Raw genomic sequence first — 144,179 nt, forward strand, 5'->3', positions numbered from 1 at the left:
AGAATTGGAAAGGGGGAAATTGCCCATTTTCCTTGCTTTAAAAAAGGAAACCAAACTATCTTTTTTTTTTTTTTTAAGAGGGTTTTGTTGAGCTGGTCCTTCTAACTCAAAAATTAATTATCTGGTTTTCTGAAACAGATGTGGTCTGCAAGATCTTTCTTCCAGTCTGGTTATCTTCCAGATGGGTTAGGACCTTGATTTCCCATAAATCCTAGTCTTTGGTGGTTGTAGCGCTAGGAACTCGGGGAACCGAAGCCGAAAACATCTGGAAGAATCAGACGAAGAATGAAAGACCATTGTGTGAAAGTATTTTCAGGTAGCCAAACTCCAGTCAATCCAAAGAGATACTGAGGTTAGGGAAGGGATTTGCAGATAGGAGTCCTGAAGCCATTCAACATTTTCATATTTCTTCACTTAGGACTGTTTTCCAAATCTCTCAAGAAAATACTTTCATCCAAGTGTTGGAAGGCTAGATGAAGGCAGTTTCTACTTGCAATTTTTTTCCTTGTCTCTTAGTCTTGTAGTCCACATTACTTAGGATTGCATTTTTGCAATTTAGCAATTCGTTTTGGGGGGTTTCTGGCAAATATTTCACTATTGGCAAATACTAAGGTGTTTTTGAAATGTTTCACGAATACAAATAAGGAAGGATCCCAGATGCTCTTGGGAGTTTCTTGTCCATTAACTTTTTCCCCAAGTTCTTGCACAGACATTTTTTCCCCTTCTGGATGGTGTACAAAAGCATTATAAGACAGCTACAGTAATTGCCTCTCTCTTGTGCATTGAATGATCACTGTCTACAGTGCAATCTGGAATCATTGGTTTATTTTTCTAGAGACACTCTTTTTGAAATAAATATATTCCTCATTGTGATTTCAAGCTTTTTCAATGTCTTGTAATTATTGACGGTAACGGTATTTTATTATGGTTTTGTACACACTGAATTTTTCTTTTCTTTTCTTTTCTTTTTTTTACTTTGGAAATTAAAATCTTAGGCACTATTGTAAAGTACAACCTCGTAGAGTCTTTATATTATTTCATTGCATGTTAGTGCTGTCTTTTGGTATGAAGTATCATTAAATGTTTAAATATAAATAAATATAAATATATATTTATAAATTAGAACGCAATTAATCTAATGTATATTTTATTGCTGATTGTACATGGAAATAATTTGCTTATTTTAAAAGTTATCTCTTGTAATAGTAGCACTACAGTTAATAAAATATAATTTCTACGATCCCACTTGCTCGTACTTGAGGGGAAATTCCATATACTGCAAAATAGTTTTTTTTTTTAAAGAATATTTAAACAATAATTAAAAAACAACAATACAAACTAAACTCAGAAAGGAAAAGAAAAAAATATAGAAAGTCTTGACCCTGCCTAGTTCTCTTAAGGATAAAAGCAAGAAGAGAGAGAGTGATTCAGATTTCCAAGATTCTGTTACTGTATCTCTAAGGAAAAGTAATAGTAGCTTTCATAACTTTTGTTTCCCAGTCTGATCTCTTGATATCACTCCTGCAAGTCCGACTATGCACTCTTGTAAGACTCTCAATGCAGCTGTGGTGAGTGGAGGGCTATATAAGAGGGGAAGGGAAGGGAAGGGAAGGGAAGGGAGGGAGGAAGGAAGGAAGGAAGGAAGGAAGGAAGGAAAGGAAGGAAGGAAGGAAGGAAGGAAGGAAGGAAGGAAGGAAGGAAGGAAGGAAGGAAAAAGACAGAAAAGGAGAAAGGAAAAAGGAAGGAAGGAAAAAGACAGAAAAGGAGAAAAAAGAAGGAAGGGAGACAAAAGGGGAAAGAAAGAAAGAGAGAAAGGGAGGGAAGGAAGGAAAAAGACAAAAAGGAGAAAAAAGGAAGGAAGGGAGATAAAAGGGGAAAGAAGGAAAGGGAAGGAAGGAAGGAAGGAAAAAGACAGAAAAGGAGAAAGAAAAAGGAGAAAGGAAGGAAAAAGACGGAAAAGGAGAAAAAAGGAAGGAAGGAAGGGAGACAAAAGGGAAAAGAAAGAGAAAGGGAGGGAGGGAGGGAAGCAAGGAAGGAAAAATACAGAAAAGGAGAAAGAAAAAGGAGAAAGGAAGGAAGGAAAAAGACGGAAAAGGAGAAAAAAGGAAGGAAGGGAGACAAAAGGGAAAAGAAAGAGAAAGGGAGGGAGGGAAGGAAGCAAGGAAGGAAAAAGACAGAAAAGGAGAAAGAAATAAAGAAAAAAGTAAAGAAAAAGAAGGGGGAAAGGAAAAGGAAAAGAAAAAGAAAAAAAGAGAAAGAAAAGGCTGTTATACATAGATGGGCAGTTCCAACTGCCCATCTATGTACCAACTGGTATAATATTTAACAATTTGTTTTATTAGATTTCCATCCCAGCTTACTTCCAGGAACTCAGGGTGACTAACATCCCAACATCCCATGATTTCATTTATTCACAAATCCCGCGAGACTTCTTGTGTGAATATAACTTTCCCAGCATTATCCAATGGGTTTCTCTGGCGGTGGGTGTTCTTGTTCCTGGTCTAATAATGGATCCCTCAAGAGTGGATCACAATTCCCTGGGGAAGAGGGGAGGTGTCTTTTTCTTTGCTGAAGCTGAACCACCTTATTTCCAGGCAAGATAGGATGACTGTCAAAACTCACACCTGCTGGCCAGGAATTGGGCAAGTCCCACAATTCTATTGTCAAGTATTTGCAAGCCATTGGCACATGTGTCCTATAGACACCAGAGGAGGCAGAGAGTGTCTCCACCCCTGTGTGGAAAGGAGGGGCTTACCCTGAGTATAAAACCCCCTCCAACCTTTTCCACCTTGCTCTCTCCATCTCTCTCTCTTCATGTTTGTTCCTCATGAGACTTGATCTCTGTTGTATATAGTTAATATGATTTATCATATGAATAAATACGTTTAAGACATTTATTTATGCATCTGCCTCTGAACTCTTCTATGCTCCTGGGTGTTTCTACCATCCCAACTCCACATCTATTGACATGTTAGGGGCTTACATCATTTGCAAAGTTTGAGGAGTGCAATACCATCCCACCTCTTCTGATTGCGTACTTAATAATGCAGGCTCTGCTTCTGCCCTCCTAAGGCTGAATTGAAGACCTTTTCCAACCTCTCAGCATGAGGAATAGAATAGAATAGAATAGAGTAGAGTAGAGTAGAGTAGAGTAGAGTAGAGTAGAGTAGAGTAGAGTAGAGTAGAGTAGAGTAGAGTAGAATAGAATAGAATAGAATAGAATAGAATAGAATAGAATAGAATAGAATAGGAGTTGGAAGGGACCTTGGAGGTCTTCTAGTCCAACCCCCTGCTTAGGCAGGAAACCTTACACCACTTCAGACAAAAGGTTATCCAACTTCTTAAAAACTTCCAGTGTTGGAGCATTCACAGCTTCTGGAGGCAAGTTGTTCCACTGATTAATTGTCCTGACTCTCAGGAAATTTCTCCTTATTTCTAGGATGGATCTCTCCTTGGTTAGTTTCCACCCATTGCTTCTTGTTCTGCCCTCAGGTGCTTTGGAGAATAGCTTGACTCCCTCTTCTTTGTGGCAACCCCTGAGATATTGGAACAAAGCTATCATGTTTCCCCTAATCCTTCTTTTCATTAAACTAGACATACCCAAGTCCTGCAACTGTTCTTCATATGTTTTAGCCCCCTAATCATCTTTGTTGCTCTTCTCTGCACTCTTTCTAGAGTCTCCACATCTTTTTTACATTGTGGCAACCAAAACTGGATGCAGGATTCCAAGTGTGGCCTTACCAAGGCATTATAAAGTGGTATGAACACTTCACGTAATCTTGATTCTATCCCTCTGTCTAGGACTGTGTTGGCTTTTTTTGGCAGCTGCTGCACACTGCTGGCTCATATTTAAATGGTTGTCCACTAGGACTCCGAGATCCCTCTCACAGTCGCAATTTGGGTGGGTCAGCGCTCTACTATGATCTCATAATAACAGTTGCTTATTTAGAGAATAATTTAGACACGATGATAGATTTGGGAGATGCATTTGAATTGTTTGAAAACACTGCATGAGACTGATGGCCTTCAAATATCCAGCATCTGGTTTGCAAAGATGTATAGCCTCCAGATATGTTGGTTTGCCTTAGGTCTCCTGACTAGTAGTAGTTGTGGTCTGCCAACAGCCTGTGGAGGTGGCAGTGGAGTTGGACAGTGAGGAGGCTGGGGAGGAACATGGGCCAGTCCTGGAGTCTGGGGAAGGCCCGGACGAGGGCTGTGAATCAGCGGCAGAAATGGGGCCAGGCCCATCTGGGAGTGATGCACAGACTCCAGAGCTTCCAGAGTCAGACAGCAGAGAAACAGAGGAACAGGGGGAGCCTGTTCCTAGTATGTGCATGTGCAGAGCTGCCAGAAGGCACGAACAGTTAAAACAAAAGGGACGACTCGGGAGTAAGGCCTGGAGATGATTGACCCCTCCCATAAGGCTTAAAAGAGGAGCAAAGGCACTGGGCACTTTGCAGGAAAGCAACATTGTTAATTCTGTTCCCAGTCAGCATCTCTGTTTGATTCTGGACTCTGTGTGGCTTTGCTAAGTAGGTCTTCGGCAGCGTGTCAAGGGAAATAAAGGTTGGTGATTATCCCGAAGGATTTCTCCTGAAGGACTTTTTGCAACTAATTGGGACTCAGCTGTGAATGAATGTAATTCACAGCTGTTGCAATAAAAGAGGTTTTTGGGACTACTCGTGTGTTTTAATGACTCAGAAGCCTAGGTCACAACAGTAGTAGAACCATCCTCCTCCTTGGTTTGTCTAATCCAACCCAAGGGCATCCAGATATATTGGGATGGCTTCTTCTTCTTCTTCTTGTGCCATATCCGTCATCGGACGTTGGCGATCATGTTGGCAATTCTATTTTTATCAACAGCCTCACGAAAAAGGGCTGCTGAGTTTTGTCCAAACCAGTCCCTTAGATTTTGAAGCCATGATCATCTTCTTCTTCTGCCTGGACCTTGTTTGCCTTCAAACTTTCCTTGGAGAATTAAGTGAGGTATGCTGTATTTTTCTGGGTGTCCCATCACATGTCCAAAATATTCTAACTTTCACTTTTTTATGGTTTTGATGATTTCCCTTGGCACTCTCAGGCTTGGGAAAAGGTGTGGGGCATTAAAACAGCTCAACATGATCCCTTGTATGTCTTAAGAATCAGAACTTGACATTTCAGTTGTTAAGCAGTTGCCAAGTTGATGCCCACTCAAGGAGATTTCCAAAGCTCCAGGGTACATTTTCCTGGGGCAGCCATCTGCAGCAGCCAGCATCTGTTAACTGTCAAGAGCAGCAGTGTGGTAAATGACTTAATGCTAGAAGAAGTAACTGCAGTGGTGAATTTGATTTGCTCGCCACTTGTAATGACGCCTGCATTTACTGTAGTTACTGTAGCAACATTCTCCACAATTCTCACTTCTCTTGCTTTGATGGCAAACAAGGCATTGCAAATAAGAACATGATTGATTCACGTTGACTGAAAGGTTTTTTTATTGATTTACATTGACACAACATAGTTATGCTTCCCTTGCCAGGAATTAAATTCATTTATTTTTTTTGTACAGTGTCCTGATTTGGAGATCTGCAAAGCCTCCGATTTGGGGTCTGTAAATTTTCTTGAAATTATATTGACAAATTGCTCTACTTGCAGAGTAAGTGGTAACACTATCCCAGTTTTGAAAAGTTGCTTACAACCTTCATTAGTGCTTCTTTTATATGTATGTGTATAGATATATGTATGAGGACGCGGTGGCTCAGTGGCTAAGATGCTGAGCTTGTCGATCGAAAGGTCGGCAGTTCAGCAGTTCGAATCCCTAGTGCCGCGTAACAGGGTGAGCTCCCGTGACTTGTCCCAGCTTCTGCCAACCTAGCAGTTCAAAAGCACGTAAAAAATGCAAGTAGAAAAATAGGGACCACCTTTGGTGGGAAGGGAACAGCGTTCCATGCGCCTTTGGCATTGAGTCATGCCGGCCACATGACCATGGAGACGTCTTTGGACAGCGCTGGCTCTTCGGCTTAGAAACGGAGATGAGCACCGCCCCCTAGAGTCAGGAACAACTAGCACATATGTGCAAGGGGAACCTTTACCTTATATGTGTGTGTGTGTGTGTATATGTATGTATGTATGGGAGCCAGAGAAAACTGGACCGTTAACACGCATTCAGGCTGCAGCTAGTATAATGAAGCATGACCCACAGCTTCTAAACTGATAATAAAGGCCCGAAGATGACAAGGTAAGAGCTTGTCAAAATGTTGCCTAACCTTAAAGTGTTGGTTAGGATTTCAGCCAGAGTTTTTGAAAGACTTTAAAAAGGTTTTTGTTTGGGAATTTAGAGGATTCTGAGCTGGGATCTTAGCCAGGATTTTAAACATTTTAACTAACAAACTTATAATGACGCGGGAAAACACCCGAGATTTTAACTTGTGTGTGTGTGTGTGTGTGTGTGTGTGTGTGTGTGTGTGTGTGTATATGTGTATGTGTATATGTATATGTATGTATATTTGTTTTCATAGATTTTCACGGGTACAGGTATGCGTATTCGGGTCTTTTCCCGTGTAAGATTGAGAGTAGCGAAGATACTCTCAATCTTACACGGGAAAAGACCTGAATACGCCAAGACATACATACATACATATATACACGCACACACACATATGTGCACACACATATTAATTATATGTTATATCTTATATGTTATATATCACCAAATGCTTTCCGTGTCTGATCATATATTCTTGTGAAATGAATCCACCCCGGTTGGGGAAGCACATGCCAAATTCTTGCTGGGATTCTTAAATTTTAGAGGGGCGATTTTTTTTTTATTAACCCTATGAGTAATCCTGGAGCAACCCTGCTCTGTATAAGATCTCCAGCTGTGCAGATTCTCCCAGCATGGGGGGGGGGGAATGGCCCTCGGGGGATGGAGAAATCAATGTTGCCCGAAAGATTCCTTCGCCAAACCAAGAAACAACCCCGAAGGCCAAGAGCACGTGGATGCTAAGAAAAAACAGAAGAAACGGAGTTGGGAGGGGCTTTAGAGGTCCTCTAGCCCAACCCCCTGCTCAAGCAGGAAAGTCGGAAATTATGCCGGGGAAGGTGGGAGGCAAACCAATGGGTGGGATGGAGAAAAAGATGGGACGGGGAGGGCGCTTGGTGGTAGTGATGGTGAGGGCGGGAAACCTTGGTAGTACAGTGGTCTAAAGCACCCTGTTATTAAGACCAGCTGCCTGCAATTTCTGCAGGTTCGAATCTCGCCAGGCTCAAGGTTGACTCAGCCTTCCATCCTTTCTAAGGTAGGTAAAATGAGGACCCAGTTGTGGGGGCAATAAGCTGACTTTGTATAAAAAGAACACTGCTTGGGGGGGGGGGGGGCGAAAGCAGGTATATACAAAAGGATGAAGGCTATTGCTTAGCGCATTGTAAGCCGCCCTGAGTCTCCAGAGAAGGGCGGCATATAAATCAAAAAAAAAAAAAAAAAAACCTTCCTGGCGCGCGCGCTCAGGCTCCTCTCCCCGATCCAGCTGAGTTGCGCCGCCCGCGCTCCCCTTCCGCAGAACTTCCACAGCTGCCTCCGCCCGTCCTCGCCTTGCGCCGCCCTAGAAGCCGGAGGCGGCCACTCAGACTCGCCTTGCCGAGCCGGAAGACCCCACCCCCGGCCGGGCAATCGAGGAAGTGGCGGGGCTGCTCAAGCAGGGAAGCCGAACGCGCCTCCTTCTCCTTCTCCTTCTCCTCGTTGGGCTCCGTTTCCCCAGCGCGCAAGCAGGGACGGGCATCCCACCGGGGGATGTCCCGCGCCGTCGGTCCTTCTGCGCCCTCCCCGGTTTCTTCCTCTTCCTCAAGTCCCAAGACGTGGAGGGCGCGCCGAGGTTCCCCCGCGAGCCTTGCCCAGATGGAGGGCGCGGGGAGCGAGGCCCCGGTAAGTGCGCGCAGGCTGGAAGCCTCGTGGCGCGCGTGTCGGTAACCAAGCCCGAACGATTGCGCTCGGTGGAGGCGTCTCTAGGGACCGAGCGCAGCCCAGGAAGACCAAGAGGAAGAGTGTGGGGGGGGGGTGGAAATAAGCGGGGGGCACAGGCTTGCCACTGGCGTCCGGGGCATCTGGGCGAGGCTGGCTTGCCCGTTGCCAAAAAGTTGCAGCCTGTGGGTGCTGTCCAACATTCGCTGCTTCGGCCAAGGCAGGCTTGGCTTTGCCCCGATCCAGACCACCACCCTGCAGCCAAGAGCCGCTTTTCTGGATCTGCTGCTGCTAATCGCTTGCTCTTTAGAGGGATCTTCAAGATTCTGGGGGCCCTGAAGGCAGGTGAAGTCAGCTCTGCCCTCTCTGCCTTAGTACAGGTCTCCTGCTCCTTGATGACTTCCAAGGTCCCTTCCAACTCTGTTACTGTTACTTTTTTTTTTTTAAATATTTTTAAACAAAACATAAAACAAGTTTAAATTGGTTTTAAAAATGGGATTTTAAATTTGGGGTTTTATAATGGAGCCTCTTATTTAATCATTTTAATTATTTTTAAATTTTGTCCGTCTTTGTGCTTTTGATCAGGCTGTACACCGCCCTGAGTCCTTCGGGAGGAGGGCGGTATAGAAATAAAATAATAAAATAAAATAAAATAAAATAATAAAATAAAATAAAATAAAATAAAATAAAATAAAATAAAATAAAATAAAATAAAATAAAATAATAAAATAATAAAATAAAATAAAATAAAATAAAATAAAATAAATAATAAAATAAAATAAAATAAAATAAAATAAAATAATAAAATAAATAAAATAAAATAAAATAAAATAAAATAATAAAATAAATAAATAAAATAAATAATAAACAAACAAACAAACCATCATCCATAACAATTACAGAAAGTGTGTCGATCGGTTACAATTCTTTTGTGCTTAATCCCATGTCCAGAATTTACAAGTTATTGAATTTCTCTCATTTGTCAATTTATTATCTCTCTCTGGGTTATTGTTCTCATTTAACATTTATTTAACAATGGCATTTATCCCATAAAAAAAAAAACGTTTTTACTTTTACTTTTAAGGGGGTTGGGGGACGTCACTTTCTCTTCCTCTCCAGCTCGCTTCCACGTACACCCCGCCCACCTCTCTCTCCCTTTCGGCAGCTGCAAATGGGCAGGTAACGTCAGGTTCAGAGCAGATTAACAGAGTTAGAAGGGACCTTGGAGGTCATGTAGTCCGTCCTCCCCCCGCCCGCCCAAGCTGGAGACCCTACCGATACCGTTTCTGATTTAGGTTCGAACCCTTTGGGGAACCCCTTCGCCTAAAATCTCTCTCCAACGTGCTGACTTGACAGGAGCTCTTTTGAGATTGGAAAGTTCCACTGGGACGAAATCGGACCTGTTGGGAAAGCGGCCAGTTTGTGGGAAAGCGGACGCGCTTCTGGTTTTTTGTTTTTTTTTTTAATCTGCGAGGTCGGGCATATGCTGCCTGTTGCCATGCTGCCCCGCTGTGATCCACGCTTGTAAACAGGCAAGTGCTTCCTTTCGATTTTCCAGTCCAAGAAAACCTTTTAGATTTGCAGAATTTGCATTTTTTTAAAAAAAGATTTTTTTTAAATTTTTAAACAAACGTACATAAAACCATCTTCAATTGCAAACAGTGTGTGGGTTGGTTACAAGTCTTTTGTGCATCATTCACCAAATTCATAGCTTACAATTTACAGTTTACCTAGATTCTCATATCATCGACCTAATATATATATATATATATATATAAAATCCCCATTCCCTCCCCACTCCAGGGAAAGGATACTGCAAAATCCCCATTCCCTCCCCACTCCAGGGGAAGGATACTGCAAAATCTCAGCTTCCACCCCACTCCAGGGGAAGGATATTGCAAAATCCCCATTCCCTCCTCACTCTAGGGGAAGGATACTGCAAAATCTCAGTTTTCACCCCACTCCAGGGGAAGGATACTGCAAAATCCGCATTCCCTTCCCACTCCAGGGAAAGGATACTGCAAAATCTCCATCCCCCCCCCACTCCCCCTCCAGCCAGAGGTGGTATTTGCTGGTTCTGCGAACTACTCAAAATTTCTGTTACCGGTTTGCCAGAACCTGTCAGAACCTGCTAGATTTCACCCCTGCTTGGAGGTCGTCTAGTCCAACCCCTTGCTTGAGCAGGAGGCCATATATCAGTGGCCCCCAACCTTTTGGGCACCAGGGACTGGTTCTGTGGAGAGAGGTTTTTCTGTGGACCAGAGGAGGTGTGGATTTGTCTAACTGCCTGCCATCCCATGGATGGGGCTTTGCTTGCGTTGCATGGCCCGGTTTCTGACATGCCATGGCCCAGTGCTGGTCCATGGCCTGGGGGTTGGGGGCTCCTACCCTATTCCATTTCAGACAAATGTCTCTCCAGTGTCTTCTTAAAAGCCTCCAGTGATGTAGCACCCACAATTTCTGAAGGCAAGCTGTTCCATTCATTAATCGTTCTCACTGTCAGGAAGTTTCTCCTTGGTTCCAGGTTGCTTCTCTCCTTGATTAGTTTCCATCCATTGTTTCTTCTCTTGCCTTCTGGTGCTTTGGAAAATGGGTTGACTCCCTCCTCTTTGTGGTAGCTTCTCAAATATTGGAACACTGCTGGGGGGGAGGAGACAAAGAAATGTCAGGAACAGTGGAAGCTTAAGTCTGGTTAACCCCCCTGGTTAATGAATTGTGTCTGCTTTTTGCTTCTTTTTTTTTTTATTTGATTTATATGCCGCCCTTCTCCGGAGACTCAGGGCGGCTTACAATGTGCTCAGCGATAGCCTTCATCCTTTTGTATATTTATACAAAGTCAGCTTATTGCCCCCACAATCTGGGTCCTCATTTTACCTACCTTTGAAAGGATGGAAGGCTGAGTCAACCTTGAGCCTTGGCGAGATTCGAACCAGCAGTAATTGCAGGCAGCTGGTCTTAATAACCAGCTTAATAACAGGGTGCCTTAGACCACTGTACTACCAAGGCTCTGCTTAATGATGGCACCCATATTTGGGTTGCAAAAATCCAGATGATCACTAAAAAGCAGCAGCTTCTTGACTTCCTTCCTTCCCTCTTGTTGTTAATCTGATTTTTGCAGCCCAAATATAGTTCTACCTTAGTACATTGTGTCATCCCAACAGTGTAGTTTCGTTGAATCACAGTTGGAATATCATTGTTTACGAGATGTCCAAATCACACTTAAGTAGCTCTATTGAGTAAACTATGGGCTTGAGTGGGTTTTAGCAAGTCATGATTTTTTTTTAAATCTCATAGATTCCTGCAGGCCTACTCCATGTATGATTTAAGACCAACAATAACTTCCAAATGTTATTTGCAAAAACCATGTTTGTTTGCTGCTTCTCAACACTGGAAAAAATGCCTGTTCTCCAGAAATCTTGTTTCATTGCTTTAAATTCCAGAGTTTCAGGATTTCCCAGCAGATTTGTAACTGTAAAATATATTGCAAATTCCTTCTTGACATGCTATGTTTCTTTGTATAAGGAGCTGCTTCAGGGAGAGGTAGATGTTGTGGTCCACCAGCAGCCCGCGGAGCTAGCAGCGGAGGAGGCTGGGGAGGACAATGGGCCAGTCCTGGAGTCAGGGGAAGGCCTGGACGAGGGCTCTGCGTTGGAGGCAGAGAGGGGGCCAGGGCCATCTGGGAGTGATGCGCAGACTCCGGAGCCTCCAGAGGCAGATATCAGAGAGGCAGAGGAATAGGAGGAGCCTGTTCCTAGTGCATGCGTGCACAGAGCTGCCAGAAAGCAAGAGCAGCTAAAGCAAAAAGGACGACTCGGGAGTAAGGCCAGGAGATGATTGGCCCCTCCCATAAGGCTTAAAAGAGCAGGAAAGGCTCTTGGGCTCTTTGTAGGAAAGCTACGTTGCTAAATCTGTTTTCCAGTCGGCGTCTCTGTTTCTGAACTTTGTGGGGCTTTGCCAAGAAAGGCGTTTGGCAGGGTGCCAAAGAAGATAAAGGTTTGTGATAAGCCGAAGGACTTTTTCTGAAGGATTTGTTTTGGAATTAATTTGGACTAAACTGGGAATGAAGTAATTCCCAGATGTTATAATAAAATAGGTTTGTTTAAGACTAATTATGTCTGCTAATGCCTAATTGAGCCTAGGTTGCAACAGTAGCTGTATATAAATGCACATCTAATTCTAAAATAGTACAGTCCAGGAAGTTGTATTTTTGCATGTTCAAAAATAATTTGAAATATTGAAGTTTTCTCTGATTGTGTTTACATATTTCCACGATGTATTTCCTTTGTAAGACAAATAATTGTTTTTCCTCCTCTTGGCAAGATTTTGGTTTAAAATAATGTCTGTGTTTTTAAAGTATAGTTATTAGCTATCCAACTGTTGTGCATTGCAGAATAGTCTCAGAACAAATGAAGCAGAATAACAGAGTTGGCAGAGACCTTGGAGGTCTTTTAGTCCAACCCACTCCTCGCGCAGGAGACCCTATACCCATGATGGTGAACCTATGGCACGCGTGCCACAGGTGGCATGCGGAGCCATATCAGTGGGCACGCCAGCTGATTTTCGGGCCCACCAGAAGTCAGGAATTGGGCAGTTTCCGGCCTCTGGAGGGCTCCAGGAGGGTGGGGAACGCTGTTTTCGCCCTCCCCAGACTCCTAGCAAGCCTCTGGAACCTGGGGAGGGTGAAAAATACACCTACCATGCCATCGCGTGCCAAAAGTGGGGGAATGCATGGGGGATTGCATGAGCATGCACAGGGGGGGGGCAGGGTGCATTGAATTATCGGTGTGGCACACGTGTGCGGGACCCCCCCCCACTCCGCCCCGCTTTTGGCACGCGACGGCAAAAAGGTTAGCCATCACTGCCCTATACCTATCAACTCATAAAGCATTCCTGGTCTGCTCTCGAGTTGCCATAAGCAGACGGGGTGGGGGGGGTGGGGGGTGGGAACTGACGGAGCAACACAGCAGCCACAACCAGAAGCACATTCCACACATACCTTTCTCAAGGCTGTATCTCAGGTTACCCGGAGAGGCGTGATCTTTATAGCCCACAAAAGTGCTCTGTTGGAGAATGTGATTTATGACACACCCTGGGAGGAGGGGGGGGAAACAGTTTCATAGTTGGGCCGTAAATTACGTGGGGCAGAGTTGACTTCACTTGGGTAGTGCTGACATGTTGCTCCTGGATTTCTTTTGAAACTTGGCTCAAGGCTCATGGTTTGATTAGGGCATGCCTCGGAATCCTGACAGCACTATTCCAGAAAAATGGCTCTTCTTAAAAATCTCCAGTGATGGAGCACCCACAACCTCTGAAGGGAAGGTGTTCCACTGATTAATTGTTTCTGTCAGGAAAATTTCTCCTTTCGTTCTACATTGCTTCTCTCTTTGATTAGTTTCCATCCATTGTTTCCTTGTCGGTTCCTGCAAATTGCAATGCCTGCAAATTTGAATTGCAGGAAAATATTACTTCTGACTTTCTTCAAGGCAGGTTATTTTGAAGATCCAAGAACTCTCCCAAGAAATCCTGGCTGAATTCTATAAAATAGTTTGCTAGAAAAAGAAAAAAAAAAAAACCCTTACTCTGATATAAACATAGCCAGTGTTTTCACTCTGGGCATGAAAGGGTGTTTTGTGCACAGTGATATACTTTGTCTTCCTGTAAAATGGTAAACTCATTTCTGACCCAATCCCTTTAAGGCAAAATTTAGGCTATGACTGGAAAGAAGAAGCAGACCAATCAGAAAGAAGAGGGAAGATCCCAGCATTGGCATATTTGGAGGAACTGAGTTTTTAGAAGTATGTTTTTTTTTAAAAAAAAAAAATGCAAAGAGCAAAAGCAAAACAATTTAACTCAAAAACAATCCAGAGAGGGTTGAGCTTGTACAGAGTATTGGCTGACAAAACCAAGACCTGATGGAAAGCAAGCTAGAACTTTAGAAAGGAACAGTTCGGTAGTAAAAGAAAGAAATAGTACAGATGTTTGGTCCTCTAACTTGGATCTAGACTAGTCAAGCTGGAAACAAATTCTATCTTTAGCTGCTGTCAAAGAATAAAAGTATTTTTTTTTCCTTCCAGAAAAGTTGAAACAAAGATCTCTTTCATAATACAAAATACTTTTGTATTACTTTTACTTTTACTTTTACTATATTTACTCCTGTCCCCTTGTAACCCTGCCTTGACTTCTGATCACGTGGAGTGGCACCCCTTATCATGGCTCAGTGGTTAAAGATGCTGAGCTTGTCACCTGGAGAGCTGACAGCCTGGGTTCGAGACCCAAGAACCACACGATGGCATGAGCTCCCATTCTTTGCCCCAGCTCCTGCCCACCTAGCAGTTCTAAAGCAGGCAAATGCGAGGAGATAAATAGGTACCACTCCGGTGGGAAGGTAACAATGTTCTGTGAACCTTTGATATATAGTCATGCTGGCCACATGAACACGGATGCATCTTTGGACAACCCTGGTTCCCCTTGGCCAAGAAATGGAGATGAACACCATGCAGGGGTGGAATTCAAACTGTTCAGACCAATTCGGGTGAACCGGATGTTAATTTTAATCTGGTTCGCTGAACCGTTAGTTGCAAGGATGGGCTGGCCCTGTCCACCCTGCCCCTCCCCTCCGAGGAGTCTCCAGGTGGCCCGGTTTGGATGCCAGGTAAGTGCAGGGCCCGCGTGGAGGCTCTGGGAGGGCGAACAACGGGCCTACTGGAAGTTCGGAAACGGCCCCATTTTCGGCCTCAGGAGGGCCTCCGGAGCAGGGGGAGGCCATTTTCGCCCTCCCTGAAGCTCAAGGAAAGCCTCCAGAGCCTGGGGAGGGCAAAAACGCCCCCAGTTCAGGGCCATGCCTCTATGGCCACACCCACCCAGCAACTGGGCAGAGAACCGGTTGCTAAAATTTTTCAATCCCACCCCTGACATCATGCCCTAGAATTGGGGAACTGACAAGGAACTGACGGGAAAACCTTTACCTTCATCTTATCAAAGCTACAGTTGGACTTTGAGAAGGATTGAATATTTGCCTGGAAATTCTCTCTGCCAGTTCCAGGCCGTGCCACCTGGAAGTGATTGAACCATCTATGAGTCACAGATATTAAAGTTATAGTTCAACTTGTGACTGAATGTATAAAGGAGATAAACAACAGGTAGATATTTTATCAAGGGCTGTACGTTTGTGGACTGACTGCTTTTTCAAACTTGATACTCTTTGGTTGCTGAGATAATAATTCAGCCTGTTGTAAACTTTGACAAACAGAATTTGGGGTTGGTAAAAATTCTCCTATTCTGGGAAATGTACAGAAAGAAACTGGGATGTAACTTTACCTGTAAGTTGCATTCACCAAGTTTATTATTTTGCACGGCGTAACAGGGTACAGCATTAGTACATAAAAATTCAGAAAAATAGTGCATCAAATGTGCATCAAAATATAAAATACCACAACAGTGAATTATTTCAAAAACATAAGAGTATGAGTTGATAATTAAAATTACGAATAGAATTAAATTACTGTATGTACTAGTCACTAGAATGATTAAACCTATGGACGGATCTCTAGATTATTTAGCCATTGGACAGCACTACCATGGAGATGATGTTTTTCATGCAGGGGACATTTTGAGGAGGCCAAATTTGCCAGATTGATTCATGCTGATCAAACTAAACCAAGTTTGTTTTTGACAGCGAATTATTCAATAAACCAGAAGGGTTGACTTTGCCAAACTCAGAACCAAAAATCTGGCTTACCATAAGATGTGAATCCAGGCATCACATGGTATTCTCTCTGTTATCTGTGGCCTTTATTTGCAAAAAGGTGATGATGAAACAGACTTACTCTATACTTCTGTTGTATGGATTATGAGTAACAACTCAATTGTATATAAATGGTGTGACCCAGGCCCACGTAGTTAATATTAAATGCAAAACAGTTCCAAAAAACAGATTTTATTAAAACAGCTGAGAATTAACTCATTCTCAGTGTATTCCAAATTAAACGAAAGCAAAGTCCTCAAAACACCAGTCTTTAGTTTATCTCTGACCTTGGGATAATTAGGCAAACTGCCAAAGGCTTTTCTTGGCAACAATTCAGGAACAGAAGATGCTGACAAGAAAGAAATACAGCCAAACATGAAGCAAATCTCTCAACGGTTGTTTTCTGGCAAAGAGGCCAAGAGCTGTTGCTGGTCTTTTAAGCCTTATGGGAGGGGCCAATCATCTCCTGGCCTTACTCCCAAGTCGTCCTCTTTGCTGTAGCTGCTCCTGCCTTCTGGCAGCTCTGCGCATGCGCGCACTAGGAACAGGCTCCTCCTGTTCCTCTGCCTCTCTGCTGTCCGACTCTGGAGGCTCCGGAGACCATGCATCATTCCCAGATGGCCCTGGCCCCATCTCTGCCTCCGACACAGAGCCCTCATCCAGGCCTTCCCCAGTCTCCAGGACTGGCCCATGTTCTTCCTCAGCCTCATCGCTGTCCGACTCTGCTGCCAGCTCCACAGGCTGCTGGCGGACCACAACAATAAACAGAGGAATCTCACATTTATTTTTCATTGTTGTAATACAGGTAGTCCTTGACTTATGACCACAATTGAGCCCAAAACTTCTGTTGTTAAGCGAGACATTTGTTAAGTGGGCTTTGCCCCATTTTATGACCTTTTTGCTACAGTTGTTAAGTGAATCACGGCAGTTGATAAGTCAGTTACACGGTTGTTAAGTGAATCTGGCTTCCCCGTTGACTTTGTCAACGGGTTACAAAAAGTGATCACACGACCATGGGAACACGGCAACAGTCGTAAGTATGAACCAGTTGCCAAGCATCTGAATTTTGATCACATGATCAGCGGGATCAGACGTGGGTTTCAGCAGGTTCTGACCAGTTCTGGAGAACTGGTAGCGGAAATTTTGTTTAGTTCGGAGAACCGGTAGTAGAAATTCTGACTGGCCCCACCCCCATCTATTCTCTGCCTCCCGAGTCCCAGCTGATTGGGAGGAAATGGGGATTTTGCAGTAACCCTCCCCTGGATTGGGGACGGAATGGAGATTTTAAAGTATTCTTCCCCTGGTGTGGGGTGGGAATGGACATTTTACAGTATCCTTCCCCTGGAGTGGGGTAGGAATGGAGATTTTATAGCATCCTTCCCCTGCCATGCCCACCATGCCACACCCACCAAGGCACACCCATAGAACTGGTAGTAAAATTTTTTGAAACCGACCACTGATGGGGATGCTACAAAGGTTGTAAGTGAAAAATGGTCCAAAGTCACTTTTTTCAGTACTATTGTAACTTTGGACAGTCAGTAAATGAACTGTTGTACGTCAAGGACTACCCGGTAACCTGAACTCATAAACACATGACTATTAATGCGCTAAACATCTTTAGTCAACCCCGTCTTGTAGTAAAGAACAGTAGATTTTGTCTATGGAGACTTTCAGTCTTCCAGGTCATGGCTGTCCCAAAAGTGCTTTTTCAAAAGGCAACTGGACTTCGTTTTTCCTTGAAGACGTTTTCGCTTCTCATCCAAGAAGCTTCTTCAGTTCTTCCGCTTCTGAACTGAAGAAGCTTCTTGCATGAGAGGCGAAACATCTTCAAGGAAAAACAAAGTCCATTTGCCTTTTGAAAAAGCACCTTTGGGACGGCAGCAGATTTTGTAGCTGTAATATTGCAGTTGCATTTTCTCAAATCCTCTTTTGCTTAATAAAACAAAAATGAAAAGTTGTTTTGTGGCTTATTGATTGCTCTCATTAATCATGGCATCCAAGGTTGATTGCAGTCCTGGGCTGGATTAACAGAGGGATAGAATCAAGATCACGTGAAGTGTTAATACCACTTTATAAGGCCTTGGTAAGGCCACACTTGGAATCCTGCATCCAGTTTTGGTTGCCATGATGTAAAAAAAGATGTGGAGACTCTAGAAAGAGTGCAGAGAAGAGAAACAAAGATAATTAGGGGGCTGGAGATTAAGACATATGAAGAACGGTTGCTTGAACTGGGTATGTCTAGTTTGATGAAGAGAAAGACTAGGGGAGACATGATAGCAGTCTTCCAATATCTCAGGGGCTGCCACAAAGAAGAGGGAGTCAAGCTATTCTCCAAAGCACCTGAGGGTAGGACAAGAAGCATTGGGTGGGAACTAATCAAGGAGAGAAGCAACCTAGAACTAAGGAGAAAATTCCTGACAGTTAGAACAAATTAATGGAACAACTTGCCTCCAGAAGTTGTGAATGCTCCAACATTGGAAGTTTTTAAGAAGAGATTGGACAATCATTTGTCTGAAATGATATAAGGCTTCTTGCCTGAGCAGGAGGTTGAGCTAGAAGACCTCCAAGGCCCCTTCCAACTCTGTTATTCTGTTATTCTTTTTCTACGGATTGTCTCAGTTATGTTTTAATCATGTATTGTCCTGGGTGAAGAATCTTGAATTCAAGGACAGGCTACAGGGAATGTGCTGCAAGGAATTGCTGAGTAGGTAGGTAGATATATCTAGAATTTCTGCCCTAGCAATTGAGAATTAGGGTAGTTTTTCTATCTCAGGAATTCTCAATTCAGTGATGATGATGTATTATATTTCTATCTGGTCTTTTCTGTGATATTTTAAGACTTTTATGGGGCTGACTTTTAACTTTATCATGTGGTAGGTTAATTTTATCATTTGGAAGTTCTGGAGGCCACCAAGCGAAGCCGTCTGGTTCCCAAAATCCAGGTCTGATGGCCATGGTCCACACATGACATGGGTGGGAGGACCCTTATGCAAAGTGGATATGACTTTCTGTTTTTTCCCTCCTTTGAATTGAAGGGGGAGAATTTAAAGGGGTTTCTTTGTATTCTGAACTACTGTATAGTAACTTCACTTAAGGCTTATACGAACACTCTGTGACTGTTTATGGATCTCCAAATGGCAGGAAACTGCCGTCAGTGTTGAGCTGTTGTGGTTAAAGGTTCTTTGGGAGCCTCTGAAAAATAATTTGAGAGCCACAGATCACCCCGTTTTACCCAAAACCAAGAAAAGGAAAAAAAAAAGATCTGGGTTACCAGACACATCATCTTGTAGTGGTCCTACAGAGAATAATTTTGAGTCCTTTTTAAGGTTGGTATTTGATGCGTCTTCCCTGCAGAGGTTCTTGGTCTGGCAAGGCTGTTTGAAAAACCAAGAGCTGCATAATCTTTGAGCCTCTAAGCAATTATTCTTTTTTGTTTGATGAAGTGTGCTGGCATTTGCATAATGAAAGGGGAACTTCAGAAGCGGAGCTCTTGAAGGGGGTGGCAAAGATTTGACGTTTTATTGGTTATCTGCAAAATGAGCCTCTCAGGCCACCCGTTCAGTGCTGTAGATTCTCCGTACTTTGCTAAAAAGGACCAATGCTTTTAAGCTTGAAGAGCAGATTTAGATAAGACCCAGTCTTTTCTTGACTTGAGCTTAAACAGAAATGGTCCATGTGATTGATGTTCTGAACTATTCTTTCCTATTAAAACTGTAGTGTTTGATTAACTTTATCAGCGGCATATAAGGAAAACCAGTTGAAGATGTTTTATAGATGGCATTTACCACCGACAAGAATCGCAAAGATGTTCCCAAATAATGATCCAACATGTTGGAAGTGTAAGAAAACCCATGGAACATATTACCATCTATGGTGGACATGCTGGTGGCGAAAAAATTCTGGACAAATATTAAAAAATGGTTAGAAAAAAATAATAGGACAAATAATAGAAAGAAAACCAGAAACATTTTTATTAGGAATATTTACAAGAACATATACCAAAGAAATAAAATATCTGATTTTACACATCATAACAGCGGCCCAAATAATATACGTACAAAAATGGAAACAGGAAGAAACACCAACGGATTAAGAAGTGATTAAAAAAAAGTTTTAGAATGTGCTGAGATGGACAAATTAACAAAAGAAATTAAAGAAAAAGAAGAGACAGATTACTATACAATTTGGAATAAATGGTAGGAATGGCTTGAGAGCAGAAATAAAAAATAACATAAATAGGGGAGAATATAAAATGTAAAATAAGTATGCAACAAATATATATATATGTATATTTATATATATATATAAAATGTATATACATTAGTTAATTGTTTTAAGGAGGGGAAAAAAGTTAAGCATTAATGGGTTTTTCAGGCATCTGAAACAAATATATAGAAAAGTATAAAATTAAGGCTATTAGGATTAGAAAATATATTGTAATCAATCAAAAAAAGGACAATGAAGGAAATGAAACAATATGAGAGACATGGGGGGGGGGGGAATTACAGTGGAAAGCAGACCACGAAGAAATGTTTGTTAAAAAGAGGATATATTTATATGTTGTATGTTATGTGTGTGTCATAATGTGTATTAATAAAACAATAAAACTTTAAAAAAAACTAGTGTTTGAAATTTCCTATGCAATAGATCAGAATATCTAGCTTAATTTATCTTGTTGTTTCCTTTCTCCAGCATAATTCTTAGCTCTTGATTTTTTTTATATAGATTCCATGCGATTTCTAGGAATAGGGGGCTAAAACACTTCAGGGAAAATGTAATATATTTAAACCCTATGTTCCTGAATTACAAATTTACATATACTAGAAGTCTTAAAATTATTTCAGCTAGAGAGTACAAAACCCATACAGTAATTCAGGAAAACCCATTCATTACAGTGTATTAATATTTATACAACACACTAAACTTTCCATTAAGAGTTTCAGAAAACTGGGGCTAAAACACTTTTTTGTTAGTTGCATAGTCATGTCCGACTCATGGACAACATTCCTCCAGGCCTTCCTGTTCTCTCCCCATCCTCTGGAGTCCATTTAAGCTCACGCCTACTGCTTCAGTGACTCCATCCAGCCACCTCATTCTCTGTCGTCCCCTTCTTCTTCTTTTGCCCTCAATCGTTCCCAGCATTAGGCTCTTCTCCTTCCTTCCTCCGTCCTTCCTTCTCATTAGGAGGCCAAAGTATTTGAGTTTCATCTTCGTATTTGAGTTTCATCTTCAGGATCTGGCCTTCTAAAGAGCAGTCAGGGTTGATCTCCTCTAGGACTGAGCGGTTGGATCGCCTTGCAGTCCAAGGGACTTGCTGGAATCTTCTCCAGCACCATAGTTCAAAGGCCTCCATTCTTTGGTGCTCAGCCTTCCTTATGGTTCAAATTTCACAGCCCTACATTGCAACTGGGAAAACCATAGCCTTGACTATCCACACTTTTGTTGGCAGGGTGATGTCTCTGCTTTTTAGTATGCTGTGTAGATTTGCCATAGCTTTCCTCCCCTAGAGCAAGCATCTTTTAATTTCTTAGCCGTAAGTCCCCATCTGCAGTGATCTTGGAGCCCAGGAAAATAAAATCTTTAAATAAAACACTTTAGAGAAAGTCCAATATATTTATTCCTGAAATAAACTAGATTTGAATTTTTTTTAAAAAAAAAAACACCTTAATCCTCACTATTACTGTTTTCTGATGATTTGTTTAATAAAGGAAAATTAATTTGGATTACTCTGTTTTACTCTTCTTTTTTTTAAACATAGCCATTCCCTTCTGAGCTGTGATGTATAGCCTGGGTGCTTTGAAAATGGATATGCTAGCCTGGCTTTGCAGACGATGTTTCAGATATTAGATGTGTTGGAGTGTTGATGGTTTAAAACTTTCTGCCAAGCGCCGAGAATGTATTGGTGTGTCGGGAGACAGGAATCTGCAGAAAATGGCGAGAATCCCAGACAGGAGCAAGAAGGTAAGCATCAAATCAGCATGCCTGTTTTTTTTTTTTTTAACTTCTCCATTAGTCAATGGAGGGTTTGGTCAAGTGGCATGAATCCTTACATGGACCAGTGTGAAGAAGGATGGGGTAGATGGACATGGAGTTCTCTACTTGTGTTCTTCTCCATCACATCATCCTTCTTTTTCCAATTCAAGGAAGATACTTACTGACTATTGGCAAAACACACTCAACCAAGTGAGTGTAAGAGCTAGCAGCTGCATTCGCAACTGATGCAAAACTTGACTGCTATTTATTGTGCTTGGATTTTGGGGGTGATTATTCTATTGTGCCAAATCCAACTTTTTTGATGGTTCATGGTTGATGGACTGCAGAAACTCAGCTCAGAAACTTCATACACATTTATTTATTTATTAGTTTGTCAAACATGTACAAGATAGCAGGTATAAGTGTGAACATAGACATGAACGAAGAAACTGAATACAAATAAATGGGGACAGTAGGACAGGGAGGGTAGCCACGCTGGTGTACTTATGCATGCCCCCTTTACGGACCTCTTAGAAATGGGGTGAGGTCCATGGTAGACAGTTTAAGGTTGAAGCGGTGGGGATTTGAGGATGTAACAATGGAGTTGGGTAGAGCATTCCAGGCGTTGACCACTCTGTTGCTGAAGTTGTATTTTCTGCAATGGAGTTTGAAGCAGTTTACCTTGAGTTTGTATCGATTGTTTGCCCGTGTAATTATTGTGGTTGAAGCTGAAGAAGTTGTTGACAGGTAAGGCGTTGTAGCAGACAAATTTTGTGTACTATACTTAGATCAGACCACAGGCGGAACTGTTCCAGATTGTCTAAGTCCAAAATTTCAAGCCTGGTGCCATAAGATATTCTATTGTGAGTAGAGGAGTGGAGGACTCTTCTCGTGAAATACCTCTGGACCCACTCAATCGTATTAATGTCCAATATACAGTGTGGATTCCAGGCAGACGAGCTGTATTCGAGAATTGGTCTGGGAAAGGTTCTGTATGCCCTAGTTAGCAATACAATGTTACCGGAGAAGCTTCAAAAAATTAGGTTAACAACTCTTAATGCCCTTTTGGCAATGCTGTTACAATGAGTTGTGGGAATATACATGTTGTGCAGTGGTGAAATCCAATTTTTTTTACTACCAGTTCTGTGGGCGTGGCTTTGTGGGCGTGGCAGGGGAAGGATACTGCAAAATCCCCATTCCCACCCCACTCCGGAGGAAGGATACTGCAAAATCCCCATTCCCTCCCCACTCCCGGGGGAAAATCTCCATTCCCACCCCACTCTGGGGCCAGCCAGAGATGGTATTTGCTGGTTCTCCGAACTACTCAAAATTTCCGCTACCAGTTCTCCAGAACCTGTCAGAACCTGCTGGATTTCACCCCTGATGTTGTGGGAATATATACAGGAGCAGGAAAAAGTATTCCGTCCCATATTGGAAAAAGGTTCGTGGTTTTCCCCACACACATTCAGGTGGCTTAGTGGCTAAGACACTGAGCTTGTTGATCAGAAAGGTCGACAATCCCTAATACAGGTCTCCTGCATGAGCAGGGGGTTGGACTAGTTGACCTCCAAGGTCCCTTCCAACTCTGTTACTGTTACAAGGTAGTCACTAAGGAAAATGAAACCGTTTCCTCAAGTAGCAGATTTGGATATCAGATTAGCAGACTTTCTTCATTTGCTTAATTTGCTCCGCTACAGATGCAGAGAAGTGTGTCTCTGGGGTTTTCTGTGCCACACGCCTAAGTAACTTGTGATTACTTAGGCATACTTAGATCCCCTTAGGCTCCAAAATGTCTTGAGTCATGTTCTTGCAGGTATCTGTTGATGGAGATCTGGGGTGACATCTTACCTAGTGAACAGTCTGGAAAGGCTGCAGAGCTTTCCAAAGTGAAGCTAGATCTGTCAAGTTGTGGTTGGAGCGTGTGTGTTTTTTTTTGTTTATTTTAAAAAGTAATATTTATTAAAGTTCCAAAGATTAAAATACACAGTACAAAAAGAAATATAATACACACACAAAAAAGCAAGAAATATAAACAACCAAAAACCATCATATCAAAATTTCAATACTAATAACAACTTTTCTGCATCGGTATCTCTAGTCCAGGGGTCTGCAACCTTAAACACTCAAAGAGCCATTTGGACCCGTTTCCCACAGAAAAGAAAACACCGGGAGCCACAAAACCCTTCCCGTGCCTGACTATTTCTTGATCGGCCACAAAACTAGCCTATGTAGTTGAATTAAATGTTCTGGTTTTCTTCTGAAACTTTTCTTTACTTGGATTTATTCATGGTTGGTGGACTGTCCGAAGACGTCTCTGTGGTCATGTGGCTGGCATGACTCAACGCCAAAGGCGCACGGAACGCTGTTACCTTCCCACCAAAAGTGGTCCCTATTTTTCTGCTTGCATTTTTTACGTGCTTTCGAACTGCTAGGTTGGCAGAAGCTGGGACAAGTAACGGGAGTTCACCCCGTTACGCCGCGCTAGGGATTCGAACCGCTGAACTGCCAACCTTTCGATTGACAAGCTCAGCGTCTTAGTCACTGAGCCACTACTTTTATAGATAAACCTAAAGTCTGCTTTACTTTGGAGCTCCTTGAGATACCCCTGTATGACAGTTGTCCTTTTAGCAATGAATGGAAGTAAATAAGTAATGACAGTACTTTTTACAACTCCTATAGTTGTAAAACTCTTGGTTTCCTGATCTGGTCTGTCTTGATAGGCTAAGACAGTAGCTTTGTTTGGTTAGGAATCACCCCATGGAAAGTACCATTGGTAAAAAATATAAGGAAGTTGTTTTGTTCCTTTCATTTCAAATATATACACATATATACATATTTATACATTGCTAGGACTTTCCTCTCTTTCCTTTGATTTGCCACATTCATGCTGATTAGTTTGGTTAGGGTTTTTTAATTGCTTTTTTTTTTTTTTTTGAAAGATTCAAAGCAGAATGAAAGTTGGCAGACAGGATATAAAATATGTGGTCTGTATAGATAGCATGTAATAAACTTTTAGTGCTTTGAACTGAAGCCTTGTTCCTGGTTACAGGTAAGTCCTTAACTTAACGACCACAAAATTGAGCGCCAAATTTCTGTTACTAAACGAGACAGTTTTTAAATGAGTTTGGCATTTTACGATCTTTTTTTTTTTTTTTGCCATAGCTTTGTTCCTTATGCCATCCGTCTTGTAAATTCACAAGATTCTTTTTTCCCCCAACCATGTATATGATTACATTTGAACTAGACTGTGATGTTTCTCTGGGTCATGTATGTGTGGATATGTGGGTATATGCAATTGTTATTTTTTTGAGAGCTAAATGCAACGAAATTCATTTTAATGTATGCTGATTAGTGTGCATTTAAAATGACAAAGATTCTATTCTATTCTATTCTATTCTATTCTATTCTATTCTATTCTATTCTATTCTATTCTATTCCATTCCATTCCATTCCATTCCATTCCATTCCATTCCATTCCACTCCACTCCACTCCACTCCACTCCACTCCACTCCATTCTTATTCTATTCTACCCATACCCATACCCATACCCTACCCTACCCTTATTCTATCCTGTTCTGTTCTGTTCTGTTCCATTCAATTCCATTCCGTTTTTAAATGAATCTGTAGTTGATAAGCTAACGTTAAGTGAATTTGGCTTCCCCATTGACTTTGCTGGTGAGAAGATCGCAAAAGTGACCACATGACCCCAGGACACTGTAGCCGTCATAAATATGAGCTACTTGCCAAGTGTCTTTAATTTTAATCAGATGGGGACGGTGCAACGGTGGTAAGTGTGAAAAAAGCTCATCAGTCACTTTTTGCAGTGCCATTCTAACTTCAAACGGTCACTCAATGAACTAATGAAAGTCAAGGACTCTCTATACTCGCGCCTGACAGTTCTTGCCTATTGTTTGTCTTGTTGTCATTCGTGTTAAATGGTCTCTCTTTTACCCTTGATGTACAGAAATGCCGGACATGGGTGGCCAGCAGTCCACGATGGAGTCTTTTTCCCCTGGCCAGACCTTTGCGAACGAGACCATTCAGAGTCTCTACCGAAGTGGAGACTTTGAGGCTGCTCTACAGCTGGTCCAAGCAGCCAGCAGGAGGAATCTCTCTCAAGAGGAGAAGGTGAGGACCCAGCTGACACATCTTCACCTGGCCCCTGAAAGTTTGAAGATGAGGTCAAACGAACCTGCCAATTCACACTTTTTCCAGGGATGGGCTTCAAAAATTTTAGCAAGGGGTTTATTTATTTATTTATTTATTTATTAGTTCAATTTATATGCCGCCCTCCTCTGAAGACTCAGGGCGGCTTACAATGCACTTACAGCAATAGTCTTCATTCTTTTGTTCTCTGCCCAGTTGCTGGGTGGGTGTGGCCATGGTGGCTGTGGCCTAGTTGGCCTCCTGCACCACGGTGGGGGGGGCATTTTTACCCTCCCCAGGCTCCGGAGTCTTTCCTCGAGCCTCTGGGAGACCCTCCGGAGGGTGGAAACTTCCCGAACTTCTTGTAGGCCCATTTTTCACCCTCCCCAAGCCTCCACATGCACCCTGCACTTACCTGCGTCCAAAACACATTGCGTGGAGACCCCTGGGAGGGGAGGGGAGGAGTGGGAAGGGCCAGCCAGGAATGGGATTTGGGGGTTCTACAACTGCACAGAATCTTAACTAGAGGTTCTCCTGAACCCCTGTGAGCCCCCAGAAACCCAACCCTGACTTTTTCCATATGCCGTACAATTTTGTAGAATCTTGAAGTTTGACTCTGTACACTTGAGGGGAAGGAGACACAGAATCAGGGATGGGATACCGAGTAGGAATATCTGCTCATAGAACAGTTAGAATTGATTTCCTTTAGGCTTCAGAGACAGTGGTGATGCAGTGGTTAGAAGACAGTGTTGACAAAAAGATATTAACCGCAACTAGAATTGTATTTGCACAACAATGGAAAAATGATGAGATTCCGTCTGCGGGGAATGTAATTAAGAAAATATGAGAATGTGCAGAAATAGATAGATTAACACTATTAAGGATAAAGAAGAAACTGAATATTTTTTTGATATGGGATATATTCTATCCATGGCTAGCTAGACAATAGCAACAGAAGTTAGAAAGGAGGAACTATAAAAAGAGGAAATGTTAATGTGGAGAGTTTTATTATGATCACAAACCAGCATTACTCCTAGGAGAATAGGGGATTAAAAATGGGCTTTAGACCAGGAGTGGGCTCTACTTACCTTTACTACCGGTTTGCAACGGGATCACTCATGCGTGCACCTTTATTTTATTTATTTATTTATTTTATTGAATTTGTATACCGCCCTACTCCCGAAGGACTCAGGGCAGTGAACAGCCATAGAATAAAACATATAAATACAAAATTTAAAATAGAATAAAACATATTAAATAATTTGTCTGAACAAATTTAAAACCCCAATAATTTAAAACCAAATTTAAAATTTCCATTTAAAAAGGGGAAAAACTTAGGTCAGGCCAGCTTGATGAAATAAGAAAGTCTTGAGCGCGCGACGGAAGGTACCTTGCTTCTGTGCATGCACAGATCACTTCTGATGATGTCAGAGTCAGTGGGCGGAGCCTCCTGCTGGTTTTACTACCGTTTCTATAGAACCGGTCTAAACCAGGGTCCCCCAATATAGCCAACATCAACCCTCAAAGGATCAATGGGACTATCCAAAGGTTGGTGCTGTTATTACTGTTAGGTGTATTATTGCTGTAGCACCATTAGCACTAAGTGACAGTATTTATTAAATTATTTGCATATAATAAATGTTAGCGGTTGATGAGAAAATTGAAGCTTTATGGAGGAGCTGAAGATTTTGAGGATTTCTGATCTTAAAATTAAACATTTTTTTTAATGCTTCCCTTTCTCAAATCAGGGACACCTGTTGAGCCTTTCAACCATCTATGGGGACCTGCACGCTGTGAGATACTTGCTAAAAGAGACAAGCATGACCATAAACCTCGAACCCAGTGATGATAACCCAGCGGTGTTAGCTGCGTATTTTGGACATAAGGACATAGCACAAGAATTGCTAGATTCTTTTCTTGGTAGGTTGAATTTCTAGCCAGTGGTGGGTTGTTCCCGGTTCGCACCGGTTCGCAAGAACCGGTAGTAAAAATTTGTAGTAGTTCAGAGAACCGGTAATAACATTGGCTGGCCACGCCCCCGAACCGGTCCCTGGCCCGGTCGCCGCTTGCTTACCCCGCCCACCTCATCAGAGGCTTTTTTTAAAAACTTTTAAAAGCATTTTTTCTACAACCTCTTCGGCCAAAAAAATGCTTTTAAAAGTTAAAAAAAAAGCCTCTGATGATCGCGCAGCTCAGCTGGGATTGTCAGAGGCTTTTAAAAGCATTTTTTTCTACAACCTCTATGGCCGAAGAGGTTGTGGGAAAAAAAATGCCTTTAAAAGCCTCTGGCGATCCCAGCTGAATTGCCTGATTGTCAGAGGCTTTTAAAAGCATTTTTTTCTGCAACCTCTTAAGGTTGTAGAAAAAATGCTTTTAAAAGTTAAAAAAAAAAAGTTGGTCACGCCCACCCAGTCACATTACCCCCCACCAAGCCACACCCACAAAATAAGCCACGGCCACAGAACTGGTAGTAAAACATTTTAGAACCCACCCCTGTTTCTAGTCCTTCTCCTCCTGTACACTTTTACCAACGTCAGGTAGTCCTCCACTTACAACAGTTCGTTTAGTGACCGTTCCAAGTTACAACGGCACTGAAAAAAGTCACTTCTGACCAGTTTTCGCACTTACGACCGTAGTAGCATCCCCATGTTCATGTGATCAAAATTCAGACCCTTGGCAATTCAGACTCATATTTATGACGGTTGCAGGGTTCCTAGTCAGGTGATCCCCCTTCTGTGACCTTCTGACCAGCCAAGTCCATGGGAAGCCAGAGTTCACTTAAGAAACAGTTTGACGAATTAACAACTGCAGCGATTCACTCAACAACCGTGGCAAGGAAAGTTGTAAAATGGGGGGAAAAACTCACTTAACAAATTTTTCACTTAGCAACCTCAGTTTGGGGCTCAAATGTGGTCTTAAGATGAGGACTACCTGCTTATGGAAGAAGCTGCCAAGATGCGTTCAGCAAACCGTGCTTTTGGTTTTACAAGTTACAACAGCGCATTTCCACAAGAGTGGTGCGGTGGCCTAGAGGTGGAGCTCTCGCCTCACAATCAGGAGGCTGTGAGTTTGATCCTAAGTAGAGGCACATATTTATTTATTATTTATTTATTTGTTTCAATTTCTATACCGCCCTTCTCCAAATAGGACTCAGGGCGGTGAACAGCCAAAGTAAAAACAGAACATACAAAATTTAAAAAACAGTTTAAAATAATTAAATATTTTGGCCGTAAATTAAAACAATCCAATTTAAAATCAATTTAAAATTTAACTCAAGCCAGCCCAGCTAGTTGAAATAAATAGGTTTTCATTTCTCTCTCTGGGCACACTGAGAATATATCTGCTGCAGAGGTGGGTTTCAGCAGGTTCTGACCAGTTCTGGAGAACCGGTAGCGGAACTTTTGAGTAGTTCGGAAAACTGGTAGTAAAAATTCTGACTGCCCACCCCCCCCTCCTCCCACATCTATTCTCTGCCTCCCAAGTCCCAGCTGATCAGGAGGAAATGGGGATTTTGCAGTAACCTTCCCCTGGAAAGAACCAGTATTAAAAAATTTTGAAACCCACCTCTGATCTGCTGAACTAAACTCCGCATTGGCAACAGGGAGGACATCCGGCCAGTAAACACTCAGCTCCATTCAGTTGCCCTGACTCCACCCCACAAAGGATTATGGGGTCATTAAAAGTAGACGATGAACAGCGCATTCGCACAACATGCTAAGTCAAAACCAGTCCAGAAAACTTCACATTGATATTTAAGTGCATTGTCTGATACCTACCTCCTCTTGATGATGTTCTCTCTTGGTGGCAAGGAAGGTCGTAAGATTTTCATGCCAGCCTTCACATGTTGTCTTTGCCAAGGGTGGGGTCGGGTTTATAACATTGGTCCATGAATGCTCGTTTCAATAGGTGCAACGAATATCTCACAACTGCTGAATTGGATGTTGGTGGTGGCTTGCCAACAAGGCCATCTAGAGGTGGTTAAGCTCTTAGTGCTGGCATACAGAGCGGATCCTGACAGCTACGCCGTGAGAAAGAATGAGTTCCCTGTCCTTCTTCGATTGCCACTTTATGCCGCCATGCAAGAAGGTGGGTGATGGTTTGTTCTTTCTGGGACAATTTTTCCTTTTCTGGAGGAAATGGATTCTCCAAATGACTTTGGAGAATTTCAGAACTGAGATTTTAAAAAAAAGGTCTTGGAAAACTGGTATGTTAATTGCTTAACATAGCTTCGACCCTTATCTGTGTTTGCTAGGCCATGACGATATCGCTGCCTTTTTGCTGGAGAATGGTTCATTCTTTTGTTCCTACACACTAATGGATTGTCCCAAGGCGAGCAAACGGCTCCTTTGCAAACATTTCATTGAACCCGTTCCTTCGTCCAGGAATGTCCAGGCAAAACCAGTAAGTCGTGCTGGGGGGAGGGGAGGGCAAAAAAATTGTTTAACTATTGTAATTGTTATCTATTAGTTGTTCTGTCCCCGTCCCACACGCACACACACCAACAGACGTTCAAGAGTTAAAGACCAAACCAGCCGGCAAAATCCTTTTCCTTATGATAACGGCACTTGGCAACAACCTAGTGGCTGCCTGCCAAGAGTTTATTACTTACGAAGAGGAGAGATAACTTCTCCCCACTTCTGATACATCAAAAGAAACAGCTCAATAATTACAATCAAGTCCAGAGATAATCCAGCAAAGTCTATAGCAAAAGTCTGGCAATGCAGAATGGCGTGGAAGCTTTCAGCTTTGTTCGTCACAAGGTTTGACTGGCCACCACGCTCCCTTTTATATGCTGTGGGGTGTGGTCCAGTGACTCAGCCTAATCTCGGGCAAGCCTTTTCTTCTGTTGCGCGCGCTTATCTCTGCGACGCTGGCGTGGATCCAGCCAAGACTCATTACCCTCATCACTGTCCATCTGTGGCTGTGTGGACGTGCTTGGCCCCGGCCCTATCTCTTGCTCTTTGGCGGACACCGAAGGCATTGCCAGAGAGGAGGGTCCTGGAGAGGGAGGCCTTGCCAACTCCTATCCTTCACTCTTAGAGTCCTCTCCTGCCGATGACACAGGCTCAGGCAACGGAGCCACAACATTAGTAGCCATGGTGGTGTGGTGGTTAGGATGCAGTATTGCAGGCTAACTCTACCAACTGCCAGCAGTTCGATTCTGACCGGCTCAAAGTTGACTCAGCCTTCCATCCTTCTGAGGTCAGTCAAATGAAGACCCAGATTGTTGGGGGTACTCTTTAAACCGCTTAGAGAGGGCTGTAAAGCACTGTGAAGCAGTATATAAGTCTAAGTGCTAAACTAATTTTTTAAAAATAAATTGTTTGTAAAGTTCAAAAACAGAAATACACAGATGAAAAATGAACCGTTGAATCTTGACTGCATTTTATTACTTTTTTATTTGTTATTTTTCTCCTGGTCTTTTCTGTCTTTTGATTTCATATTTATTGAGATAAATAAGTATACAATATATAATGACATGATATTTTATTTGCTATGAGGTTATTTTTATACAAACGTTTTATTTTTGCTTACTGTAGCATGGATCATTAATTCCTGATTATTACTCTAAGAATCTATTGATGGTGGCAGGCTAAAGTCAAATCAAATCAAATCAAATCAAATCAAATCAAATCAATACACTCATTCACACATTGGCAGGAATTGTGCTTCGTTGTACATCGCAACTTGGAAACTGTAATACCTGATTTCACCCAACATACTGAATTTTAAAAATTTACATTATGGTTTAATACTGTGAATAAACGGAGATGGAGAATAAGCCGTGTGTTACTAGTTTAACATTTGCAAACCCAGAGAGATTTTTTAAAAAAATATTCAGTGTATTGCAATATAGTGGGGGGGGGGGTGAAAAAAGACAGCTTATATTTTTCTTTCAGTTCTGAAATATATCCTTATCCACTCTAATTAGTGGTGGAATTCACACAGCACCCTGGGTGAGGCTAAAAAGAATTAATAGTTCAGCCCAGGGGTGAAATCCAACAGGTTCTGACAGGATCTGGAGAACCAGTAGCGGAAATTTTGAGTAGTTTGGAGAACCGGCAAATACCACCTCTGGCTGACCCCAGGAGTGGGGAGGGAATGGAGATTTTGCAGTATCCTTCCTCTGCCACGCCCACCAAGCCACACCCACCAAACCACGCTCACAGAACCGGTAGTAAAAAAATTTGGATTTCACCACTGGTTCTGCTTACTATTCATAGCCTGAATATGTGAGTCCTTACATTCAGCCATATAGTAGTTTTCCTGTTTCATTTTTTTTTCTGAAAGTCACTCTTACCTGCTTTGAATCAGAGTTGCTGATGATCAACATCTAATGAACCTGCTCTCTTTATCTTCAGGGTCTTTCTGCTTTTTAACCAGAATTGTTGTTGATCTCCATTAACTGTTCCTCATCTCTTTCTCTTCAGGGTCTTTCTGTGAACTGGTCAAAGCTCAGACTGCCTTGGGTGGATTTTGACTGGCTGATGGATCTTTCCCACCAAATAACGGAGCTGGACCTCTCCGCTAATCACCTGACCTCCCTGCCATCCATCATCCCTTGGGGTCTGATGAACCTTCAGAAACTGAACCTCTCCGACAACCGATTAAAACAGCTGCTTGACGTACAGTCCTCGGATGGGATCATCTGCACGAAGTAGGTGGACTGGATTCTTAGAGAAATTTACGTGGGAGGGATGGTGAATAGGGTGTCCTTTGAATCAGGCAAAGGTTGTAAGGCGACAGTGGTGACATCGCCAATGGACTGACCAAGATTGGATCCTGCAATATTACCCTGGGACATGTATATTTGCCTTCATCCCAGCCAGCAGACAGGCTTATTGTGTCTTCTGGTATTGAAGGCCATTTGTTTTGAGAAGGCTCACATTTGATAAGAACTAAATTCCATCTACCGGTTAAAAAAAAGAAAGAACATACAAAAAGAGATTTTCCTTTCTTGCTTTAAATCGTCTGTCTGTCTGACTATCTATCTATCTATCTATCTATCTATCTATCTATCTATCTATCTATCTATCATCTCTATATATATCTATCTATTTTTATCTCTCTTTTTCTATCTCTCTTTCTATCTCTATCTATCTATCATCTCTATCTATCTATCTATCTATCTATCTATCTATCTATCTATCTCTTTTTATTTATCTTTCTCTTTCTATTTCTATCTATCTATATCTATCTATCTCTATTTATCTATCTATCTATCTATCTATCTATTTCTAACTATCTCTATCTCTCTTTCTATCTCTTTCTATCTATATCTATCTATCCTATCTATCATCTCTCTCACTCTATTTATTTCTGTCTCTCTTTTTCTATCTCTATCTATCTATCTATCTATCTATCTATCTATCTATCTCTTTTTATCTATCTTTCTCTTTCTATCTATTTCTATCTATCTATATCTATCTATCTCTATCTATCATCTATCTATCTATCTATCTATCTATTTCTATCTCTCTCTCTCTTTCTATCTATCTATATCTATCTATCTATCCTATCTATCTATCATCTCTCTCACTCTATCTATTTCTATCTATCTCTCTCTTTCTTTCTCTTTCTATCTCTATCTATCTATCTATCTATCTATCTATCTATCTATCATCTCTATATATATCTATCTATTTTATCTCTCTCTTTTTCTATCTCTCTTTCTATCTCTATCTATCATCTCTATCTATCTATCTATCTATCTATCTATCTCTTTTTATTTATCTTTCTCTTTCTATCTCTTTCTATCTATCTGTATCTATCTATCTATCTCTATCTATCATATATCTATCTATCTATCTATCTATCTATTTCTAACTCTATCTCTATCTCTCTTTCTATCTCTTTCTATCTATATCTATCTATCCTATCTATCATCTCTCTCACTCTATTTATTTCTATCTCTCTCTTTTTCTATCTCTATCTCTATCTCTATCTATCTATCTATCTATCTATCTATCTATCTATCTATCTATCTCTTTTTATCTATCTTTCTCTTTCTATCTCTTTCTATCTATCTATATCTATCTATCTCTATCTATCTATCTATCTATCTATCTATCTATTTATCTATCTATCTATCTATCTATCTATTTCTATCTCTCTCTCTTTCTATCTATTTCTATCTATATCTATCTATCTATCCTATCTATCTATCATCTCTCTCACTCTATCTATTTCTATCTATCTATCTCTTTCTTTCTCTTTCTATCTCTATCTATCTATCTATCTATCTATCTATCTATCTATCTATCTATCTATCTATTTCCCTCTCTCTCCCTATCTCTCCCCCCCCTTCTCTCTATCTTCCACTTACTTTTTTTTTTAATACACAGGTTACTCGAGATTGACATATCTAACAACAGATTCCTAGGTCTTCCTTCTGGTTTATTGCACCTTTCTAGACTCCAAAGACTCGTTGCTGCCAAAAATTATTTGGAAAGACTATTTGATGAGGAGAATGGTGAGTGATATCTTCAAAATTCAACCGTTTATTTTGGATGGAATTGAAAGAAAACATGTTCTTTTCCTTCTGGACTTCCCTATCCTTTAACTTATGGTGACCTTCTTTATGTTCAGATGCTACATCTTCTCAAATCACTGGAAGTTATTAACTCTTCCTTCTTTTCATATCCTGAAACACGTTCAGTGTGCCTTCTGGCCATCCATCAACACACATATACACAAACTCCACTCTTCATTTCTTTTGGAAAGCCCTAAGCCATAAATGGGACGCGGTGGCTCGGTAGCTATGATGCTGAGCTTGTCGATCGAAAGGTCGGTAGTTCAGCGGTTCGAATCCCTAGTGCCGCATAACGGGGTGAGCTCACGTTACTTAGGGGTTATCTCAGGGGCTGCCACAAAGAAGAGGGAGTCAAACTATTCTCCAAAGCACCTGAGGGTAGAACAAGAAGCAATGGGTGGGAACTAATCAAGGAGAGAAGCAACTTAGAACTAAGGTGAAATTTCCTGACAGTTAGAACAATTTATAAGTGGAACAACTTGCCTGCAGAAGTTGTGAAATCTCCAACACTGGAAGTTTTTAAGAAGATGTTGGATAAACATTTGTCTGAAGTGGTGTAGGGTTTCCTGGTTGGGCAGGGGGTTGGACTAGAAGACGTCCAAGGTCCCTTCCAACTCTGTTATTCTATTCTATTCTATTCTATTCTATTCTATTCTATTCTATTCTATTCTATTCTATTCTATTCTATTCTGTTTTGCTCTGCTCTGCTCTGCTCTGCTCTATTCTATTCTATTCTATTCTATTCTATTCTATTCTATTCTATTCCATTCCATTCCATTCCATTCTATTCTTGTCCCAGCTTCTGCCAACCTAGCAGTTTGAAAGCACATAAAAAATGCAAGTAGAAAAATAGGAACCACCTTTGGTGGGAAGGTAACAGCGTTCCGTGCACCTTTGGCATTGAGTCAAGCTGGCCACATGACCACGGAGATGTCTTCGGACAGTGCTGGCTCTTCAACTTTGAAACGGAGATGCGCACCGCCCCCTAGATTCGGGAACGACTAGTACATATGTGCCAGGGGAACCTTTACCTTTAAGCCATAAATATTCAACTTAATATTCTTAACTTACAAATCATCTTTACACATCACAATGATTGGATACATCTAATGTACAAAGTCCACGTAGACTGCATGATGGCTCAGTGTAGTGTATGAATTTGGCCATTGTCATTCTGTGAAAATTAAATTGCCCCAGAAGAGTCTTGATAGTGCAGTGGTCTAAGCACCCTGTTATTAAGAACACCTGCCTGCAATTACTGCTGGTTCGAATCTCTCCAAGGCTCAAGGTTGACTCAGCCTTCCATCCTTTCTAAGGTAGGTGAAATGAGGATCCAGTTTGTGGGGGCAATAAGCTGACTTTGTATAAAAATATACAAAAGTATGAAGGCTATTGCTTAACGCATTGTAAGCCGCCCTGAGTCTCTGGAGAAGGGCGGCATATAAATCAAAAAAAAAAAAAAAAAGAGAACTAATTCAGAGAAAAGGTTCAAAAGTAAACCTAACTAGCAAAGATTCTCATATTTCTTGGTGAGATATTTTCTTTTGGATTTTTTATCCCCCCAGCAACCAACTGGATTGGATTAAGAAAACTGCAGGAATTAGATGTCTCAGACAACAGATTATCAGAGCTGCCTGTTTCCTTTCTGCACTGCTTGAAATCATTGCAAAGCCTCAACGCATCTAGCAATAACTTAAAAGTGTTTCCACTACCGTGGGCCTGTCCTTTGGTGAGTCTGGATAATCATCATGCTAGTTTTATTTTATTTATTTATTTATTAATTTTATTTCTATACCGCCCTTTTCCCGAAGGACTCAGGGCGGTGTACAGCCTGATTAAAAGCACAAAGACAGACAAAATTTAAAAATAATTAAAATTATTAAATAATAGGCCCAAGAAATAAAACCCCAAATTTAAAATCCCATTTAAAACCAATTAAAATCTTTACATTGATAGTCCAGCCTGGCGGAACAACAAGGTTTTGAGGGCACAGTGAAATACACGGAGATCAGAGATTTTATGAATTTCTGGGGGCAGTTCATTCCAAAGGGCAGGGGCTCCCACAGAGAAGGCCCTCTCCCTGGGTGTTGCCAGCTGACATAATTTGGCCGATGGCACCCTGAGGAGACCCTCTCTGTGGGAGCGGACTGGCCGGTGGGAGGCTACTGGTGGCAGAAGACGGTCTCGAAGGTATCCAGATCCAAGTTAAGTGATCTCGGTGTATTTTAGAATGCGTCATTTTTTAGAATGTGTGAGAATCACATTGGAAGACATCTCTGAGTAAGTTCAGGTGGTCCTCGACGTACGACCACAACTGAGCTCAAAATTTCCGTGGCTAAGCGAGGCAGTGGTTAAGTGAATTTTGTTCCATTTTATGACCTTTCCTTCAACAGTTGTTAAGTGAATCAATGCAATCCAGGGGTGAAATGCTCCCGGTTCGGACCGGATCACCCGATCCGGTAGCGATGGCGGCGGGTGGTTCAGAGAACCGGTAGCAAAAATTCCTGCCCCTCCCCCCATGCCCAGCTGAGCCGCACGATCATCAGAGGCTTTTTTTTTTTTAACTTTTAAAAACATTTTTTCTACAACCTCTTCTGCTGAAAAAATGCTTTTAAAAGTAAAAAAAAAAAAAAGCCTCTGATGATTGCGCAGCTCAGCTGGGATCGTCAGAGGCTTTTAAAAGCATTTTTTCTACAACCTCTTCTGACGTAGAGGTTGCAGAAAAAAATGCTTTTAAAGGCCTCTGACGATCCCAGCTGAGTTGCCTGATCGTCAGAGGCTTTTAAAAGCATTTTTTTCTGCAACCTCTTGTTGTAGAAAAAAATGCTTTTAAAAGTAAAACAAAAAAAAAAGTTGCCCACACCCACTCAGTCATATGACCCCACCACCACCAAGCCACGCCCACAGAACCGGTAGTAACAAATTTTACATTTCACCACTGCTGCAATCATTAAGTTAGTGACATGGTTGTTAAGTGAATCTGGCTTCCGCATTGACTTTGCTTGTCAGAAGACTGCGCCAAACATCTGAATTTTGATCATGTGACCATGGGGACGCTATAACGGTCGTATGAAACATGGTCATAATTTGTTTTTGTTTTTTTCAGTGCTGTTGTAACTTTGAATGGTCACTAAATGAATTGTTGTAAATCGAGGACTACCTGTATAAGTGAAAAAAAATTCTCCATGAAATTTCGCCAGAAATGGTTTCTTTCTTTCAAACCTGTTCTCACTTTCTTAACAACTAGAAATGTTGTATTTAAGTTTGTGTGTGTACAATGAAGAAACTTGACATTCTTTGATGTAGCTCAAACATGCATCTCCATCATAGAATAGAATAGAATAGAATAGAATAGAATAGAATAGAGTAGAGTAGAGTAGAGTAGAGTAGAGTAGAGTAGAGTAGAATAGAATAGAATAGAATAGAATAGAATAGAATAGAATAGAATAGAATAGAATAGAATAGAATAGAATAGAATAGAATAGAATAGATTTTTTTATTAGCCAAGTGTGATTGGACACACAAGGAATTTGTCTTGGTGCATAGGTTCTCAGTGTACATAAAAGAAAAGATACGTTCATCAAGAATCATAAGGTACAACACTTAATGATAGTCATAGGGTACAAATAAGCAATCAGTAAACAATATCAATATAAATCGTAATGAATCAACCAACAAAATTACAGTCATACAGTCATAAGTGGGAGGAGATGGCTGGTGGGAACGATGAGAAGATTAATAGTAGTGCAGACTTAGTAAATAAGTAAATCATTAGAACTCATATATATTTTCACAAGCTTATTAGATTCATACTTGTGTAAAAGCTGAGACTTTTGATGATGGACAAATACAAACTTTTCCCTTATATTTTCAGAAATCTTGCAAAGTAGCTAGAAATATGCTGGACTCTCTACCTGATACTTTGGCAGTGTTTTGGAAAAACCATCTCAAGGAAGTAGATTTTTCCGACAATTCCCTGAAAGATCTTCCACAGGGCCTCTTCCAACTTGAAGTAAGTAGATTGTTCCTGCCTTTTGGTAGGAACACTTCATTTAATCTGTAAAATAAATTGGGACGGTTTGCTTTATATTATTTGCAATCTCAGGTCAGTAGGAGTGTCAGGCCCTGCTTCTCCTCCTCTCCCAAGAAAGTATAGACTCTTAAAACGTGGTATTTCCAAAGGAACCTTTTATTGAAAAGAAGTGATAGCAGGACAGGCAAAGCAGACTACTTCTGTGGGCGTGGTTTGGTGGTGGTGGGGTAAATGTGACTGGGTGGGCGTGGCCATTTTTTTTTTTACTTTTAAAACCATTTTTTTCGGCAAAGAGGTTGTAACAAAATGCTTTCAAAAGGCTCTGACGATCCCGGCTGAGTTGCCTGATCGGCAGAGGCTTTTTAAAACAGAGGCTCTGCCGATCAGGCAACTCAGCTTGGATCGTCAAAGGCATTTAAAAGAATATAAGGGCTTTTTTTCTTTTAAAAGCCGTTGACGATCCCAGCTGAGCCGCACGATCATCAGAGGCTTTTTTTTTTTACTTTTAAAAGCATTTTTTGCCCGAAGAGGTTGTAGAAAAAAATGCTTTTAAAAGTAAAAAAAAAGCCTCTGACGATTGTGCGGCTCAGCTGGGCATTGGGGGGGGGCAGGGATTTTTGCTACCGGTTCTCTGAACCACACGCCTCCATGCCGGTGTTGTGGCCCCGCCCTCTGAGCCTATCGCATCGGAGGAAGAAAGCTCCGAACATGAGGGAGAGGAGTCAGCCAGGCCTCCGTCTCCAGGCCCCTCCCCTCTGGCACTGTCTCAGGTGCTGGCCGAGGGAGAGGAGATTAGCCAGGAGCCAGGTGTCTCGGATGAGAGCGAAGAAGGAGAGCCATCATTCCTGGATGCACGCCAACGAAGGCGTGATAAACGGTTGCAGCAGTTAAGGAGGCGTGCTAGGGATTAGAACTGAGTCACTGGACCACACCCCAGAGACTATATAAGAGAGGGTGGTGGCTGGTAAAACTCCGTGACGAACAAAAACGAACTTTGGCTAGTCACTTGAACAATGTCTGAAGCTGCTGAAAGGGATATTGTTTTGCTGGACTATTTGCAATGCGTATGTAATTTTATGTTATCTGTTGCAGTAAAAGCTCTTGGCAGACGGTGATTATATTGCTGCCAAGTTTGAGATAACGACCTGTGTGCGTGCCAAGTACTTTCTTAACCCTTGGCTGGCTGTGTTTGTGTGTGTGTGTGGATGGGGACAGATCAGCTGAGAGCATTTCACCCCTGCATCAAACCTCAAAAATACACTTTCTCCAAAAGGTGTCCACAATTTTGGCCACTACTATACATTGAGATTCAAGCAAACTAGATTGCGAGTGTCTAATCCAGAGTCTACAAATATCGAAAAGGAGGACATGTAGGAGGACAGTTTTCAAGAGAGGACAGAATTTACAAAAGAAGGACTGTCCTCCCTAAAGGAGGACAAATGCTCACCTTTCTATCATACATACTGTAGTTGTGACTTCAGGTTATGAAAATTGGCTTTCCTTTCATGGAAAGTGAAATACCCACATCTGAACACTAGGTGGTGCTCCTCTGTTACTTATTTGTTCTCTGGGCCATTCCTCAGTAAGGTTATATTAATTCGGTGTGAAGGCAGCTGTAATTTTTTTTTAAATACACACATTTGTACCATTGCATAATTGTTTGATAGCAAGTCAGACCTCTGGTCTGGATCGTCTATGCATCTTTTCTCAGCATGACTTCCTTGCAGATGCGTCGCCTGCAACATCAGCCAACTGGTTTGAAAACTCTGGAAATGTTCATCCAGTGCTTCTAGAGAAGAAGGTGACAGCTGTCCAGGATTTCCTGCACAGGAGGAATTTCTAGCCTTAACTGGAAATGGAAAATATTGAACTTAGAATGTAGGCAGCGTGTTATTACGCTACTGTTCCACCTTGCATGGAGAAGCCTTGATTCCATTCATCTCCTCTTACTCTTTGCTGGAGCTTAGTCTGGTGTTACTTTCACTTTAGATCAGAGGTCTCCAACCTTGGCAACTTTACGACTTGTGGACTTCAACTCCCAGAATTCCTCAGCCAGCATGCGCAAACATGTGGCAAGAAAAGTCGTAAAGTGGAGGAAGACTCATTTAACTCTCACTTAGCAACATAAATTTTGGGCTCTGTTAGGGTATGTGTAAAAAGTATTTGTTGCTTGTGCAACGAGCAGAGCAGAAACACACAGGGAAGGAGATAAACGTGCAGCTCGTGTGAGAAAAATACTTTATATACAAGATAAGAAGCAGTCTCGGTGTAGGTAAAACAGTCCAAGGTCATAAAGAGTAATATCAGTCCAGTAAGTATCTTCCCTTACCAAAGCAAACAGACTTTAGTAACTCCCGGTATACAGTACCATATAATAATCCAGTCTAACACCAATCAGCAGAAAGACGCAGGAAGCAACAGGAACAGGAACAATCAGAAACAAAGAACGCTTCTCTGCGCTGCTTATTTATTCACTGTAGCCTAATTACCGGGTTCAGCAAACCCTGATTACGTGGCTCAGTTGTTTCTTAAAGAAACAGATATATTGCCTGACCAACAAGTTAGGAGTAAGCTACAAGCTGAACCTAACAGGCTCAATTGTGGTAATAAGAATTAGGACTACCTGTATGTGTCAAATCCTGCCTCATGCCACATCTGCCATCTTGCAGATTTTGAACAGCTCCCCTTTCCTGGGACGTTTACGCAAAGCCCATCATTATCAATTTTCCCTTTCAGGTTCTGGTCTCCCTGAAAGTTTCTGGAAATCAGATAGTCATGTTACCTTCTCCAGAGAAGTGGTCCTGCCGGTTGTTGAAATCTCTGGATCTCTCCAAGAATCAACTTGGAAAGTGAGTTTGGGGGGTTTCTCTTAAGCCACATTTACAGAAGAAATCTTCCTGTTTGATTGGTCTCTCTTTACATTTGCTTGCAGAATTGACGACGGGACCAAAACTAAATGGATTCCATTATTCACTACAAGGAACAGAACTTGCGTTGGCAGCGAGATAGGTAAGTGGGAAAGGTCAGGGGTGAAATCTAATTACCTTCCTTACTGGTTCGGAAGCGCATGTGCCGCGCAGACCTTCTGCGCATGTGCAGATGGTAAAAAAACACATGACTTCCTGGTTAAAACCAGGAAGTAATGACACCTGGGCGGGTGGGCAGAGCTTTGCTCCGCCATTGCTACCAGATCGCCAAACCACCGGCCAAGATCGCTACCAGACCGGGTGATCTGGTCTGATCAGGGAGCATTTCAACCCCTGGTATGGGTGTATTAGAGAGGCAGACAGATATGCAGGATGAAATGAAGAATGGAGTGGTAGGATATCCAAGTATATTTAAGATCCTTGATGGCTGCTTCTTTAATTGCACTTTCTAGCTGAGGCCGAGTATTTGCCTTTAAAGAGATCTGTGGAATCCTTGGTGCTCTCTGAGCTTGGCTGTTTTCTTGCAGACGTTATTACCCAGCTAGGTAACATCATCAGTACTAGAAAGGAATGAGGAGTGCAGAATGAAGGGGGAGGAGGAGGAGGAGCTGTGGGTCCTTGGTGCTCTCTGAGCTTGGTTGTTTTCTTGCAAACATTTCATTACCCAACTAGGTAACATCATCAGTGCTAGAAGGGAGTGGGATTTTTTTCTCTGTTTATGCTTATCCTGTCAGTGTTGGTGGGAACGTTCTTAGTGGTTCCTTGATTAGGCTGCTGTTTACTGTTTGTTTCTCTGAGCTGGCAGTTCCTCCATTTGGGTATTTTTTATGATTGGTCTGGTATTAAGCCTAGTGTTAATCTCTGTTTATCTGAGTTTTAATTGCTGGTGAGGAAGAGTTTTGGTTTTTTTAATTCCTTTTTTGCTTTTCGTCTCTCTTGAATGTTGTTGTTTTTTTTAAATTTATTTATTTATTTATTTTATTTTTATTTTTTAATTTGATTTATATGCCGCCGTTCTCCGGAGACTCAGGGCGGTTTACAATGCGTTAAGCAATAGCCTTCATCCTTTTCTATATTTTATACAAAGTCAGCTTATTGCCCCCACAATCTGGGTCCTCATTTTACCTACCTAAGAAAGGATGGAAGGCTGAGTCGACCTTGAGCCTGGGGAGATTCGAACTCGCAGTAATTGCAGGCAGCTTACATGTTACATGTTAAATGCTGCCTTTAGGAGGCATTAGCCTCCTACGCCACTCAAGCTCCTCCTATGTAGATGGTATATAAAATGATCTGTAAAACCAGTGGTGAAATTAAAAAAATTCCCCTACCGGTTCTTGTTGGGTCATGTGACTGGGTGGGCGTGGCCAACTTGACATCACTCACATCGAGGGGCTCCTCACTGGCCCCTCCCCACCCAGTCACTCCTTGTCGCGAATGGCAGAAAAATGGGGAGGGGAATATTCCTTCCCTACCATCCTTCCCTCAGTCTGTGCTGAGATTGAGGAATGGATGACAGGCAGGAAAATCCCTTTCCCCATTTTCTTGCCTTTCATGAAAATGGCTCCATTCCAGCTGCTCCCCCCGTCTCCCTCCCTCCTGGGGACTACCTTAAAGGGACAGACTGCAGCAGCTCCATTCTGAATGGAGGGAGAAAAGTTAGCATTCTCTCTGCTGCATTTAACATTGAATTCTGTGGAATATCGAGCAGCCGGAAGAGGTGAGCGGCAACCAGCCAGGCGTCGGTGGGGCCAAGGAGGGGTGATTACTACCAGTTCGGCGAACTGATGCCAATAATCCCTAGCAATTTGCCCGAACCGGTCGGATTTCACCCCTGCTGTAAAACCAATAACACTTAGGCTTATATACCACTTCATAGTTCTTTAAGGCCCTCTCTAAGCAGTTTACAGAGTTAGCATCTTACCCCCAAAAATCTGGGTCCTCATTTTACCACCTCGGAAGGATGCAGCCTTGAGCCGGTGAGAATCAAACTGCTGGCAGTTGGAAGAATACTAACTTGCAATACTGCATTCTAGAAGGAACGCAGTGGCTCAGTGGCTATGACGCTGAGTTTGTCGATCGAAAGGTCGGCAGTTCAGTGGTTCGAATCCCTAGTGCCACGTAACTATGGGTGAGCTCCTGTTACTTGTCCCAGCTTCTGCCAACCTAGCAGTTCGAAAGCATGTGAAAAATGCAAGTAGAAAAATAGGGACCACCATTTGTGGGAAGGTAACAGTGTTCCGTGTGCCTTTGGCATTGAGTCATGCTGGCCACATGACCACGGAGACATCTTCTTCAGATAGCGCTGGCTCTTTAGCTTTGAAATGGAGATGAGCACCGCCCCCTAGAGTCGGGAACAATTAACACATATGTGCGAGGGGAACCTTTTCCTTTTATCTTTACTGCATTCTAACCACTGCACCACCATGACTCAAAACCAATTGATACTGTATGTGAACAAGTCTTTCTGACCCACTTCGACCCCCCCCATATTAATTTGTAGTCTTCTGAGCCCCTTCATCCATTTCCCCAAATTAGTAGCCCCTGCCAATATTCATGGTGTTTTTCTTCTGCTTCCTTCTGGTTTATTTTCTTAAAATGCTATTTTCCTCCAAAGGGTCAGAGGATTGGAAAGGGTTTTCTTATTTTTATAATGTGTATTGAAATCCCCTTTTGATCTCCATCCCTTTTTCATCATGAATTTTGTCCCCTGTCACCTTGTGGTCACGGGCAACTCTCTGCTGTAGGAAAAACGGGCCAAATGAATATTTAAATATTAATAAATAACAGATTGTGCTCCTGTCCCTTTCTTGAGACCTGTGATCGACAGCAGGCAAACAGGATCTGGAGCAGGGAGCTTTATCAGAGGTGGCATTCAGGTTCTGACCAGTTCTGGAGAACCGGTACGGAAATTTTTAGTTTGGAGAACTAGTAAATACCATCTCTGACTGGTCCCGCCCCCATCTATTCTCTGCCTCCCGAGTCCCAGTTGATCGGGACGAAATGGGGATTTTGCAGTAACCTTCCCCTGGAGTGAGGAGGGAATGGAGATTTTACAGTATCCTTCCCCTGGACTGGGGGAGGAATGGGGATTTTGCAGTAACCTTCCCTGGAGTGAGGAGCGAATGGAGATTTTACAGTATTCTTCCCCTGGAGTGGGGGAGGAATGGAGATTTTGCAGTAACCTTCCCTGGAGTGAGGAGTGAATGGAGATTTTACAGTATTCTTCCCCTGGAGTGGGGGAGGAATGGGGATTTTGCAGTAACTTTTCCCTGGAGTGAGGAGGGAATGGAGATTTTACAATCTCCTTCCCCTGCCATGCCCACCAAGCCATGCCCACCAAGCCACGCCCACACAAAATTTGAATCCAACCACTGGGCTTTATCCTATCAAATCTGATGGCTAGTTTGCAGACTGCGTGTATCCTGGATCTTCTCTTCCCTAACTTGTATTTGCCTTACTTTTTCCTTTCTCCAGAATATATCCTACAGTTTCCTGAATTCCTGGCCGAGACATTGGAAGTCCTCTATCTGAATGACAACCAACTAGACTCCGTCCCACAGTCTGTTTGTCTCCTCAGAGGGCTGACAGAACTCTACTTAGGAAAGTGAGTTGAGTTCTTCCCAACAGTTGTAGAGAATATTTAATTCATTAATTCGGGAGAATATTTAATTCATTGGCTTGCTGAAACTCCAAAGGTTTCCTCTGATGAACTTGGCAGTTTCAGTGAAAAGATTGGGCGCTCCCAATCTTCTCCAAATATTTTTGAAGGTGTTTCCATAATTCCAAGAGAGTGTTGCCAAGATGTAGATGATATAGGAATTTTAGCTCAACACAGCTGGGAGACCGAAGACCCCAAGAATGGGGAAATACAGGATGAGATTCCCTATCTTCATCTCTGAATTTTATCTTTGGTTGGGGTAAGAGATGGTTGAAGAAAAATATTCTATGCTCATTGTTTTCCTGGAAAGGAGGGGAAGATTAAAAAGAAATAAATGAACTCCTACGTTGGGTAAAAGTTTGTGATTTTTTTAAAGTTTCTCACGATTATCATTTTGCCGAGAACTTGTGCAATTATTTTTAACGGCACTGCTGAGAAACACATAAAGTGGAATTTAACAGAAGGCATTGTAACAGAATAACAAGAGTCGGAAGGGACCTTAGAGGTCTTCTAGTCCAACCCCCTGCTCAAGCAGGAGACCCTTACAGAATTACAGAATAACAGAGTTGTAAGGGATGTGGTGGCTCAGTGGCTAAGACGCTGAGCTTGTCGATCAAAAGGTTGGCAGTTCAGCAGTTCGAATCCCTAGTGCCGCGTAACGGGGTGAGCTCCCATTACTTGTCCCAGCTTCTGCCAATTTAGCAGTTCGAAAGCACGTAAAAAATGCAAGTAGAAAAATAGGGACCATCTTTGGTGGGAAGGAGTTCCATGTGCCTTTTTTTTTTTTAATTTGATTTATATGCCGCCCTTCTCCAGAGACTCAGGGCAGCTTACAATGCGTTAAGCAATAGCCTTCATCCTTTTGTATATTTATACAAAGTCAGCTTATTGCCCCCACAATCTGGGTCCTCAATTTACCTACCTTACAAAGGATGGAAGGCTGAGTCAACCTTGAGCCTGGCGAGATTCGAACCTGCAGTAGTTGCAGGCAGCTGGTCTTAATAACAGGGTGCTTTAGACCACTGTACTACCAAGGCCTTTGGCATTGAGTCATGCCGGTCACATGACTATGGAGACGTCTTTGGACAGCACTGGCTCTTCGGCTTTGTAACAGAGATGAGCACTGCCCCTTAGAGTCGGGAACGACTAGCACATATGTGCGAGGGGAACCTTTACCTTTTAAGGGACCTTATAGGCCATCTAGTCCAACCTCCCACTCAAGCAGGAGACCCTACACCATTTCTGCCAAATGGCAGTCCAATCTTTTGCGTGCTTCATCTTAGCTAACCAAAAAAGTGGAGAAACTTTATTTGTTCAAGAGACTTAGTTAAGAGCAACAAAGAGGATTAGGAGACTGGAAGCTAAAGCACATGAGGAGCAGTTGCAAGAATTGAATATCTCTAGTCTAGTGAAGATAAGGACTAGGGGAGACATGATAGCAGTGTTGCGATATCTAAGGGGCTGCAACAAAGAAGAGGGGGAGTCAAGCTATTCTCCAAAGCACCCTGAAGGCAGGACAAGAAGCAATGGATGGAAGCATATCAAAAACAGAACCAACTTAGAACTAAGGAGAAATTTCCTGGCAGTTAGAACAATTATGTCAGGTTTCCAAACTCATTCAAAAAGAAATAGGCAAAGTCCATTTTCCAAAACAAATTTCTTTCATTTAGGTAGGCATCAAATTGGCAAATTAGTTTGTTGTAATTCCGGATCTCACACAAACCGGAATTACACCACATAATATTGTAAGTTAGAAACATCCCTCAAAAGTCACATTCTCCAATAAACACTCCATCCACATTTTCCGGTGTCTTCAAACTCCACCTTCCATTCTCACCAGGAGCAGCCTCTGTTCCCACGAGAAAGAATGTCACCTAGCCAAAACAAATCCTCACTATCTATTCTCTCCTTCCACCCCACCTTAAGAATGTGGCGAGCCCAGAAACCCCTCTTACATAGTAAAGAGAAGGAATAAATGAGTATAATAGAGAGCTAAATAAAATGGCTAGACATATGTCAAATTCAGGCTCAACAAAATAATCAGTGGAACGACTTGCCTTCAGAGGTTGTAGGTGCTCCATCACCTGAGGTTTTTAAGAAGAGATTGGAGAACCATTGGTATGAAGTGGTATAGGGCCGTGATGGCGAACCTATGGCACGCGTGTCACAGGTGGCACGCATAGGCATATTAATGGGCACGGTCTTCTGGATCCATCAGAAGTAGGGAAATGGGCTGTTTTCGGCCTCCGGAGAACCTCCAGGGGGATGGGGAAGGCTGTTTTCGCCCTCCCCAGATTCCTAGAGAGGCCCTGGAGCCAGGTGAGAAAGAAAAACGGGCCTCCTGGGCCATCGCATGCCAGGAGCACGGGGAGTGGGGGGATCGTACGTGCGGGGTCGGGGCGCATAGAATTATGGGTGTGGCCACACACACATGCGACCTCCCTGCTCCCCCCTCCTGGCATGTGATGGCGAAAAGGTTAGCCATCACTGGTATAGGGTTTCCTGCTTGAGCAGAGGGTTGCTTCCAACTCCGTTATTCTCTTCATTTTTCTTTCCCATTGAAATTTGATGATGGTTTTGCCTAAGCTAACAGTTTCAGGTTATACCTCCAAATATTCATTTGAAGGCTAGACTTGTTGCCAACTTGCACTTCGGTGTCGCCCTGGGCAAGGATGTGGATCAGTTGACAAGGGTGTTGTCCTTTTCTTTTGGTTACCACCTTTAAAGCGCTCCATGGCTTAGGACCTGGTTATTTACGGGACCGCCTACTACCACAAATAGCCTCCCACCGGCCGGTACGCTCTCATAGAGAGGGTCTCCTCCGGGTGCCATCAGCCAAGCAGTGTCGACTGGCGGCCCCCAGGGGGAGGGCCTTCTCTGTGGGGGCACCCACTATCTGGAACGAGCTCCCCCTGGAGATACGGAGGATCCCGGATCTGCGCACCTTCCGCCGTGCTCTTAAGACCCTCTTATTCCAGCAAGCCGGCCTGGCCTAATTTTTTCCCCTTTCTTTTAAATTTTAAATTGAAATTTTAGTTTGTTTTAAATTTATTGGGATTTTAATTGTCGTGGGGCAATATTATTTAATTTGGTTTTAAATTGTTTTTAACTTTTGTATTTCTGTATTTTATCTTGTGCCTGTTCACCGCCCTGAGTCCTTCGGGAGTAAGGCGGTATACAAATTTAATAAAACTAAACTAAACTAAACTTTCTTCATAGTAACCCAGGCATCCAGGAGCTTCCTACTGAACTTGGACAACTGGTTAATCTTTGGCAGCTGGATATTGAGGATCTAAACATTGGCAATCTTCCAACGGAGATCAGAAAAGAGGGTGAGGGTACTTCCCTTTCTGTAACTGATTCATCTCAGCTGTTCGAACGGGGAGAAAATCCAAACCAAGCCCTGATTTTATTTATTATTGAACGGTGGGCAATATGGAATGGCCTCTGTCCAGGCCGTGGTGGTTACGGAATAAAATTGCAGACCTCAGGTTTTTCCATGCGATTCAAATTCAGCTCGACCAGTTCCTTTGCAGGCCACCTTCTCTTTCAAACAGCAGCTCACAAGACAGCCATTTCATGGATTCTACTTTTCCACTCCTATGTTTCTGAGTAAGCGCTGTAGAAATGACAGCCCACATTTATTATTTTGCAGAAAGTCATAGTTTTTGACATCCCGCAACCAAGCGATGTCAGTTTTGTCACTTCCTGGCCTAAGGTTATATTTTTCAGAACGGTTGTTTCTGTTGCAACTTAATTTATTGGCAGTTCTGCAACACTCAAGACAAACCATAACTGGAAATTAAGGATCCTTGGCTCACATAAAAATCTGGGCTTCTGGTGCTTACTCGTTTTGAATAGGCCTATTATTGCTTGACGATGTCCATCGGTTGGTTTATTTTTTTGCAATATAGATCTTCCGTATTCAGCCCTAAGTTTAAATCGGGAGAACCCAAGATTTTTTTTTTTTAAAAAAAAAAAAACTCCTACTGATTCATTTTGGAGTTTTTTTTTTTCTTTAGTCATCATAGCTTCCCACACTTGCAAGGAATGGATGGGAGGGGACAGAGGGAGAGGGAGGGAGAGAGAGGGAGAAGGAGAGGGAGAGAAAGAGAGAGGGAGGGAGAGAGAGGGAGAAGGAGAGGGAGAGAAAGGGAGAGGGAGGGAATGGAAGAGGGAGGGAGAAGGAATGGATGGGAGGGGAGAGAGGGAGAGAGAGGGAGAGAGGGAGAGGGAGGAAGGAGAGGGAGGGAATGGGAGAGGGAGGGAGAAGGAATGGATGGGAGAGGGAGAGAGGGAGAGAGAGGGAGAGGGAGGAAGGAGAGGGAGAGAAAGGGAGAGGGAGGGAGAAGTAATGGATGGGAGGGGAGAGAGGGAGAGGGAGGGAGAAGGAGAGGGAGAGGGAGGGAGAAGGAAGAGAGAGGGAGGGAGGGAGAGGGAGGAGGGAGAGAAAGGGAGAGGGAGGGAATGAGAAGGAGGGAGAAGGAATGGATGGGAGGGGAGAGAGGGAGAGGGAGAGGGAGGGAGAAGGAAGGGAGAGGGAGGGAGGGAGGGAGAGGGAGAAGGAGGGAGAGAAAGGGAGAGGGAGGGAATGAGAAGGAGGGAGAAGGAATGGATGGGAGGGGAGAGAGGGAGAGGGAGAGAAAGGGAGAGGGAGGTAATGGGAGAGGGAGGGAGAAGGAAGGGAGAGGGAGGGAGGGAGAAGAAGGGGGAGGAAGAGAGAATGAGAGAACAATTTGGAAAAAATGGGAAATATTAAAGTGCTTCCAATAAAGGAGAATATTTGTAGCTCAGTTTTTTTTTCTTTAGTCATCATAGCTTCCCACACTTGCAAGGAATGGATGGGAGGGGACAGAGGGAGAGGGAGGGAGAGAGAGGGAGAAGGAGAGGGAGAGAAAGAGAGAGGGAGGGAGGGAGAGGGAGAAGGAGGGAGAGAAAGGGAGAGGGAGGGAATGAGAAGGAGGGAGAAGGAATGGATGGGAGGGGAGAGAGGGAGAGGGAGAAGGAGAGGGAGAGGGAGGGAGAAGGAAGGGAGAGGGAGGGAGGGAGGGAGAGGGAGAAGGAGGGAGAGAAAGGGAGAGGGAGGGAATGAGAAGGAGGGAGAAGGAATGGATGGGAGGGGAGAGAGGGAGAGGGAGAGAAAGGGAGAGGGAGGTAATGGGAGAGGGAGGGAGAAGGAAGGGAGAGGGAGGGAGGGAGAAGAAGGGGGAGGAAGAGAGAATGAGAGAACAATTTGGAAAAAATGGGAAATATTAAAGTGCTTCCAATAAAGGAGAATATTTGTAGCTCAGGTTTAAATGAGGAGTTCTTGGTGAGAGAGATGAAGATGATAAAGAGCCGAGGTGGCGCAATGGTTAGTGTGTAGCACTGCAGGCTACTTTAGCTGACTGCTACCTGCAGTTTAGTAGTTCAAATCTCACCGGCTCAAGGTTGACTCAGCCGTCCATCCTTCCGAGGTCGGTAAAAATGAGGACCCAGATTACTGGAGGCAAGAGGCTGGCTCTGTAAACCGCTTAGAGAGGGCTGTAAAAACACTATGAAGCGGTATATAAGTCTAAGTGCTATTGCTAGATCCCCAGATAGCTCTAATTCAGCGCCCAGGTTGTTTGCTTAGAGAGGGCTTGGAAAATTAATCCAAGATGACTGGAGGTTGCTCACCCTGCACAAAGTAATTAACTGTCATCTACCATTCCTGCCAACCCAGCAGTTCGAAAGCAGGCAAATGCAAGTAGATAAGTAGGTACCACTTTGGTGGGAAGGTAACAATGTTCCATGCTGGTCACATGACCACAGAAGTGTCTTCAGACAACATTGGCTAACTTGGCTAAGAAATGGAGATGAGCACTGCCCCCTAGAGTTGGACACGACTGGAAAGGGGAAGCCTTTGCCTTTACCATCTACCAATGATTTCTCCATCCCTTCCACCTGCAGGACCCAAGACCATTTTAGCCTATTTACGCGCTCAGCTACGCAAAGCAGAGAGATGTAATGTGATGAAAATGGTGGTGGTAGGTCCTCCCCGACAGGGAAAATCCACCTTGGTTGAGATCTTGCAGACAGGGAAATCTTCTCTTTCAATGCCTGACAATGCCACTATCCGGACCACAAGATGGGAGCTCCAGAGACCTGCTGGATTCAAATCCAAGGTAAATAGAAAAGAGAAACATCTGTTGTGTTGCCCGCCAGCAGCCAGCAGAGCTGGCAGCAGATTCAGACAGCGAGGAGGTGTCATCATCGAATTCCAGAATTCATTATCTAATTTGTACCCCGCTCAGAATCTGCATGAAAAGGTCAAATCGGTAGAAGACGTTGGAGGTGAATGACTACTGAATTGATTCCTGCGTATTTCAAAATAGGGCTGTTGGCATCTACCCTTTGCTTTCCCTGTGGAGCCTTTCAAATCTGGAGCTTTCAGTGGGATTCGAATTAGAACTTTTATTCTGGATCATTGAATGCTTTGCAAATTTAGCAGCCGGTTAACTGGTTGGATGCAGGGATGGGCTTAAAAAATTTTAGCAAGGGGTTTGGGTGGGTGTGGCCTAGTTGGCCTCCTGCACCATGGCAGGGAGGTGTTTTTGCCCTCCCCGGGCTCCAGGGGCTTTCTTCGAGCCTCCGGGAGGGCGAAAACAGCCTTCCCAGGCTCTGGATGCCCTCTGGAGTCTGGAAATGGATCCATTTTTTTGCCCTCCCCGAGCCTCCATGCACGCCCTACACTTACCTGCATCCAAAACAGGCCACATGGGGACTCCTGGGACGGACGGGATGATCGGGATAGGGCTAGTCAGGAGTGGGATTTGGGGGTTCTCCGAACTGCACAGAATCTTAGCTAGAGGTTCTCCCGAATCCCTGTGAACCCCCAGCAGCCCACCCCTGATTGGATGGATGTAGAACAGGACCACGACGGCTCTTCTTTGTCGGAGCTGGCTTCCACTCTAAATCTTAACCCTGAGAATGTGCGGCTGCCTTAAAAGCAAGCAATCAAGTTACATTTCCTGTGTGGGAAGGGATCGTTCCCCTGTAACAAGTGCTCTTTCTTCAGTTTGAACATTAATGCCCATTGACGCCTAGGTGCCCTACATTATGGAGGTGTTGGAGGGCGCAAGCTCATTATGCATTCACTATTCTCTCTCTCTCTCTCGTTTAAATTAACTGCTATTGAGGGGTTATTCGGTCCTTTCAATGTAGCTCTTTGTCCACTTAGGTTGACGCCGTTGAGTTGAACGTCTGGGATATCGGAGGCCCCGCCAGCATGTCAACAGTCAACCAGTGCTTCTTCACAGATAAGGCATTGTACATTGTCATCTGGAACTTGGCACTGGGAGAAGAAGCTGTGGCGAATCTTCAGTTCTGGTTACTCAGTATTGAGGTAGGAGCAACGCCGTAGACTGGCTTGCAGAATGCCTGTGCTCCAGGGGACGTATAGAGAAGCTTAGACAAGTTTGGCAAACGGCATTGTTCATTTGTAACAGCTTCACGTTAAAATCCTTCAAGGTTGACATCTTTACATCAACTAGAACCCAACCGTCACCCTTCACCCCTATATGGCTCCGTATTTTGTCTGTTCCTAATGTTGACTCCAGGGGTAGTATTCACTTGCTACCGGTTCGCAAAAGTGCATGCGCATGCGCAGAGTGCCAAAAATGGGACGTGATGACGTCCGGGCTGGTAGGCAGAGCCTCCAACAGCCGCCGCTACTGGTTTGCACGAACCGGATAGAACTGGTTAAATACCACCATTGGTTGACTCCAGAAACACGTTCATGAACATCTAGCTGAAGCTTCCTTCTCTATTACCCTCCAGATATATTACATTTCAGTTCCCATAATTCTTCAGAGTCAAGGTATAAGCTGTTTTGTTGTTGAGGAATCAAATAATTTTCTTTCACGATACAGTCAGAAAAACAGATAGGATGTGCAGGAGAAGTTTTTTTTTTTTAAAAAAATCCTCTTAATGCAATACCGGTATCTACCTCATCATGAAGCATAATGTCATGTCCTGTACATGATGTCTGAATGTAGGCCTTGTGGATTATTTGAAAAACTGGAGTTACTATGCCCGGGATGGCGAACCTATGGCACGCGTGTAAGAGGTGGCACGCAGCACCCTCTCTGGTGGCACACGAGCCATCACCCCAGTTCAGTTCTGCCGCGCATGCGCGCACACCTCCTGCCAGCCAGCTGGTCTTCGAGTCTCTGCCGTGCATTCATGGGGGGCGGGGGGCATGCGGGGGGCGCACACGCATTGAATTTTGGGGGTTCGCGCGCTTGTGCTTTGGGCACTCGGTCCGGAAAAGGTTAGCCATCACTGTACTATGCCATTGGGTGATAAGCAAATGGTGGCAGTTATAGACACATGTATTTCCTAGTTTATCTCTGGTTTGCTTGTCTGCCCTACCTAAGACTTCCAGTGGGATGCCAGGCAAGACCAACTTTAAACAGAAGCATAGAACAGCATCACAGTTGGAAGGGATCTTGGAAGGCTTCTAGTCCAACCTCCTGCTCAAGCAGGAGACCCTATAACAGTGATGGCTAACCTTTTTGCCGCCACATGCCAAAAGGGTGGGGAGCACGTGGGGATCATATGCACGTGTGCCCACACCTATAATGCAATATCCCCCCACATGCCATGCCCCTGTGCATGCACGTGTGGCCCCCCATGCTCCCCCACCCCCACACATGTGTACGCAACCTCCCACGCTCCCCCCCTGCGCATGCGCACATAACTCCCCCCCTGCAAACCATTTTGGGCCTGGCAAGCCTCCCTGAAGCCTCCTGGGACCAAAAACGTGCCGCAGGGGGGCGTGCCGCACCCCTCCCCCGTGGCCCATTTTGGCACTGGGGGTGTGCCACTCCCCCTGCACTCTCCCCAAACCCCACGCATGTGTGCAAGACCCCTCACACATGCGCACACATCGCCCACATGTGCCCATGTGCCAAAGACCCCAAAATCAGCTGGCTGGCAGGAGGCACATGTGCATGCATGGTGGAGTATAGCTGGGCGACACTTGCGTTCCTGCCGAGAGGAACCCACGTGCCACCTGTGGCAGGCGTGCCATAGGTTTGCCATCACAGCCCTATAACATTTGAGACAAATGGTTGTCTAGTCTCTTCTTAAAAGCCACCAGTGATGAAGCAAAGACAGGGGATTTCTCCTTAATTCTAGGTTGATTGTCTCTTTGATTAGTTTCTGTTCATTGTTTCTTGTCCTGCCTTCAGGTGCTTTGGAGAATAGCTTGACTCCCTCTTCTTTGTGGCAGTCCCTCAAATATTGGAACACTGCTATCATGTCACCCCTAGCTCTTCTTTTCACTAGACTAGGTCAAGGTAAAGGTTCCCCTCGCACATATGTGCTAGTCATTCCCGACTCTAGGGGGCGGTGCTCATCTCCGTTTCAAAGCTGAAGAGCCAGAGCTGTCCGATGATGTCTCCGTGGTCATGTGGCCGGCATGACTCAATGCCAAAGGCGCACGGAACGCTGTTACCTTCCCACCAAAGGTGGTCCCTATTTTTCTACTTGCATTTTTTACGTGCTTTCGAAACTGCTAGGTTGGCAGAAGCTGGGACAAGGAATGGGAGATCACCACATTAGGCGGCACTAGGGATTCGAACTGCTGAAACTGCAGAACCTTTCGATCGACAAGTTCAGCATCTTAGCCACTGAGCCACCATGTCCCATTCACTAGACTAGACATACCCAATTCCTACCCCCGTTCTTCATATGAAGCAGTCATTGGCCAAATAGGAAATGTTTACCTGCAAGACCAAATCTAATTCGTTCTGACTCTCCCAACCAACTGTGGCTTCAATGAACCATAGCTTAATGCCACTCTCTTTTTCCAGGCCAAGGCTCCAAATTCAGTTGTGCTGGTGGTAGGGACGCATCTGGACCTCATTGAAACCAAATTCCGTGTCGAGAGGATTGCCACCCTAAGAGCCTACGTCCTGGCCCTCTGTCGATCTCCCTCAGGTTCAAGAGCCACAGGTTTTCCCGACATCACATTTAAGCATTTGCAGTAAGTTGGATATGGGTGCAACAATGACATCAATGAAGGAAGCCAATTTTGCTAATAATAAGGGACAGGACTAGGTACTTAGCCAAATATTTTCCTTTCTGTTTTCAGCAATAACGCCACTGGTTAAGGGGCAAATGTAACAAGGAATGCTGAGTTAATCTCGGCTTACCTCAAAAAGCTAAGCACGGCCAGTCTTGATTCATCCATGGGTGAAATACCAGTAGGAAATCTAGGGGTAGATTATGAAATTAGAAGTGTAACTAAGAGCTGTGGTGGCGCAGTGGTTAGAACGTAGTATTGCAGGTTAACTCTGTCCACTGCCAGCAGTTCAATCCTGATCAACTCAAGATTGACTCAGTCTCTCATCCTTACGAGGTGGGTAAAATGAGGATCCAGATTGTTGGGGGGTGGGGCGATAGGCTGACTCTGTAAACCTCTCAGAGAGTGCTGCAAAAGACTATGAAGCAGTATATAAGTCTAAGTGCTATTGCTATTGCTATTGCTATCCCCAATAACAATAGGGGTTACATGCGATTTTTCTCTTGCCATTTCTTTTTGCAGTGAACTCTCGTGCAGAACATTGGAAGGTCTGGATGGGTTGCGGCAGCTGATCTTCCACATCAGCTCAAATATGAAGGATGTCGGGAATTCCATCAGTTCACAGAGGCTTGTTGGGAGATTGGTGTGTTATTTTCTATGGGGGCAGGGGCGGTTTCGGGGATTTCTCCGTTTTGTCGTGTTTAAGAGACACGTAAGGCCTGCTGAGAAGTAATAATAAACGTGGCACTGTTTAGTACACGTTAAGACTCCTTAAGCTGCAGTTGTGTGCCCAGAACATGCAGATGTTGGACAGTGGAACAAATTAGTCTGCACAATGTATATTTACTTTATGACTGGGTGTGACTTCTGAGTATGGCTGTAATTCCAACTCATTCGATCTCATCTTATATGGGAATAAATCTGAAAGAATTACAGTGTCAGGGAATAGCTTTTCTAGCCTTATCTCCTTAACCTTCTATGTCAAGTAGGGAGAAGGTTTGGCTTTCCGGAGCTTGGTGAACCACATCTTCTAGGGCAGTGATGGCTAATCTTTTTGCCATCGTGTGCCGGGGGAGGATGGGCGGGTCGCACATGCGTGCGTAACCACACCCATAATTTTATGTGCCCCGCCCCTGTGCATGCGCGCGCAATCCCCACTCCCCCCGCTCCTCGCACGCGATGGCCCGGCAGGCCTGTTTTTCTTTCTCACCTGACTCCAGGGCCTCTCTAGGAGTCTGGGGAGGGTGAAAACGGCCCTCCCCACCCCTGGAGGTCCTCCAGAGGCTGAATATGTCCCGTTTGACAACTTCCGGTCCCACCAGAAGTTGTCAAACGGGGTGCTTTTGGCCTCCAGACGATCTCCGGGGAGGTGGGGAATTCAGTTTTTGTCCTCCCCAGACTCCTACAGAGGCCCTGGAGGCTGGGGACAGCAAAAAACGGGCCTTCCGGTCCCACTGGAAGTTGTTAAACGGGCCATTTTCATGGAGCTGCTTGGAAAGAACCAGTTTGCCTAGACTAGTCAATGACCGTCACCCACATCTTTGAACAGTTTTTTTTTTAAATTTGATTTATATGCCGCCCTTCTCCGGAGACTCAGGGCGGCTTACAATGCGTTAAGCAATAGCCTTCATACTTTTGTATATTTATACAAAGTCAGCTTATTGCCCCCACAAACTGGGTCCTCAATTTATCTACCTTAGAAAGGATGGAAGGCTGAGTCAACCTTGAGCCTGGCGAGATTCGAACCTGCAGTAATTGCAGACAGCTGGAGTTAAATTACAATGCATTAGTTTACTGAGCTATCCAGGCTCCTCTTAACAGTTAACTAGCCTACTTTATTAGCCTACCCTTAATAAAGTATTCTTTACTTTTTGCATCCAGAACTAAGGCCTTTTTATTGGTTGATCCTGAATTCCAGTTAATGTATGGAAAGAAAAAAAAAAAGACAGCCTTTTCATAACTGCAGACTCAATTTCTTTCCTAGTCTCAGCGACCAGAATGTGCTACATAAAACTGAACAGATACTTTGCTTTGATGAAGAGATTGATTTGCACTATCGTGTAACAGGTCCCGAGGAGCTATTTGAGCCTTCAAGTATCCATCACCATTGAGCAACAGAGGAGAAGCCAAAACGATAGCGTGCAATATCTCACCGACAAGGAAATACAAGGAATCATTGAGAAAACTCCAGCCAATGACATCAAGGATTATGAAGACATGCAGTCCGGTAGATATACATGGAATGATTTTATCAGAGGCTAGGGGTACAGTATGGTTGGCAGCGTACAAGTAGATTCTGCTCACAGACTAAGCCTGCGTTTGCAAAGTTGTGGTGGCAAGCTTTTTCTGGTGTTCATGAAACCCAAAAATGTCAGCTGCGGTTGCATCATAGCTGCATTTTTCCCCGAGTGAAAGCAGCAAGGTTAGCCATTGTGTCATAAGAAATTCCTAGGGTGATTTACATGGGGGTGTTTCAAGTATTTCAAGAAGGAATGGATATTATAAAAGACAGAGGGAATAACAATGAAGATGTCCATTTATATATGCTTTTCCACCTGTCAGAAATTCAAGAGGGCTCACCATTTAAGACAAAATATGAACAACCTCCTTGACAGAGTCATTAATCACTGCAGTTGTTAAGTAAATCACATGGTTTAGGCAAGAAATCACATTTAGGCAAGAAAAACAAAATGCACAGATACAGTATATGTGGTGCCTTGCTCAATAGTAGTAACTGTGAGAGGAATCTTGGAGTCCTAGTGGACAACCACTTAAATATGAGCCAGCCGTATGCAGCAGCTGCCAAAAAAGCCAACACAGTCTTACGCTGCATAAACAGAGGGATAGAATTAAGATCACATGAAGTGTTAAGAAAAAACCTCTGATGATCGGGCGGCTCAGCTGGGCAAGTGGGGGGGGAGGGATTTTTGCTACCGGTTCTCCAAACCACCTGCCGTCATCGCTACTGGATCGGGCAATCCGGTCCGAACCAGGAGCATTTCACCCCTGCCCGATTCCACCCCAATGCAAGGGATTACGGGGTCATTAAAAGGCAAAAAACAAAACAAAAACAGTTGGGGGATGCTCCAACTGTCATAAATGGGAGAGGCCAGGAATAAGTCACTTTTGTCGTTGCCATGGTAATTTTAAACAATCGTTAAATGAATGGTTGTTAAGTCTAGGACCGCCTATGAATAAATTGCAAGTCGAAATGGACTATTAGCAATTCTCCGAGGAATGCATTTCAAAGTTTAGGAGTACATTTGGAAACAATGTGCTTGGCTTTGGGCCAGATTGCAGTGTGGAGCTTTGTAGGTGTCTTTTGTATTTTTTTCCCCCACTAATGTGAATATTCTCCTGCTCTGTCTGCCACAGCATTGAAAGCTTAAGCGAATGCATTTATTTAAAGCAAAAAGAAAAGAAAATTGAAATGATATGGGATTATGATTTACTAAATAAGACTCATTTAAATTGGCTTTTATATAAATGGTATTGTTAAATAGACAGAATTTAGGGAAATAATTGTGAATTGTATTATGTTGTGTTATTTGAATTAAGAACTTTGTTTAAATGTTAAATTGGTATATTTTCAAGATTAGAGATAAGATTTAAAATTGATGAAGTAATAAATAAAGACTTAATGAATATTATATGAAGTAATAATAAAATGTAAGGAAGTTCTAGAAATGGAAATAAGATTTAGAAATATAAACATGTTTGAACTGTATTCTTACTAGTGAGTATTTGGGGTAAGAATTGTGAAAAGTATTATGAGGTATTAATTGAATCAAGATTTAAGGTGGATTAATAGAAGGGTAATTGCTTTGATTAAGTGAATATGAGTTAGCTTTCTATAAGATGGTAATAGTTGAGATATGTGATAAGTGTTATGGCAAAAATAGAATATATAACATTCTGTTAAAGATGAACAAAAAGTTGAACAAATTTATGACCGGATCAATGCTCTGTTCTGAAAAGATGTTTTGTATGTTTATTTGTGTGCTTTAAAAAAAAAAAAAATTTTTTTTTGCAAAAAAAAAAAAAGAAATCGTAAGAGAATGAACGGAGCAGAAAGGTCCCTGGTACAGAGGAATTTAAAGATAGACTGCGGTTTCTGAATGGAAATCCAGAAAGAAGTGATAGGGGTAATTAAAAGCATTTGCACCATTAGCCTGACTGTGATATCTTCCTTTCCTCCCATAGCCATCAATTTCCTGATAGAAACTGGGACGCTGATGCATTTCCCAGACACAAGCCACGGGCTGAGGAACCTCTACTTCCTTGACCCGGTGTGGTTGTCTGAATGCCTGCAGAGGATCTTCAACATCAAAAGCTCAAAGTCAATCGCCAAGAACGGCGTGATCAAATCCGAGGACCTCCGGATGCTGATGGTCGGGACGGGGTTCACCAAGGAAACCGAAGAGCAGTATTTCCAATTCCTTGCCAAGTTTGAAATTGCATTACCGATAGCAAACAACAGGTACACTGGTAATTGTCGTCAGAATGGAGTGACTGGGATTAAGGGAACCCAAAAGGTCATGAAACAAAGTCAATTCAGATTCTCTTCTTTTCCTCCTCCTATGATTTGGCTATTTGCAGAGACACACCAGGCTTAGAAAGTACAAAAAGCCCTGTGCAATTATCCAGTGGCCAAAATTAAGTGGAAACCTTTTGGGAAAAGTGTATTTTTGATGGCTAATAACACCACTTTTTTTTTTGGAGTTTCAAGATAATCCTATTCCACTGCTGGAATGGCCTGGGAATAGCCCAGACCTTCACCCAGTTGAAAATCTATGGAGCCGACTAAAGAAACTGGTTAGTCAGAAGCGACCCAGCAATAAAACCCAGTTAATAGAAGCAATCCTTCAATCTTGGTTTCACATTAGAACAGTTGCAGAACTAAAAGGCTTGGTTCACTCCATGAGAAGACGTTGTAAGGCAACAATTCATGCTAAAGGTTACCCAACTAAGAATTAACTGGCATGCTGATAATTTTTGTATATCTCGTTTTTTTCTACGTGTTTCCCTTTTCTTCTTTATACTGTAACTGCTATTCTAATAGCAAATCTTTCATCAAAGTTATTGCATTCCATTCTTAATTCAATTATCTTTCCATTGATATATAATTTTATCGTACTACTCCCAAAAAAGTGTTGTTATTAGCTAGTTGTAGAAAATACACTTTTCTCAAAAGGTTTCCACAATTTTGGCCACTACTGTACAGGTAGTCCTTGACTTACGACCAAAACTGAGCCCCAAATTTCTGCGGCTAAAGGAGACAAATGTTAAGGGAATTTGCCCTGTTTTATGACCTTTCTTGCCACAGCTGTTAAGTCAATCACTGCAGTTGTTCAGTGAGCAACACGGTTGCGAAGTGAACCTGAATTCCCTGTTGATGCTTGTCAGAAGGTCTCAAAAGGGGGACCGTGTGACCTCAGGACGCTGTGACTGTCATAACTATGAGTCAGTTGCCAAGTGTCTGAATTTGGATCACGTGATCACAGGGAAGCGGTTAGCCGTTGTAAGTGTGGGGGAAAAAAATGGTCCTAAGTCACTTTTTCCAGTGGTGGTGTAACTTTGAACAATCGCTAAATTAACCATTGTACGTCGAGGACTATCTCTGTGTGTATGGAGACAAAGTTAGGTGGAAACTTTCTCCAAACTCTTTCCAGAGAAGGAGAGATGCTCCAACAATTTCCCAAAACAAGGATTCAGCCTTAGGGGTGATACCGTGTTTCCACGAAAATAAGACCCTGTCTTATATTTTTTTGAACCCTGAAATAAACGCTTGGCCTTATTTTCAAGGAGGTCTTATTATTTTGGGGTGCGTGGAGCAAGACGGGGCTCCCCTTGCCATCTTACCTGATTTCCAGCTCTGTCTCCCTAACCCTAACCAGAGGAAATGGCAGAGATCGGATGCACATGCATTTAAATATTTTTGGGGAGGGCTTATTTTCAGGGAGGGCTTATTTTCAGGAGGGCTTATTTTAGCGCATGCGCTCAAAAGCCCGATTGGGCTTATTATTCAGGGAGCAGGGGTGAAATCCAGAATGTTCTGACAGGTTCTGGAGAACCGGTAGCGGAAATTTTGAGCAGTTCGGAGAACCGGCAAATACCACCTCTGACTGGCCCCCGAGTGGGGTGGGAATAGAGATTTTGCAATATCCTTTTCCCTGGAGTGGGATGGGAATGGAGATTTTGCAGTATCCTTCCCCTGCCACGCCTACCAAGCCACACCATGCCTACCAAGCCATGCCCACAGAACCGGTAGTAAAAAAATTTGGATTTCACCACTGCTGGGGTGGTCTTATTTTTGGGAAAACAGGATAGTAGCCCTGCAGCTGGGGGAGGGGGGGAAATCCCTCCATGGGAGAGTTATTTTTCCTTTGGAATTAATGGAAGGGTAGAGAGATTGAAAGGATATTTGTATATGAAACACAGAACATCCCATGTTCTCCTTGGCCATCTTATCTGTACACAAATGCCATCCATTAAAATTCTCCCCTTCCGCCCCCCCCCCAAAAAAACTCTTTCATCTAATGGAATGAAAACTAAAAGAAGAATGCAAGGGATTTTTTTCTTCAAGACATTTGCACAGCCGAAATGTATTTCAGCTATGCTTTGTTGACCATCCCAGAGGCAGTCTGATAAATCATGTATTCATGGCTTATTCAGCCAGTTTCTGGATTGATTTTTCTTACATTTCACCTTCTTAGACCCAGAGGGGGCTAAAAGCACTGAGCCAACCTTGTGTTCTGAGCTCAAACATGACAAGCCTTTCTGGAGACCACTGTTGTGGTCCGCCAGCAGGAGTCTGGGGAGGAACATGGGCCAGTCCTGGAGTCTGGGGAAGGCCCCGACGAGGGCTCTGCATCAGAGGCAGAGATGGGGCCAGGGCCATCTGGGAGTGATGGGCGGACTCCGGAGCCCCCAGAGTTGGACAGCAGAGAGGCAGAGGAACAGGAGGAGCCTGTTCCTAGTGCACACATGCACAGAGCTGCCAGAAGGCAAGAGCAGCTAAAGCAAAAGGGATGACTCGGGAGTAAGGCCAGGAGATGATTGGCCACTCCCATAAGGCTTAAAAGAGAAACAAAGGCACTTGGGCCTTTTGCAGGAAAGCAACGTTGCTAACTCTATTTCCAGTCGGCATCTCTTGTTTGTTTCTGAACTTCATGGGGCTTTGCCAAGTAAGACCTTTGGCAACGTGTCAAAGGAGATAAAGGTTGGTGATTATCCCGAAGGACTTCTTCCGAAGGACTTATTTCACAACTAATTGGGACTCAGCTGGGAATGAACGTAATTCTCAACTGTTACAATAAAATAGTGTTTTTTTAGGGACTAATTGTGTATTGTAGTGACTCAACAACAACCACTGATAGAATGTGTCACTATCGCAAAGGCCTATTTCCCTTCCCTTCCACCCAATTTATTACATCTGGCTGTAGGGTGTGCCTTAAAGAAATCAAAATAAACTTTGCACATGAAGTTGACACGTTAGCAGGTCTTTCTGCCAAGAAGATAGGGTGTCAAGTCTTCGCATTCCCCCAGAAAGAATTTAGAGAGATTTGTGTTGGACTTGTCTTAAGGAAATAGATTCTTCGAAGCTGCCATCATGAGTTTCTCTGAATTATGAGTCAGAAGCTGCTCTAAATACCAGAAGCTGTTTAGTTTGGGGCTTTAAGAAAAAAAAAAAAAGCACATTTTTCTTCTTCACATTTGTTCTCTCCTCCTCTTCCTCCTCCTCCTCCTCTTTTCTTGCCAAACCAATCATAGCAAGGAAGCACATCCGTTGTGTCTCCCTTTCCCACCCTTTTCAGAGCCTTTTTGTTCAAAGGCTGCTCTTTATTGACACTGTTACTATGATTAGCTCTTTAGGATGGAGGGATCATCGGCAATTAGTGTCTGGATGGTCAGCCAAGTGCTTTGTGACCCTGTAGAAAAATGATTGTCTCTTTTCTCAGCCAAGAAACATATTTTGGAATCTTCTAACAGAGTTAAATGCACTCTGTGCTAAAGAGCTCAAGTTTAAGGGTTATCCTGAGACTGTAGCTGACTTGTTCCTTTGTCTCAGTTCTCATACAGAGCCGAAAACGCATTATTCAGGACCACTGACCACACTTCATACCATGAGAGTGGCTGTTAGTTATTCAATATAATGTGTAATGTAATTTTTCATCGGTATACCTTTTTCTGGAAGTGGTTCCTGGTCAGGGATGGGCTTCAAAAATTTTAGCAAGGGGTTCTCTGCCCGGTTGCTGGGTAGGCATGGCCATCGTGGGCGTGGCCTAGTCAGCCTCCTGCACCATGGTGGGGAGGGCATGTTTTTGCCCTCCCCGGGCCCCAGAGGCTTTCCTTGAGCTTCCGGGAGGGTGAAAATGGCTTCCCCAGGCTCTGGAGGCCCATTTTCAGCCTTCCTGAACTTCCGGTAGGCCCGTTTTTCATTCTCCCCGAGGCGCTGCGCGCACCCTGCCATTACCTGCATCCAAAACAGGCCGTGTGGGGACTCCTGGGAGGGGAGGGATGGGGTGGGAGGGGCCAGCCAGGAGTGGGATTTGGGGGTTCTCCAAACTGCACAGAATCTTAGCTAGAGGGTGTCCCAAACCCCTGAGAACCCCCAACAGCCCACCTTTGTTCCTGGTCTTAAAAGAAGTCAAGATCCTTCATTGCTTCATTGCTTTCATTCCTAAAATCAGGCTCTTCTTCTAGCATTCAATTATAATGTTTTTTTAAAAAACATTATAACAATTACATTATGACAATTACAATTTTAAAAACATATCGTGTTCTATATCTTTGCACTTAGACTTTCATAGGGAAACCAAGCCAGGATATTTAATAGAAGCCCTTTTTATGTGTAAGACGCTGCAGTGACAAATCATCACAGCTATGGCTGGGACATGATAACACAACGGTTATAAAATATTGATTGTTCTTCAGATTGGAGCATAAAAAATAGACTTTACAACGCTGAGGTAAATAGGAGGTCCTGGAAACAGAACGTGTTTGGCGTGACTAATTCTTTGGTTGCTATAGAGCAGTGGTTCTCAACTTTTTCTTCACCATACTACAACGGTAATAAGTGTGAAAAAATGGTCCCTTTTTCCATTGCTGTTTGTATCTATTCAAAGCTACAAACTGTTGCAAGTCGACGGCTGCCTGTAGTGAGCCCAATATCAATTTCAATCCCTTCTAGTCAATTTCTAAAAGCTCAGAGAAAACTACCCAGCTTGGTCTTCTCTGGCTTTGTAAACAGCAGGTACTTTCCTTGTGTGAAGTCACATTATTCGAAACACAATAAACACAGCAACCTACAAAATCCACAGTTGCCTTAATAAAAAACAGTGTTATTATTAACACAGTTGTCTTAATAAAAAAAAATGGTTGGGAAGAATCTAGATTTTTGGGTGGGCGGGGGATAGGAAAGAGGATGTTAGAATCAGTGGTGGAATTCAATTTTTTTTACTACCAGTTCTGTGGGTGTGGCTTGGTGGGCGTGGCAGGGGAAGGATACTGCAAAATCTTCATTCCCACTCCACTCGGGGGCCAGCCGGAGGTGATATTTGCCGGTTCTCCAAACTACTCAAAATTTCCGCTACCGGTTCGTCAGAACCTGTTAGAACCTGCTGGATAGCACCCCTGGTTAGAACCTAAGTGTCTGAAAGTGAAGTATGCAACACAGCAATGGGATGTATTGGTTGATGTTTCATCCAGCAGAGGGTAATGAAGTTCTGCTTTCCAAAACTGCACCTTGTATAATCGGAATGTTTAATTGGGTTTCAGTTATCTCCTACCCCACCTGCTTCCTGCCAAGCCAGCCTTTGATGTTCACGGCTTACGGCACCAGACAACAAACGCCATCCAAAGAGTATTCAAGATGAGCTTTGTCCCTGTTGGATTTTGGCAACGGTTCATAGCCCGGATGCTGATCAGCCTTGCAGAGATGGATCTTCAGGTATGTGGATGAAAAGAACTTCAGCGGGTGATGAAACCACAACACGTCTTGGCAAATAAATGCGCTTTTTCTCGGTTTACAATGGAATGAATTGTTTTATCTAACTTGGTTAAAGATTTTAAGAAGATAAAAGGGGATAGAAACGAATACAAAGGGAGAAAATGAGAAGGAACAAAAGAGCTCAAAGACAGAGCTAAGAGGAATGAAAGAGAAAATCTAAATCGAAAAAAAGGGGGGGGAGATACAGGAGAAAGTAGCTTCCAATCTTCTTTACAGCAGTTATAAGCACAATTATAAAATATATAATTATAAATTTATCTCTCACTCCGTGGTTGCAACTCAGCTCTCTTTGTCTATAATCTGTTCTGGTCGAGGATGGAATGTAAAGCATCAGTTGTGAAGATCTTACGATTTTATGATCTTATTATCATAATCTTATGAGTAGTTTATGATTGTTGTGGACCGAAGAAAGTATTGTGGCCCACCAGCCGCCAGTGGAGCTGGTGGCAGACTCAGAGGATGAGGAGGTTGGGGAGGAACTTGGGCCAGTGCTGGAGTCTGGGGAAGGCTCTGATGGATGCTCTGCATCAGACACAGAAATAGAACCAGGGCAGTCCGACATTTCCCAGCCATCGGAGAGGCAACTGCCTTTGGAGGCTGAGATGAGTGAGGAGGAAGAACAGCTGGGGCCTGTTCCAGATGCACATATGCACAGAGCAGTTAGGAGAGGAGAACAACAGAAGACAAGGAGTCGACTTGGGAAGCAAAGCACACGTGGACACTGAATGGCCCCTCCCTGGGAATGACCCCTCCCTGGGAATAAATAGAAGGGAAGGGGAGTGGTTGTCACAGGAGACAACAGTTCATATTTCTGAAGATTTTGCTCATTGTGTTTCGTGACACAAAGACTGCTTGCCAGAACTTACCGTATTTTTCGGAGTATAAGACGCACCTTTTCCCTCCAAAAAAGAGGGTGAAAATCTGGGTGCGTCTTATACTCCGGATGTATAATAGCCCCACCCAGCTTCTCAAACGGAGGTTTCAGAGGCTGAAAAAAGCATCAGAAACGAAGCTTCAGAAAAGAAGCCCCCAAACAGAGCTTCAGAGGCTTTTTTTTCTGAAGCTCTGTTTTGGAGGCTTTCAGAGGCGGGAAAAAAAAGTTTTTTCTGAAGCAGAGTTTCAGAAGTTTCAAAGGCAGAAAAAAAAGCAAAAAAAAGCAAGGCACAGAGCTCATAACCAAGGAACCTGTTGCTAAAATTCATCTCTGGGAACAGCTGATTGGGGGTATTCTGGGAGGCTGATCCACCCGCCAATCAGCTTTTTTCTTATTTTCCTCCCCCCAAAATAAGTTGCATCTTATACTCTGGTGCGTCTTATACGCTGAAAAATACGGTAATTTGCAAAATTTCCTCTGGGAGCTCACAGCCTTGCAATTATCGCAAGGAACTGATAAGATCTGTTACTGCAGTGAACTCCTTGAAGGTCTATTGCCTGGACTTTTTGGTGGGTGAATGCAATTTATTTATTTATTTATTTAATTTTTATACCGCCCTTCTCCCGAAGGACTCAGGGCGGTGAACAGTTAAAATAACATACATATAAAATGTGAATATAAGATGATTAAGGCAATTTGGTTCATCGGTTAAGAATCTTCAGCATAAAGATTTAGAACAATTAGAAGAGATTTATGCCAGCCCGGCTTGGTGAAATAGAAAGGTCTTAAGTGCACGACGGAAAGTACGAAGATCTGGGATCATTCGTATCCCTGGGGGGTAATCTGTTCCAAAGGGTAGGTGCCCCCACAGAAAAGGCTCTTTCTCTGGGAACCACCAGTCGACATTGCTTTAGTGACGACACCCTGAGGAGGCCCACCCTGTGGGAGCGTGCTGGTTGGTGGGAGGTTATTGGTTGCAGAAGGTGGTCTCGTAGGTACCCAGTCCTAAGCCATGGAGCACTTTAAAGGTAAGAACCAACACCTTGAAGCGCACTCGGAAGACCACCGGGAGCCAGTGCAGCTCGCGTAAGAGAGGTGTTACATGTGAGCGCCATGTCGCTCCCAATATCACCCGCGCAGCTGCATTCTGGACCAGTTGGAGCCTCCGCGTGCACCACAAGGGGAGCCCCATGTAGAGAGCATTACAGTAGTCCAGACGGGAAGTGATGAGGGCATGAGTGACTGTGCGTAAGGAGTCCCGATCTAGAAAGGGTTGCAACTGGCGAATCAGGCAAACCTGATAGAAAGCTCCCCTGGCCACAGCTGTCATATGCTCTTCTAAAGACAGCCGCGTGTCCAGGAGGACACCTAAGTTGCGAGCCCTCTCCGTGGGGGCCAATGACTCGCCCCCAATAGTCAATTAATTAATTGACTAATTAATTAAGCAATTCACAAGAGGTAAATAACGAGGGGCTTTTCGTGACAAGGAGTCTGTTTCTTGCTTCTGCTAAGGCTGGGTCAGAACAGAAAGTTTAAAGTTATATTCATTAGTGGGGCCCAAAGTCAATTCGCCTCACAGCATCCTTGGAAAATGTACCTTTTTAATTATGCTCCAGAAGTGCCTTATCATGGGAACATAATATTAACGCCCTTGCATGGCACAGATTGGGCATGTTGAATGTCGATCATCTCTGATTCTACAGAAGGACAGGGCAGCCTAAAACTGGGAGCAAAATGCCAAAAAGTCTTGGGACTTTTGAGGTTCAGAATTCAGTATTCTAAAGGGATGGTTTTTGCTTGTGATGTCTGATAGCATTAAATCTAATTATAATCATGACAACGCAGTAGTTTTCAGATATTGGCCATTTTCTGGCATGAACCAAACCTATCTTAGAATTAGCTATAGGCTGAGTTCTCAGTGGCTCTGTTAAATTGTCTGCAATCAGCCACAATTGTGAAGAAGAAATCTCTGGGAAATTAGAGTTGGTAGGATCACTTCTTAACAGTCTGCATCAATATTTTCCCATCTGTCTGTCTGTCTGTCTGTCTGTCCGTCCGTCCATCCATCCATCCATCCATCTTCTATCCATCTATCCATCTATCCATCCATCCATCCATCTTCTATCTATCTATCTATTTATCTTTTATCTATCATCTATTTATCTATGTATCTATCATCTGTCTATCTAATCTCTCTCGCTCTCTCATCTATCCATCTATCATCTATCTATCTATCTATCAATTTATTGTCCTCCAATCTTACCACAGGGTAACTGTGTGACTTACAATATTATTTGCCAAATGGTTGTAGTTGGGAAGTCCGAAATCAGGGTTTTCAGGAATAATGTTGGCAAGGAAGCCACATTTGAGTTTGCTAATGGAGATGCCACTCATTAAAGTCCCTTACAAGATATATTGTTGTACCTACCACATTTTTTTTATTTTGGTCCAATCCCAAAGAGGGTATTTTGCTGGCATCAAGAACCCGCCAAAACCGTCCTTCGCAATTATAGAACAGAGTTTTCTTTTTTTCTCTTCAAAAGAAAAATGATTCAAGCATGCCTGTAACCAGAGCGTGTGTGTTCTTCTGAAGACATAATAGAAATACATTTGGCACTAGTTAATTCTAAGCACTTGATTACATTGGCATTAACTTCATGGGCAATCTGTGTAATTAGCCACCCAATTTTGTTATCTTGTTATTATCTTGTCATCACTTCAAACTGTTCCGTTGATTTGTATCAACACTGGGAATAATTCTGCATGATTTCAGGGTCATAGTAGGCTCGTATAAACATACAATTTTGAAAAAAAAAAAAAAGAAGAAGATTGAAAGTATTTCTCGGAAACACTGCAGGGTGTGTTCTTGGTAGCACCCCAGAATTAAGGATGCAAAACACCGGTCTTTGGTGGCAAGGCGACTGACTTGACAAACTGCTGGGTAACAAGCAAAACATGCCACCAGTAGCAATATAGTTTCTCAAAATTGAAACAACCCAGTCTTTCTCTGTTCTCTGAGCCAGGCAGACTTTACTTGGAGCATAGCCCTCAGCTCTGGAGAAGATTCGGAAAAACTGAAACAGGTGTAAAGAAAAATGTGAAGATGATAATAATAATTATTATTTTTATTATTTGGACTTATATGCCACCCTATCTCCGAAAGGACTCAGGGTGGCTCACAACAATAAAACACACAAAGTTCAATTTTTTTTAAAAAAAATACCCAATAAAACTATAAAAACCATTAAAATCCCCTCTAATGTAGGAAGCATTGTATTATTGGAAGAGATTGAAGGACATGGTTATGATTAGCTTTCGGAAAGCAGGTGTCAGACCTGCTCCAATCTGATCCCTTAGGAAAGAAAGACCATCGACTCCATTTGTTTGAAATGAAAAGTTCTTTTACTAAAAGATGTTGGCTGCAGTAAAGTCAGGCTAGATCTTGGTTTCCCGCACGCAAAAAATTACAGAAAAGTTTCCCCTCATCCCAGCCCTCCCTCCATGACCAGTCCCTCTTTATCCAATCAGAACTCGCCAAATGTGTTGAGAACACTGACATGTTTTGGGGTAATTCATATTCTTTCTCAGGATGCTGAGAAAGGCCTTGGATGCTGATACAAATTGGTTCTGAATTTCTCTGGTCATTATCACCGGTCATTCCCCCCTCCCTATTTCCCATCATGTATACACATCATTTTATTGCCCATCTATCCTCCCTCCCGCTTCTAACATTTGATGGCAGGTTTGACCCCCTATTCTTTGTGTCAGCCCCTAAAATACTGGAATAATCATGTCACCCCTAGTCCTTCTTTTCTCTAGACTGGCCTGCAACCATTTTTCATATGTTTTAATCTCCTGACCCTTAATCATTTTAATTGTTTTTCTCTGCACTTATTCCAAAGTCTCAGCATATTTTTGATAATGTGGTGACCGAAACTGGATGCAGTATTTTAGGTGTGGCTTTACTAAGGTTTTATTACTTTTTTAAAAATATATTTTTTATTCTTTTTAAAAAAAAATATACATCCTTTTTGTGTGTGGACAGAGTTGGTTCTGGGTATCATTCATGTTAATCCAATTCGCAGTAACAATATTAATAATCTCTATGACATTTGCCAAATTTAAGTAATCCTCATTATATTGTACATAAACAAAAAATGTCTCACTCCTCATCTTTAGCTCTATTTTCATCTATATCTTTCTTGTTCAATCTAAACATTTCTCTATTATGAATAGGCAAAATTGTTTCTGGGTATCATTTATATTAATCCATTTCACACTAACAATCTTAGTAATCTCTATCACATTTATCAAATTTAAGTAAATCCTCATATTATTTAAACATACATAAAAAATGCCTAACATGTGTAAACTTCTAATCTGCGGACTTTCCACCGTGCTCTTAAGACCCTCCTATTCCAGCAAGCCGGCCTGGCCTAATTTTCTCCCCTTTCTTTTAAATTTTTAAACTGAAATTTTAATTTGTTTTAAATTATTGGGATTTTTAATTGTCTTGGGCTAAACTATTTAATTTGGTTTTAAATTGTTTCTAACTTTTGTATTTCTGTATTTTATTCTGTGCCTGTTCACCGCCCTGAGTCCTTCGGGAGTAGGGCGGTATACAAATTTAATAAAACAAACAACATAAAACATAATCTTTCTAGCTATTATTTTTATTCATTCTATAAAATTTTATATTCTAATATTTCCCCTATTCTAATTTTATTTCTGTCTCTTTCAGCTTACAGTCAGGCTACTTTAATATTTAAAGAGCAATTATTCCTATCCATCATCTATCATTTTATTTATTACTGATCTGTTACCGTTCTTTTTGTAATATGTTCATTTATTTTCCCCCTCTTCTAGTTCTTTGAAAACAAGAGGGTGACCAAGAACAGAAATAAAAGTTCTGTCATCTACAGCTTTACGGGCACACAAAGAAACAGATGCAGCACATTCCGGGTTAAAAGAAATCACACCATTTATTGGCAAGAAGGATTGTTTGTCTCCTTTGACGGAGGCTATTTGAGGTAAATATTACAGAAGGTGGATCCAGTCCTGAGGCATTCCAAACCGAAAAGTAAGATGGAACTTTAAAAAAATGCCTCTCATCGTTAACATTTCTCAGTAAGCAGAGATATGAGCTTAATTTTTTCACAATCATGGTTAGAGCCGGTACACAACCATATAAAATGGTTCAGGTCCTGTGTCATCGGCTGCTTAGTTTTAATTAAGTTGGCGAGCAATTCTATGCTGTTGGTTTTAACTCTATGGAGTTTAGTGGAGATTTCTCTCCAATAACTGTGAATACAACTGCAGCCTAAAAAGACCAAAATAAATGTGGATCCATTCAGTCTTAGGACTGAACATTTTTTTTACAGTGATCTTTGATTTATGACCATTTCCTTAACAACCATTCAGGGTTACAGCGGTACTGAAAAAGTGAGTTACCGTTGTTTCTCACACATACCACCATTATAGTCTCCCTGCAATCACATGATCAAAATTTGGGAGCTTGACAACCTCTATGTATTTACACAACAGTTTACAAGTCCCTGAGTTATGGGATCGCCATTCCCAAGGATTTCCAACAAGCAAAGCCAATGGGGGAAGTCAGATTTCCTTAAGGTGCCCGTAAATTTCTTAATGGGAAAAAAAGTCAAACATTTGGCATGATTCAATATGAACAATCATATTTCTTAGCAACATAAATTCCTGTCCCAGTTGTGGCCAAATATCAAGGACTATTTATTGTTATTGCTACTGTTTTGCTTGGGAAAAGGTGGAAAATAGAATTATGAGCCATGGTGGCGCAGTGGTTAGAATGTGGTACTGCAGGCTACTTTTGCTGACTGCCAGTTGACTGCAGTTTGGCAGATCGAATCTCACCATGGACTCAGCCTTCCATCCTTCCGAGGTGGGTAAAATGAGGATCAAGATTAGTGGTGGGATTCAAATTTTTTACTACCGGTTCTGTGGGCATGGCTTGGTGGACGTGGCTTGGTGGGGATGGCAGGGGAAGGATACTGCAAAATCTCCATTCCCTCCCGATCAGCTGGGACTCGGGAGGCAGAGAATAGATGGGGGTGGGGCCGGTCAGAGGTGGTATTTACCGGTTCTCCAAACTACTCAAAATTTCCGCTACCGGTTCTCCAGAACTTGTCAGAATCTGCTGAAACCCACCTCTGACCCAAATTGTTGGGGGCAAGAGGTCTGTAAACCGCTTAGAGAAGGCTGTAAAGCACTGTAAAGCAGGATATAAGTTTAAGTGCTAATGCTAGTGCTATTTTCTCTGAAGAAGATTCGAAGGTGCTTTTTGAAAAGGCAACTGGACTTCGTTTTTTCTTCAAAACGTTTTGCTCCTCATCCAAGAAGCTTCTTCAGTTCTGACTTCAGTTCTCTTCTCTGGAGAACCACCATAGCTAAATGATACATATTTTTCTCAAGGCCATCTTCTCCATCTGCTTCTCCTCCTCCTCCTCTTCTTCGTAACATTTTCCTGAAGGCCAACTTTGGTCTTTGAAACTCATTATTCGAAACTCCCACATTTTAAAGTTATAGTTTGCAAAAAAAAAAAAAAAAAAAATCCTCCTCAGATTTGGAAATGATGACAATCAAACATTTTTAAAGCCAGAAAGCTTGGAGGCCAAAGTAGATATTTGTATTCTCCGGCTCACACAACTTTAATCTTGCCGCAACTAGTGGCTCCGTAATGTTTTCCTTTGTTTTTTGTTCCTTGAGATCAACATTTTTTTTTTTTGAGTGATGAGTTCTATTCCGATGCCGTAAACAAGGGGTGAAATGATCCCGGTTTGGACCAGATCGCCCAATCTGGTAGCGATGGAGGCGGGTGGTTCGAAGAACCGGTAGCAAAAATCCCTCTCCCCCCCCATGCCCAGCTGAGCCGCACAATCATCAGAGGCTTTTTTAAAAAAAAATTAAAAGCATTTTTTCTACAACCTCTTTGGACGAAAAAATGCTTTTAAAAGTAAAAAAAAAAAAGCCTCTGACGATCGCGTGGCTCAGCTGGGATTGTCAAATGCTTTCAAAAGGCTCTGACGATCCAAGCTGAGTTGCCTGATCAGCAGAGGCTTTTTTTCTTTTAAAAGCCTCTGACGATCCAAGCTGAGTTGCCTGATCGTCAGAGGCTTTTAAAAGAAAAATAGCCTCTGCCGATCAGGCAAACTCAGCTGGAACTGTCAGAGCCTTTTGAAAGCATTTTTTTACAACCTCTTCGCCAAAGAGGTTGTAGAAAAAATGGTTTTAAAAATAAAAAAATAAAAAAAAATTGGCCATGCCCACCCAGTCACATTACCCTCCCCCACCAAGCCACGCCCACAGAACCGGTAGTAACAAATTTTAGATTTCACCACTGCCGTAAACACACTTCTCAAATTGTTTTCTCAAATCGTCTTAATCTTCAATAATGAATTGTTCCCCATAAGCACTGCTTTGAGCCTGGTTCTGTTTGGAAGAAATTTGGAGTGTTTAGTAAAAGCAGAGTTAAATCCTGCAAGTTTGCAAAGGGTGCCTGCACCACCTTTCAGATGAGAACTTCCAACACACAAATGCAAATTTTTAAACTCCTTCAACCCTCACACAAGGAAGAGCAATTTCAGGATTCATGCTGTGCGTTCACACAGAGGGTTGTATTTATTACCTCCCACTGTTTAATTTCCAACTACCAGCCTTTTCCCTTTTCTGATTACAAAAAAGAACCCTGATGAACTGGGATATGAAAGTGGAACATTCAATTCCTAGGAATAGAAGTGGTCCTTGATTTTTATGACCACAATTGAGCCCAAAATGTCTGCTGTTATGTGAGCTTTGCCCCATTTTACGGTTTTACTTGCCACTGTTGTTAAGAGAATTCACTGCAGTTGTTAAATTAGTAACACAGCTGTTAAGTAAATTTGGTTTCCCCATTGACTTTGCTTGTGTTGTGGCCCGTCAGCAGCCTGTGCAGATTGTAGCTGATTTTGACAATGAGGAGACTGGTGTGGTGCTGCGCCAGCAGCCTGTGCAGCTGGCGCTCGAGTCGGACAGTGAGGAGGCTGGAGAAGATGTGGTGCCAGAGGCAGGGATTCAGCCAGGGCCTTCAGAACCTCCAGAAGCTCCTTTAAGTGAAGAGAATGAAGAGGAGGAGCCTCTTCTCGATGCACAGGCGCACAGAGCTGCCAAAAGGCAGGAGTGGCTCCTCAGGAGGAGGTCTCCTCGAGAGTAAGGCTTGGGGCTAATTGGCCACTCCCTTAGCCTATTTAAGGAGGAACGCCAACTGAAGCAATTTGCAGGGAACAACTTTAGTTCAATCTCCTTCGTGTCTGGATTCTCTGCAAAATTGTTTCTGGGCTTTCTGCCAACTCTAGTAAGACTGTGATTACCTTATCTTAGAATTCTGGTAGGCTGTTAAGACAGTTTTATTAACAGCCTTTGGTTGATAAAGACAAAGTTATTTAAGTAAAATAAGCTTTGTATAGAGTTTGTGTGTGCTGCGTTCTTTGGGGTCGGTAGCTGGGGCAGAACAGCTTGTTAGGCTCTGAGTCACTGCAACCGTCATAAATATGAGTCAGTTGCCATGCATTGATCACGTGACCATGGGGATGCTGCAACGGTCATAAGTGTGAAAAACAGCCGTAAGTCATTTTTTCCAGTGATGTTATAACTTTGAATGGTCACTCCACTGAATTGTTGTAAGTTGAGGAGTGTTCAAGGAATGAAAGAGTAGGAGATAGGAAGTCTGTGAGAAACCTGGGCCTCCTGCTACATCCTTATGTACATCACCTTTTGCACTTGGATGAAAGATGTAGACCTAAGAAAAACGAATAAAAATAGGTAGGTAACGGTGGACAAAAAAGGTGTCTTAGCTGCTGAGTCTCAGTGGGGAAGCTGCTAGAAACGTACCCAATTCTCCTTCCATTCGATCAGTTTCTCAATCTTCTTTCTCTTCGCTTTGATTCCGGCAGCGTGGAGTCCTCTGATGTGAATTGGAAGAAGAAGAAAAGTGGTGGCATTAAAATCATCTGCCAGTCAGACGTGAGGGATTTTTCAGCCATGGCTTTCATCACTGATCATGTGAATTCTTTGATCGACCAATGGTTTCCTGGTAAGAATGATTTCCGCATTTTTAATCAGGGATGAAATTCACTTACCTTTCCCTACCGGCTCGGAAATGTCAGCACATGCGCCTCCTCTACGCAGGTGCAGAACCTTCTGCGCCTGCACGGAGGGTAAAAAAATGGGACATGATAACATCTGGCTGGGTGGGTGGAGCCTCCCATTGTTGGCCCTACCAGATTGCGTGATCCGGCTGAATTTCGTCACTGATTTTAATGTGTGCCACTGTGTACACAGAAAAGCGACAATAAAGATTGTCTTGTCTTGTCTTGTCTTGTCTTGTCTTGTCTTGTCTTGTCTTGTCTTGTCTTGTCTTGTCTTGTCTTGTCTTGTCTTGTCTTGTCTTCTCTCATCTCGTCTTGCCCCACCCCGCCCCACCCCACCCTACCTTACCCTACCCTACCCTTACCTTGCCTTACCTTATCATTTTGGCTAAAATGGGGATGAAGCTTGAATTACTATGTTATCCTTAGGAATGTAGCACCCTGGATGATCACATTATAAGAACCAATTGTGTGATTTGTTCTGCTTTGGCTTATGGTGCTGTATGAATCCATCCCATTCATTCATTCAATTTATATGGCCGCCTATCCACCATTTTAACAACGAGCTAAAAACATAAAATGCAACAAAACAATGAGAACATATCATATCAGAGACGGTTCATAGCTAGAAATCCCTACGGTAAAGTAATCACATAAACTATTTAAACGGTCTCACTTAATGTTCTGGCCCAACACCTGTGAGAAGAGCCAGGTGTTCAACAGATGTTATAGATACTATGTCATGAATATAAACCATACTTTGTGGTGTACAATACGGTGTGAATCCATTATTATTTATTTAAGAAACCATAACTCAACATGGTTACGAGTTCAGCCCCACAATCAGGTGGTCTGCTTCACGTATAATTTGTAAAGGTTGCACTGGCCACTACAGAATGGTTTGTGAAAAATGCATAAATGTTTCCAACTTGTGTCGTCTTATAATTCATGTGATTGCTCACTTTAAAAGTTCACAAACTTGAGGATAATTTAATGCAAAGTGTGCGTGTGTGCGTGCGTGCCTCTGATCATGCACTCACAAAGAACCAACGGGCTAAAATAACCCATCCATAAATGCATTTTGAAGACGCACTTCCTCCCTTTCCCTGAAATGTCAGCTATGAAATATGCATGCCTCATTGCGAATCAAAGAATACTGTGTTTTTAATTTCAGAATGTTGTCTTTGTTCGAAAGCAGATTCAGATCATTTAACTTCCCCCAGTAAATGGATTCATCAACTAATCATCACGTTACTCCATTAATTAAGTTAACGCTTTGATCATTTCTGAAAAGTTGGTAAAGCATGAAAAAGAAGAAAGGAAAGGCATTATGAAAATGAAATTCAACTTCTGACCTGAATAAGTTTGGGATGTTTAAACTGATGAAGAAGCTAAAATACAGAACTAAGAGTTATTGATTTCATGATTCTGGCAACAGCCTGTTGAAAAAGAAAAAAAGAAAAGAAAAATATGCTGAGGACTATCTGTACTGTTAGTTTCGAAGACTCAATCTTATCTCCTGGTTAGACCATCATGCCTACAGATACCAGTTGCAAGGAGACATCAGCAATAGCAATAGCACTTATATACCCCTTCATAGTGCTTTACATCCTTTCTAAGTGATTTACAGAGTCAGTATATGCCCCCAACAATCTGAGTCCTCATTTTACCAGCCTCGGAAGGAGGGAAGCAGTGGTGCTATTCACTTACCTTCACTACCCGTTCGCAAATGTGAACGCGTGTACGTGGTCGCTTCGCTTGCTCTTCTGTGAATGCGTGAGACCTTCTGCGACTGAGCAAGACCTTCTGCGCATGCGCAGACCAACAAAAACGTGAGGCGATGACGTCCGGGTGGGTGGGCGGAGCCTCCCACCACCGCCGCTACCGGTTTTCCCGAACCGGTTAGAACCGGCAGAATATCACCACTGGATGGAAGACTGAGTCAACCTTGAGCTGGTCAGGATCGAACTGGCAACAAACAGTGAAGTAGCTGGTAATACTGCATTCTAACCACTGCGCCACCACATCTCATGTAGTAGTAGAGGAATATATATTCATCTGCTTGCAAAGCATCCCGTAAATATGTGCTACTGTAGCTACTGTACTACACCCATTGGAGGACCAGGATGGATCTTGGCTTGATCTATCAGAACTCTTCTTTGGTTCTACTGTCAAGGAGCACATCTAGAAGCCTGAAGTATCTGTCATCCTCAGAAGCCTTGGGGAAACTTCTTAGAGCCCTATCAAAAGTTACAAAGAACCGAGGTGGCGCAGTGGTTAGAGTGCAGTACTGCAGGCTACTTCAGCTGACTGCTAGCTGCAGTTCAGCAGTTCAAATCTCACAGGCTCAAGGTTGACTCAGCCTTCCATCCTTCCGAGATGGGTAAATGAGGACCCAGATTGTTGAGGGCAATATGCTGACTCTGTAAACTGCTTAGAGAGGGTTGCAAAAGCACTATGAAGCAGTATATAAGTCTAAGCGCTATTGCTATTGCTCCAACCAACTTTGTCTTCAGCTTTTGAGGGCCAGAAGGAGAAAATAATTGAATGAACTGTATTAACTAATTTAATACAATAAAACATCAGTAAAATTAAATCAAATTTTTATTTGAATCAGAAGACTTTGGGGAATATTGGGAAATATTTGGGGAATGTGCCGTGGTGGCACAGTGGTTAGAATGCAGTACAATTTGGGTCCTCATTTTACCGACCTCAGAAGGATGGAAGGCTGAGTCAACTTTGAGCCTGGTGAGATTTGAACTGGCAGCCAGCAGTCAGCAGAAGTAGCCTGCAGTTCTGCCTTCTAACTACTGCACCACCGTGGCTCTTATTTGATATCCATCAACTAATGCTCTGGGCAGTCCCTGGGAGTTTTATGGCCTTCAATTATCCATGAGTTATATTTTTCAATTAATTGTGGAGAGTTTATGGAGAGAACTGTTCCATCAGCATGGTTGATACATGTTCCTGTTATGTCCTGCTCATTCTTCACCTCCTTGTCCAGTTCTGGATAACAATCACTTGAAAGAGATATCTCCAGTATGAATGTTTGTGTCCCGGAGATTGAGATTGAAGATGCGGTGGCTCAGTGGCTAAGATGCTGAACTTGTTGATCGAAAGGTCGGCAGTTCAGTGGTTCGAATCCCTAGTGCCACATAATGGGGTGAGCTCCCGTTACTTGTCCCAGCTTCTGCCAACCTAGCAGTTCGAAAGCACGTGAAAAATGCAAGTAGAAAAATAGGGACCATCTTTGGTGGGAAGGTAACAGCGTTCCATGCACCTTTGGCGTTGAGTCATGCTGGCCACATGACCACGGAGACATCTTCGGACAGCGCTGGCTCTTTGGCTTTGAAACGGAGATGAGCATCTCCCCCTAGAGTTGGGAACTAGCACATATGTGCGAGGGGAGCCTTTACCTTTTATCTTTACTGCATTCTAACCACTGCACCACCATGACTCAAAACCAATTGATACTGTATATGAACAAGTCTTTCTGACCCACTTGGACCCCCCCTAATATTAATTTGTAGTCTTCTGAGCCCATTTATCCATTTCCCCAAATTGGTAGCCCCTGCCAGTATTCAGGATATATTCAATATTCAGAATATTCAATATTCGGGAACAACTAGCACATATGTGTGAGGGGAACCTTTACCTGTACCTATGAAGGAGATGGATGGCTCAAAAGTTTGATACATAAATAAATAAATCATATTTTTCCAGCTCTCACTGCCACCGAGAGTGACGGGACTCTGCTGATGGAGCAATATGTGCCTTGCCCCGTCTGTTCAACCACAAAGCCCCAGGATGGAGAAGACAGCCCCCCAAAAGAAGATGGACAGTATTTCAATATGGAAGACTGTTTTCTCACAGCTATTGAGCAGGACCACATCACCTGTGCCAAGCATCCAGATCTACCTGTCCCTTTACAGGAGCTGGTCCCTGAACTTTTCATGACGGACTTTCCAGCCAGGTAATAAGGAACTTTCATTCTTTTTCCCAAAATTATGGCGTCTGAGTTTCATTTCCTGGGGTTTCCTACATTTTTTTCCCAATCACCACAGGAATATATATTTGGGTCATGTTTGCAGCAGATTCTTTATATTTCTGCCTACCATAGTCTACCACAGCAAACTTTTCCAGCTTGGTGTTTTTCAGGTATGCTAAGAAATTCAACTTCCAGAATTTCCACCAGTAGAATCTGGGGAGCTGCATTTTCTATACAGTTAGAACAATTAATCAGTGGAAACTCCAGATGTTGTGGATGCTCCATCACTGGAGGAGACTGGATAGCTGTTTGTCTGGAATGGTACAGGGTCTCCTGCCTGAGCAGGAGGTTGGACTGGAAGTCCACCAAGATCCCTTCCAACTCTTTTTGTCAGGGTTCCAAGTAACATACACATAGCAAACAAAACTCTGAGGCAGTCCATTTCCTCAAAGAATAGATTTATTGGATATGTCGTATTGGCACAGGCTGGTGAAAACCGACTCTGAATATTCCCACAGTTTTCCACCTAATTAAAAGTAAACGTTTGTCACTTTCGCAAAACGATCAGTCACCTGGTCCAATCAGGATACTGTCCAGTTGCTAGGTGACTCCAGTCCCCTCCTTCTGAGCACCTGCAGGAATGTCCTTGGCAGTGGTGGGTTTCAGAATTTTTTACTACTGGTTCTGTGGGTGTGGCTTGGTGGGCGTGGCATGGCTTGGTGGGTGTGGCTTGGTGGGCGTGGCAGGGGAAGGATACTGGAAAATCTCCATTCCCACCCCACTCCAGAGGAAGGTTACTGCAAAATCCCCATTTCCTCCCGATCAGCTGGGACTTGGGAGGCAGAGAATAGATGGGGGCGGGGCCAGTCAGAATTTTTACTACCGGTTCTCCAAACTACTCAAAATTTCCGCTACTGGTTCTCCAGAACTGGTCAGAACCTGCTGAAACCCACCTCTGGTCCTTGGTTCCCAAGAGAAAGTATTTTGTTTTAACTACAACACCCCAACTATCTCTATTCCCCTCTCCCTATCCCTCGTCTCCCGTGTGTCAGCACTGAAGTCTCAAAATGGCCTCAGTCAGGCCAGCGTTGACACTTTTATTCTGTTAATACATTGGGTGGTGTCAAGTTGACTTAGTTGTAGTTAACCCAGTTGACCTAGTTAAAGGGAATCTTGGTCACAGTTGTCCCACCTGTCTAAGTGGTAGGTGACCTCCTGAAATTGTTATCAAATTGCAGTTTGTAGCGTGATAGGAGGTAAGTCAAAGAAACTTGACTATTGGTGACACCAAGTAACTCTTTTCTCGGCAGTTCAGAATTGACTTTTATTTCTTTCATGGATTTTTTTTTTAAATTTTACAATCCAGCTGACAACCTGGGAATTCCTAGTGGTCTCCTATCCTAGTCCTTAGTCACATCTAACCCAGCTTGGTCTTTTTGGCATCCGCCCAGGTTAACTACCAGCTGCCGGATGAAAATGTTAACCACACAAAGTGAACGGTGCTTTTAATCTCATCTAAATAGAAATGTGAATAGAATCTAAATAGAAATGTGAAAAGAGCCTTGGTAGCACAGTGGACTAAAGCACTGTTATTAACATCCGCTGCTTGCAATTACTGCAAGTTCAAATCTCACCAGGCTCAAGGTTGACTCAGCTTTCCATCCTTTCTAAGGTGGGTAAAATGAGGACCCAGATTGTGGGGGCAATAAGCTGACTTTGTAAAAATATACAAAAGTATGAAGGCTATTGCTTAACGATTGTAAGCCACCCTGAGTCTCCGGAGAAGGGCGGCATATAAATTAAAGCAAAAAAAATAATAAAATAAATTAAATCTCGTGTTATTTCCATCCTAGCTCCACTCACTATTTTGGGGGAGGAGGGAAGAATCTTCTTCACACTAAAGTCCAAGTGTGAAGCTCAGTTGGGGAAAAAAATGTGCATCTTTGCTGTAAACAGACATGCTATACCCAGGAAAAGCTGGTGGGAAAGCTGTCATTCAAAAGCATCATCTTGCACATGTCCAAAAAAAAATATGTTTCCTTGGTTTTCTTATTTATTTTATTTGTTTGTTTGTAAAATTTATTGGCCACCTGTCTTACCTGAGTCTCCCATACCTGTGCTTTGAAGTGATGCTACCCATTAAAAACAACAACAACACATTAGCTGCTGCCAATAAAACAGCCTGTCTATCAAAGATGGTAATTAAAAATGTGTTCTCTTCTTGATTATCTTCTAGTCAGCAGATGGCTGGAAAAAAAAAAGACTCGTCTTGGCCAGGGAAATGGGCACTGTCTGTTCGGGGAGATTAGGAAGAGGAGAAAACGAGCGATCTTAAATCTTGGCTTGAGTTGACCGGTATTGCTTAATAATCTCATTTCTCTCTTTTGCTTCATTTGGTATGCTTGGCAGGTTATTCTTGGAAAACAGCAAACTGGAATATGTAGAAAATGAAAACAGTATCCTCGGCCAAGGAGGAAGTGGAACGGTTATCTATCGGGCACAATATCAAGGGAAACCGGTAGCCATCAAGCGTTTTCAGATTAAAAAATATAAGACTTCTGCCAATTCAGCAGCAGGTAATGAAGCCAGCGTTGAGCAATGTGGAACAGTGGCTCTTTTCTCCTTCCACATCAATGGTGGGATTCAATTTTTTTTTTACTACCGGTTCTGTGGGCGTGGCTTGGTGGGCATGGCAGAGGAAGGATACTGTAAAATCTCGATTCCCACCCCACTCCAGGGGAAAGATATTCCCTCCCCAATCCAGGGGAAGGTTACTGCAAAATCCCCATTTCCTCCCGATCAGCTGGGACTCTGGAGGCAGAGAATAGATGGGGACGGGGCCAGTCAGAGGTGGTATTTACTGGTTCTCTGAACTACTCAAAATTTCCGCTACCGGTTCTCCAGAATTGGTCAGAACCTGCATGGCTTGGTGGGCGTGGCAGAGGAAGGATACTGCAAAATCCCCATTCCCTCCCCACTCCTGGGAGAAGGATATTGCAAAATCTCCATTCCCACCCCACTCTGGGGCCAGTCAGAGGTGGTATTTGTTGGTTCTCTGAACCACTCAAAATTTCCGCTACCGGTTCTCCAGAACTGGTCAGAACCTGCTGAATAGCACCTCTGTTCCACATGTAGTCAAATGTTACCCCTTTTCAGTATCAGCAGCACCTGTTTAAATGTAGCCTTTAGATCAAGGGTCTCCAACTTTGGGAACTTTAAGACTTGTGGACTTCAGCTCCCAGAATTCCTCAGCCAGTTGGAGACTCCTGCTTTAGAGCTTATCTGGAAACTATCTCCATTAATGGAACAAGAGGTAAGAGTTTTGGCTGCGGGAACCCAATTTATGGAAGCAGACAAATCGGAATTAAAATCAGATAACCTCCAACTTGCTTCCTGCAGAAACCAGAAATAGGAAGAAAAATGTGGTGTGGAAGTGTGGACTGGGGGTGGGGGGGAAACGGTTTTGAATGCAGAGAATTTGTGAAAGAATCTTAAAAACCTCCCGGGATGAAGCAACGACAACTTTTGAAGGCAAGCTGTTCCACTGATTAAGAGTGAGAAGAATTAATTGGAACAGCTTGCCTCCAGAAGTTGTGGGTGCTCCATTATTGGAAGTTTTTAAGAAGAGACTGGACAGCCATCTGTCTGGAATATATAGTGTTTCCGGCTTGAGTAGGGGGTTGGACTAGAAGACCTCCAAGGTCCCTTCTAGCTGTGTTCTGATTGATTGATTGACTGATTGATTGACTGATTGATGCTTCTGCTGGGCTGAAGCTTTCTTCTGCAGACCTCTCATGTGTTCTTACTTGGTTTCACAGAGACAATTGATGAAGTCATCTTGACTTACATCATACCTTCCTCCTCAGTTGCATATTAAAAGCATCTGAATTTAATTAAAATACAGAATGCAAGGCTCTGTTATATCTCAAATGAATCATAGCAAAGTGGGCAATGGTTACGAGTTGACCACTGCTTGCAAATTAGAATTAGAATTAGAATTAGAATTAGAATTAGAATTAGAATTAGAATTAGAATAGAATAGAATAGAATAGAATAGAATAGAATAGAATAGAATAGAATAGAATAGAATAGAATAGAATAGAATTCTTTATTGGCCAAGTGTGATTGGACACACAAGGAATTTGTCTTCGGTGCATAAGCTCTCAGTGTACATAAAAGATATAAGTGAAAAAATCATGATCATAGTCATCATAAATACATTCATCATGAATCATAAGATACAACACGTAGTGATAATCATAGGATACCAAATAAGCAATCAAACCGTACTAGGAAAACTAAATAAAACAATATAAATCGTAAAGATACAAGCAACCAGGTTATAGTCATAAACAGAAAAAGAGACAGGTAATAGGAAAGATGCGAAGAATAATAGTAATACAGCCTTAGTACAATACAGCCTTAGTAATACAGCCTTTGACAGTGTTGTTGGAATTAGTTACGGTATTTAGCAGAGTGGTGGCATGCAGGGAAAAAAACTGTCTTTGTGTCTAGTTGTTCTGGTGTGCAAATTCATCCTGCAGAAGTAACTCTTAGGGCCGGTGGCTTGCAAGAGGCATTTGGACATCCCTCATGAGAATGCAGGATTTCATGGCCTTGGGACAGTGGTTGGTTTCTACCAGTTCGCCCCAGTTCGGGTGAACCGGTAGTGGCGGTGGCGGGAGGCTCAGCCCACCTGCCTGGACATCATCATGGATGCTCTGCGCAAGCGCAGAAGGTTCTGTGCATGCGCAGAAGCGCCATGCACGAGTGAAGCGAGCATACAAGTGCACATGCTCACAGTTCCGAACCGGTAGTGAAGATAAGTGGAATCCACTACTGCCTTGGGATATGATCCAAGAAGGTGGACCTCATACACATGTCTGTTCTTCTTTGCACAGACACCATGTTGAGGCATCTACGGGCGATGGATGCCATGAAGAGCTTCTCGGAGTTCCGTCAAGAGGCCAGCATTCTCCACTCACTGCAGTACCCGTGCGTGGTCTCCCTGATTGGGATCAGCATCCACCCACTCAGCTTGGCCTTAGAATTGGCTCCTTTGGGCAGCCTGACCACCGTTCTCTCAGAAAACTCTAAAGGTAAAAGAAAGATCTTCGGACCAGCTATGTCCACCATACTTGCCAGATTCTATCAGTGTAGCTTTACAATAAAACAGATTAGCTCATCCAGTCATGATTATTATCTGATTTATCTGGTGAGGTCCTATCAATGTTACAAGTCTGAAGGTACATCCTCCCGCCATCTCCTTTACATCCCAAGAAACTAGAGAGAGTGTCTTCTGAACTTCTTGCCCCACCCATTATCCAGCTGGAGGCTATACTATCTCTTATCTGAGTAGCAGAATCTATTCAATAACATCTATGAACTCCCAAGGCCTTACCCACATACCATTACACTATTAGAGGTGGATATTAGTGTAGCTGACAATCAGATTGTCAAGTTCGAAGTGTGCTTTTGCTGTTGCAACCATTATCACTTCTCAGCTTGCCAGCAAACCAGGAGGGAGGGAAGGGCGAGTTGGAATGTAGGCTCCAGACATCAAGAAGACGAGCTGTGAGAGCCAAGGACACTTTGGCAGGTGTTTGCCAAAACCAAAGGCTTTTTCTCATAACAATACAATGACATTCAATTGGACAATGTGACCTGCAGTAATAGGGGGAGGGAGGATCCTATACTTTAATTAGGTCAGTTTGCGCGCGAATTAGCTAGATCTGGTTTTGCCCTCATCAAGGCCAAAATGATGTACTCAATCAAGTTTGGCATTCAGAGACTGGATCATCTCAACCATGCCTGCTTTGGTTGGGTTTGTCAGTCGGAACATTGAGACAGATTATCTTTTCTCTTGTTGTTTGCTCTAGGAGCTTCCTTTGTACCTTTGGGACATATGCTGACCTTCAAGATCGCCTATCAGATTGCCGCAGGCCTGACCTACCTTCACAAGAAGAAAATCATTTTCTGTGACTTGAAATCTGACAACATCCTCGTGTGGTCTTTAGATGTGAAGGAAAGCATCAACATCAAACTATCTGACTATGGGATTTCTCGTCAGTCCTTCCACGAAGGAGCTTTGGGGGTGGAGGGCACCCCTGGCTATCAGGCTCCAGAGATACGACCTCGCATTGTCTACGATGAAAAGGTACATGCATAGAAGGTGCATTGGCAGGCTCTGCCATCTAGACTACAGTTATGGCCCATCTATTAGCCAGAGTCAAGATTCTATTTCCCATCAACATGACAACAAGTGAAGCTACAGTAGTGGCCAAAATTGTGGAAACCATTTGGGAAAAGTGTATTTTTGAGGTTTGGTGACTTAATAACATCACTTTTTTTTTTTTTTTTTTTGGAGTTTCAAGATAATCCTATTCCACTGCTGGAATGGAATATGCTGGAGTGGAAATAGCCCAGACCTTAACCCAATTGAAAATCTATGGAGCCCACTAAAGAAACTGGTTAGTCAGAAGTGACCCAGCAATAAAACCCAGTTAATAGAAACAATCCTTCGATCTTGGTTTCACATGATAACAGCTGCAGAACTCAAAGACTTGGTTCACTCCATGGGAAGAGGTTGTAAGGCCGTAATTCATGCTAAAGGTTACCCAATTAAGGATTAATTGACATGGTGATAATTTTTGAATATCTCATTTTTTCTATGGTGATAATTTTTGTATAGCTCATTTTTTCTATGTGTTTCACTTTTCTTCTTTATACTATAACTGCTATTCTAATAACAAATCTTTCATAAAAGTTATTGCACTTCATTCTTGATTAAATTATCTTTCCATTGATATATAATTTTAGGGTACTATTAAAAAAAAAATGTTGTTATTAGCTAGTTTTAGAAAATACACTTTTCCCAAAAGGTTTCCGCAATTTTGGCCACTACTGTATATATAGGAGCTGTGATAGCGCAGTGGTTAGAATGCAGTACTGCAGACTACCTCTGCTGCCTGCTGGCTGCCTGCAATTTGGCAGTTCAAATCTCACCAGGCTCAAGGTTGACTTGGCCTTCCATCCTTCAGAGGTGGGTAAAATGAGGACCCAGATTGTTGAGGGCAATATGTTGACTTTGTAAACCGCTTAGAGAGGGCTGTAAAAGCACTGTGAAGCAGTATATAAGTCTAAGTGCTATTGCTATTGCTATATGTTCAATCTTTTTTTGCAAGCGACTTTTTACAAGAAAATATTTCTTGTCCCTGACTTCAACGTTAGGACACACAGAGAAACAACAGTGTAGTTGGTTCTGACTTAGATCCCACTCAGTTTTGAATGAGATTTACATCCACTTCATGTTGAAATGTGGCCCAATGCTTTTCCCCCAGTGTCTCTTAAATTTCCGTCTTAATGCTATTTTTCCCCCTCATTAGGTTTTTCTTCTTCTTTGCACTGATTGTTATTCCAGGCTTTGGAAATAAAAGGGAAGCCAAAAAGTGATGTATAAAGGAAGGGGCAAGCAACCTGTTGAAATATAACTCCCGCAATCACATGCTGATAGGATCAGGCAGCTCTGCAGAGTTGATACTCACTTCCTTGCCTTCCCCACTGCTGTCTCTCTGAATCTCAGTTTCTCTGTTTGTTCGTTCTGCTTTGGCTTAGGTGGACATGTTTTCATATGGAATGGTGTTGTATGAGCTGCTGTCAGGGCAACGCCCCGTCCTGGGACAACATCAGCTGCAAATTTCCAAGAAACTCTCCAAGGGGATTCGGCCCATCCTGGGCCCGGCAGAAGAAGTGCAATTCCATCGACTGCAGGCTCTCATGATGGAGTGTTGGGATACCAAACCTGAAAAGGTACGAGAGAATTTTTGGTTGTTTAGGCAGCGATGTCTGATGTCTTTCTGAGCTTAAAGAAACTTAAAAGAACACAGCTAGTCCGTCTTAGGGACACGGTGGCTCAGTGGCTAAGACAGCTGAGCTTGTCAATCGAGAGGTCGGCAGTTCAGCGGTTCGAAGCCCTAGTGCCGCGTAAAGGGGTGAGCTCCAGTTACTTGTCCCAGCTTCTGCCAACCTAGCAGTTCGAAAGCATGTAAAAAATGCAAGTAGAAAAATAGGGACCACCTTTGGTGGGAAGGGAACAGCGTTCCGTGCGCCTTTGGCGTTGAGTCATGCCAGCCACATGACCACGGAGACGTCTTCGGACAGCGCTGATTCTTCGGCTTTGAAACGGAGATGAGCACCGCCCCCTAGAGTCAGGAACGACCAGCACATATTTGTGAGGGGAACCTTTACCTTTTTAGTCCGTCTTGGCCAGCATTCTATCTCTAACAGTGACCAACTGAATGCTCAGGGGAAACCCTCAAGAGAAGATGTGGTACATGGAATCACTCTGAACCTGAATGTTGGACTCCAAGATTCTTGGAGACCAAAAACGCAGGTAGTCCTCAACTTACAACAGTTTGTTTAGTGACCGAAGTTACAACGGCATTGAAAAAAAATGATTTATGACCGCTTTTCACACTTATGACCATTGCAGCATTCCTGTGATCATGTGATCAAAATTCAGACGCTTGGCAACTGACCCATATTTATGACGGTTGCACTGCCCAAGTGATCACCTTTTGTGACCTTTTGACCAGGAAAAGTCAATGGGGAATCCAGATTCACTTAACAACCATGTTGCTCACTTAATAACTCTCGGGATTCACTTAACAACTGTGGAAAGAAAGGTTGTAAAATGGGACAAAACTCACTGAACAAATGTTTCACTTAGCAACAGAAAGTTTGGGCTCAATTATGGTCATAAGTCGAGGACTACTTGAGGAATATAACAAGTGGGGGTCTCTAAAATTAGCCTTGCCCATGCATATTATCCATATACATCAGATAAAAATCCCATCTTCTCAGCCAACTATTTGGTCCATCTAAGTGAGACACTGCAATCATGGCTCAGGACATCTGCAAGGCATTGAGTTACAGAAACCTAATTTCAATCCATTTGTTGTTGGTTGTTGCTACAGCACTCATATTGTAAATTAACAAATGCCTCAGTCTTTCTATGGTGCTTGCTTGTGTCATAAGATGGGAGCACATATCAGGCTGAATAGTGGCTTCTTTTGAAACTATGGTTTATTGGGCAAGCCACAGCCTAGATGGCTTAGTATTTTGAGTAAAATCCAGCCTGTAAATACAGACAGAATTCCGAATAGGGCTCAGTGGTCGTGCAGGGGTTAGAATGCAGTATTGCAGGCTACTTCTGCTGACTGCCGGCTGCCAGCAGTTCGATCCTCACCGGCTCAAGGTTGACTCAGCCTTCCATCCTTCCAAGGTGGGTAAAATGAGGATCCAGATTGTTGGAGGCAAGAGGCTGACTCTGTGAAACTGCTTAGAGAAGGCTGTAAAGCACTGTGATGCAGTATATAAGTATATAAGACTCCGCCCTGAGTCTTATATACTTATATACCGCATCACAGTGCAGCCACAGTGCATCCTCATCCGCCCTGAGTCTTCGGAGTCTTCGGAGAGGGGCGGCATAAAAATTTAATTAATAATAAATAAATAAAATAAGTGCTGCTATTGCTATATAAACTTCATTCTTCAAATCTAACCTTTCTTTCATACAGCGGCCCCTGGCCATTTCGGTTATAGGACAAATGAAAAGTCCTTCTTTTGCCACATTCATGTACTGCTTGCCCTGTGGGAAACAATCCGTCTTCTCTTCTCAAGGACAGGACCACACCGTAGTATTCTGGGATGAGAAGGAAGAGACAAGGTTTGTATTTTTTTAAAAAAAACCCACAAATCTTTTGTTGTGCTCTGCAATGTAAATAGATTATTTGCTCAGTATTTCTTGAGCTGTGGATAATGATGCTTTCCTCAAATATTGTATGAAGGGTTTCTTTCTTCACCCTCTTTTCTTATCAGAAACAGGGGTGGGCTTCAAACATTTTAGCAAGGGGTTCTCTGCCCGGTTGCTGGGTGGGCGTGGCCATAGTGGGTGTGGCCTAGTTGGCTTCCTGCACCACGGCGGGGGGGGGGGTTGGTCTTCCTGGACTCCGGAGGCTTTTCTCGAGTTTTCGGGAGAGCGAAAATGGCCTCCCCAGGCTCCAGAGTCCCTCTGGAGGCCAGAAATGGGCCCATAACAAAAATAGGTCTACCGGAAGTTCAGGAAAGCCAGAAATGGGCCCATTTCTGGCCTTCCTGAACTTCAGGTAGGCCTATTTTTCGCCCTTCCTGAGCCTCCGCGCGCGCCCTGTACTTACCTGCATCCCAAACAGGCCGCGTGGGGACATCCTGGGAGGGGAGGGGAGGGCTGGGTGGGGCCAACCAGGAATGGGATTTGGGGGTTCTCCAAACTGCACAGAATCTTAACTAGAGGTTCTCCCGAATCCCTGCGAACCCTCAGCAGCCCACCCCTGGAAACACTGTGATTTGTGGGGTCCTTGGTGCTCTCTGATCTTGGTGGTTTTGTTGCAGACATTTCATTACCAAACTAGATAACTTCATCAGTTCACTGTTGCTGTTACCTAATTGGGTAATGAAATATCTACAAGATAACCACCAAGCTCAGAGAGCACCAAAGACCCCACAATTCAACTCTGAGCTAGAAATATTTTCTTCTATTGATACCTGGGATTTGTTTTGCTCTCATTCCCAGACTAAAAAATATTAATTGATTACATTACCCTGCCTGTAGGTCCAGGAGAACATTGGAATTTTAGTTTAGTGGCTAGAACTTATGGGTGTTATTTCCCAACCCATATGGAAGGCATTCTATGGAGGTACTGTAGCTGATGCAATATCTGAGATCTGTTGGGATGTCCCAAACAGGAAAGAAGTCAATGGTCCATTTGGTCCTCTTAGTAGAAGAACATGGGAACACGGTGGCTCAATGGCTAAGACACTGAGCTTGTTAATCAAAAGGTCGGCAGTTCAGCTGTTCAAATCCCTACTGCCGCGTAACGGGGTGAGCTCCCGTTCCTTGTCCCAGCTTCTGCCAATCTAGCAGTTCAAAAGCACCTAAAAAATGCAAGTAGAAAAATAGGGACCACCTTTGGTGGGAAGGTAACAGCGTTCTGTGCGCCTTTGGCGTTTAGTCATGCTGGCCACATGACCACGGAGACGTCTTCGGACAGCGCTGGCTCTTCGGCTTTGAAACGGAGATGAGCACCGCCCCCTAGAGTTGGGAACGACTAGCACATATGTGTGAGGGGAACCTTTTATCTTTACCTTTACCTTTATCTTTACCTTTAGTAGAAGAACATGATCTACTGGGCCATTAGAAAAAGAACCATCTAGGTAGCCAGATGGTCTTGAAATAAACATTTTTCACAGTTTGAACCTTCCAAATTTGGCAACTGGAGCAGTGGTGGGTTGCCCCTGGTTCACACCGGTTCTATAGAACCGTTAGTAAAACCGGCAGGAGGCTCCACTCACTGACCCTGACGTCATTAAAATGCTTCTGCGCATGCGCAGAAGAGCGCACACAAACACGTGGCCCCATTGCGAACCGATAGTAAAGGTAAGTAGAACCCACCCCTGAACTTGAGGTACCCATGCTTTCCTCAGAAGGGTTTCTTAACCTTCTATAAATTCATTACAAATTCCCTGAGATTATTTTGTGCTAATGAAATGACCATTTTATACAGGACTAAGGTAAATTGACCAGGTTGAGAATAACGGATTACTCATTTTCCACTGGTTTCAACAATCCCCATTCTTCATTATTTTGTGGTGCTTGCGTTTGTGTGTTTTCACGCAGGGCAACAAACCAAAAGTGCACATCTGATTCAAATCCTTAGCTGCATAATGTCTTTTTTTTTTTTTTTGTCTCCGGTTCTTTTAAAGATGTCCAGTATTCAGCGATTAAATTTATGACTTCTTTGTGGTTTTCCCCAGCAAACACAAACCGTATCATCTTGGGGTTAATGGAAAAACAAGCTCTTTGTTCCTCTTTGGAAAAGTTCTCCTCATAGATCGTTTGAAGTTGGGTCCACAAACATTATGGATAACCTAACTTAACTTCGCATTGGGTTACATACATAAATTGTGGACATGGAAGATGTGCAGCAGGACAAGAATCTAAGTTGGGGTAGTGCAGAGCTTCAGTGCACAACGTTAGATTTGCTGGGTGGGCCAAGTACCCACAGTCGGGAAAACAAAACATTTGGTGTTCACAACAGGGGCAAAAAGAAAAAAAAAAAAAAGAAAAGACTGAATAGTTGCTTGTTTGAAATGGTACAGAGCAGGGCAGGGGCGCTATTCAGCATGTTCTGACAAGTTCTGAAGAACCGGTAGCGGAAAATTTTGAGCAGTTCGGAGAACCAGCAAATACCACCTCTGGCTGGCCCCAGAGTGGGGAGGGAATGGGGATTTTGCAGTATCCTTCCCCCAGGAGTGGGGAGGGAATGGAGATTTTGCAGTATCCTTCCCCTGCCATGCCCACCAAGCCACGCCCACCAAGCCACACCACTCCCACCACACCACTTACACCCACAGAACTGGTAGTAAAAAAAATTTGAATTCCACCACTGGAGCAGGGTGTCAAATTCAAGGCCCGGGGGCCTGATTTGGCCCGTGGGGTGCTTAGATCTGGCCCGCGGGGCTGCCCAGGAAACAGCAAATGACTGGCCCACAGTGCCTCTGCCAGCAAAAATGGAGCTTGGGAGGGCTATGTGCAGCCCTCCCAAACTCCTTTTTCACTGGCAGAGGGTTGCAGGAGGCTGTCGCAGCCGAAACAGAGCTTGGGAGCTCCGTTTTCACTGGCAGAGTTCTCGGGCCACCACAGGTGCCCCTGATATGAGGGATGTTGAGCTGGCAATGCCCACCCTGGCCACACCCATCCCAGGCCCCCAAGATCAAACAGAACCCTGATGCGGCTCTCAATGAAAATGAGTTTGACACCCCTGGTATAGAGTCTCCTGCTTGACCTTTACCTTGTTAAATACATGTCCGCCTTCTTCTCTTCAAAGTAAAGATTCTTATAGCAGGGAGAGGAATAATAAGAAATTAATAGTGACCATAGGGTCTGGTGTGGCATATTAGTTAGAACCGTGATGGTGAACCTATGGCACGCGTGCCACAGGTGGCACGTGTAGCCATATCAGTGGGCATGCGAGCTCAGCTCCGTGGGACTGGAAGTTGGCAAAAGGGTCCTTTTCAGCCTCCAAAGGACCTCCGGGGGTTTGGGGAAGGCTGTTTTTGCCCTCTCCAGTCTCCTAGAGAGGCTCTGGAGGATGGGGACAGCAAAAGCGGGCCTTCCGGTCCCACCGGAAGTTGGCAAACAGGCTGTTTCTGGCTTCTGGAGGATCTCCAGGCAGGTAGGGAAGGCCATTTTTCCCCTCCCCAGACTGCTAGAAAGGCTCTGGAGCCAGGTAAGAGAGAAAAATAGGCTTACTGGGGCATCGCGTGCCAGGAGCGGGGAGAGCGGGGGGGGGGGGTCACACGTCCATCTGCGGGGGTGGGCACATAGAATTATGGATGTGGGCACGCACGCGCATGACCCCCCCAACCCGCCCTCCTGGCACACAATGGCAAAAAGGTTAGCCATCACTGGGTTAGAGTGTTGGGCCAGGATGGAGATAACCAAGTTTAAGTTCATCCTCAGCTGTTAAAGTCCACTGAGTCATTTAGTTTTATGTATGGAAAAATGAGAGGAGACAATGCTTTGTAATCTCCTGGAAGATTTATTTATTTGTTGTTCTTGTTAGTTGCGAAGTTGTGTCCGACCCATCGCGACTCCATGGACAACATTCCTTCAGGCCTTCCTGTCCTCTACCATCCTCTGGAGTCCATTTAAGCTCACCCCGACTGCTTCAGTGACTCCATCCAGCCACCTCATTCTCTGTCGTCCCATTCTTCTTTTGCCCTCAATCATTCCCAGCATTAGGCTCTTCTCCAGGGAGTCCTTCCTTCTCATTAGGTGGCCAAAGTATTTCAGTTTCATCTTCAGGATCTGGTCTTCTACAGAGCAGTCAGGGTTGATCTCCTCTAGGACTGACCGGTTGGATCGCCTTGCAATCCAAAGGACTCGCAGGAGTCTTCTCCAGCACCAGAGTTCAAAGGCCTCGATTTTTTGATGCTCTTCCTTATGGTCCAACTTTCACAACCATACATTGCAGAGGTGGGTTTCAGCAGGTTCTGACCAGTTCTGGAGAACCAGTAGTGGAAAGTTTGAGTAGGTCAGAGAACCGGTAAATACCACCTCTGACTGGCCCCACCCTCATCTATTCTCTGCCTCCTGAGTCCCAGCTGATCGGGAGGAAATGGAGATTTTGCAGTATCCTTCCCCTGGAGTGGGATGGGAATGGAGATTTTACAGTATCCTTCCCCTGCCACCCCCACCAAGCCACCCCTACAGACCTAGTAGTAAAAAATTTTGAAACCCACCATTGATACATTGCAGCTGGGAAAACCATAGCCTTGACTATATGCACTTTTGTTGGCAGGGTGATGTCTCTGCTTTTTAGTATGCAATTTTCAGCCAGCAATTTAACTACCGGTTCGCCTGAACTGTCCCAAACTAGCTCAATCCCACCACTGGTCATTTGATTCACACTAAGGTGCTATCCAGGGTGCACCACGAGGAGGCAAACTAGCATCACACCCCTCTCCTGGAAGAAAAGGCTAGGTAGTAATCTGATCGATAAAGTTTGATGAGATGTATTTTTTAGGAAAAAGATCCAAACCCATACAACGTTGTGATTTTTATTTGCTTCTCATTGATGCTCTCTTGCTGTTGATGCTCCCTTTTGATTTAATTCCCCTTTCCTGATTTCAGGAACTACACCGTAGTAAATACGGAGAAAGGATTCGTAGAGGTTTCCAAAATGAGCTGTCCAGGAATGAAGCTATGCTGCCAGTTGAAACTTCAGGACTCTCTTTGGACTGCAACAGAGGTATGTCTCAACCCAACTGTTCTGAATTTGAACTCTTTTCTTCTCTGTAATAAGGGTTGGAGAGCTTCGGCCATGGAGAGCTTCGGCTGAAGAGGTTGTAGAAAAAAATGCTTTTAAAAGCCTCTGACGATCCCAGCTGAGCTGCGCGATCATCAGAGGCTTTTTTTTTTTACTTTTAAAAGCATTTTTTCGGCCAAAGAGGTTGTAGACAAAATGCTTTTAAAAATAAAAAAAAGCCTCTGATGATTGCACGGCTCAGCTGGGCAATGGGGGGGGGGAGGAGGGATTTTTGCTACCGGTTCTCCAAACCACCTGCCTCCATTGCTACCGGATCGGGTGATCCGGTTCGAACTGGGAGCATTTAACCCCTGCATAGAACATAGAATCGTAAGGCTGGAAAGGACTTTGGAGGTCTTCCAGTCCAAATCCCCACTCAGGGCAGGAACTTTATACCATCCCAGATTACTTGTCTAGTCTATTTCTTAAAACCTCCAGTGATGGAGCACCCATAGCTGCTGGAGGCAAGCTGTTCCATTAATTAATTGTTCTCACTGTTAGAAAATCTCTCCATATTTCTAGGTCGGATCCAGTGGTGGGCTTCAAAAATTTTAGCAAGGGGTTCTCTGCCTGGTTGCTGGGAGGACGAGGCCATGGTGGGCGTAGCCTAGTCAGCGGCCTGCACCATGGGGGGGGGGCATTTTTGCCCTTCCCAGGCTCTGGAGGCCCTCTGGAGGCCAGAAACGGCCCCATTTCCGGCCTTCCCAAACTTCCGTTTTTCACCCTCCCCAAGCCTCCGCACGTGCCCTGCATTTACCTGCATCCAAAACAGGCCGCATGGGGACTCCTGGGAGGGGCGGGGTGGGGTGGGCGAGGCCAGCCAGGAGTGGGATTTGGGGGGTTCTCCGAACTGCACAGAATCTTAGCTAGAGGTTCTCCTGAACCCCTGAGAACAACCAGCAGCCCCACCCCTGGTTAGATCTCTCTTTAACAAGCTTCCACCCATTACTTCTAGTCCTTCCCTCTGGTGCTTTGGAGAATAAGTCAATCTTCTTTTCTCTGTGACAATACAATTGAAACGACTGCAACCGAGGTTTCAAATGAGTAGTTCACGTTCCATGTCCCTTTTCTTCCTATATTCTCTTCTTAACAAGAGATGGTAAAGGAAAGCAAAAATGTTCCCTTTTCTTGGTGTTTCCAGATGACTTTGTTTATTCTATCAATGTCTTGCCTCTTCCATGGAATGTTAAAAGTCCATCTTAACACCATCTCATTCCCTGGGTTTCCCCATCACAATTCGGTTTGTCAGTTCCAATTACAGAAAATAATTCTAAAAGTGCGCAAGGTGGAATGTTGCCTGATTCTTTCCACCGGTTAAAATGACCTCGTTACAATTAACTAGTGCTGATATGTTCTCTTTAATCCTGACTTAGGAAGAGATTCTAAATGTCAGAAGACTTTATTTTTTCCTAAAAAATATCTTTTAATGTGATTTAAGAAATGGATTTAATGTAATTTTAAAAAATGGATTTAATGTAATTTTAAAAAATGGATTTAATGTAATTTTAAAAAATGGATTTAATGTAAGTTAAGCAATGGAAGAAAGGGACGTGGTGGCTCAGTGGCTAAGACGCTGAGCTTGTTGGTCGAAAGGTCGGCAGTTCAGCAGTTTGAATCCCTAGTGCCGCGTAATGGAGTGAACTCCCATTACTTGTCCCAGCTTCTGCCAATCTGCAAAACAATCTGCAGTTCGAAAGCATGTAAAAATGTAAGTAGAAAAATAGGGACCACCTTTGGTGGGAAGGTAACAGCATTCCGTGCATCTTTGGCATTGAGTCATGCCGGCCATATGACCATGGAGATGTCTTCAGACAGCACTGGCTCTTCGGCTTTGAAACAGAGATGAGCACCACCCCCTAGAGTCGGAACAAGTAGCACATATGTGTGAGGGGAACCTTTATCTTTACCTCAAGAAATGGATACACAGAAGCTTTACCATTATATTTTTTTGTCAATATTGAGATACATAAGTCTCCCTTTTCCTTGCAAACTGTTATTCCGTATTTTCATCCTTGGAAAAACGATAGTGTAAACACTATATAAATCCGTTTTCTTTTGATCTCTTACAGGACCAAAAGATTTACATATATAGTTTACAAGGAATGTGTCCTCTGAAGACTCCACAGAAAGGCATAGACACTCCTGCTGTTGTCACCTGCTTTCTTGCAGTGCCCTTGATGAAAAAGGTAACGCAAAAGAGATTTCCAACACAAGGCATTCATAACTTCCAAGCACACCAAAAATTAAATTTGAATGTTGTTCTTTATTCTTGTCCTAGAATAGCTGAAGATACCCAGAACGGCTGTCGATCGAATGGCAGTATTAAAGCAATACCTCCACCTGCTGATAGGTTGAGGAATTAATTAAGCCCCCCTCTTTGAGTGCACGTATTCGGGCTAGTCATTTACCGTGTTTCCCCGAAAATAAGACCCTGTCTTATATTTTTTTTAACCCCAAAATAAGGGTTTGGCCTTATTTTCGGGGAGGTCTTATTATTGTCGGGCGCGTGGAGCAAGACGGGGATCCTCTTGCCATCTTACATGATTTCCAACTCTGTCTCCCTAACCCTAACCAAAGGAAATGGCGGGGACTGGCTGGACATGCGTTTAAATATTTTCAGGGGAGGGCTTATTTTCGGGGGAAGGTTTATTTTCGGGGGAGGGCTTATTTTCGGGGGAGGGCTTATTTTCAGGGGAAGGTTTATTTTCGGGGGAGGGCTTATTTTCGGGGGAGGGCTTATTTTCAGGGGAAGGTTTATTTTCGGGGGAGGGCTTATTTTCGGGGAAACACGGTATCTGAGACATAAATTTGGGGATTAAGTCAGGACAAGATTTGAGGGTGGTGCTAGTATGTTGGGGGTAGATGTGGGTATGACATAATGGAGCTGTAGACTACTAAGATATTGTAACATTGAAATGAATCCATAAGCCACACAGTAAGATTCTTTTAAGCATATTTCTATGTAAGATAATCAAGATTTTATTTGTTGGTTTGTTTGTTTATTTATATCCCACCTTTATTAGTACTCAAGGTGGCAAGTATATTCTCCCTCCTATTTTCCCCCTAACAACAACCCTGGTTGGGCTGAGAAAGGGGACTAGCCCAGATCACTCAGCTGGCTTTCGTGGCTAAGATGGGACTTGAACTCACAATATCTTGCCTTCTGGTGCCTTAACCACTAGACCAAACTGCTTCTCTTTGCCCACGTGGATTACTTTTTACTCTTTGCTCACTTTGGCCAGATATTATTACTTTGACAAAGCCTCTATAGGTCCTAGTTTGCTGTTGCACCAACCAAGAGAAGAAACTAAATGCTATAACGCATTCTCCTTCACAACAGAACAGAACAGAACAGAATAGAATAGAATTCTTTATTGGCCAAGTGTGATTGGACACACAAGGAATTTGTCTTTGGTGCATAGGCTCTCAATATACATAAAAGAAAAGATACATTCGTCAAGAATCATAAGGTACAACACTTAATGATAGTCATAGGGAAACAGTCAATATAAATCTTAAGGATACTGGAAAACAAGTATTACTTTGCAATGCTCAAACTTTGGTTGACATGATTATACAATAAAAAAGTTTCCCTTTGGATTGGTTACGTGGGTTTACTCAAACACTGAACTCTGCAATAAATCAATATCTAATAAAGGCTATCCTTATTGTTTTGCCACACTTTAGATTTGACAGTTATTGTAAATCTTGATTAATGAAAAATATAATTCTTTTTTTAAAAAGTTTTTTATTTTTTATTTTTCTACAAACATATTGTTGTATCAACAGCATGGGACCAGAGTGTCTTACATTTTAGTACAAATAATACAACATTCTTCATATTTAATACAATTAACAATCTTATAAACTTTTAATAATAATACACATTTTGTTGAATTATAATCTTTCCTTAATTATTCAATATTTCAATATATTATTTTTTTTATGTCAGTCTCCATATTCTTGATATCACTCCTTTTACTACAAATCAATGGGGCAATCCAAATTTTTTTACTACCAGTTCTGTGGGTGTGGCTTGGTGGGCGTGGTGTGGCTTGGTGGGCATGGCAGGGGAAGGATACTGCAAAATCTCCATTCCCACCCCACTCCAGGGAAAGGATACTGCAAAATCTCCATTCCCACCCCACTCTCGGACCAGCCAGAGGTGGTATTTGCCGGTTCTCTGAACTACTCAAAATTCCCGCTACCGGTTCTCCAGAACCTGTCAGAACCTGCTGGATTTCACCCCTGCTACAAATACAATACCAATAATCATATTTGTTGTTTTTAAAAAATTTATATAGTTCTAATAGTAATACACAGATTTAGATTGAATTATAATCTACCATTATTTATCCCCTTTCTAATTTTTTTTATTATGCCACTGTCATATTTAATTCACTGTCAAATATGACAGTGAAAAATATAATTCTTGATGAGATCTCAAATTGCTACGGCTCAGACATTGCATTCCCTCAGCTCTATAATACATGGCATGGCCAATTTTAGTTTTACCAAAATATCAGTAGAATCAAAATTTTATCATCATCATCATCATGTCATCACCATTTACTAATAATAGCTACTTGGTTTTATGGTTTTACCCTGTTTCCCTGAATATAAGACATCCCCTGATAATAAGCCCAATCGGGCTTTTGAGCGCATGTGCTATAATAAGCCCCCCCCTGAAAATAAGCCCTCCCCAAAACTATTTAAACAGATGCACAGCCGGTCCCAACCATTTTCTCTGATTAGAGTTATGGAGACAGAGCGGGAAATCAGGTAAGACGGCAAGAGGACCCCCGTCTTGTTCCACATGCCCCAAAATAATAAGACCTCCCCGAAAATAAGGCCAAGCGCTTATTTCGGGGTTCAAAAAAATATAAGACAGGGTCTTATTTTGCGGAAAACACAGTATAATTTATGGTTTTTATAAGCCTGGGTTTTATTGTTGTGAGTTACCCAGCGTTGTTGTTGTTTTTTAAGTTGGGCAGCCATACAATCTAAGTTAAGTGTCACTTTTCATACTGATTACCATATCTTCTATCTCAGTCAGTGACCTGATCTTCTGAATTTGCAGTGAGTGTCTCTCCCTTGGAACTTACTAAGCAAACAGAGGGATAGAATCAAGGTCACGTGAAGTGTTAAGACCACTTTATAATGCCGTGGTAAGGCCACACTTGGAATACTGCATTCAGTTTTGGTCACCACGATGTAAAAAAATATGTTGAGACTCTTTAAAGAGTGCAAAGAAGAGCAACCAAGAAGATTAGGGGACTGGACGCTAAAACATATCAAGAGTGGTTGCAGGAACTGGGTATGTCTAGTTTAATGAAAAGAAGGACTAGGGGAGACATGATAGCAGTCTTCCAATATCTCAGGGGCTGCCACAAAGAAGAGGGAGTCAACCTATTCTCCAAAGCACCTGAGGGCAGGACAAGAAGCAATGGGTGGAAACCAATCAAGGAGAGAAGCAACTTAGAACTAAGGAGAACTTTCCTGACAGTGAGAACAGCTTGCCTTCAGAAGTTGTGAAATCTCCAACACTGGAAGTTTTTAAGAAGATGTTGGATAACCGTTTGTCTGAAGTGGTGTAGGGTTTCCTGCCTAAGCAGGGGGTTCGACTAGAAGACCTCCAAGGTCCCTTCCAACTCTGTTATTCTATTCTATTCTAAACAGTCTATCCTGGTCTTTCTTTTGTTAGTTCAGCAACCATGAACAGAATTAGGAACAGAAAAAGAAATTATAACAGTCCCGGTTTCATTTTTCCTTCCCCCCCCCCCCCCCGCCTCCTAAGCTATTCTTAAAAGGCATCTTTGGAACAATATCTTACTTTCAAATGTCTTTGGAACTAAAAAAGTTTGATCAGCTGGACTTTGCTAGGAATGTTAAAGCTGTTTAAACACAGCTTTGTTTTCCTGTATGGATCATGCAGAGGTGGGTGGAATATGTGGAAATTCTGCCTCATAGGTAATTATTTTTCCACTCCAGATCTTAACAACTGGGTATTTTCTTTCTCCTTTCTTCACCAGGAATTTGTCACAGAGGCTTTTATAGGGAGACTCATGGATTATTTTTGTGATCCAAGAAGGGGTGGGCTTCAAAAATTTTAGCAAGGGGTTCTCTGCCCAATTATTATTATTATTAATAATAATAATAATAATAATAATAATAATAATAATAATAATAATATTTCTATACCGCCCACTCTCCGAGGACTCTGGGTGGCTTACACCAAAGACAGTATATTAAATAGCATATTGCCCCCAACAATCTGGGTCCTCATTTTACCCACCTCGGAAGGATGGAAGGCTGAGTCAACCTTGAGCCGGTGAGATTTGATCCGCTGATCTGCTGAACTAGCAGTCAACTGAAGTAGCTGCAGTACTGCATTCTAACCACTGCGCCACCTCGGCTCTTGCTGGGTAGGCATGGCCTAGTCACCCTCCTGCACCACAGGGAGGGAGCATTTTTGCCCTCCGCAGGCTCCAGAGGATTTCCTCGAGCCTCCGGGAGGGTGAAAACGGCCTCCCCAGGCTCTGGAGGCCCTCTGGAGGCCAGAAACAGGCTCGTTTCTGGCCTTCCCGAACTTCCAGTAGGCCCATTTTTTGCCCTCCCCGAACCTCCGCACGCGTCCTGCACTTACCTGCATCCAAAGCGGGTCACGTGGGGACTCCTGGGAGGGGTGGGACAGGGTGGGTGAGGCCAGCCAGGAGTGGGATTTGGAGGTTCGCCGAACTGCACAGAATCTTAGCTAGAGGTTCTCCCGAACCCCTGCGAACCCCCAGCAGCCCACCCCTGGATCTGAGCCTACTTTGTCCATCTTTTTTTCCACATTTTTTATTCATTTTATCTACCTGGTGGATATTTTAAACTCCTTTTTTTTTTTAGCAAGATAGCTTGTTCTCTCAAAAGAATTTTACATGAGTCAGTGAAAGAGCAGGGGAGCCTTATTTTTTTTAAATTTGATTTATATGCTGCCCTTCTCCGGAGACTCAGGGCGGCTTACAATGTGCTCAGCAATAGCCTTCATCCTTTTGTATATTTATACAAAGTCAGCTTATTGCCCCCACAACTGGGTCCTCAATTTACCTACCTTAGAAAGGATGGAAGGCTGAGTCAACCTTGAGCCTTGGCGAGATTCGAACCTGCAGTAATTGCAGGTTCGAATATATTTAAAGATATATTGAAATGATAGCACTGTAATGATACCCAGAAAGATTAATTACTTGCCGTATGATACTTGGTCATAGCCTGATTGTACAAATACACCATGAAAATGAAGATTGGTGAATTTCAAGCTTTCTTTTGGCTTTCGTTTCAATTGTTATCCCTTGGTGTCCATCTTCTTTTGTGTGCCACGCTCCAGATTTGTATGCCTTGTCCAAGGTTCATACAGTGAAATTTAGTTTTAATAGATTGAGAGAGAGTGCCTATTCTTCCTGATTGTTTAATTGGAGACTATAGCATCTGCCAAGATATCCTTATGCAAATGACCTCATTGTGAGTCATCTGCATAATTACATTATTATAAAATAGGTATTATTCCTTGCATCCTCAGGATTCTGAGTTGATAAAAAGACATGACATATATCAGATTCTTCACAAATGATGCCCTCCAGGCTGGATTATAGATCTTTGAATTTTCTTCCCAGTGTATAAGGATGCTAGCAGATGGAAGAAAGATACTGTTAGTCCTCGACTTATAACAGTTTGTTTAGTGACCATTTGAAGTTACAACGGTATTGGAAAAAAAAGTGACTTCTGACCAGTTTTCGCACTTACGACCGTAGTAGCATCCCCATGTTCATGTGATCAAAATTCAGATGCTTGGTAATTGACTCATATTTATGACAGTTGCAGGGTCCCTAGTCAGATGATCCCCCTTTTGCGACCTTCTGACTTGTGACCGTTTTTCACACTTATGACCGTTGCAGCAGCCCCATTGTCCCATGATCAGAATTCAGATGCTTGGCAACTGGCTCGTATTTATGACGGCTGCAGTGTTCTGGGTGGTCATGTGATCCACTTTTGTGACCTCAACGGGGTCAAGCCAGATTGTTGTGGCCCGTCAGCGGCCTATGCAGTTAGTAGCTGATTCTGACAGCGAGGAGGCTGGTGTGGTGCTGCGCCAGCAGCCTGTGCAGCTGGCACTCAAATCAGACAATGAGGAGGCTGGAGAAGATGGGGTGCCAGAAGTGGGGATTCAGCCAGGGCCTTCAGAACCTCCAGAAGCTCCTATAAGTGAAGAGGACGAAGAGGAGGAGCCTCTTCTCGATGCACAGGCGTGCAGAGCGGCCAAAAGGCAGGAGTGGCTCCTCAGGAGGAGGTCTCCTTGAGAGTAAGGCTTGGGGCTAATTGGCCACTCCCTTAGCCTATTTAAGGAAGGATGACGACTGAGGCAATTTGCAGGGAACAACTTCGTTCACTCTGTCCTGATCTTAGTTCTCTTATCAGCTTCCTGCAAATTGCTTCTGGGCTTTCTGCCAACCATAGTAAGATTACGATTATTTATTCTTTGGATTCTTGTAGGCTGTTAAGAAAGTTAATTAACAGCCTTTGTTTGAAAAAGACTGATTTAATTTAGTAAATTAAGGGTTGTACAGACTTTGTGTGTGCTGCATTCTTTGGGGTCCGTAGCTGGGGCAGAACACAGATTCATTTGACAGCCCTGTGACTCACTTAATAACTGCAGTGATTCACTTAACAACAGTGGCAAGAAAGGTCATAAAATGAGGCTAAACTCAAGTAACAAATGTCTCACTTAGCAACACAAATTTTGGGCTACCTATATTTTGTTTATTTATGTGATATTACCTTACGTGGGTTAAAGGACTATTAAAGAGAAAAAAAAATCAGTCAGTCAGTTAATGATTATTACAGTCAAAGACCAGAGCAAGTTAAAACTCAAGGAATATCCAGTTAAAAATTCTAGAATAACATAATAAATAACAAATAAAATCTATATTAAAATCACCATTGGCGGCCAGATTAAAGAAGTATCCATAAGATTATTACTGATATTAATTATTAAGAAGAAATCAGAAATTGCCACGTACTTTAGGAAGATAGTACTAGAGGGCCCCTTGAGATTTTATAGGTAGTTCTCAAATTACAACAGTCCATTTAGTGACCGTTTGAAGTTACAACGGCATTGAAAAAAGTGACTTAGGACCATTTTTCACACTTATGACCGTTGTACCATCCCCATGGTCATGTGATTTACATTCGGATGCTTGACAACTGATTCACATTTATGACATTTGCAGTGTCCAGGGGTCACATGATCCCCCTTCTGCGACCTGACAAGCAAAGTCGATGAGGATACCAGATTCACTTAACAACCATGTTACTAATTTAAGAACTGCAGTGATTCACTTAACAAATGTGGTGAGAAAAGTCTAGAATGGAGCAAAACGCACTTAACACATGTCTCACTTAACAACATAAATGTTGGTCTCAATTGTGGTCATTGGTTGAGGATTATCTGTACTCTGCTTTTGTTGTTAGTTGCAAAGTCATGTCCGACCCATCACGACCCCATGGACAACATTCCTTCAGGCCTTCCTGTCCTCTACCATCCTCTGGAGTCCATTTAAGCTCACATCGACTGCTTCAGTGACTCCATCCAGCCACCTCATTCTCTGTCGTCCGCTTCTTCTTTCGCCCTCCATCTTTCCCAGCATTAGGCTCTTCTCCAGTGAGGCCTTCCTTCTCATTAGGAGGCCAAAGTATTTGAGTTTCCTCTTCAGGATCTGGCCTTCTAAAGAGCAGTCAGGGTTGATCTTCTCTAGGACTAACCGGTTGGATCACCTTGCAGTCCAAGGGACTCGCAGGAATCTTCTCCAGCACCAGAGTTCAAAGGCTTCCATTCTTTGCTGCTCAGCCTTCCTTGTGGTCCAACTTTCACAGCCATACATTGCAACTAGGAAAACCATAGTCTTGACTATACACACTTTTGTTGGCAGGGCGATGCCTTTCAGTGGTGGGTTTCAAAAATTTTTACTACTGGTTCTGTGGATGTGGCTTGGTGAGCATGGCATGGCTTGGTGGGTGTGGCTTGGGTGTGGCAGCGGAAGGATACTGTAAAATCTCCATTCCCTCCCCACTCCAAGGGAAGGTTACTGCAAAATCCCCATTTCTTCCTGATCAGCTGGGACTTGGGAGGCAGAGACTAGATGGGGGCAGGGCCAGTCAGAATTTTTACTACCGATTCTCTGAACTACTCAAAATTTCCGCTACCGGTTCTCCAGAACTGGTCAGAACCTGCTGAAACCCACCTCTGATGCCTCTGCTTTTTAGTAAGCTATCTAGATTTGCCATTTGCTCAAAACTATGATCTAGTATTTGTGTTTATCTACCATTAGAACTGCTATGTGGTCCTGGCTGGGTTATCTGATGGGCTGATTGCAGTTTTCCAAGTCACCAGTGGGGCCCTGGAGGACAATTGCTGCTATCTTTGCTCCCACACGGCAAACCGTTCCTTGTTCAAGATCAGCGATGACGACCCCCGCCAGAATCCTCACTCTGTGAAAGCCATGGAAATGGCTAACAGCGGGGCAGAAGTCTGGTACAGCAACGGCCCCGGTATCCTTATCATAGATTGCAAAGCCATGGAAATCACCAGGCGACTGGAGCCCTACAGTTCACCATGCACGGTGGTATCCATAGTGTGCAGCTCCGATTGCAACGGGGAAGAAGTGACGTGGTGTTTAGATGATACCACCAACTTCCTGGTGATGTACTACACCTCTACCTATCAGCTCTGTGCCCGATACTTCTGTGGAGATCGTAGCCCCCTGAGGGACATGTTCACGATTCAACAGCCTTCGACCTTGATTCCTACAACACTAACTGCAGACAGGGATGTGGTCCCTGAAAGCACCTCTTTGGCCAATGTGAGCATCCTTCAGAGCCGAGAACTTGGCACTCAAATACTAAACCATCAGGACTCCCTGACAGACTACTGCTCTATGTCCTCATACTCGCCGTCATCTCCTAACAGGATAATGAGATTTCCCTCGAGCCTCCCAAGCTCCCCCGCAAGTTCTTCCAGCACACCTTTCTTGACTGACGTTGAAGAGCTCAACAAGCTTCAGGAGCCAAACTTTCCTTCGGAGAAGTCCGAAACGTTTCTCCAAGCTGTGCGGATCTTACCTGTAAAAGATCTCTTGTGGATTCCCAGGTAAATTGGGTTGGGAACACGGTTTCTTCAGAGCTCACTCAAATTGGGAGCTATTGCTAATTGTTTAGATGCTTCCCATGCTTCCAGATAAATCAGCTTGGAAAATCATGGCAATCTCGTGAAAGTTTTCACACATAGCTTAATTCCATTTAGAGCCCTAGCAATTTCTGAAGTTCTCATATTCCCAGATAAATTGTGTTGGGGGAACCATAGGGAATGCATGAAATTTACTTGAAAGACTGCTTCTCTCCTTCCCTGGCTATTTAAAGATTTTATTATTATGGTGTTATTTTTTCTCAGATCGTCTGACATTCTCGTAGATCAAGGAACAGAACAATACTAACGTTCAAGATTTCATGCCACAAAAAAAAAAAAAAAAAAAAAAAATGGCCAGGGGTCTAGATTAGACAAATTCTTTAAAAAGCTTATATGAACCTGAGGTTCTTTTTCCCAATGTCTGCTGAAAACCTGATGGTTGGAGAACGTTTATGAGGGGAAAAACCTATTCTTTCATGCCCTACTTTTGGGTTTTGTGTAAAGATCTACTTGCCCACTTTGGGGAATAATAGCTATAGCACTTAGACCAGGGATCAGCAACCTGCGGCTCTGGAGCCGCATGCGGCTCTTTCACCCCTCTGCTGCGGCTCCCTGTCACTCAAAATGTGCATCACAACCGCCAATATGCGACACCCGCCAGCACACGATTTATTGAGCTTTTCAACCCCCAATAGGCCAACCATGGATAAATCCAAGAAAAGAAAAGTTTCAGAAGAAAACAGAATGTTTAATTCAACTACATATGCTAGTTTTGGGGCTGCTTAAGAAATAGTGAGGCACGGGAAGGGTTTTGTGGCTCCCGGTGTTTTCTTTTCTGTGGGAAACTGGTCCAAATGACACTTTGAGTGTTTAAGGTTGCAGACCCCTGACTTAGACTTATATGCCGCTTCATAGTGCTTTTACAGCCCCCTCTAAGCGGTTTACAGAGTTAGCCTCTTGCCCCCAACAATCTGGGTCCTCATTTTTACCGACCTCAGAAGATGGAAGGCTGAGACAACCTTGAGCCTGGTTAGATTTGAACTGCTGAACTGCAGCTAGCAGTCAGCTGAAATAGCCTGCAGTGCTGCACTCTAACCACTGAGCCAGCTCACCTCCACAAGACGGTGGAGTAAATAAAGTCTGGATTTGATTTTTTCCATTATTAATGGCTGAATTAACACTTGGGGAAGAGAAAAAGCGAATCTATGAATCTGGAAATCCCAGTTAAGATCTGCCTCTTTCCGTAAACTGTTCTCACCTACCTACTTTGCTTCCAATGTATCCCGAAGTCCATAATCAGCTTGTTTCTCCATTCTAGGCAAGGTGGTGATATCATTGTCATTGGCTTGGAGAAGGAAGCCATCTCTCAGCGGGGAAGAGTCATCGCTGTGCTGAAGGCTGCGGAGCTGGCCTCCTACGGGTAAGGGGAAATTGGAAAGAAAAATGATGCTGGGAGTGACTGGTCCACAGTCAAAAGGTTAATTTTAGGCAGGGTAAGGGAAAGGCTGCTCAGCAAGGATAATATTCTGCACCAAGACTAAACCTAAGCTGAAATTAACTTCATAACAAGTCGTGATAAAAGAAAATGTGTCTATCTATTACATGTGAAGTATCAGGACCACACGTTAAGCTCCAATTAGTCTGATGTATTGCTCATGCCTATACACAAGAATATAGTCATCTATCAGTCAGAACTAAATTGATGCTAGGTAAAAGTCAACTGAATTCAAGAGGGGTTGGACTTAGAGTATTTGTGGGAACGTAATGACTCTAGGCCAGTGATGGCTAACCTTTTGCCATCGCGTGGCAGGAGCAGGGGGGGTGTCACGTGCATGCCCACACCCATAATTCTATGCGTCCTGCCCTCACACATGCATGTGTGACCCCACTACATTCCTGGCACGCGATGGCACAGTAGGCCCGTTTTATGCTCTCCCCAGCCTCCAGAGCCTTTCTAGGAGTCTGGGGAGGGCGACAATAGATGGTGGGACCGGAAGTTGGCAAATGGGCTGTTTTCGGCCTCCAGGGGGCCTCGGGTGGGGGGGGATCAGGAAGGCCATTTTCACCCTCCCCAGACTCCTAGAAAGGCCCATGGCGACTCAAGGTGGCTTACAGAATATAAAACCACATTGAAACTAACATAAAGAATCAAATAAATAAATATAGTACAATATAATAAAATCACCTCCCACGCCTCCCACCCCCCGCCTCGGCAACAACAGATCACCTGAGCCATTGAATAGGCTCCATCCCGCTCGGGGTTCCCCAGGCCCGCTGGCAGAACCAGGTCTTCAGCGCCTTCCGGAAGAGTATTAGAGTGGGGGCCATTCTGATCTCTGTGGGGAATGATGTTCCAGAGAGAGGGAACCACCACGAAGAAGGCCCTTCTTCTGGGTTCCACCAGGTATATCTCCCTAGGGGATGGAATCCGCAACACTCCCTGCCTCCCCGCTCTGATGGGTCAGGTAGATGTGACCAGCAAGAGACGGTCCTTCAGATTAGTGGTGGGTTTCAAACATTTTTATTACTGGTTCTGTGAGTGGGGCTTGGTGTGCGTGACATGGCTTGGTGGATGTGGCAGGGGAAAGATACTGTAAAAACCCCATTTCCTCTTGATCAGCTGGGATTCAGGAGGCAGAGAATAGATGGGGGCAGGGCCAGTTAGAATTTTTACTACCGGTTCTCCGAACTACTCAAAATTTCCGCTACCGGTTCTCCAGAACTGGTCAGAACCTGCTGAAACCCACCACTGCTTCAGATAAATGGTCATAAATCGCTTTTTTCAGTGCCGTCGTAACATTGAATGTTCACTAAATGAATTGTCGTACGTGGAGGACTGCCTGTTCTACCAAGAAATTTTCTTTGGTAAATCAATCCGTGTTTTTTATTTTTCAGGTCATTGGTTGATGCTGCCGTTTTGGCCAAAGACCGGGTTGTGTGTTGCTTCCGAAATGAGTCGATGGAATGGTGCTTGGCTCTCTGGAGGAGTTGGGGAGCTAAAGACTTTGATCTTTTCTACCAATCGCATGAAGAATTAGGGAGACTTGAAATTTGCCTGCGGAAGAGAAGGTAGTGTCTATAGATCAGAAAACTGACACCCTTTGATGTCTTGAAGGCACCAAAACTTTTCTGAAAAGGGAGTGGCTGCTCCCCAGTTTCTGCTGCTAAGAGAAACCAAAGAGGCTCGTTCGGCATTTGGATTCCCAGCCACGTAACTATCAAACGAATGTTCACATCTTCTTCCAATCTGATGCAGGTGTAAACCAACCAACTCCATCTCTGCAGATTCTTTGTGATACTGTTGTTGTGACCCAGGCCCAAGTAAGTAGTAGGAAAATCAGTCAGTGAAAAAACGAACAAACTTTATTCAAACAGCTGAGAATTACTTCATTCCCAGCGTCGTTCAACTAAATTAAAGCAAATTCCTCCCAACACAAATTCCTCAGTCCTATCTCAAACCTTGGTCCAATTAGGCAAACTGCCAAAGGCCTTTCTTGGCAAACGTTCAGAAGTCACAGATACAAAAATAAATACAAGACATAGACGAAGAAGAAGACGAAGCTACCAACGTTGTTTTCCGGCAAAGCCCAAATGCCGTTGCTGGCCTGTTTTAAACCTTATGGGAGGGCCCAATCATGTCTTGGCCCTACTCCCAAACTGTCCTCTTTGCTTGAGCTGCTCTTGCCTTCTGGCAGCTCTTCTCATGCGTGCATTAAGAACAGGGTCCTCCTGTTCCTCTGCCTCACTCCTATCAGTCTCTGGAGGCTCTGGAGTCCGCACCTCACTCCCCGATGGCCCTGGCCCCATCTCTGCCTCTGACGCAGAGCCCTCATCTGGGTCTTCCCCAGCCTCCAGGCCTGGCCCATGTTCTTCCTCATCCTCATCGCTGTCCGACTCCGCTGCCAGCTCCGCAGGGTGCTGACGGACCACAACAGTCATTGTGTGTTGTAGCCCGTTGCTAAACACAACACTTTGGATGTAGTTGTCTTCCAGGATAGAATATGATTGAAAATTGCCCGTCAACTTTCGCTCTTGTGATAGACTGCGGGGGGGGGGAGAAACAGGGAGGACGGGAATCCAGTTCTGGTTATAAATTGTGTCTGGATTTAATTCTCCAATTCTGACAGTATGAAAAGAACTAAACTAGGTGAAATGAGGTTGTATGAAGAATGTCTGATTCTGGCGGAAAGGGCCTTTCTTAGTCTTCTATGTTAAACCCAACATGTTTCAGAATATGCTTATATTCTAGGTCCGTGATGGTGAACCTATGGCACGCGTACCAGAAGTGGCACGCAGAGCCATCTCTCCGGGTACACGAGCCATCGTCTGTTGCTCTTCCGGGTTCCGGCATGCCAGCCAGCTGGTCTTCACGCACATGGAGCACCGGAAACAGGAAGAGCAGCTGCCCAGTGCACATGCGCGCACCAGGAAGATGATCTTCCGGTTTCCAGCATGTGACCAGTGCACATGCGTGCCCCGGAAACTGGAAGATCATCTTCCCGGGATGCACATGCGCACCAGTCAGCTGCTCACTTGCGCACGCCCAAGGTTCACCAACACTGTTCTAGGTTCATTCTTCCACGTTAAACCCAGTGCGCTTGAGTATATCATTATAAAACAAAGTTTCCACAAAGTTTTGAGGCTGTCCCCAAATGAATGCAAGCTGACTTTAAATCATTTAGGGACCAGGGATTAAATTGCAACGAATGTGTGTCTGTGTGTGTGTGGTTATCATTTTATCATCATCATCATCATCAATTAAGAGCCGTGGTGGTACAATGGTTAGAATGCAATATGGCAGGCTAACTCACTGCTCACTGCCAGGAGTTCGATCCTGACCGGCTCATGATTGACTCCATCCTTCCCAAGTCAATAAAATGAGGACCCAGATTCTTGGGGGCAATAGGCTGACTCTGTAAGCCACTTAGAGAGGGCTGTGAAGCACTGTGAAGCAGTATATAAATGCTATTGATAGCTTCCTTCCTTCCTTCCTTCCTTCCTTCCTTCCTTCCTTCCTTCCTTCCTTCCTTCCTTCCTTCCTTCCTGTGGTTAGAATGCAGTATTGCAGGCAAACTCTGCCCACAACCATGGGTTCAATCCTGACCGGCTCAAGGTTGACTCAGCCTTCCATCCTTCCGAGGTCGGTAAAAATGAGGACCCAGATTGTTGGGGGCAAAAGGCTGACTCTGTAAACCGCTTAGAAATGGCTGTAAAGCAGTATATATGTCGTAAGTGCTATTGCTATCATTTCAGCCTTATCGGAGCCAATCAGCACACAAAAGAAGTATATCACATTAATATTTTTATTGAATGTATTGACAATTGGAAGAAGGTTTTATGAGATCATTTTTCCAACAGAAGGAAACTAGAAAATGCGTTCTGAGCTAATTGCGGGTTGTTTATTATACATTCGTTCTTATTGCTATTGCGTTTTTACTATTAACCTCTTAAGAGTCCGTAACTCACCATTCTTAGTTAACTCTCAACTCCTATTTTGACTGGACAGAAAAAGGAACTTTCATACTCAACTGCTCTGTTACAACATTAGCATAAACCTGTTTTCATGCATGTTTTTTCATCTGACTTTTTCCCCAATTCCTTATATGGTTGTAGAAGCTTAGGAAGAAACATGGGGCAGATAGATCAGATTTTTTCTTCAGACAATTCCTGGTAATATTTTCCTCCTCAACTGTGTCTATTAAAAGCATTAATTAAAAAAAAATCTCTTTTGCTAAATTGTAGGAAGCAAGCTAAACAGGCCTCATCATGAGTGCCCTTATTTTCCTGACAGATAGAACAATTAATCACTTGCCTCCAGAAGTTGTAAATGCTCCAACACTGGAAGTTTTTAAGAAGAGATTGGATAAGCATTTGTCTGAAGTGGTGTAGGGTTTCCTGCCTAAGCAGGGGGTTGGACTAGAAGACTTCAGAGGTCCCTTCCAACTCTGCTATTCTATTCTATTCTATTCTATTCTATTCTATTCTATTCTATTCTATTCTATTCTATTCTATTCTATTCTATTCTATTCTATTCTATTCTTATTCTTATTCTTATTCTTATTCTTATTCTATTCTATTCTATTCTATTCTATTCTATTCTATTCTATTATTATTCTGTTCTGTTCTATTCCATTCTATTCTTATTCTTATTCTATTCTATTATTATTCTATTCTATTCTATTCTATTCTATTCTATTCTATTCTATTCTATTCTATTCTATTCTATTCTATTCTATTCTATTCTATTCTATTCTTACCATTCCTGTAATCCAGAGTTGGGACAAGCAACGGCCTTCCAGATTGTTAAACTATCATTCCCAGTTCAAAAACATTTGGTGAGAAATGGTTACCGAGGCAGAGAGTACGATGCACGGCTGCCATTTTTGTGAAGTAGCCCTGAGCATTATTCACACTATGTATTTGCACTAACCCTTGGTATCCTTCTCCAACCAGAAATAGAGATAGTTGCTGGCTTTATACATATTAACATATTTTATGTTACTCTTTGAAATATGTTTATATAAATGCCACCAAGGCTGTGCTGTGGCAAATATAGAAGGAACCCTTTTGTAAATGCATGGATAGATGATTTTTGTTTTTTTAAAAAAACATCCTAATTTTTAAAAATGTTTATGCGTTGTCTGTGTTTTGAAACTCTTTAATTTATTCATTACATTCATTTGCTGCTCATTTTGCGGTTCAAGGCGGCTACTGGGGGGGGCGAGTCCTTGTTGAAAATTGGGAGTTGTCTACAATATGTACATCAGTTGGGATCTAATTCTTTAAATTTAGATGCAAACTGCTTTTCAGTGACCTTATTCCAGAACAACGTATTTCTCAAAATAAAGCAGTTTGCCCAAGAATTACAGGACGCAACTCAGACACTTAGTTGGCAGGTGATAGTTACATCTGTCGAAGGTGTCATGGCACCTTTCCACATCAATTTAAGATTTTTCACAGGAAGCTGAAATAAGCTTGGTTTGGAAGCAAAGGAGTCTTGCCATATTTTGTACATTTACACAGTGAACAAGTACAAAATTAGTAAATAAGATAACTTACAATTCCAGCAGTTTATGTTGGCTGGTGTGAGTGGTACTGGAGTGATAAAATAAATAGCATAACTGCTAAATTGAATTCGTTTTAAACCTAGTTCTTATTTTCTTTGCAATGTTTACAGACTGCCTAAAAATTGTAGAGACTCTAGGAGGTAAAGAACAATTTTAAAAAACGTTCCGTTGGAAAGTCAAATGGCTGCTGAGAATCTTCATCCAGTCAACAATTAATTAAAAAGAATCATTTTAAGGCTTTTGGAAACATCAGAAGGGGAGGGACCCTGGTTTTTTTCAGGGGTATTAACGTTCCTCAGTTTGGGGCCACCACTAAGAAGGCCTTGTCTCCATCTTCTCTCTCTCTTTTTTTTTTATTAATTTGTTTAAATTTAAACATTACGGGGGTTTTGTTGCTTAGGCAATGTTCTGTAAGCCTGGTCTATTTTGTAGCTGACAAATTCAGCCTATAATGAGAATCTGTATTGAACTAAGTCAGGGGTCGGCAACCTTAAATACTTAAAGAGCCTCAAAGGTCCTAACCGGAAGCCCCCATTCGATTCTGGAGCTGACCAGAAGTCCAATTCCCCCACCATAGAGTCTCCTCCTAGCACAGCATCCTTTTTCCTCTGCCGACTAGAAGTCGGTTCCCCCACCATAGAGTCTCCTAGCGCGGCATCCTTTTTCCTCTACCTGTCCTAACCAAAAGCTCTATTAATTGTGGAGCTGACCAGCAACAGGGAGCCGCAGCAGAGGGATGAAAGAGCCACATGCAGCTCCAGAGCTGCAGGTTGCTGACTCCTGAACTAAGTTAACGCATAGGATTTTAGGACTCATGATAAGCTAAACCATCAATCTTAAAACATCTTTTTTTTTCAAAAGCTGTTACTTCTGGAGCATAAAGATGAACTGCTTTGACCACTCTGCCTTAAACCAGTGCCATTCAGATGTGTAAAGAATTACAAAATCCAAATGTCCTAGTCCTCTCTGGGGCACCAGTTTGGAGATAATTGCTTAAGTTAATAATGCCCCTAAATCAAGACACTAGAGGGAGTCTGATCCACAGAGTAATGAAAAAACTCCATAATTGCATTAGCAACTGGGACTACAGCCAAGGAATTAAAAGACGCTTGCTCCTGGGGAGGAAAGCTATGGCAGATCTAGACAGCATATTAAAAAGTAGAGACATCACCCTGGCAACAAAAGTATGTATAGTCAAAGGCTATGGTTTTCCCAGTTGCAATGTATGGTTGGGAAAGTTGGACCATAAGGAAGGCCGAGTGTCAAAGAATTGAGGCCTTTGAACTCTGGTGCTGGAGAAGACTTCTGAGAGTCCCTTGGACTGCAAGGCGATCAAACCGGTCAGTCCTAGAGGAGATCAACCCTGACTGCTCTTTAGAAGGCCAGATCCTGAAGAGGAAACTCAAATAATTTGGCCACCTTATGAGAAGGAAGGACTCCCTGGAGAAGAGCCTAATGCTGGGAATGATTGAGGGCAAAAGAAGAAGGGGATGACAGAGAACGAGGTGGCTGGATGGAGTCACTAAAGCAGTCGACGTGAGCTTCAATGGACTCCAGAGGATGGTAGAGGACAGGAAGGCCTGGAGGAACGTTGTGCATGGGGTCGCAATAGGTCAGACACGACTTCGCAAGTAACAACACCACCTACAGAACAACTGAGAGAAGACAACCGGATGAAACACTGCAAGCCTTTTTTGCCTTCAATTGTAGCATCAGAACTTGACCAATGAAATTTCTAAGCCAACTTTAATGCTGTGGCTTTGTTTTAGTGCAGTGTGAACCCACCGTCAGTGATTTATTCCAGAAATCATGGCTTAACACTAGGGTATGAATTCAGCACCTCTCAAACTGCCCTAAAATATTTCTGCCTTGGAGACATCAGGGTTTCCCCATCCACAGGCACCTAAACTGAATTGTTTCAAGAATTATATAATAGCTATTAATATGAAGACATCATGAGTTTGACCTCCAGTTGAAAATGTTATCCTTTGCTAGCATTGCCCCGTGAATTTCCTCACTCTGTAATAAATGCAGACATCAGGCTCAAAATTGGGAAACTCTGAGTTCTAGTCTCTCCTTAGGCATAAAATCATCTGGGTGTCCATGGGCCAGTCACTCTCTCTTAGCCCTAGGAAGCAAGCAATGGCAAACTACTTCCAAAATCTTGCCAAGAAAACTCCAAGCAGTCACCAGGGGTAAAAAACTTAAGTCAGTTTTTTAACTGACCAAAATAAAAAAAATCAAAGCCGTTTTTTTTTTAAAAATGTTCTATCGGAGCTTTAACCAGAAACTTCCCATATTGAACAGGAGAAATTGAATAAGTCAAAACCTGAAATCTAGGAATCCTGTCCTTAAATTGATTGAGAATTCATCATATTTGTCTTGGTCCTTTTTGGAAAAATACTGCTGTTCTCTGCTGAACACAGTTTCTGAATGTTTCCACATCTCTAAATCAAAAAGTTGGAAATTAAGCTGTTCAGAAGTTTAAGGAGAGGAAATGGAACAATGTGGCCCACAGACTTCACACAGCTGATGAAGAGCTTATATCCTCCTATCCCTGCAGCTACCTGCAGTAGCAAAGTTGGAAAAAAGCATCTCTTGAAGATTATTAGAAGGCTGCCAAAACAGCCCATCAGGGGTTCTCAGTGGAAGGCAGAATTTTATGTTCAAAATTATGATGCAATAACAAGGTTACTTTTGGCTCCTCCAGTGTACACAAGCACATGTTCTTGGGAATATCATAACGTTTCAAAATGCATAACTCTTGGAAAGCTCTTGGTGACATTCCCTTTATCCTTCTGCGTTTCTCACTTTCTCAGTATCCCAGGCACACCAAAAAGAAAATTGCTTCCATGCATCAAATATTTATTTATTTATTTTATTTATTTATTTTGTCAAACATGAACAAGACAACAGGTATAAGCTAATATTAATTGGAGAGTGAGCTTAACTCTCGGTTAGTCGTGTTTGTTGTTTCGTTTTAGTCCTGTGTTTATGGGTTTCTATATTTCGCTTCCTATATTGCTTTTCAATCATTATTGTGTGTTAATTTTATTGTAAATATTTAATAAAGATTATTTTATATATAAAAAAAGACAACAGATATAAGTATAAACATGATTATGAATACAGGATAAGGATACAAATAAATGGGGACAGTAGGACAGGGACGGTAGGCACGCTGGCGCGCTTATGCACGCCCACTTTACGGACCTCTTAGGAATGGGGTGAGGTCCACGGTAGACAGTTTGAGTTTGAATCTTTGGGGGTTTGAGGCTGTAACAACGGAGTCGGGTAGAGCATTCCAGGCGTTGACCACTCTGTTGCTGAAGTCATATTTTCGGCAATTGAGTTTGGAGCGGTTTACCTTGAGTTTTATTTATTGTTTGCCCAAGTATTATTGAGGTTGTAGCTGAAGTAGTCATTGACAGGTAGGATGTTGTAGCAGACAATTTTGTGTACTACGCTTAGGTCAGACTGTAGGCGGCGTAGTTCCAGGTTGTCCAGGCCCAAAATTTTGAGCCTAGTGGCATAAGGGATTCTATTGTGAGCAGAGGAGTGGAGTACTCTTCTCATGAAATACCTCTGGACTCGCTCAATTGTATTAATGTCTGATATACAGTGTGGATTCCAGACAGACAAGCTGTATTCAAGAATTGGTCTGGCAAATCTCCCAATACTATTCCAAGTGTGTCTTTTCAGAAGCAAGTCTTGCTATATTCAGTGGAATTGACTCTCAGATATCCCGAGGGAAGAAACCTGCCTTGTTCAGTTGTTAGGTGAATTATAAATCTCAGCAACTCTGGCCACCATGATAATTGATGTGGAGGCGCTGAGAACTATAGTTTAGCAACAATTAGAAGCTCACAGATCCTTCATCCCTATGTATGGAGTCCGAAGCCTTAATTGCAGCAGAGTTTGTGATTGTTTGCTATGCTGGGAAGTGAAGAAGTCAACCTATTCTCCCAAGCGCCTGAGAGCAGAACAAGAAGCAAAGGATGGAAACTAATTGAGGAAAGAAGCAGAGGTGAAATCCAGCAGGTTCTGACAGGTTCTGGAGAACCGGTAGTGGAAATTTTGAGCAGTTCGGAGAACCGGTAGCGGAAATTTTGAGTAATTTGGAGAACTGGCAAATACCACCTCTGGCTGGCCCCAGAGTGGGGTGGGAATGGAGATTTTGCAGTATCCTTCCCCTGGAGTGGGGTGGGAATGGAGATTTTGCAGTATCCTTTCCCTGGAGTGGAGTGAGAATAGAGATTTTGCAGTATCCTTCCCCTGTCACGCCCACCAAGCCACGCCCACCAAGCCATACCATGCCCACCAAGCCACGCCCACAGAACCGGTAATAAAATAATTTGGATTTCATCACTGAAAAGAACCAACGTAGAATTAAGGAGAAATTTCCCGACAGAACAATTAACCAATGGAACGACTTGCCTCCAGAAGTTGTGAATGCTCCAACATTGGAGGTTTTTTTTAAAGAAGAGACTGGACAGCCACTTGTCTGGAATGGTGTAGGATTTCCTGCTTGAAAAGGGGGTATGACTGGACAAATATTTATTTATTTATTATTATTTATTAATTCAATTTGTATGCTTCCCCTCTCCGAAGACACAGGGCGACTTTCAAACATACAGGAGCTCTTTGTAACCTGGCATCTGCTTAGTCTCTTTGGCTATTTCAAACAAAACAAAATGCTAAATATTAGGGAAAATAGTGAGTGTACTTTAGGGTTTTGGCTCTATGATTTCAAGTCCAAAGCTCGGGAGGTATTTGTTGCTCTGGCTGGTGAGTTGCTTGAGTTGGAATGTCAACACATCTAGATAATGTGAAGTGAAAGAAGACCTAAAGATTGGAACACCTAGACTTGAGAAACCGAGGAGTTGTTTTATTTGTTAGGTAGTAATAGGAATAGCACTTAGACTTATATACCGCTTTACAGTGCTTTACAGCTCTCCCTAAGTGCTTTACAGTGTCAACATATTGCTCCCAACAATCTGTCTCCTCATTTTACCCACCTTGAAAGGAGGGAAGGCTGAGTCAACTTTGAGCTGGTGAGGATCGAACTCCTGGCAGTGGGCAGAGTCAGCCTGCAATACTGCATTCTAAGCACTGCGTCACCACGACTTTGTACAATGAAGCCTATAAGCGAGCACAGTATGAAATAGTCAAAAGTTATTACATTTCTATCTCCCGAAAAGTCTACAGTGCTGGGGAAAGTTGGACAGACGCAGAATCAGGAGGAGAACCAGTGACAAAGTGGATGGACTTAATCACAGTAGCGTTGGGTGGATTGTTAGAAGACCTGAAGGTGTCAACTCGCAAAGCATCTCTGATCTGCTCTTAAGTTGCCATAAACACAGGGGCGGGATGGAAACCAACAAAACGGCACGGCAGCCAAAGACAGATGCACATTCCAGACTTATCTCTCTCAAGGCTGTATCCCAGGGTTATCAACAGCAGTGAGAGGGGAGTGCTTTCTACAACCCGTGAAATTGCTCTGTTGGCGGATGTGATTGATGACACACCCGATGGGGGGGGGGAGAACAGGTTCATGATTGGGGCATAAATTACGTAGGATCAGAGCTGGCTTCACTTGGGAACGTGGTGACATGAAGTTCCTAATAAAGAACTGGATTTCTTTTGAAGCTTGGTTCGAGGCTCATGATTTAATTAGGGCATCCGTCGGAACCCTGACAGAAGGGTCAGGTTGGACACTATCTCTCTATGTGTTTGCTAAGAGTTGACACAATTTGATGGCAATCAGTCAGTCAACTGCTGAATTTCCCTTTAGCTCAGATCAAGATACACGTGGTCCTTGGCTTACAACAGTTCATTTAATGACCATTCAAAGGTACAGCAGCACTGAAAAAAGTGACTTATGGCCATTTTTCACCTTTGCAGCCTCCACATGTTCATGTGATTTCCATTCAGATGCTTGGCAACTGATTCATATTTATGACGACTGCAGTGTCCCAGGGGTCACGTCATCCTTTGCAATCTTTTGACAAGTCAACGGGGAAGCCTGATTCACTTAACAACTGTGTTACTAACTTAACAACTGCAGTTGTAGTCATATGTTGAGGATTACCTGTAATAGGTAACCAAGGTTGACTCAGCCTTCTATTCTTCCAAGGTGAGTAAAATGAGGACCCAGATTGTTGGGGGCAATATGCTGACTCAGTAAACCACTTAGAGAGTCCTTCCTTCCTTCCTTCCTTCCTTCCTTCCTTCCTTCCTTCCTTCCTTCCTTCCTTCCTTCCTTCCTTCCTTCCTTCTTCCCTCCCTCCCTCCCTCCCTCCCTCCCTGTGGTTAGAATGCAGTATTGCAGGCTATGTCTGTTGACTGCCGGCTGCCTGCAATTTGGCAGTTCGATTCTCACCAGGCTCAAGGTTGAATCAGCCTTCCATCCTTCCGAGGTGAGTAAAATGAGGACCCAAATTATTGGGTGCAATAGGCTGACTCTGTAAACTGCTTAGAGAGGGCTGTAAAAGCACTGTAAAGTGCTATATAAGTCTAAGTGCTATTGCTATCTTCCTTCCTTCCTTCCTTCCTTCCTTCCTTCCTTCCTTCCTTCCTCCCTCCCTCCCTCCCTCCCTCCCTCCCAGTGGTTAGAATGCAGCATTGCAGGCTATGTCTGTTGACTGCCAGCTGCCTGCAATTTGGCAGTTCGATTCTCACCAGGCTCAAGGTTGAATCAGCCTTCCATCTTTCCGAGGTGAGTAAAATGAGGACCCAGATTGTTGGGGGCAAGAGGCTGACTCTGTAAACCGCTTAGAGAGGGCTGGAAAGCACTGTAAAGCAGTATATAAGTCTAACTGCTATTGCTATTGTGAGTGATTGTTAGTGTGGGTGATCCTTATTAATACCTTTCTTTCAAGAAATGTTACATTAAACCTTAGTTCCCATTCATGTGAATATATACTTTCGAAATTGTTATCTTAGCAGAGTGAACATATAATCTTAAAAAAAAAAACTGGCAAGAGAACCAGTTCAGACCACACTGGGCTATAAGACGATTGGTAAAGGCTCAAGCTGGGATTATTGAAACTTCCTGCTCTTCCTACTCTTGTGTAACACACAGGCTTCCTGTCTACCTCCTTTTCACTGCTGGAGATTTATTTGCCTTTTACCCTTTTGCTGTCGTCCTTTTCTTAATGAAAGCCCTCCTGTTCTGCAGATGATTACGGAAACCCAAAGTTAATTAAAAGCATTTATATCCAATCTTTTCGCAAGTGCTCAGTGATGCAAGCTCCATGGGACAGGGAAGAGCTGATTAACTAAATCACCATTTCTTTCCACCCCTTCACTTTGTATAATTAATGTTTATAATCTTTCATTATACAGGGGTTTTGGTGTTTTTTTTTTCTTCCAGACTTTGGGATTTTCTTTTTGAAGAACCAGAAGTCCTTTTTTTTTTGTCTCAACTCTCCAGGCTTTCTGGCATGAAGGAGACCCAACTGTCTGTTTCTGTAGATTAGCCCTTGGAAAAACAACCAGTAAGAAATTAAATGACCCTTTCTATTAATATTATCGTTGTTGTTGTTGTTTTGCTGGGGTTATCATCCCCATCATCATCCCCGTCGATTTTTATTCTTCCAGATAGGAATGATCAAACACAATGCAAGAGATAATGAAAACGTAATCACATTAATAGTTTGTTGTTGGGTTGTTGTTGTTTTTTGTGTGTGGGGGAAACGAAGCAGAACATGAAGTTAAAATGAAGCATGAAGCCAGAGAAAGACGCCGTAAAAGCAGGATTTAAGGCATCCGTTTCCAGCCATTTGCCCAGAAGGTTTCTAGAGAAACAGCGGGTGAAATCCTGCAAGGTGTTCTCTAAATGAGACAAAGAGCTCCTGGCCTAGCTTGAAACTTAAATGGCTTCGCTTTGAATTTTCATCCTGGCTCTTTGCCACACATCACTTTTTCCCCCCAAGCCACAACATCAGAGGTGGGTTTCAGCAGGTTCTGACCAGTTCTGGAGAACTGGTAGCGGAAATTTTGAGTAGTTCGGAGAACCGGTAGTAAAAATTCTGACTATCCCCATCTATTCTCTGCCTCCCGAGTCCCAGCTGATCGGGAGGAAATGGGGATTTTGCAGTAACCTTCCCCTGGAGTGGGGAGGGAATGGAGATTTTACAGTATCCTTCCCCATGTAACTTAGTGGCTACATGTTCCAATCATTATGGTTTTGCAATCCATGATTTAATATGTATAACCTTAGCCATTTTGGCTACTTAAGCAGACTTTATGTGATGTAGGAACTCTGTGATATATATGCTAACCAATATTGCAAGGTCCTTGGTGCCCTCTGAGTTTGTTTGTTGTCTTGCAGATGTTTTACTACCCTAACTAGGTAACATCATCAGTGTTAGGTAACCTCACGAAGGTGTTAAGTGTTAAGTTAAATTGGCAACACGGTGGTTTAAGTGAATCTGGTTTCCTCGTTGACTTTGCTGGGCAAATGGTCACAAAAGAAGGTAGATCACATGACCCTGGGACATTGCCATCATCGTAAATATGAGTCAGTTGCCAAGCGTCTGAAGTTGGATCCTGTGACCATTGGGGATGCCGCGAGAGTCATCCGGGAGAAAAATGGTCGTAGGTCACTTTTTTTCAACGCTGTCATAACTTTGAACGGTTCATTCCATGAACTGTTGTAAGTTGAGCACTGTCTGTACAACCTGGCTCTGCAGAACTGAACGTGGGCGACCGACTCTTAGAGCTATTTAAATGGCTTGGTCCAGACAGGTGATTCTCCTCTTCCTCTCTCTCTTCCTCTCTCTCTCTCTCTCTCTCTCTCTCTCTCTCTCTCTCTCTCTCTCTCTCTCTCTCTCTCTCTCTCTCTCTCTCTCTCTCTCTCTCTCTCTCTCTCTCTCTCTCTCTCACACACACACACACACACACAGACACACACAAATACTCTTCAGAGGAGAGGAGAAAGAAGAAAGGGAAAAGGAGAGGAAGAAAAAGGAGGGGAAAGAGGAGCAGAGGAGAAGGTTAGAAGGTGGGAAGAAGAGAGTGGGGGAAGAGAAGGGGAAGTAGGAAAGAGAAGGAGAGGAAGAATGAAGGAAGTAGGAGGAGAAAGAGGAAGGAAGAGAAGGGGAGGAGAAGAAGAAAGGTTGGAGTAAAGGTAAAAGGTAAAAGAGCAGCCCCGAAAAAGTAAAAATGAAAAATGGAAGTTAAAAGAAAAGATGAATGGAAAATGATGGAAATGACTGTATGTGTAAATCAGTGGTGGGTTCCTCCCGGTTTGGCCCGGTTCAGCTGAACCGGTAGCGGTGACGATATGACATCACCAAACCGGTTCTCTTTGTCCTGCCCACCCCCCGCGTTATTCCTACCTTTTATTTCTTCTTTTTTAGCCCAGCTGATAGGTGTGGCAGAGTGGATTGCCGCACCTGAGCTGGGCAGATTCCTAACACGCTTGCGGGGAGCGCAAGTTTGGCACACATGCGAGCGAAGCGAGCTTATGCGTGGCGATCGTGCGCTAAGCCCGTGCACGAAGAGAACCGGTAGTAAAGCCGGTTGGAACCTACCACTGGTGTAAATGTGTTTATGAGAAATAAAAATATAAAACTTGTTTTGAAAAACAAACAAACAAACACATACACACCCCTCTTGGCATCAGCCCCTTCAGCTCCTCCAAAAGGAAAATTATCCCACGCCTCCTCCATCCCTCCATGGCGTGCCTCGTTCCACAGGATACAGCCCCAGGCTCCCAAGCTCTCTTTTTTCATTTCCTGCTCCTTGTTCTTTATCACAGGTTGGGCCAGCTGAAAAGCCCTTCCAGAGTGGCTTTCATTTCAAGCCAGAGATTTCCTGGCAGCTGGACCCCAACAACGGCTGCTTCCCATGAATGATGAGAAACGCTGAGGGGCGACAGCTAAGCATTGCCCGAGGTCCCATTCCTTCACTCCTGCGAATGGCACGCAACCCCCTGTTTTTTAACACACACACGCACACACACCAACAGCCACTTCCTCCCTCTCCCACTCCTCTCCCCCCCCACCCCCATTGCCGGCAGATGTTTCAGAGAAGAGCCTTTGTCAGCCTGGCATATGGCCTGGCTCTCCGAGAGACGTCAAATGGTTAACTGGCCTCTCTGAAGGCAACACCAGCTCTTTGTGCTGTGGGTGGAGGCCGGAATGCGGTCGGTCTCGGGAGGCTGTTTGGAAGAGTTCCACATGGGCCCAAATTCACCGTTTATGCTAAGAAGTTGGATCGGTGCCTTCCAGTTTTGTAGCCTTTTCATTGGGAATAATGAAGGATGGGAGATGGGAATTGTGGACATTAGTCAGGCACCCAGTCTAAAACTCAAAAACTCACCCCCAACTCTGTTCATTTTTTTCCCTCCAATTGGTGGGAGAGAAGAATTCCTACGCCTTGCATGGTTTAAGGCTCCCTTCCCATTTTGGAGAAAAGGTGCAATTTTTTTTTTATAGACTACAATGGTTAGATTTGCATGGTATACCGAGCCAACGTGAAATAAAACGTAAGAATTCTGCAATGCATGATCTTAAATAAAGCTTGTCTCAGCTTTCCCCTACATGGGGTGCCTTCAGGATGTATTGGAACATGTTGGTTGGCAACGGAGATTCCCCCGGGCCTCAAATTCTGCTAGTTGTAGCATCAAAACATCTGGAAGGTACCAAATGTGGGAAGAAAGCCATTAGAAAATTTCCCTAGAAAATAAGGAAGTGATTTTCTACGATCTTCACATTGGTCCATCTAGCATTGTGGGGACTTCCCAAAGGACCTCCAAATACTAAATGCAATTCATTTAAATAAATGTAACTTCCCATATAGTGGAAGAATGTCCCTGATTTTGCATATATATATTCTGATGGGGGTTTGAATTGACTGTAACTAACCAGGAAAATGTTATGATGGATAACTCAACAAAGATGTTAAGTCAATGGGTGATAATTGGGAGGGGGAGCATATAGAATGGAATAGAATTCTTTCTTGGCCAAGTGTGATTGGACACACAAGGAATTTGTCTTTGGTGCATATGCTCTCAGTGTACATAAAAAGACAAGATACATTCGTCAAGAATCATAAGGTGCAACACTTAATGAGATTCCATGCTACACATCATTAGGAAAGATATAAAAAATAATACTGCCAAGAATGAAAGAACCTTAATGCAAAACTAATTATGTATTGTGGAAAAAAAATACTTTTTGTTGTTTGTTCTGAATCTTCTTCCAAACTGTTTCACTGGATGATTCTTGATCAGACAGAAAATGTATACATCTGGAATATTTTGTACAGTTTTGATCACAACTCTCAAAAAAGGATATGGAAAAGTTGCAAATAAAAGACAACCAAAATAATGAACAGAAGGTCTAGGGATAACTGGATAGCAGTCTTGTAATATCTCAGGGACTGCCACAAAGAAGAGGGAGTCAACCTATTCTACAAACCACCTAAGGGCAGGACAAGAAGCAATAGATGGAAACTAATCAAGGAGAGATCTAATCCCAGAACTAAGAAGAAATTTCCTGACAGTGAGAACAATTAACCAGTAAAACCTTCAGCAATTGTGGTGCTTCATCACTTGAGGCTTTTAAGAAGAACTGGACAGCCACCTGTCTGGAATAGTATAGTCCATTGTCTGCCTCTGCTTTTCTTTTCTTTTAATAGAAATAGAAATAGAATAACAGAGTTGGAAGGGACCTTGGAGGTCTTCCAGTCCAACCCCCTGCCTAGGCAGGAAACCCTACACCTACACTTCAGACTTCAGACAAATGGGTATCCAACATCTTCTTAAAAACTTCCAGTGTTGGAGCATTCACAACTTCTGGAGGCAAGTTGTTCCACGGATTAACTGTTCTAACTGTCAGGAAATTTCTCCTTAGTTCTAAGTTGCTTCTCTCCTTGATCAGTTTCCATCCATTGCTTCTTGTCCTGCCCTCAGGTGCTTTGGAGAATAGCTTGACTCCCTCTTCTTTGGGGCAGCCCCTCAGATATTGGAATACTGCTATGATATCATAGAATAGTTTTTTTTAGTATTTAGTGTTAATATATTTCTAAGTGAAATCCATGCGTCCAGGGGAAAAGCACATGGGAGACAGAGATATATGACAAAGATTTTCACAGTCAATACACACAGCTCCATTCACGGGAGAAAACAATGACCACAACAGGAATTGCCTGCATGTGTTCTAGGCCTGGACTAAGCGCATCATGCTTAGATAAGCGATAGCGCATGTTGCCGACATGATGATGGGGTTTTTTTTGGCTGATTGTTTATCCTCCAAGGGTTTTAGGGGCTTCTGAATCAGGCATTATGATTGAACTGGGCTAAATGTTGGTTGTTGTTTTTTTAGGGGAAAAAAGACTTAAAATTAATGCAATGCTTAATCTTACACCAGATCTGGTTCTTGTTAAGAAAGAACATCTGCAACGGAAAGGCAGTCAGCGATATTCTAAATTCTGAAAAGCATACCTAGGAGACAGAGGGAGACATGGTCCCTAACGAGCAAGTAGGCACCAGGTAATTATTTTTTTTTTAAAAAAAAGATGTCCCTTTTAAAATATTGTTTTAATTCATCATGAAAAGTACCAGGAAATGGGAGCTTTTCCAGTTAGAAAAGGTTAGTCATTCGGCTGCAAAGAGAGCCCTCTGTAAAAGACTCAAAAGCAGTTGCTTCCGTATTTATACATTTCTGAGCTGTGTCTTCATATTGGAAACCTGTTCCAGTGGTGTAACTTCTCCAAGATTCAAATGAAAAATAACTTCCATGGTAGGTGTGTGTTTTGTGTGTGTGTGTGTGTGTGTGTGTGTGTGTGTGTGTGTGTGTGTGTGTTTAAATCAGGAGTGTCCAACCTTGACAACTTTAAGACTTGGGGACTTCAACTCCCATGTTGGCTGGGGAATTCTGGGAATTGAAGTCCGCAAATCTTAACGTTGCCAAGGTTAGACACCCCTGGTTTAAACCATCTATATCAGGGGTGAAATTCAGCAGGTCCTGAGAGGTTCTGGAGAACCGGTAGCGGAAATTTTGAGTAGTTCAGAGAACTGGCAAATACCACCTCTGGCTGGCCCCAGAGTGGGGTGGGAATGGAGATTTTGCAATATCCTTCCCCCAGGAGTGGGGTGAGCATGGAGATTTTGCAGTATCCTTCCCCTGCCACCAAGCCACGCCCACCAGACCACACCATGCCCACCAGGCCATGCCCACAGAACCGGTAGTAAAAAAATTTGGATTTCACCACTGATCTATATGGCTGCCTATCTGACTACCATGACTCTGGACAGTTGCTAAACCTTGATAGAAGGGGAAACTGCCAAACCCCACAGATGATTTTACAGGGCTTCTTTATGTCAAAAACTGGGTTTGAATGAAACTCAGAATTTGGGGTTTCTGGAGCTACCACTTCCTCGGTGTGTGTGTATGGATGCCACTTTAACCTGTCAAACGGACCCTTTTAATGAATACCCTGCATTAAAAATGCTGATTCCAGAACATTTTGCAATTAAGGAGAAAAATCATTTGGAGGAAAAAAAGGGTTAGGATCAAAAAAAAAACCACAACACGTCAATTTCAACAGGAATGAATCTATAAAACGTATAACTGTGGCAGCCCGCGGTTAGAAAGTTTTATGTTTTTCTGCTGTTAATTGCAAACGGTTTGCATCAAAGAGGGCCACTTTAAAAGAAAACAGGGTCCTTTTAAATTGTCGCCAAAGAGAGTCTAGCTGCAGGACCGATCCATCAATGAAGCAGGAGGCCCAATGCATTTCATAATATTTTTCCCTGTCCTAAGTGGAAACTGGAAACAGCTGCGGCGTGCAAAACAGCACATGTAAAGAGGGCTAAAATTGACCCTAGGGTCATATGGGGATTGTCCAGGATGAAATTTGTTACTACCGGTTCTGTGGGCGTGGCTTGGTGGGGGGGAGTAATGTGACTGGGTGGGCGTGGCCAACTTTTTTAAAAAAAAACTTTTCAAAGTATTTTTTCTAATGCTTTGAAAAGCCTCTCTGCCGATCAGGCTACTCAGCTGGGATCGGCAGAGGCTTTTCAAAACATTTTTTTAACCACCTCTTCGGCAGACGAGGTTGCAGAAAAAAAATGCTTTGAAAAGCCTCTGACGATCCCAGCTGAGCCGCGCGATCATCAGAGGCTTTTTTTTTTTACTTTTAAAAGCATTTTTTTTCGTCGGAAGAGGTTGTAGAAAAAATGCTTTTAAAAGTAAAAAAAGAAAAAGCCTCTGATGATTGTGCGGCTCAGCTGGGCATGGTGGGAGGGGGGCAGGGATTTTTGCTATCGGTTCTCCGAACCAGCCGCCTCCATCGCTACCGGATCGGGCGATCCAGTCCGAACCGGGAGCATTTCACCCCTGGGATTGTCTCACCCTAGAAAGAGTGCAAAGAAGAGCAACAAAGATGATTTGGGGTCTGGAGGTCAACCCATTCGGTAAACGATTATGGGAACTAGGAATGTCTCTTCTAACAAAGAGGATGGATGTCCTCCTTCCAAGTCATGAACTCCAGGATCTCAGGACTCTTGACACTTTGTTCAGGTTCAAGAAATCCTTTATTGAGTACATCATATCGGCAGTTAGAAAGGTGAAGCTACTGTGTTTCCCCCAAAATAAGACCCTATCTTATATTTTTTTGAACCCTGAAATAAGCGCTTGGCCATATTTTCAGGGAGGTCTTATTATTTTGGGGTGTGTGGAGCAAGATGAGGCTCCTCTTGCCATCTTACTTGATTTCCACTCTGCATTTAAATATTTTTGAGGAGGGCTTATTTTCAGGGGGTGGTTTATTTTATTGCATGTGCTCAAAAACCCGATAGGGCTTATTATCAGGGGATGTCTTATTTTCAGGGAAACAGGGTACTTCTAAATTATTCCCACGTTTAGGGATAGTTCAAAGAATGAGACCTCCTACCCTCCATGTCTCTCAGGTCAGGTAACAGATTAACAGAGTTAGAAGGGACCTTGTAGGTCATTTAGTCTAATCCCCCACCCAAGCAGGAGACCCTACACCATTTCTGACAAATGGCAGTCCAATCTCTTCTTGAAAGTCTCAAGTGGTGAAGCTCCCACAACTTCCGAAGGCAACTTCTGTTCCATGGGTTGATGGTTCTCACTGTCAGAAAATTTCTCCTCATTTCCAGGTTAAACATGAGCCAATTAGTCCAGATGTACCAGTAGGTTCCCACCCAACTTCGACAGGTGTCCGTTGACATAACCTTGGTTCTCAGGCCGGCTGCTAGATGTTATGTCTTGCCAGCTGAGGCACATTCCTGAGTTTCCCCCCCTCTCCACATTCCTCCACATTCCTGAGTCCCCCCACTCCATGCTTTCCCTCCTCTCCCTTGAATGGCAACCAAGAAATGAAGCAGAAGTAAGCATGGTTTCAGATGAAGTCATTTTGAGGTTGACAATGACATGACAATTGTCTTCCAGTATTTGAGGGCTGTTACGTTGCAGGAGAAAGACTTTCAACAATGGTCATGTGCCCTTCGTTACATGTGCGTATCTTTCCTGCACCAGCTGAATTACAATCTAAGTGCAAAAAATGAGTCCTCCCCCCACCCCCACAATATGTCATTGTCATAATTGTTGGCCTCCTAGCTGAATAAAAAAAATGCAAATACATCCATCTTCTCTGGTTTGGCTGTTCTCGCTGCAGTGTGTAATAAATCATTCTATTGATATTCTTCCCACTTAACTCTAACTTCTAGATGTAAAGAAATAAATTCTCACAGCTACTGCCATTGGCACTCAGATGGTTTCTCCTCTGCATGGCTGGCCAGTTTCTTCCTTTAACATTTTAAAAAGGAGCCCCCCTTTTCCCTTCATTTCCAGAGGTTTTGCCCGTAAGCCAGGGGTGAAATGTTCCCGGTTCAGACCGGATCGCCTGATCCAGTAGTGATGGCGGCGGGTGGATCGGAGAACCAGTAGCAAAAATGCCTGCTCCCCCCCCCATGCCCAGCTGAGCCGCGCGATCATCAGAAGCTTTTTTTTCTTTTTAAATTTTAAAAGCATTTTTTCTAAAACCTCTTTGGCTGAAGAGGTTGTAGAAAAAATGCTTTTAAAAGTAAAAAACAAAGTCTCTGATGATCGCGTGGCTCAGCTGGGCTGGGCTCTACAACCTCTTCAGCCAAAGAGGTTTTAGAAAAAATGCTTTTAAAAGTAAAAAAAAAAAAAAAAGTTGGCCACGCCCACCCAGTCACATTACCCCTCACCAAGCCACGCCCACAGAACTGGTAGTCACAGATTTTACATTCCACCCCTGCCTTAAAGCGTGGCAGAAATGTGCTTTGCCTTTGGAAAGCAAAGAAGATTATTTTTGCCTTCTCTTCGGCTGTGATTTCCACGACTGAATTTGGTTGCATCTGTCTTAATTCTTTGGAATTAAGGACAAAGGTTTTCCAAACTAAATGCGAAACTCTTCCTGGCTGCCGATGGTGGAAAGTCTGGGCTTCCTTTTCAGATCAAATCAAATAAGACTTTGTCTAACCAAGTATCTCGTTCTGAACCAACTAAATGCCTGAAATATTTATTATTTTAGTACGAAGTATTAATGCTATTGGGCTTCTAAATACGGAGGTTCCACTCAGTTATAACAAGGTTTAATAATACTATGGAAAGAGTCATTCTCATTATGGTGTAGAGATTTGTGAAAAGATATAAGTTTCAGTAGGGGAGAAAATATGTGGCTTAGAGCTGAGTGATTGGATTCTTGATATTTTCTCCTCTTTGCAGACATCTCATCAATATGGTCCTCTTTGGTTGGAATTGACAGTTCTGTAGAAAGACCTTGTCCCAATGCTTGAAGATGAGGAATTTATTAAACTCCACAAACAGTGTGTTTAATAATGTCTCTCCTTGCGTTGCATTAAAAATAGCAATTTTGGGTACCAGCCTCAGACGTATCTGTAAATTGTGGAACTATAATCCAGGATTAACTTGATTTCTATTATTTTGTTTAGATACTTGCTATGTATAAACCAGAAAATGGTGCCATTTATATTTTGCTCATTACTATTTATATGGTTTGGGTGGCAGGGGAAGGATACTGCAAAATCTCCATTCCCACCCCACTCCAGGGGGAAGGATACTGCAAAATCTCCATTCCCTCCCCACTCCTGGGGGAAGGATACTGCAAAATCTCCATTCCCTCCCCATTCCTGGGAGAAGGATATTGCAAAATCTCCATTCTCACCCCACTCTGGGGCCAGCCAGTGGTGGTATTTGCCGGTTCTCCAGACTACTCAAAATTTCTGCTACCAGTTCTCCGGACTACTCAAAATTTCTGCTACCGGTTCTCCAGAACCTGTCAGAACCTGCTGGATGTCACCCGTGTAATACACCAATTTCTAATATTTTGCTTACTATGACAACTCTTAACACAATCAGTTGCAACCTAGCAGTCACATTCACACAATAAACCAAGTTGGATTAATTAAACTGTTTATTAAACTTCATTAAGTTTAGAAAACATAAGTTGAGTTCTCTACAGCTTAGTATGTTAATGCCAACATCATGATTTGATTAGCTTGTGGTCCAACATATTGCAAGAACTAAGAAAGAGTGTTAATTCATAGTATTTAATTAGAGATGTGTGAAGGCAGTCAGGGTTTACTCCAGAGAGAGAATGCTGCTTGCAGTTTTGAAGATCTGATGATAACTTCCTGACAATTTTCAGGCAATCTGTGTCTGTTGGGTGGTAGGTGTCAGCTTTCTTCCCCAACCTGGTGTTCTCCAGATGTGGTGGGACTACAAATTCCCAGAATTTGGTCCTACTGGCTGAGAATTATGGGAGTTCCAGTAATATTTGGATGATACTAGGTTGGGAAAGGCATGGCAGCTTCTGGTGCTTTCTGTATATAAATTCTTCAGTATAAGGAGTAGCATCAACTGGAAATTGATGATGATGAAGAAGGAGGAGGAGGAAGAGGAGGAGGAGGAGGAGAAGGAGGAGGAGGAGGAGAAGAAGAAGAAGGAGAAGAAGCAGAAGAAGAGGAAGAGGAAGAGGAGAAGGAGAGGGAGAGGGAGAGGGAGAGGGAGAAGGAGAGGAAGAGGAAGAGGAAGAGGAAGAGGAAGAGGAAGAAGAAGAAGAAGAAGAAGAAGAAGAAGAAGAAGAAGAAGAAGAAGAAGAAGAAGAAGAAGAAGAAGAAGAAGATTGATCCCTTGGATAGTCTCATCAAGAGTTGGGGGTTGATACAGGTAGTCCTTAACTTACAACAGTTCATTTAGGGACCATTCAAAATTACAATAGCACTGAAAAAAGTGACAGAAGAAGAAGAAGAAGAAGGAGAAGGAGAAGGAGAAGGAGGAGGAGGAGGAGAAGAAGAAGAAGAAGAAGAAGAAGAAGAAGAAGAAGAAGAAGAAGAAGAAGAAGAAGAAGAAGAAGAAGAAGAAGAAGAAGAAGAAGAAGAAGAAGAAGAAGAAGAAGAAGATGATGATTTATATTTCTACTCTCACATTTCAACTCAGGATGGGTTAAAAAGACATAAAAACACAATATGAAAGATATAAAAATAATAAAAGAGAAAAATAATAAAATAACCCCCATGCCAGTGACAACACACATTCATACAAGCCATTTAATGGACTCCATCCCTCTCTGGGTTCCTCAGGCCCACTGGCAGAACCATGCCTTCCAAAAGAGTGTGTCAGAGTGGGGGCCAGTCTAATCTCTGGAGGGTGGGGGTAATGATGTTCCAGAAAGAAGGAGCCACCACAGAGAAGGCTCTTCTTCTGGGTCCCTCCAAATGTATCTCCTTAGGGGACGGGACCCACAACATGGTCTGCAATGATGAAAGAATTTGCACAAAGGCCACAATGCCTGGGCCCTTTCCCTTCCTTATAAAGGTGTGAAGAACTTGTCCACTGCCGAAAAAAAAGCTTCCTCATTTCAAGTTCTCCACATCAAACAGAGGAATTATTACATAAATTATTATTATATTAATAATAATGTAATTATTATTATTACATAAAATTATAAATTTATAAATTATTACATAAACTACATACAGAGGAATTATTGAGTCTGTCATCTGCACCTCCATAACTGTTTGGTTCGGTTCTGCAACCCAACAAGACAGACACAGACTTCAGAGGATAATTAGAACTGCAGAAAAAAACAATGGCTACCAACCTGCCTTCCATGGAGGACCTGTCTACTGCACGAGGCAAAAAGAAGGCTGTGAAAATATTTACAGACCCCTCGCATCCTGGACATAAATTGTTTCAACTCCTACCCTCAAAACAACGCTATAGAGCGCTGCACACCAAAACAACTAGACACAAGGACAGTTTTTCCCCTGAACGCCATCACTCTGCTAAACAAATAATTCCCACAACACTGTCAAATCATTTACTAAGACTGTATTACTTTTATTCTTCTCTTCCTTACTATCTATCTCTTCCCACTTATTATTATAACCATGTTGCTTGTATCTTTCAATTTATACTGTTTCTACTTGTTTCCTAATATGATTTGATAGTTTATTAGTAACCTTAACTACCTCTAAGTATCTTTTTATTCTTGATGGATGTATTTTATTCTCCTTATGTACACTGAGAGCATAAACACCAAAGACAAATTCTTTGTGTGTCCAATCACATTTGGCCACTAAAGAATTCCCTTCTCTTCTCTTCTCTTCTCTTCTCTTCTCTTCTCTTCTCTTCTCTTCTCTTCTCTTCTCTTCTATTCTATTCTATTCTATTCTATTCTATTCTATTCTATTCTATTCTATCCCATCGAAGTTGGGTAGCTGCTGCTGTCTCATCTTTGGAAGAGAACAATTCAAACCATTTCTACTGAGGAGCTCAAACCTCTTGCAACTGGGAGATTCCTGAAACTCAGAACTATTGATATTTGCTCAGTAGAATTTAATTTATGCTTAATCCCCAGCATAAATTAAAGCTAAAAACAATGAACCAAGAGAACCTCACAACTTCACTACCAAAACTCCAGGCCTTGCTTCAGTCTGCTCGAGCGGTTGCAAATTTCCAGCAGGATATTTTAAGTGGAACAAATAAAGCAAAACCATTTGCTGCTTTAACGGCTCGAGAAGTAAAACATTTTAGAACAGGCAAATATATCTGCAGGGGAAGGTCAACAAAACCCAAGTTGCCACTATGACTATGCAATCAATGCTGAATCCCTTTTTAATGTGTGTTTCATGCGCAACATATTTTAAAAAGGAACAGGCCGGGCCTTTATGACAGGGTCAAACTGCCACCTTGAATTTATTTATTTTTTTAGCCCTGCCATAAATATTCCCTGGAACAGGGGAAGTTGATGGACCCATTCTCTATTGGGGGAAAAAAACACCAGGAAATTCTGGTTAACTACCAGAAAAATGACAAAGAGAAGATCTTAGTCATAGGAAACATAAGAGCAAAGATTTCCAAATATACAGAAAAAGATTGGTTAAGCGTAATGTCATTTCAGAAGAAAGTCTGGTTCAAGGCAGCTGTGTGGAGTGCAACAGCCACAATACAGATGACAACTAGAAACAGCCAACAAATGTAAAAGCAAAAGTTGCCGGAAAGGAAAGGAAAGGAAAGGAAAGGAAAGGAAAGGAAAGGAAAGGAAGAGAGAAGAAAGGAAAGGAAAGGAAAGGAAAGGAAAGGAAAGGAAAGGAAAGAAGGAAAGGAAAGGAAAGGAAAGGAAAGAAGGAAAGGAAAGGAAAGGAAAGGAAAGGAAAGGAAAGGAAAGGAAAGGAAAGGAAAGGAAAGGAAAGGAAAGGAAAGGAAGAGAGAAGAAAGGAAAGGAAAGGAAAGAAGGAAAGGAAAGGAAAGGAAAGGAAAGGAAAGGAAAGGAAAGGAAAGGAAAGGAAAGGAAAGGAAAGAAGGAAAGGAAAGGAAAGGAAAGGAAAGGAAGAGAAGAGAAGAAAGGAAAGGAAAGGAAAGGAAAGAAGGAAAGGAAAGGAAAGGAAAGGAAAGGAAAGGAAAGAAGGAAAGGAAAGGAAAGGAAAGGAAACCAAACCAAACCAAACCAAACCAAACCAAACCAAACCAAACCAAACCAAACCAAACCAGTTTTGGAGAACCGGGTAGCAGAAATTTTGAGTAGTTCGGAGAACCGGTAGTAAAAATTCTGACTGGCCCCGCCCCCATCTATTCTCTGCCTCCCAAGTCCCAGCTGATCGGGAGGAAATGGGGATTTTGCAGTAACTTTCCTCTGGAGTGGGGAGGGAATGGAGATTTTACAGTATCCTTTCCCTGCCACGCCCACCAAGCCACACCCACAGAACTGGTAGTAAAAGCTTTTGAAACCCACCACTGCTTGGCTCATCTTGGCTGATAAACAAGTCCTGCAATTTATAAATGGGTTGAATAATTTATACCTAGTTTGGCAAGAATGTGCTATGACACCATTCACGGTTTTCAGTTATAATAGGGTGTTTGGACAACTGCTTGTTATATTGAATCAGGGTTTTCTGAATTAATCTGAATTAATAAAGAACGGTTGCTGGAATTGGGTATGTCTAGTTTGATGAAAAGAAGGACTAGGGGTGGCATCATAGCAGTGTTCCAGTATCTCAGGGGCTGCCACAAAGAAGAGGGAGTCAAGCTCTTCTCCAAAGCACCTGAGGGTAGGACAAGAAGCAATGGGTGGAAACTAATCAAGGAGAGAAGCAACTTAGAACTAAGGAGGAATTTCTGACAGTGAGAACAATTAACCAGTGGAACAACTTGCCTCCAGAAGTTGTAAATGCTCCAACACTGGGAATTTTTAAGAAGAGATTGGACAATGATTTGTGTGAAATGGTAGGGTTTCCTGCCTGTTAGAAGAAATATCCTTCTGGGTTCAGCTCCAAGTGGGGAAAAAGACACTGGAAACATGGAGACTGCTTGGAAAGATGGTTTAATGGTGGACAGGATCACATGACTTGAGTTCCTGAACAGGAAAAGGGGACGAGACACAGTGAGTCCCTGGGTTTTATGCCCTCTCTGGCTTTGAACTTCCTGGGGCCCAGAAAGAGTATCCTGATTGGTTTTCCGACTCCCAGGGGGTGGGGGTCTTAGCTAGCCTTGCTGGCTGATGTAATCTTCCCAGGTGTCATGTGGTGAGTTTCTGTTGCTAGATGGGTCCTATTGTGTTAGTTTCTGTTGCTAGATGGGTCCTATTGTATTGCAGAAGATGGTCCATTGACAAATGTGTGGGGCGGGATAGGGTTTCTGCCTCTGGCCCATTGACAATAGGGGGGAAGGCAGGAAGGTGGGAGCTGCTTTGTCTTTAAAACATGTTTCTCCATTTCTCATACAGGGAAACATAATATTCTGCCTTTTTTAATATTTCCTAAAATATTTCATTTTTCTAGGAGAGGGGGTAGGTGCTAACTTCCTACACTGCCGAAGCAGGGGGTTGGACTAGAAGACCTCCAAGGCCCCTTCCAACTCTGTTATTCTATTCTAAATCCAGTTACCTCATATCGCCCTGACTATAAATGCTTCACCAGATAAAAGCTAAAACCAATCACATTGATTTTTGCAGACTGGATTAGCTTTGTTTATTTTAACCTGGGTTAGACTTTGATGTGGTTTAGTGTATTTATGGTTCAGTTAACTGTGCAAACCAAACAAAATGGGTTAATTTAGTAACTAGATAATGCATATTGCCTATACAAAGCCACTGAACAATTAACTTCCTGAGTTTATAAAACATACTAAGCCACAAAAGTCCTCAACTCTATTTTAAGTTGTAGGAATTCACGGATGGATTCACACAATAAACAAAGCCAGAATTGAAGATGACAGCATATTGGTTAGTGATAGAAGAGAATATTTATAGAGCAGGGTTGAACTGTGGGATCTTTGGTGCTCTCTGAACTTGGTGGTTTTCTTGCAGCAATGATGGTGTTACCTAGTTTGGTAATGAAAGGTCTGCAAGAAAACCGCCAAGCTCAGAGAGCACCAATGTTGTGGAATGATGAGACCAAACAACATTCCTGGGTCAGCCAGAGACAGTTTTATTGCGCAAGGTTCAGAGCCAGTTTTGTACCTGAAGCTTTGAACAAGGAGAGAACTCTGATACAACTGGTTTTATACATTTCTAAGACAAAGGATTCAGTGAGATCATATATGGTTAACATGAGATCATACATCCGATTTTCCCTATATGGTTACATACATTGGATAATATGTTCATCTAATTACTTAAACCATTAATCTTAGTTTATAAAATTATCTTAGCCACACAACTTTTCCTTAAGTGCTTGTAGTTGTTAATGGGAGAGTTACTGCTGTCCTTGGGTAAATTTATTGGATTAAGTAACTCTTTGTAACATATAGGTCTTTGTGTCATTCACAGTGAGGTCACTCAGATGTTTTCCATATGGCAGTCCTTTCGTGACATCTAGGTCTCAGAAGATATATTACCACTTAATGAGGTTTAACTGTTTGTTAATATAATCTCCAACAAGCACTTTCCTCTCTTATAATAATGTGAATAGAGAGGTTCTCTCAGAGTTCATGTATCTAAGCACGTCTTCCCCTTATAATAATGTGAATAGAGAGGGTCCTCCAGAGCCCATATATCTGACTCTGTATGATTCCTTTTTTATTCACATTATTTCTTCTATCTACATTACCAAGGACCTTGGAATATTGGTTAGTAGTATATATATCACAGAGTTGCTACATCACATGAAGTCTGCTTAAGTAGCCAAAATGGCTCAGGTTATACAGTACATATTAAATCACGGCTTGCAAACCATAACGAATTGGGTCATGTAGCCACTAATCTAAAGACAAAGAATGGCTTCATAAAATATAAGAATTTAGCTTACAGGTTCGAACTGGACTGCGAGAGAATCTGTAAGTATTGTCTGTGCAGTTTTTCAATTCTTTATTCCACAAAAGTCTTTAGAACCTTTTGACGGCACAAGAAAAGATGCTTCCTTAGCGGTTGGGAAAAGATGCAGCTGCTTCCAAGAGCTGCAGACGGAAGTTATATGGGCATCCCTGCATGTTTCAAAGCAGCTTTTTCAAATGGAGTCTGATCATCTCCAAAGGACTGGGAGTCATGAAGGTTGTGATACATCATGTGTCAGTGTGTAATTATAGACACACCTTTATAAATGCTCAGTAAGACCTGGAATACTGCATCCAGTTTTGGTCACCACATTATTACCAAAAAAAAAAAAAAAATGTTGAAGCTTTGGAAAAAGTGCAGAGAAGAGCAACTAGGATGATTAAAGGCCTGGAGACTAAAACATGCAAAGGACTCTTGCAGGAACTGAGTATGGGTAGTCTAGAGAAAAGAAGGACTAGGGGTGACATGATAGTGGCATTCCAGGGCTGCCACATAGAAGAAGGGGGTCATTTTCCAAAGCACCAGAAGGCAAGACAAGACACAATGGATGGAAACTAATCAAGGAGAGAAGCAACCTGGAATTGAGGAGAAACTTCCTAACAGTGGGGACAATTAACCAGTGGAACAGCTTGCCTCCAGAACTTGTGGATGCTCCATCACTGGAGGTTTTTAAGATGAGATTGGACAGCCGTTTGTCCCGAATGCTATAGGGCAGTGATAGCTAACCTTTTTGCCATCACGTGCCAAAAGCAGGGGGGGAGAAGCAGGGGGGGTCATGCGTGCACATGCCCACACCCATAATTCAATGCGCCCCACTCCCAATGCATGTGCGTGTGACCCCCCCGCACTTCCCCCATTTTTGGCACACGATAGCATAGTGGACCCGGTAGGCCCATTTTTCGCCCTCCTCAGGCTCCGGAGCCTTTCTAGGAACCTGGGGAGGGCGAAAACGGCCTTCCCCATCCCCCTGGAGGCCCTCCGGAAGCCAGAAACGGCCCATTTGCTGACTTCTGGTGGGCCCAGAAGGCCCATTTTTCACTCTCCCCAGGTTCAGAGCCTTTCTAGGAGCCTGGGGAGGGCGAAAACGGCCTTCCCCACTCCCCTGGAGGCCTTCCGGAGGTCGGAAACAGCCCATTTGCTGACTTCTAGTGGGCCCAGAAGGCCCATTTTTCACTCTCCCCAGGTCCAGAACCTTTCTAGGAGCCTGGGGAGGGTGGAAATGGTTTCCCCCCCCCAGAGGTCCTCCTTTTCCCAACTTCCAGTCGTACTGGAGCTGAGCTAGGGCAACGCTCGTGTGCCCATCGATATGGCTCTGTGTGCCAGCTGTGGCACACATGTCATAGGTTCGCCATCATAGCTATAGAGTCTCCTGCTCGAGCAGGGAGTTGGACTATAGAAGACCTCCAAAGTTCCTTCCCAGCTCTATTCTGATTGAAAAGGAAATTAATGTGCTCAGACAGAAAAAGAAAAGATGCAAGGTAGAAATAAAATAATTAAATTAAATTAAATTAAATTAAATTAAATTAAATTAAATTAAAAATAATAAAATAAAATAATAAAGTGAAATAAAATAATAAAATGAAATGAAATAAAATAATAAACGTAAGACCTCCAGGTCCCTTCCAACTCTATTCTGATTGGTTGACTGATTGATAAATATTTGCCCTAAGAAATCTCTGTCTGGTAGAACAGACTGTGACCAAATCTGCTAAATTTCAAAGGGCGTGAAGATTTTGAAATTCAGTTTGGATAAATGGCTTTCATAAAGGAATTAGATGTGGTGTCCTCTCCTGCTGATTTGGATCAGGGCCTGGATTGGCATAGGAGAGAGAGAGTGGTTTCATTGCCTCTCCATTGGGATTAGAAGGTTAATGAAGTGTTCCGGGTAGAAACAGACCTTCTTGGTAGAATCCTGGCTTCCACCGACAAGCCAGTATTAGTCACTTCGTTGTCTGCTGTTGTAAGATTGGAGAGAGGCGAGCATCTCCAGGCAGTCAGCCCAGCCTTCTTGTAACTCTCACCGCAGCTCAAGTCTCACAAGGCCAGCTGGCTTCCTTTTGGTTTATGTATTTACACACACTCACCCATGACTTAGCTCACCAAGGCTGATGTCATCAGAAGGCCTAACACTGCCTTATTCTTAGGGAGCTAAAAAAGGATAGAAGCAGCTTGTCTGCTTGCAAAGTAGGGAAGGCAGACGAATCTCATCTGTAGCCCAGAGGGGAACACTGTCCATTCGCTAACCTTTCAACTGAGCAGAAGAGGGAGAGTGGTTTGAAGCTGGAATAGTCCATCCTTGTGGTCAACGGCTGCAGGGGTGGGCTTCAAAAATTTTAGCAAGGGGTTCTCTGCCCGTTGCTGGGTGGTGTGGCCATGATGGGCGTGGCCTAGTCGGTCTCCTGCACCACAGCAGGGGGGGTGTTTTTGCCCTCCCCAGGCTCCGGAGGCTTTCCTTGAGCCTCCGGGAAGACAAAAATGGCCTCCCCAAGCTCCGGAGGCCCTATGGAGGCCAGAAATGGGCCCGAGCCTTCACGCGCGCCCTGCACTTACCTGCATCCAAAATGGGCCATGTGGGGACTCCTGGGAGGGGTGGGACAGGGTGGGCAGGGCCAGCCAGGAGTGAGATTTGGGGGGTTCTTCGAATTCTACAGAATCTTAGCTAGAGGTTCTCCCAAACTCCTGCGAACCCCCAGCAGCCCACCCCTGAACGGCCGGCCTTACTCTTTGGGAAAGTGAGACGGTCACCTCAAAGAGATTTGAGCAATAGGAAAGGAAACATGGAGGCCCTCCTTGACTTACGACCACAATTGAGCCCAAACTTTATGTGCTTAAGTGAGACATTTGTTGAGTTTTTTGCCCTTTTTTACGACCTTTCTTGCTTAACACTTATTAAGTGAATCACTGCACTTGTTAAATTAGTAACACGGTTGTTAAGTGCATCTGCTGGTCGGAAGGTCACAAAAGTTGATCACATGTCCATGGGGGCACTGCAACCGTCATCAGTATGAGTCAGTTGCCAAGCGTCTGAATTTTGATCTCATGATTATGGGGATACTGTAATGGCTGTAAGCGTGAAAAACAGTCATAAGCCACTTTTTTCCAGTGATGTTGCAACTTTGAACGGTCATTAAATGGACCGGTGTAAGTCAAGGACATATTAGATATTTATTACTGGAAAGAACAGCAAGGTACTCAGGGGAATGCATCTTGAATTGTTATCTAATTCTGGGTTTTATTTAATTGACCAAACTAAGTAATAATTTTAATTAGCAATTTTATGATGTTTGTGTGTCTATATTTTTCTTGACTGTACACCGCCTTGAGTCCTACGGGAGAAAGGCGGTATAGAAATATAATAAATAAATAATAAATAAATAAATTTGACGAGCTCAAGGTTGGCTCAAGGTTGGCTCAAGGTTGACTCAGCCTTCCATCCTTTCAAAGGTAGGTGAAATGAGGACCCAGATTGTGGGGGCAATAAACTGACTTTGTATAAATATACAAAAGGATGAAGGCTATTGCTTAACGCATTGTAAGCCGGCCTGAGTCTCTGGAGAAGGGCGGCATATAAATTAAAGCAAAAAGAAGAAGAAGAAGAAGAAGAAGAAGAAGAAGAAGAAGAAGAAGAAGAAGAAGAAGAAGAAGGAGGAGGAGGAGGAGGAGGAGGAGGAGGAGGAGGAGGAGGAGGAGGAGGAGGAGGAGGAGGAGGAGGAGGAGGAGGAGGAGGAGGAGGAGGAGGAGGAGGAGGAGGAGGAGGAGGATCTTCCTAGTCCAGTCTACAGAACTGATCGAGTTTCATTCAAGCACATTGATTAAGCTCTTGATTTAGCGGGCCTTGATTTAACAGACTTCAGCTATACTGGTCCAGATTTCAGCCTCCCCAAATAACCAGCGAGTCCATTAAATCAAGCATTTGTGGTTTCAGGGAAAGTCAGGGAAGATCGGGGTAGGGTACCAAGACTAGTGGGAAAGTACTGGAAGGATTGTGGTTCATACAGTCTGGTAAAAGGATGCTGGGAAGATTATAATGTGTAGAATTGAAGAGAGAATGTAATAACCAAAGATTGGATGGGTATTTTATTTTATTTTTCTTTATTTTATTTTATTTATTTACAACTTGGAGGTCACCAACTTCCAGCAACTCTGGGAAGCTTACAGTTTAAAAACTAAAAAAAAAAATGTTTAAAAACAAACAAACAAAAATAACGAGCAGCCCAAGAATAAGGAAAAAATAAAAGAACCATCCAACAGAAGCTCAAAGCCTGGGAGAATAGCCAGGTCTTTAATAAGTTCCTGAATGTCATTAGGGCGAGAGCACAAAAAGTACTTTGGTTTTAACTGACATTCTGTTTTAGCAGACACCCCTTTCCCTCTAAATGACCCATTAAACTGAGGGTTTAGTATACTGATCACCGTTGATTCTGCTTATTATCATGCTCAGATAAGGTTGGCCACCTGCAGAAATATTGAAGGAGCTCAATATTTATCTGCACAATCAAGGGAGCAAAAAACTAGCCAGATGAAATCCTTGGCTAGAAAGTGACACCATCTTACCCCAATTATAAAAAAATGAAAACCACCCAGATTTTGGAGAGAATTCCCGGTATATTCAAACAAGAGGCTAAACCACAAAAAGTTATCATGTTGGTTAGTGATAGAATACTTGTAGCTCAGGATTAAAGTGAGGGGGGTCCTTCGTGCTTTCTGAGCTTGGTGGTTTTCTTGCAGATGTTTCATTACCCAACTAGATAACATTATCAGTGCTAGAAGGGAATGGGGTGTGCAGAGAGGAGGAGGAGGAGGAGGAGGAGGAGGAGGAGGAGGAGGAGGAGGAGGAGGAGGAGGAGGAGGAGGACAACGACTATGGGTTCCTTGGTGCTTTCTGAGCTTGGCTATTTTCCTGCAGATGTTTTGTTACCCAACTAGGTAACATCATCAGTGCTAGAAGGGAGTGGAGTTTGCTCTGCATTCTAGCACATTTGATGTTACCTAGTTTAGGTAATGAAACACCTGCAAGAAAACAACCAAGCTCAGAGAGCACCAAGGACTTCTAATTATCACAATTACTGTAGCGTTCATCATTCCTAGCATGTTGTGCGAATGCAGCTGCTAAATCTTGACCTGACTTGAGGTTTTCTGCAAATACAGCCAAGGAGTCTTATTTGTGACCATTTAAACATCCAGATCATATGACATTCCGCCATTCACTTTGGCTTGGCAAGTTGGCAGTGATTTTTATGTAATGTTCTCTAACTATTGGCTTTGCTCATTATTTTTTTGAACAAAAGCCCAACAATTAGACAGTATGGTCAAAACTCCAAATTGCCTATTTCATGGAACCGCGTGTAAGTAATTCCTTGACATAGAAAACAAAAAAAAGAAAAGCAGTTCCTAGAATCAGAATGGAAGAAGAGAAAAATATAAAGCAACGTTCTCTTTTTGTGTTCTCGGGTGTTCTTTATTATGTTTTTTTCCCCAAACTGTTTTATTTTTTGGGGGGGGGAAGGGGCAAATCTTATCAGAAAAGCAGAATAACAGTTGGAAGGCACTTTGGAAATCTTCTAGTCCAATCCGCTCCCTAGGCAGGAAACCCTACACCACTTCAGACAAATGGATAGCCAACATCTTCTTAAAAACTTCCAGTGTTGGAGAATTTACAGCTTCTGCAGGCAAGTTGTTCCACTGATTAATTGTTCTCACTGTCAGGAAATTTCTCCTTAGTTCTAGGTTGCTTCTCTCCTTGATTGGTTTCCACCCATTGCTTCTTGTCCTGCCTTCAGGTGCTTTGGAGAGTAGCTTGACTCCCTCTTCTTTGTGGCAGCCCCTGAGATAGTGGAACACGACTATCATGTCTCCCCTACTCCGTCTTTTCATTAGATAGACAATCTTTTATCTTTTTTATGTACAAGGTGAGATGGACAGTATAGCATAAATAATGAATAAATAAATGCATAAATAAATGAGTACAGAATTCTGAGTAGCAACACTCTCTAAATGGTGAGTCAAAACCCAGTGAGACTATTCAATGCAAAATTTAATTCAATGGCATTTTAATCAAAATGTGTGGACTGAGTCAATTTTCTGACTGGAATGGGAAAGTCGGTTCAAATCATTGATTGATGCCTGCAACGGGGTTGCCTTCAACTTGATTTGGGGGTCCTGGATTAGTTTCTGCCTGAAAATAGGTTTTCTTTTTTCATCAAACCTCAATCATATCCGTCCCAGTTAATAGTTTGAGCCACTCTTGTCAATTTGCCAAATGAAGTTGACACTTGGAATGAGGATGTTCCCCAGTTCACACAGATTTATTAAGCGCATTCTGACATCGTCCTCAGCCAACCTTCTTTCAATTCACTCTTTACCCACAAAAGCTTGGTTTCAGTGTTCAAACAGTAAAGAAAACGGAATATTGTTTTTCAAATCATTGTAGCGTCTCATCTTCAGTTCAGTGTCATTAAAAATGGCTGCCAAGAAATTCGTTCTACCAAGGTTCTTTATTTATGCCTTGTGGGAAAAATTAAGATCCCCCCTCTTCTTCTGATGTTCCTGACCCTGATATCCAGATTTATCCTCTTTTGGGGTAGTTATGGGGAGATTTTAAAAAAGGTAGGGCTCCAGTTATGCAAGCATGGCTCCCATCTTGATTTTTTTTCAACTTCCTGCTGAAAAAAAATCCTGTTCTTTTTCCAAGCTTAAGTTGCCTTCATACCTCACATTAAACCATAATTTATGACTTATTCCAGATTTCCCAACCTAGGCAACTTCCAGATGTGTGAACCTCATGAACCAGCAGCACTGACTGGAGTGAATAGATTATGGAAGCCATTTTGAACAGCTTTCTCCAACATTAAATCTTCCAAGACTAAAAACTTAGAATTCCCCCAAATCAAGTTGCAATCCCAGGACATCTGCACATCAGGCTGAGGGCAGTTGACTTAGAACATTAACCTGAAAAATAGACTTCTGCCACTTGTTAAATTATCTTGCTCTGATACTTTAAAAACAATTTGGGAGGAAACAAATTACTGAAATTGCACTAAAAATATAGAGAATTGAATGTTTAACTGGTAGTTAACCTTTAGGTAGAAAAAAAATCTACATTAACAGATTTTCTTTGTGACGATCTGTCCCTATCCTGTTGTGAAGATTGTCAGTCATCCAGGCAGAGGTGTCTGAAGGTTGCCTGAAGATTGAATCATTCCAACGGAAGCAATTTTTAGTAAATTAGTCCACTTGCAATGATTCAACTTTCACAAAACTTCCGACAACATTCAGACTCTTCCCTAACCTGTTCTTTCAAGTCTCCAGATCAGAGGTGGGTTTCAGCAGGTACTGACCAGTTCTGGAGAACCGGTAGTGGAAATTTTGAGCAGTTTGGAGAACTGGTAGTAAAAATTCTGACTGGCCCTGCCCCCATCTATTCTCTGCCTCCCAAGTCCCAGCTAATCAGGAGGAAATCAGGATTTTGTAGTAACCTTACCCTGGATTGGGGAGGGAATGGAGATTTTACAGTATCCTTCCCCTGGAGTGAGGTGGAAATAGAGATTTTACAGTATCCTTCCCCTGCCACGCCCACCAACCCATGCCATCCCACACCCACCAACCCATGCCCACAGAACCGGTAGTAAAAAATGTTGAAACCCACCACTGCTCCAGATGATGCACCCATTGTCATTATAACGGAGTCCATCTTCTTCTCTTTCCTTCCACCAATTCCCAGCATTAGAGCCTTTTCCAGAGAGTTAGGTCTTCACCGAATGTGTCCAAAGTAGAATAATTTGATCCTGGTCATTTGTGCCTCAAGTGAGAAAACTAAGTTGATTTGTTCCATGATCCATCAATTTGGTTTCTTGGCTGTCCATGGTATTGTCTTCTCCAACACCAATACTCTTCCTATCCTGCTTCTTCAAAACCCAACTTTTGTTACCATAGAGTATCACAGCAAATAGCAGGGCTTCCCCAATTTTGATGTTTGTAGGTGTAGAAACATTTGAATATCTTTTCCAAGACTTTAATGGCTATTCTACCTAGTGCTCGTCTGCAGCATATTTCTTGACTGATTGTCCCTGTACTGTTGATGATAGTTCTTAGGCAAGGCAGAAGCTACCTACCACTTGGCTATTTTTACTATGAATTTGAGGCTGGGGTCATT

At 43.0% G+C, this 144,179-nt stretch overlaps 2 protein-coding genes across 2 annotated transcripts in view; both read left to right on the forward strand.

Moving 5' to 3' along the window:
- ALDH1A3 (aldehyde dehydrogenase 1 family member A3) overlaps positions 1–765 on the forward strand; it is a 50,373-nt gene extending 49,608 nt beyond the window's left edge. The window contains 1 exon segment of the mRNA XM_070953886.1: positions 1–765. This exon segment is cut by the window's left edge and continues 153 nt beyond it. The gene's annotated coding sequence lies outside the window, so the exon portion shown is untranslated.
- A 20,806-nt stretch (positions 766–21,571) lies between these two features.
- Positions 21,572–108,379, forward strand: LRRK1 (leucine rich repeat kinase 1). Its single transcript, XM_070953560.1, has 33 exons — positions 21,572–21,638; positions 25,616–25,779; positions 27,546–27,717; positions 29,704–29,883; positions 30,050–30,198; positions 32,229–32,455; positions 34,143–34,270; positions 35,896–36,059; positions 38,205–38,342; positions 41,100–41,212; positions 41,296–41,372; positions 44,765–44,894; positions 48,168–48,280; positions 50,880–51,094; positions 52,150–52,314; positions 54,788–54,960; positions 55,522–55,642; positions 57,067–57,226; positions 59,203–59,479; positions 64,780–64,951; positions 70,752–70,915; positions 74,849–74,988; positions 78,767–79,016; positions 81,441–81,607; positions 83,933–84,130; positions 84,911–85,188; positions 86,646–86,840; positions 88,610–88,758; positions 93,766–93,883; positions 96,010–96,126; positions 104,308–105,125; positions 106,480–106,581; positions 108,057–108,379. The coding sequence occupies exons 1-33, from the start codon at positions 21,572–21,574 to the stop codon at positions 108,232–108,234; spliced, it is 5,979 nt and encodes a 1,992-aa protein (XP_070809661.1). The 3' UTR covers positions 108,235–108,379.
- The last annotated feature ends 35,800 nt before the right edge of the window (positions 108,380–144,179 follow it).

Source organism: Pituophis catenifer, unplaced genomic scaffold, assembly GCF_029215685.1.
Source record: "Pituophis catenifer annectens isolate HBS135680 unplaced genomic scaffold, rPitCat1.0.hap2 SCAF_14, whole genome shotgun sequence".
Classification (NCBI taxonomy): domain Eukaryota; kingdom Metazoa; phylum Chordata; class Lepidosauria; order Squamata; family Colubridae; genus Pituophis; species Pituophis catenifer.

What these genes read in the sequence shown, in the direction of transcription:
- LRRK1 (XM_070953560.1), top strand. Translation starts at nt 21,572, where the DNA reads ATGTATTGGTGTGTCGGGAGACAGGAATCTGCAGAAAATGGCGAGAAT. An exon ending in AGGGCCTCTTCCAACTTGAA is followed by an intron (nt 38,343 to 41,099) that starts GTAAGTAGATTG and finishes TTTCCCTTTCAG; the next exon opens with GTTCTGGTCTCCCTGAAAGT. An exon ending in GATCGACCAATGGTTTCCTG is followed by an intron (nt 74,989 to 78,766) that starts GTAAGAATGATT and finishes ATATTTTTCCAG; the next exon opens with CTCTCACTGCCACCGAGAGT.